Here is a 144,179-nt window from a genome sequence, read left to right on the forward strand (position 1 = left end):
CTGCTTGTTAGATGACCCCCCTGCAGGTGGGAAGCTGGGTACTTGAACTGGGATCCATAAGCTGGTCCTTGTACTTTGCGTGTGCTTAAACCACAGCGCTACCACCCACTTTATAGCATCTTGAGGCATTAGAGCAAGAACGAGAAACAAGAGCCTTTGTGGGGATGGGTGGTGGTGTATCTGGTAGAGTACATGCATTAACATGTGCAAGGACTTGGGCTCAAGTCCCTGGTCCACATCTGCAAGGAGGCGAGAGAGCTTCGTGAATAGTGGAGCAGTGCTGAAAATGTTGTTAAACTAGCAAAAACCACTACATCACATTGGTACTATACTTGATTTAGTTCTTCTAATTTAGCTTCAAAAGCTCAAGCCTAACAAATATCATTTTATATAGTACACCAGGTGAAGTCAGAATATTGAAGGAAAAAAAAAAAGAAGCTTGGCAAGGTATTAATGGAGAGAAGAATGAAGAGACTAGTAATTATGTAAATGCCTTTATTTAAACTAATACATCGCTACCAGATTACATCACTTTTCAGAGTTAAGAATAACAATTATGATCTTGAAAACTATAGCAAACAGCTTAATAAAAGCAAGAGTATATTAAGTCTAACATGTATGTTTTTATATCTGAGTGACCATATCTCCTTGTCTTAGGTGTAATTCTAGAAAAAAATCTCTGGTATATTTAGCATCCTGGTCCTACTGTATCCTAAGTTCTGAACAGGTTCTCTCCTCAAAGTGTCATGCACAACAGTGTTTTAAATCTAAAGAGAGAGTTTAATGATATAGGTCTTTAAAACAAATAAGCATATATTGAACCAAGCATTTGAAGACAAAATATATCAGCTACTTATAGCTAGGGTGTGAGAGGGAAGATGCAGGTTGAAAGTAAAATTTCCCCCTTACCTATAGTGTTTTTTTTTCCTTTAACCTACTTGAAGACCTTTTAAAAAAAAGTAGCAAAATCAGCAGTCTTATTTACTGTAATCAAAATACTCTTAAATGTACAAAAAAGGATCATGTAGAAAGAATACTGTAAAAGATAGTGATTTTTTTAAAGAATAAAACAATATGAAAGCTTCTATTACATTCTGCACAGCCAGTTACTTCTGCAAATTTTCAGTACTTTAAAGATAAACAAAAGATACTCACATCCAGCTACCTTCTGATAATCATTATCAAATAGGAACTAGCCTACTGGATGGAAAGCAAAATTATTGTCTAATTATGTTCATATCCAATCATCTAAGCAAGTCCCTACAGGTGGACATTCTAAGAGGGAAAAAGATACACAGAAAAAAAATAATAAAATACAGCTATGGAAATGTCAAGGGCAGTAATCTAGGAGAGTAAATGATTTGGCTATAAGCACATTCGGCTGTGCCTGACAAATCCAACTGTGACTACGGGAAGAGGAGATCTCTTTATAAAGTCTCTTTCCCCTAAGGTCTCTCACAATGAGCTAGTCTTGTTAATCAAAAATCTACAAGTCCCTTAAATGACCAACAGTTCCTTAAGCCATAAGCACTTCACTTGGAAATAGCTGACCTGCTAATCATGCACTTGGGAACAAGGTTGTTTTTTATTCAAATTGGTTATGTTACACTCTCTTCATTCCTCTGCCCATCAAGCATGCAAACACGGTCATGACCATCTTGGGTTTTACTTCCACAAGGTCTTCAGGAAGAGCATACACCCTTGCTCCGATTCTTCTAGCCATTGACACCGCATACCTATTTTGTGAGAAATCAAAAATTAAGATCAAGATGTTGGCAGTTAAAGACAAAATATGAGGCACAGCTAGTTCTTTTTTATATAGTCACTTGGCTGGATGCAAAACTTCCATTTCAAAAGCTCAAATCAGAATCATTTTCCTTTCTGAGTCTTGTTTCATGTTTTATTTTAGTTTTGATGTTATTCATAAGTCAATAAGATTTTGGATTGGTTAATATGTAGTCATTCCAGGTCCTGGAACAAGATGGCAGAGGTTCTAGTGGGGGTTGTTTTGTTATGTGGAAAACTGGGAAATGTTATGCATGTGAAAAGTACTGTATTTACGGCTGACTGTAGAACATTAATCCCCCAACAAAGAAATAAAAAAAAATACTGAGTCATACCTTTTCTGCACTATGAAATGAGAATCTTGGTGTGCTTACTGGATATAAAAAATAAGTATATCAAGAGACCAGATGGTGGCACACTCAGATGAGCACACACATTACCTACTATATGCGTGGACCTTGGTTCAAGCCTTTAGTCCCCTCCTGCAGGGGGGGAAGCTTCACAAGTTGTGAAGCAGGTCTTCAGGTGTCTTTCTATTTCCTCCACTCCTCAATTTCCCTCTGTCCTTTCAAATAAGAAAAGAAAAAAAAAAGGAAAAGATGGCCACCATGAGTGGTGGATTATGCTCTAGTTATAACTCTGGTGGCAATACAAAAGTTAAACAGGGAAGATAAATCAGTAGCCCAGAGTAGCTGGGTAATCAATGTTGATATTTTCATTGAGTATGCGATAGCAGACATCTTCATGTGATTTTGAGAGATATGAGGTAGAAAATTAAACCAAATGCAAAATCCAAGTTGTATAGGCAGACTGTAGACCCTTCCAAGTGTTCAAAGGAGTGGGAAAGAGCAGGCATGGGGTGGGGGCGGGTGGTGGCGCACCTGGTTGAATGCACATGTTACAATGCACAAGGACCCAGGTTCAAGCCCCTGGTTCCTATCTGTAGGGGGAAAGTTTTGTGAATGGTGAAACAGTGTTGCAGGGGTCTCTCTGTCTTTCTCCTTTTCTATCGTTCCCCCCTCCCTCTTGATTTTTGGCTCTGTCTATCCAATAAAGAAATAAAGATAAGAGAGTGGACATAGCATAAAAACAAGGTCGTTGACTCCATCAATTGAAAGTGTCCATGAAATCAGTAAAGAAAGAACTGACATAGTCAGCTATTCTTTAAAGATGATTTGGTTTTAGCATACATTTTTTTTAAATTTGATAGGACAGAGAGAAATTGAGAAGGAAGCGGAGGTAGAGAGAGACACCTGTAGCATTGCTTCATCGCTTGTGAAGCTTCCTCCCATGTGGGGACTGGGGGCTTGAACCTGGGTTCTTGTGCATGGTGACATGTGTGCTCAAGCTGGTGTGCCACCACCCAGCCCTGCAATGACATGTTTTAAGAACTGTTTATATATTATGGCTATTAACTCTTTGTTCATGCTAAAAAAAAAAAAATCAAGTCAGGAAGACATGATTTGCCTAACAGCAAAATTCTACATTTGAAATACTTCTTAGCTATCCTGTGAAGTATCGCTGTAGGCTAATTTTCAATGTATACTATTAATACATTTACTGGTTATCCATGAAACTAGGTTACAGTCTAGGTATTCAGAAAAGGGAGGAAATGGGTGAGAAAGACCATGAAGTTAAAATGCAGTATAAACATTCCCTGGGGTTAAACACTCTACTTGTTTAGGGACCAAGAGAGATAAGCCCAACATACAGTATAAGGGTCATCTATGCATAGAGGGAGACATCATCTAATAATGTGTTTTTGAAAGATTGGGCTGGATAGAGGACTACTCTAACTCCTGACTACAGTCAACTCACTTTCCCCATGTTAAAATTTGTAGCTGTGTTAGTATTAAATCAGACTACATTATTTAATATACTCAAAGAATAACTACAGGAATGAATGCCTACCAAGTACCAAGTCAGGCACAAAGTCAGGTGCTTGTTTTAATCTGATCTTTGTAATATTTCGGCAGTACCACTGGCCCCACCTGACTGATGATGAGGAACTGGAGGCTCAAAAGTTTCCTCCAGGTAACACAATTCTGAAACGGTAGAACCCAAATGAAAATGTGTGTCTAAAGTGTAAATGAGAAGGCCCATACTGAATGATCTCACTTCTTCTTCTTCTAGCATTTGCGCTTCTTCCGTAGCCAGTCAACAGCGTCAGGTTGAGCTCATAAGTGCAACTTAAAAATAAAGGGCAGTGGGAGTTGGGCAGTAGCTCAGCGGGTTAAGCGCACGTGGCGCAAAGTGCAAGGACCAGTGTAAAGATTCTGGTTCGAGCCCCCGGGCTCCCCACCTGCAGGGGGATCACTTCACAGGCGGTGAAGCAGGTCTGCAGATGTCTATCTTTCTCTTCCCCATTTCTCTCTGTCCTATCTAACAACGATGACATCAGTAACAACAATAACTACAAGAACAATTAAAAAACAAGGACAACAAAAGGGGAAAAAATAAATATAAAAAAATAAAAAAAATAAAGGGCAGCAAGAGAAAATGCAAGGTGATACTTGGGTGTGGTATATCACACCAAAGCAAAGGACTTTGGAGAGCGAGGGGAGGAGAGAATTTCTTGCAGACACCTATCACTGGCAGATGTGAAGTTGGACCTGTGTGTCAATAACTGTACTGTAAACTACTAACCACCCCCTCATAAAGCAGGGTGGGAGACAGAATGCATATCTACTTGGCTGCAAAGACTATGCTTTCCCCCAAATACTATGCAGTATCACTTACTTGGCATTATTGTGTTTGTCATCTTCTGTAAGATTACCACTCTTAACAAGGTCATAGTTTATGCAACCTGGTTGAATGGCATCAATTAAATCCACAACTGCCAAGCTGGAGCTGATTGTCTTATCCTAGTAGAGAAAGAAAATAAAGCTGATAATTTTAGCTGAACTACCAGAAGTATATGTCAAAAGCATATTAAACATTGAAACCAAATTCCAGTGAATTAAACATCTACTAGTACCGTTAGCCCAGGAGGAATTCTTACTCAGAAAGAAACCAAAGATTGTTCTTCCCAATTACATACTTTCTAGCAGACAGTGTTGAATATCAAACACTTTGACATTTCTTACCTTAAAACTCTGAATGGAAGTTGACTTTCCAGCCTCACTCAGTGTTCTATTCACCCAACTTACGATGATGTCATCATTAGCTTTCTGCCCATCTCCAAGATCTTCCAGGACATTGAGGGTGTATCTGTAAAAGCAGCAGCAGAAAAGGTCACATGCTATTTTGTGAGAAAAAATAAAACCCATAACATTAGAAGATCAAACTTTTATCTTCCATGTCTTTTATTCTTCTTTTTTTTTTTTTTTTTTTTTTTGCCTCCAGGGTTATTGTTGTGGCTCAGTACCTGTAACATGAATCCACTGCTCCCGGAGGCCGTTTTTTCCATTTTGTTGCCTTTGTTATAACCCTTGTTGTTGTTGTTGTTATTATTATTGTTGCCATTGCTGTTGTTATTGCAGAAAGAAATTGAGAGAGGAGAGGAGACAGAGAGAGGAGAGAAAGACAGACACCTGCAGATCTGCTTCACCGCCTGTGAAGGCATCTCTCTGCAGGTGGGGAGCCGGACTTACGCCAGTCCTTGCATTTTGCACCACATGCGCTTATCCCACTGCGCTACCACCTAACCCCTATTCTTTTTTTTTTCTAAGTAGGAAATAGTCATATATTTTTTTCATTTTTATTGTATTTTGCCTTCAGGAATACTGCTGGAGCTAGGTGCCCACACTACGAATCTACTGCTCCTGGAGGCCATTTTTTCCCATTTTGTTCTTGTTGTCGTTGTTATTATTGTTGTCACTGCAATTGTTGTTGTTGGATGGGACAGAGAGAAATGGAGAAAGGAGGGGAGACAGGTGGAGAGAAAGACAGACACCTCTTTACCGCCTGTGAAGCGACCCTCTTGCAGGTGGGGAGCTGGGGACTCGAACCGGGATCCTTATGCTGATCCTTGCGCCTCACATTATGTGAGTTTAACCCACTGCGCTACCTGCCGGCCTCCATGTCTTTTATTCTTTAGGGTTGACAGATTGAAGATTTTATGGAAAGAGATTTGCATTATGTATGTATCACATCGTGCTTCATCAGACTTGGTTGTAAACAACGGTGTCCGTAGCCTCAAGTATCTGCAATTACACTCACTTTTATGCAGGCCTTTTGATTCTTTTTAAAATTTCAGATGGAGAGAGGGAGAGCACAGCCTGGAGAGTTGTCACGTGGTGTTAGAGTTCCAACCCCAGGCCTCACACATGGTAAGATGTACCTCCTACCCAGTAAACTATTTCCTGACTTATAAATGACACTTACCTGTTTTTTTTCCATTTTGTTGCCCTTGTTTTAAAAATTTTTTAAATTTATTTATTCCCTTTTGTTGTCCTTGTTGTTTTATTGTTGTAGTTATTACTGATGTCATCATTGTTGGATAGAACAGAGAGAAATGGAGAGAGGAGGGGAAGACAGAGAGGGGGAGAGAAAGATAGACATCTGCAGACCTGCTTCACCACTTGTGAAGTGACTCCCCTGCAGGTGGGGAGCCGGAGGCTCTAACCGGGATCCTTAACGCCTGTCCTTGTGCTTTGTGCCACGTGTGCTTAATTCGCTGTTCTACCACCCGACTCCCAATTTTTCTTTACTTTTATGTCTATCTTTCTTTCTTTTTTTTTTTTTTATTTCAGCAAAAGAACTGGGATATATTATGGAGGACTGCGAGACAGCTCACCTAATGGGACATATATCTTAACAGGCATGAATGAATCTAGGCCTGGGCAGTGGTATACTGGGTTGAGTGCACACATTACCACGCACAAGCAACTGGGTCCAAGCCACTGGTCATCTTCACCTGCAGTGGGGGAAAGCTTCACTAGTGGTGAAGTAGTGCTGTAGGCTTTCCTTGCCCTCTCAGTTTCAGTCTCTATATTGTAAGCAGTGGGTGCCTGCTGACCTACCCTTTTACAGTGGTGGTGGTGGTGAAGGAGAGGAATCGCCAAAGTGCTTCTTCATGAGCAAGACCGACAGTCTCTCATAGACATACCTGATATTAGTCCAACAATGAGAATGGCTTAAAATAAGTTGTGCTTTGGCTGCTACCCAGTCATAATGAATGGTATTCAACAACATAGTTTTGAGGACTTCTTTTCCGTGGGAGGTTTGTAGTCCCTGCTCACAGATTTTTTTTTTTTTAATAGTAAAAAAAAAAAAACAAAACTATTTCTTTTTATTCATTACAGCCATGGTTGGTTAGTGCTAGGGGTTGGTGCCTGCATGATGAATCTACCATCCCAGGAAGGCTTGTTTTCCCCCTCTTCCTTTTGAAAAATAGAGACAGAGGGGCTGGTGCAGTGGTGTGCCTGGCTGAATGTACATGTTCCAGTGTGCACGGACCCAGGTTTGAGACCTCAGTCCCCACCTGCAAGGGTAAAGCTTTACAAGTGGTGAAGCAGTGTTGCAGGCATCTCTCTGTCTCTCTCCCTCTCTATCTCCCCTACCCTCTCAATTTATGACTGTCTCTAGCCAATAAATAAAGGCAAAGAAAGAGAGAGAGAAATTGAGATTGAGAAAAAGAGATACCCGCAGCACTGCTTTACTACTTGAGATGCTCCTTCCATGCAGGTGGAGAGTGGGGGCTTGAATTTGGGTCCTTGTGCATGGTAGTACGTACATTCTACCGTGCATACCGCCACTTGGTCCCCACTCACAGATTTTCAAAGATTTATTTATTTACTGGGGGTGGGGTGGGGAGGGAGGAATGGAGAGATATTATACCAGAGCATCAATCTGGTATATACAGCAGTGGTTATGTAATTCCAGACCCCATGCTTGAGAGTCCAACATATTATCCACTGTGCCATCACCTCCTGGGCTCCTGCTCACAGATTATTAGTGGACAGAAAGTGAGGCATGTTTATCTGTCTGGCTTCCTGTGAAAAGATGGAAAATATTCCGTTGCACGGCTTAATTTCCCAGAAGGCAACCAGCCACTAAGCATCAATGTATATTCATTTCTTCAGCTCATCTCAGAGTCTAAAAAAAAAAAAAAAACCTCAAAGGTGTAGTCATTGACATGTTTGTGTTAAAATGATTAAGTGAAGGAGTCGAGCGATAGCACAGTAGGTTAAGTGCAGGTGGTGCAAAGTGCAAGGACCAGTGTAAGGATCCTGGTTCAAGGCCCCGGCTCCCCACCTGCAGGGGAGTCGCTTCACAAGCGGTGAAGCAGGTCTGCAGGTGTCTGTCTTTCTCTCCTGCTCTCTGTCTTCCCCATCTCTCTCCATTTCTCTCTGTCCTATCTAACAATGACAACATCAATAACAACATCAATAATAATAACAACAACAATAAAACAAGGGCAATAAAAGGGAATAAATAAATAAAATGATTACATGAAAGACTTGTATTACAACAAAGCTGGAACAGTTAAAATTGTGTACCATACCTTCTCATCAGCTGCCAGACTAAAGCTAAAGTCAGAGTTTGATTCCCATCATTCAGATCTTGCCCTCCAATGCCAACCAGGGAAAATTTGGCAGGATGTTTCCCTAATTCAACAGCATAGTTGCAATTTTCCAGCTGCAAACGTACAAAAGCAAATGAACAAAGAGTTGTCATTTGTGTGTATGTGTGTGTCTAGATGTACAACTCTCACAAATGAGTAAGACACAAGTCCTGTCCTAAGGAAAACTCAAAGGGTTTTCTAAACAAACAAAATGAAGTGAGAATAAAAATAGTGTGTGGGGAGTTGGGCAGTAGCACATCGGATTAAGCGCACGTTGCCCAAAGCACAAGGACCAGCATTAAGGATCCCCGTTCGAGCCCCTGGCTCCCCACCTGCAGGGGAGTCACTTCACAGGCGGTGAAGCAGGTCTGCAGGTGTCTATCTTTCTCTTCCCCTCTCTGTCTTCCCCTCCTCCCTCCATTTCTCTCTGTCCTATCCAACAACGACAACATCAATAACAACAACAATACTAACTACAACAATAAAACCACAAGGGCAACAAAAGGGACTAAATATTAAAAATAATAGTGTGTGACAAAGTAATGTGCCAAGTTAATTACCTACCTTTTTCATGTTGGCGCCAAGTTTTGGGTATGGAGGCTTATTAACCTTACTCCAGTCAACAGGAACTTTAATTCGTTCATACAGCTGTAAGATCACTAGGGCATCTTGCAGATCACTAGTGACAGAGACAAAATTGAGTCAGTATTTTCAGCAGCTGGGTCTTTGATTTCTTAAGACTGATCACACTGTCAAACAAGGTATAAAATTCCAGGCAGGGAGTTGGGCAGTAGCACATCGGATTAAGCACATGCCCCGGTGCAAAGTACAATGACTGGCGATAAGGATCCGGGATCGAGCATGTGTGTGTGTGTGTGTGTGTGTGTGTGTGTGTGTGTGTGTGTGTGTGTGTGTGTGTGTGTGTGTGTGTGTGTGTGTGTGTGTGTGACCTCACAAGCGGTGAAGCAGATCTGTAGGTGTCTTTCTTTCCCCCTCTGTTTTCCCCTCCTCTCTCCATTTCTCTCTGTCCTAACAACGACGACATCAATAACTGCAATAATAAAACAAGGGCAACAAAAGGGGATAAATAAATATATAAAAAAAGAAAGCAAGAGCATGCATAATGTGTTTTGGGAGCATATACATAAGTGTTAAGGGTAGATTCAGTGGTTTGACTGACTATATATTAAGGACATAAGATAATAGATGTAGAAAAGAACATTCCAGGTGGAGAAAACGGAGTACAAAAGCCCTGAGGCATCATGGGTATCTATTCAGAATAATCCCGTTTTCTATCAAAATATGAAACATCTTCTCCTTACATGTTAGAAAGACATTATATATTCTTTCAAAAAACATTTATTTATTAATTAATGGGAGGGGAGGGGGAGAGGGAGATGGAAGAAGAGGGGGAGAGGGAGAGAGAAAGAACTAGATATCGCTCTGGTACTTGCGCTGCCAGGGATGGGGATTGAACTCAGGACCTCATGCTTTCTCATGTAGTTCACTTCCCAGACTACAGCTGTGCTTTTCTTTATTTAGAAAATGATAACAGAGATCACTGTTCAACACTTTCCAGAACTAATTAACTAATCAGAACAAATTAACATTTGGAAAATCTTTAGAGTTATAATTCTTTCTTTCTTTTTTTTTTAGTATTTTATTTATTTATTCCCTTTTTGTTGCCCTTGTTGTTTTATTGTTGTAGTTATTATTGATGTTGTTGTTGTTGATGTCATCGTTGTTGGATAGGACAGAGAGAAATGGAGAGAGGAGGGGAAGACAGAGAGAGGGAGAGAAAGACAAGACACCTGCAGACCTGCTTCACCGCCTGTGAAACGACGCCCCTGCAGGTGGGGAGCCAGGGGCTTGAACTGGGATCCTTACTCCGGTCCTTGTGCTTTGCGCCATGTACACTTAACCCTCTGCATTACCACCTGACACCCAAGTTATAATTCTTTATGTAGTATCCATTTATGGTATTCAAATCTGTTTTAAAAAGTAGTAGGACGTCTTACGCATAGAGATGGTTTACATGGGGATTAACACCAAGAGAATTCATCCAGTTTCGGAAAGTCCTTTCTTCACGAGTTTCTCCTATTAAGAATATTCAAAAAATGTATTTATTCACCAAACTCCTTGTGTATATGCATGTAATGTCAACCCATAAGAGCATTTTTATTTCCTCTGTATGGATCTAGAATTTATCTCCAATATGACTAAGAGATACACTTGTTTTTAATGTGTTAAAACTTATTTTAAAGTAAAATAATTTAACATTATTATTGTTATAGCTAGCTAAGCAACTTAGAAATTTCTAAATGTTCTAGTTTCTTTCACTCTCCAATTCTCTAATACCTCCCCCAACTGATATTATCAGTTACATTTTCAAAATTTGCTCTCATATGAACTTAAATTCATATTAATGTTCATTTTTCTCTACCCACTTTAAAACATGGAACTTAACATGATCACACCTTTGCATATCTATGTTACAGGCACAAATTACTTGCATCATAAAAAGCATAACACATTTTCTAGTAAGAATGCCAGTGACTAGTGAATGACCTTTGCATTTGTTTATTTTAAAACTATACATTCCTGCATAGATAACCTAAAACTAGATTTTGCTATTCCCAAATTTAAAGCGATAACCACCACATATCATTCTTAAATGTAGACTCTTATTAAAGTAACTGGAGCTAGTCAAGTTAGTCTAACTGTGTAAGAATGAAACATGTACTGCCAATTGATAAGTACATTTTAGGGAGATGTGAAGTTTTTCTGTGAAAGGTTTAAAAAGTGATCTAAAGGGGGTCAGGCAGTAGTGCAGTGGGTTAAGCACACATGGCACGAAGTACAAGGACCGGCATAAGGATCCTGGTTCCCCACCTGCAGGGGGGTCACTTCATGAGTGGTAATGCAGGTCTGCAAGTCTTTCTTTCTCTCCTCCTCTCTATCTTCCCCTCCTCTCTCGATTTCTCTCTGTCCTATCCAAGGACAGCAATAACAACAACAACCACAATAACGATAAAACAACAAGGGTAACAAAAGGGAAAAAAATAGCCTCTAGGAGCAGTGGGTTCGTGGTGCAGGCACTGAGCCCCAGCAATAACTCTGGAGGTAATTAATAAACAAATAAAATAAAATAACAATAAAAAATGATCTAATTCTGAAAATTTAAAATAAAACACTGGTTTACTAGGCGGCCTTAACTAAATGACCCTAGGCTAGTTTACTTTACAAGATTATTTTTATATGATTCCTTTCTTCACTTATGTCACCTCTTTCTACCAGCTTCCACTGTTTACTCAACAATTGGCTTTACTCTCCATGGATATTTGCTAAAGGAAAGTGGAGAAAAAAACCTTATAAAACCATTGCAGTTCATACATTTTGATTATGTAGTTTCATGTGTTAGTATGTAAGAAAATGTTATACCTTCTAAGAGAGTCCAGTCAATATCTTGGTTCTCTGGCTTAGTTAGTGCTGGGTATTTATTAAACAGGTTAGCCACAAAGGCTAAATTCAGTTTGGGGTTTCCACTGACAACATCAGCAGGAGTAACGAACTGTCTGCAGCCTAGTTTGTCTGCTTGTTGAAGCATACTCTCAGCTCTTTTCAAATCATCTGTTTCCTGTTGGGGTAAAAGAAGACATTTTAAAAAGGCCATGCTAAGAATATAGATATTCTTCTCTACAATGATAGTTGGATATACAAGGCTACCTTCTCTTAGCCAACATATGGTAGTTGTTATAAAACTTTTGCAGGGAAAAAAAAAAAAGTTGGCTATGTTCAATATGCAATATCTTGAAAATACACTAGATGGCGCCAATCATACACCAATAGCTAAGGACAATATACTGAACTCAATTGGCAGTCCATCTCATGACAAAACTGATGAAGAAAAAAAGGTAAATCTGTTCAGAGTTTGAAATTACTAGGTACTAAAGAAGGTATACGTCTTAAAACACTGAAGACACTGAATAACAGGAAGGGCTGAGAGATAAAATAAGTGTTTATGATGTACAGACTACTAGGAATAACAATGGTTAAGGAAAAGATAGGAGCACCAAGCAGAACATTTCAGAGAGAGGGGGAGGGGGAGAGGGAGAGAGGGAGAGAAAGAGGAGAGAGAGAGAGGAAAGAGAGAGAGAGATAGGAGAGAGGAGAGAGAGAGAGAGAGAGAGAGAGAGAGGAGAGAGAGAGAGGGAGAAAGCCCTGGGGTTCAAGTGTCTAGTCTGCACCTCAGAAAGGAAGTTTCACGAGTGGTAAAACTGGTCTACAGGTGTCTCTCTCTACTTCTCTATTACAGCCCCCCCCCCAATTTCTCTCTGTTTTATTGAGTAAGTAAAGAAAAGAAAAAGAAAATGGCCACCAGGAGTGGTGGATTCACTGTGCAAGTACTAAGCAATAACTATTGCCTAAGCAATAACACTGGTGGCAATAAACAAAAGAGTTCAGACTGAACTCTAGAGTTACTAGAAAATTGTTGAATTTGGGGACCAGGCAGTGGTGCACCTGGTTGAGCACACATGTCACAGTGCACAAAAACCCAGGTTTAAGCCCCCGATCCCTACCTGCAGAGGGAAAACTTCAGGAGTGCTGAATCAGGGCTGCAGGTGTCTCACTGTCTCTTCCTCTCTATCTTTCCTTCTCTGTCAATTTCTCTTTCTCTATCCAATATTAAATAAAGGTAGTATAAAAAGAAAAGGCTTTGAATTTTCCTGAGGAGTGAAGAGGCACAGGAAGGAATGTTTTCTTTTTTCTTTCTGAAGGAGTGTTTTAAGATGATCAATCAGTTAGGATCGACTTGAGAAGATTCAGTGAGTCTACTGGTATCATATGATTAGGCAAAAGGTAATCCGGCTTGCCAGCCCTTCGTGCCAGCCTGTCATCCACATTCAGTGAACTGAGCCTAAGAGTTTCACATTTATCCTAACATCCAGAAATACAAGTTACATGCATGAGTTAAAACTTCTAGTTCTGGCAAGAACAGGACAAATGGTTTCGCAAGTGACATACACTCAATCTGGTTACATAATAGGATGGAAATGTGACTATTTTTACATTAGTAGAATATATTCCACTTCTAATGAGTAAAAGGAGTCACAGGATCCTAGATACTGGAAGTATTTTAGTCCAGTTCCTAATTTTATAATCAAAGTGAGAGCCCGTTTGCAGAGGGATCCTGTCCAAGGTCTCTGAAGAACTCAGTGATGGAAGTAGGAAACATGTTTCATGACAGTGATTCCCCAAACTGAATTTCATGGATGAGGAGCTTGTAAACATATTCATATTATCCTCAACACAGGGATGTTACAGATGCAGATATGAATGTGTAGCCAATCAAACTACCTCCCCCGGGGGGGGGGGGAGGCTGGCCAGATAACTCTTCTAGTAGGGTGCCTGCCCTACAATGCTTGTGATCCAGGCTGCCCCTGGAATACCATGGCTCTAGGGGAAGCTTGGGTGCTATGGTGTCTGTACCTCTTGGTCTGTCTGTCTGTCTCTCTCTCCCTGTTTGAAAAAGTAGCCCCAGCGACTAGGTGTTGGTACACCTGGTTGAGCGCACGTATTACAATGCTCAAGGACACAGGTTCAAGCCCCCTAGTTCCCACCTGAAGGGGGAAAGCATCACAAGTGGTGAAGCAGATATGCAGGTGTCTTTCTGTTCCTCTCCCTGTCTATCTCTCCCTTCCTCTCAATTTTTGGCTATCTCTATCCAATAAATAAATAAAAAAATAATAACTTTTTTATTTAAATAAAGAGCCCCAGAGCAGTGAAAATGTATACACAAGGCCCAGGAATATCAACAACAAACACCTGCGACTGTGGTTGTAATCTAAATACTTCAAAAAGGTCAGGCTCTAGTGTTTATTTTTCCCCCACACATATTTGCTTGCTTGCTTGATTTTTCCAGTAATATTTATTTATGTGGAGGCCAAATGTTCAGCAATGGACCAGGTAACTGAACAGATTTTACATTTAATGAAAAAGAAAAAAGATTCATTTATTCATTCAATGATTGTCTGAGGCAGTTACCTGGATTGAGGCTGCATTCTACCTGGCACTGACTGTAGGAGGAATAACTATCAGGGCAGAATAGTTTCTACTTTTGTCACTCTCTAGGATTTTAACAAAGACTGGACAAGTGAGAAACTCCCCCCCCACACACACACGATTCAAGGCAGTGTGTGGTTAAGTTGTGCCAAGGGCAATATAGTAGGATTAAAAGAAGGGGGGACATTATGATCCTGAGCACCTGACAGATGCGGGGGTGGGGTGGGATGGAGTGGAGATGTAAATGAGTAGGGATGGAGCGAGTTAAGACTTTTGCTCCAGATCAGGTAGTAAGACTTTTTGCCTTAGATCATACAAAGTGAATAAGCCAGATATTACTAGACTCATATGGCTCCTATGTGGAGTATGAAGAAACAAAGCAAGAGAACATACAAAGTCAAATGCAAACAAACCCTTAAGACTCTGAAGAGTTAGGGCTGATGGCTGTGGGGGCTTGGGAAGGGGGTGTTCAAGACAGAGAGGGCCCAGTAGACTCTAATAACACACATCATGAAAAGTGTGAAACTACACCCCAAAGACATACAGCTCTGCAAACCAATACTACCCTAAAAAAAAAAAAGAACAAAACAAAAATAACCAACCAACTAACCAACCAACTGGGACCATGTGGTGATGTACTTGTACTTGGTTGAATGCACACGTCACCATGTCCAAGGACATGGGCTCAAGCACCACCATCTTGCCCCTACTGTAGGAGGGAAGGTTCAATGATGGTAAAGCAGGACTGCAGCTATCTTTTTTCCCCCTCTTTTTCCACCTCTATCTCCCCTCCTTTTCCAACTTCTATTAAGAAAAAAATAAAATAAAAAACCCAAAAACCACAATATTTGCCTCAACTAATTTTTTTTCTATTAGTTTAGTTAATCTAGGAATGTTCCCAGGACAGGAAGATTAATCAGCAACTCTGAACCCCCCAACTGGAGATTTAGTCATGCCACAAGACAGAAAACCATTTTTAAGTGTGACATTTGGTGCTGTATATACCAATAATGACACACTTGTTTTAAGTACTTTGTGCTAGACATCTAATAAATAAATACAACCACGAAAACCCATTTCTAATTAGTAACTGTGAGCTCACTGATAAAATACTATCAACATAGGTCAAAGTTAGTCTTTCTGACTCTGAGTTATAATCACAGTAACACATTTTCAAGTAATGCTTAAAATTTTTCAACACTACATGCTACTGTAAAAAGTCTTTATGGAGAATCAACAATTGTATACAGCTGCAGAACTGAAAAGAACACCTTTACTTACATTGAAACCTGACATGTTAATATCTATCCGTGTTTCACCTTCTTTTTGTCCTTTTGGTGCGATTTGATTAAGCAGATGGAAATAGGCCTTGGAATCCTGCAAATGAATTGAAAATGTCAGTGAGATCACATTTACACAGCATGAATGCATCCCATTGTTCCATGTTTGGAAGGATATTTGCAAAAATATATGGCAAAATCTCTGTTCTAACTTAGCAGTCCCCCCCCCCAAAAAAAATCCATCCATCTGGTCTTATATTTGCCTTGAATATGGATGAACTGGATTTTATCATGACTTTGTAACTGACCGAAGGTATTAATAAAAGAACACATGTGAAAACACAACTAGTTCTGTACCTTAACTGAATTACTGAAGTCAAAAAGCTTGGTAGGTATAACAAGTCAGAGAAAACAAGTAGTAGGGCAGAAATCCAGGAAGCATAGGGAAAGAGAAAAGAAACAGATTATACCATGACAAAAAAAAAATACAATATATATAACCTAATCCATGAAGAAAAGATTGTGTTCAAGCATTTAATTTATCCCTATGCCTATACCCTCTGTCTTACTCCCTTCCTTCTCTTCCCCACCTTAGTTTTCAGAATCACTTTGAGGTTTTTTTTTGGCAAGTTTGTGACCAAAAAAAAAAATTTTTATTTTTGGTGACAAAATTTTTAAATCTTTTTTTCTTTTAAATATTGATTTATTTATTCCCTGTTGTTGCCCTTGTTGTTTTATTCTTGTAGTTACTTATGTTGTTGCTGGATAGAACAGAGAGAACTGGAAAGAGGAGGGGAAGACAGAGAGGGGGAGAGAAAGATAGACACCTGTAGACCTGCTTCACTGCTTGTGAAGCGACTCCCTTGAAGGCGAGGAGCCGGGGACTCGAACCAGGATCCTTACACTGGTCCTTAAGGACAAAATTTTTTAAAATGAAAAACATTAAAGAATGTTTGTATAGATAACATGTGACCCTTTAATCAAACCATCTGAACATGCGTATGCACAGGAGGAGTGACTTTTTGGTTTTAGCCCTGAACTTTCATCATTTGAACATTTTACTTGGAACCCTAACCCCCTCTCTCCCCTCAGTTATAAAACAAGCCAGCACGGTCCATACTAAAGCTGAGCTGGATGAGTTCAGGATGCGTAAATATGCCATATACTACAACTTGAAATCCCACCAATACCACTAAAAACACTTCCATAAAGCCCGCTAACATGTGTCAAGGAAAATTCTGTTTCGCTGGAATACTAGAGGATAGGAACTGGAGTGAAATGTCCTTAATCCTGCTATATCTGAAGATAACTTTCCCAGCTATGACCATTTTGCCAGAAAGTCCTGATAAACTATAAAGGAGTATTTCTCAGAGTAAGTTCTATAGATCATGTGCAAATTACTAAGTCCAACCCCAGACCTCAGAGTAAGTTCTATAGATCATGTGCAAATTACTAAGTCCAACCCCAGACCTACCAAATAGAAATTTCTGACAGGCTGGGGGTATGGATTGACCTGCCAATGTCCATGTTCAGTGGAGAAGCAATTACAGAAGCCAGAACTTCTACCTTTTGTACCCCCAAAACAACCTTAATCCATACTTCCAGCAGGGGAGAAGTGATAGGATGAAGGTAAGAGGACTCTGAACTCCAGCTCCATCAGCACCCAGAGAGAGAGAAGGAAAAGGAGAGGGACATATGGAGGTAGTAATGTTGTCATGAGTAGCCTGGAGGGAACAGAGGATTGGATCAGGGAAAAAAGGGGCCAATTATGTATAAATGTGGACAGATAGTTGTAAAGATGATGGTTGGCCCATGTCTACAACCTTAGGGGAATCCTTAGTGGATTTAAACTCCTGTTGACATCCAATTTTGTAAAATTAAAAAATAAATAAATAAAAAAATTTCTGCTTGCTTCATCTAAGTTAACCAAGAAAGCTTTGTTAAAAAATGATTATTTTAAAATGTAATTTAAATAATGTTTTTATTTTAATGAAATAAATACAGACAGCAAGAAAAGAGAACAGAGCTCTGCTCAGCTCTGGCTTACGGTGGTGCTAGAGATTGAATCTAGAATCAGAGCACCAGGCATGGAAGCGTTTTGCAAAACCATTATGGTACTTCCACAGCCCAGATGTATTTAGTTATACATTCATTTATTGGACAGAGAAAAACCGAGAGGCAAGGAGGAGACAGAGACTGAGAGAAAGAGAGACATTTGTAGCATTGTTTCACTGTTTGCATAGCTTCCTCCCTGCAGGTATGGACTGGGGGGCTTGAAACCAGGTCCCCGAGCATTGTAACTTGTGTACCCTATCCAGTTTGCCACTGCCTGGCCCTTTTAAAGTGAGTTTTATATGTGGTGCCTTAACCTAGTCTAAGAGGGAAAGCAGATGAATAAAAACCATTTCAGGGAGGAGAGCAGATAGCATAATGGTTATGCAAAACAGACTCTTAGGCCCGAGGCTCCAGCGTCCCAGGTTCAAACCCCCCCCCCCCCCCCCCCCCGCACCACAAGCCAGAGCTGAATAGTGCTGAAGTCATGGGCTCTTTGAATATAACTAAAATAGGACCCCCCAACTCTTCATATGAACTTTTCCAGCCTTTAGGTTCATGATTGGTCAACAATTTGTTTGGCTCTATATGTTAACTCTTTTTTCAGCCACCGGGTTCCAGATGATACCATGATGCCAACCGGACTTCCCTGGGCAGACGACCCCACCAATGTGTCCTGGAGCCCCACTTCCCCAGAACCCTGCCCCACTAGGGAATGAGAGAGACAGGCTGGGAGTATGGACCTGCCAACACCCATGTTCAGCGGGGAAGCAATTACAGAAGCCAGACCTTCCACCTTCTGTACCCCATAATGACCCTGGGTCCATATTCCCAGAGGGATAAAGAATAGGAAAGCTATCGGGAGGGGATGGGATACGGAGTTCTGGTGGTGGGAATTGTGTGCAGTTGTACCCCTGTGTATTTTTTAATCAGTGTTTTGTTTTTATAAATAAAAATTAAAAAATAAGTAAATAAAATAAAAAATACTAAAAAAACCAAAAACCTCTTGAGACCAGGAGATGAAATGCAAATTGAGATTCAACCCTGAGTGCTCATAGGACCTACCTCCTAACAAGTATGGCATTACTGTTGTAAAAGTGCATTTACTTATAGATATCTACTGAAGACATAGTTAATTCATAACTTAATGATACATATCTGAGAATAGGTAAAGAGCAGTCTAGTTTGAGTCTATATTTACCACCCTGGAAAGGGCTTTATATGTGAAAATTTGAACTTGGCTATAGGCAATGCTCATATTAGTGAAAACTCCCTGCTTTTGAACAAATTCAAAGCCAAGCGTCATTACAGAAATGCCATTTTTGCACATTTAAAAATGTATTTCTCCACAAGCAGAACTTGAACTGGAGTTGGTGTATTGCACCAAAGTAAATGACTCTGGGATGTGTGTGTGTAGGGGGAGAGTATAGGTCCAAAAAGGATGACAGGGGACCTAGTGGGGGTTGTATTGTTATGTGGAAAACTCAGAAATGTTATGCATGTACAAACTACTGTATTTACTGTTGAATGTAAAACATTAATCTCCCAATAAAGAAATAAAAAATGTGTTACTCATGGCAAAACGGTGATGTACCTGCTTGAATGCATACATTATCATGTACAAGGACCCAAGTTTAAGTCCCAGATCCGTTACTTACAGGGACGAAGTTTCACTAGTGATGAAGCAACACTGCAGGTCTCGGTCTCTCTCTCTCTGTTTTTCTCTCCTTCCCCTTCCCTCCCTCAATTTCTCTATCTAATAAATAAATATTAAAAATTTCATTCCTACAATGGGTACTCCATTTACAAGTGATTTTTGAGAACATATCTAGCATATGAAGTCAAATATACTTGTCTAAACATGTTGCGTAATTATACTCTGGGAGGCTAGTCTGGTCACTGGTGAAAGTAGTGCAAACATCCCGTTTTCTCTCCCAAATGAACAAATCAATACGATTACAGAACATCATTTCCATAGCCCTATTGACCAATGACCTCAGGTGAGATACCCAAGTTCATCCCCTGGGTCCCAGCATCTAGATTATGGAGTCAAGTCAATGAGACCTTCATGCTATTTGCTGTAGTCATTCTGACCCTCTTTCCCTGAAAAGCCAGAGGCAACACACATGTGGCAAGTGAATGCTATCAATGGCTCCCTCCCTCGCTATTTTGCCACTACTATTCATGGTGAGCAGTGCGTGCCAAAATTTAACCCAACACAAGGAAACAACTACACATTTTTTTTTATTTCTCAGGTATTGTGTGTTAGAGGTGTGCTTTTGCAGGAAGACGCTGGCACTGGGGATATAAGAAGTCCTCTACATCCACAAATGGGAATATATAAAAGGAGAGCAGGGGGAAGAAGGAGTGAGGGGATCTTTCTTCTCTAGGTATTTAACTTACAGGTAGACTAAGGCCTGAGAAAGGCAGTGAGGGGTAGTACAGTTACAACCCATCCTTTTATACTACTATGTTCAACAGTAGGAAAATACAGAATGTTAGGTAGGACTAGAACACTTCGTACCTTCTCCCATGGAATGAAAGCCAGACTTGATGGTAGTGCTTCTTAACTAGATCTATTTCTATTTCTTTTTAAATTTTTTTTAAATCTTTATTTATTGGATAGAGACAGCCAGATAAGAGAGGGATAGCGAGGGAGAGAGACAGAGAGACACCTGCAGCACCACTTCACCACTCACAAAGCTTTTCTCCTGCAGGTGGGGACAGGGGGCTTGAACTTGGGTCCTTGTGCATTGTAATACATGTGCTCAACCAGGTGCGCCACCACCTAGCCCCAACTAGATCTATTTCTTTATTAAAATCTGTCTTCAGGGTCAAGAGCAACAAGGCTTAGTGATGTGCTGAGAGCACTGTCTTTCTGGGATGAAATCTCCCCGTTATTATATCCCCTAGCAGTCTGAATAGTTACCTTGATATCAGCACTAAAGTTATTGATCTTTTGCCAGCCTGAATTTTCCAAATGAAAGTTTGCCCATCTAAGCAGAAGCTCTTCTGGAGACAATTTCATAAGCTCCTCCAAAGTCTCACCATCTCGGAGTAAAGCAGCCAAGGCTACATGAAAATAAAATCAGAACCAATATACTGTAAGAAACTGGCCATTACAAGTTCATTTGGTCTTCTGACACCTTATGAAATAATAGAAATGTCAGGATTATTGATAGTACAACTTAGTAACTGGTTATTAAGTACTCATTATAATTCAAATAAAAGATAAATGTGTCGGGTAGGTAATTCTAAGATGTTATAGGTATACTGTATGAGAATATATAGCAAATATATATAATCTATTCTCTAAAATATTCTTATATTATTTTATTTTATTTAAATTTATTATTGGATAGGGACAGTGAGAAATTGAGAAAGGAGATAGATAGAGAGAGATAAAGAGACACCTGCAGCCTGGCTTTACCACTTGTGAAAATTTCCCCCTGCAGGTGGAGACCAGGGGCTTGAACCTGGGTCCTTGCACACTATAATGTGAGTGCTTAACCGAGTGTGCCACTGCCTGACCCAATATATTTTAATGAGAGAGAGGTAGAGAGGAGAGAGATAGAGAGGGGGAAAGGGAGAGGGAGAGAGAGGGAGAGAGGGAGGGAGGAAGGGGAGAAAGGGAGAAGGAGAGGGAGAGAGGGAGAGAGGGAGGTAGGGAGGGAGGGAGGGAGAGAGAGAGAGGGAGAGAGGGAGGTAGGGAGGGAGAGAGAGAGAGGGAGAGAGGGAGGTAGGGAGGGGGAGAGAGGGAGGGAGGGAGAGGGAGAGAGAGAGGGAGAGAGAGAGGGAGGGAGAGAGAGAGAGAGGAGAGGGGCTGAGACCAGAGCACTGCTCAGCTCTGGCTTATGGTGGTACAGGTGACTGAACCTGGGACCTCTGAGCTTCAGGCATGAAAGTCTTTTGCATACCATTATGCTGTCTCCCCAGGCCATCTAATCTTCATTTCCAAATACCAAGTACATTATAACTTTCAAAGTTATCATTTTCACATTTTGTCATATATTTATATATGCTTTTCTTGTTTGATAATATTAAAACCAGAGACTGGGTGGGGGAAGTTAAAGATTTTGAGCTTTTGGGAGGGGGTAGTTATGCAAAAAGACTGGCATGCCTAAGGCTCCAAGGTCCCAGGTTCAATTCCCCACACCACCATAAATAAACCAGAGCTGATCAGTGCTCTGGTTAAAAAGAAAAACAGAAAGTCCAAAGATTTTAGAGCTTTTTATTTTTTAATATTTATTTATTTATTTATTTTCCCTTTTGTTGCCCTTGTTTTTCCATTGTTGTTATAGTTATTGTTATTGATGTTGTTGTTAGGACAGAGAGAAATGGAGAGAGGAAGGGAAGACAGAGAGGGGGAGAGAAAGACAGACACCTGCAGACCTGCTTCACCACCTGTGAAGCGACTCCCCTGCAGGTGAGGAGCCGGGGCCTCGAACCGGGATCCTTACATCGGTCCTTGTGCTTTGTGCGACATGCACTTAACCTGCTGCGCTACCGCCCGACTCCTGATTTTGGAGCTTTTAAGTTAACCTATAAGGGAATACAGAACGACTATGGTATTTGTATTTAATAATTAATTCTTGAAAGGATAAACCTATTTCTAAAGGAATATAATTCAACTGCATGTTTTCTATGTAATTTAACTTGTAAATACTGCCAAGTATCTCTTACTGTTGAATTGAATGGTTGAAGTCAATGATCTATTACTTAGTAAGTTATCTATTTTAATGGATAAATAAGGAGGGTATTGAACCTGGGCTCTCATACATGTGAAGGTGTAACTTATCACTGAGGTATATCCTTGGCCCCCACCAAGAATTTATATATATGAAGTTGTGTAGTCTCTATATAATAATCGCCTCCCACAAAATAAAAGGCTTGTATTTCACAAGAGGACTAAAACTGCTTGATTATCAATGGATTTTAAGTATTACCCATAGCAGACAAATTCCACCTTTCACAAATTCAGCTTCACATACTGTCATTTTTGACATTTCATTTCATTTTCACATACTGTCATCCCTCAGAGAGGGATGCAAAGGCAGAGGCATCATAGTCCTTTGTATAGAACCCTCCGCCTCCCCATCTCCATCAAGGAAAAGACTAGAAAGGATTAAATAGCTGGAAATCTATGCACCTCAAACCTTGTCACACATAAATGATTTGATTTGCTACATAAGCCAATATAAATTTTCTTTGCTGTCTCTTTCTCTTGTTTTAATTAACATAAGGGTTTTTTTTTAAATAACACAAGCACTGTTCTGAGGAAGGCTAGCAATAAGAATATTATGATTTGTACAGGTACCTTTGAATAGATTGAAAATATAAGTGTAACAAAGTCTGGAATGCAAAAAAAAGTTTTGTTATGAGTAAATGTGCAGTGAAAAATGATAGACCACTATGAACCTTAGATAGGCTGATATATGTTCTTGTTCCCAAATATATGTTCTTGTTCCCAAGTAATGGATGATAGAGATGGTGATTTTTGGAATAAAATATAAATATTCGGAGTTATGCTTAGTATTTAAAATTTCCATAGTTAGTATTTCTTAGGATTACAGGACAGTTCTATTGCATTTGCTTACACATTCTATAAAGCCATGATGTGACCAAAAAGATTTCTAAGTTGTTAGCAGGATGATGCCTTTGCTGGACAAGAAAAAAATGTGATCACCAAGGGCAGGTCAGAATATGTCTGAAGCATCTAACTCTACAATAGGATATGAAAAGCCATAAAAAAAATTGGGGCTAAGCGGTGGTGCAGCCTCATTGAGCCTAAGTGTTACAAGTGTACCCAGGTTCAAGGCTCTGATACCCACTGCAGGGGGCAAGCTTCACCAGTACTGAAGCAGTGCTGCAGGGATCTCTTTTACTTTTTCCCTTCTGTCTCTATCCAGATAAATAAAATAAAAAAAAAAATCAAGGTAGTAAAAACCAGCTATGGTACCCAGCGTAGAGTTGAGTGTGGTGATGGGATAAAGGTTATGTGGGAAAAGCAGAAAAAAATATAATAAATGTCAAATTTGGGGACCTTGGCAAAAGTTCCTTAAACTCTCTGTGCTTTTAGGCCTTTATTGTTAAACGAATTCTAAAGTGTCAGACACACATGTTAATTACTACCAAGACGAAAGTTATAATTAGGTTGTTTTCCTGAATAACACCATAGCATTACCTTATGTTAATTCCAGTTATTATCTAATCACTGCAATTAAGCAAAAACATGACAGTCTGCATGACTAGGAAAAGAAAAAAACAAAAAACAAAACAATAAACTACTTTCAGAATAAAGATTTCCCTATTACCTTCATTCCGGCTCAATTCAATGTCAGCGAACAAACCAATCTTAATGATCTGCCAAAGCAGTCCCAAAACCAGATGAGGTTTCCCAGCCCGCAAATCTTCTGCACCAATGTTCACAACGTGACACCCAATGGCAGAAGCAGAGTTCAGTGCCAAGTTCAAGTTTTCCTGTAAGACAGCCAATTTATACATGTGTTTCTTGACCTTTCCATTTTTTAAAGGTTTTCTTCTTTCTTCACTTAAAACATATCCTTACTTCAGTCAGAGCAAACAATTTCCAGACTTTGGGGGGTTAAAAACATAGTTAAAACATAGTCTTAAAAAAAAAACACAAAAACTTCAGTCTTACTGCTTTTCTAAAATTCTATAAGAAGCTAACTCACTATACAATAAGGGAAATGAAATGGCTCAGTGACTCTGGCAAGTATACTCATGTGGGTTAAGTGTTGAATTTCTAAAAATACCCAAATGAGAGTTCTGTTGTACATAGTTCAAAGAGTTCTGGAAGGTAACAATTTCTACATCCAGAGAGGTGTTACCCTTGCCTGAGAAAACTGCTCTCTATTGCATTGTAGGAAAAGTCATAACATATTTTTTCTATGTTTTTATTTTTTTGTGCAAAAATGTGTCATGGCTTTTCCGACAGCCCAATAATAACCACTAGTGAGATGAGAATTGCTCCATTTTTAAACTCGCTAAGTAAGATTTTAACGGTTTGCTTATTTCTACATATCTGAACAGAGTATATAATACAAAGAACTTAGGTTTACAGATAGGGCTTTAACTTCAGTTTCAACACTGACCTTGGTCAAGCTGGAAAACTGTCAACTCTAAAATCTGATTAATAATCTTAAATCAGAGCTGTTAAAGAATTAAACGAGAAGCTACAAAGCTCAGATCCCATAGTCTTTAGAATGGGCCCTGACAACCATGCATACCTGAATGATGAAGGGTGTAAGTTTCTTCTTGTTTATTGCTCTTTCATCAATTGTATCAGGAACTGAAAGGTTGATCATTTTACTGAAACAAACATTTAATAATGAAGTGGATTATTTGTAGACTTTATAAATAATCATAAATACTTTAGGGCTTAAATATTTTAGATCTTATATACTCAGACAAAAATAAATGTTATATATTACATTAATATTTATTTAGATATTATTTTATTTATTATCCATTATTATGTTATATATTGTGCAATTATATATATTTATAATATCATATTGATCATCAAGAAACTGTACATATGAAAAAGACCAAATGTTTATAGTAATTGGATATCTCTAAGGAATTAAGGTATATTTTCTCATTTTTAAGACATTACCTTACAATGGATAACTCTGCTACTGAAAAAAATTTTTTTTTGGCTAAAACTAGATAATATCACATACTGAAACTGTCTTCTCTAAATTATATAATTCACAATTAAGACTTAGAGGTTTGGCAAAATAGCTCACATGGATAGTGGGCTTGCTTTGCCATTATACATGATCCCGGTTCAAGCCTTGTGACTACTGCACTATGGCAGTTCTGGTGCTATGGTGTCTTTCTCTCTCTTTCCCCGTCTGTCTCTCTATCTCTGTGAAAAAGTCAGCCTGGACTGAAGGCCTGGTGACACAAAAACAGAAATTAGGAGAGCAGCCCGGGAGGTAGCACAGTGAGTAGTGTTGAACTCATGTGCATAAGGTCCCAAGTTTGAGCTCCAGCATCACACATGTTAGTATGATGCTCTGGTGTTCTCTCTCTCTTTTCTCTCTCTCTCTCTTTCTCTCTCATGAATGAATATAATATAATATAACTTAAACAAGAATTAATTATAAATGTAAAGTTACTTACTCTGATCATTCCCCAGATATTTAATGACCACTTAAATGACAAACTAAGCATTATATATTTGGTGCTGGTAACATATTGGTGAGCAAAACAAAGGTCAAAGTAGTAAAAATTAGAATTTGTGACACTGTATATCTTTTCGTGCAAAATTTAAATATTGAATAAATAAACAGTATCATGGATATCTCTCACTATTAAATCACAGAGGGAACTCTATTGGTGATGTGATGAGTTATAGACACACATGCATAAGTGTGAAACCGTATCTTTGAAATCTTAAGAGTTTTGTAAGCCAAAGTTAAATAACTAGTAAGAAGGAAAAAAAAAAAAAAGAAGAAGGGCCAGTGAGATAGCTAAACATTAGGGTACAGGACTTGGATACCTGAGGTTTCAGAACCCCATCCTTGACACTACCATATTTCAGAGCTGGGTAGTGCTCTAGTTTTTCTCTTGCCCATTTATATATATGTGTGTGTGCGCGTACACACACACACACTTTTTTGAAAAAAGGAGATGACACACAATGTTTAAATCAGTTTTTCAAACAACCTAAACAGTGTTATTAAAAAGCAAAATGATTTTATGTATTGAGCATTGTCACCTGAGGATTATAATAGATGGAAACAGATATAAGAGGGTTGAGTATCATTACAGTTACAAAGTTACTGAGTGGCAGAGCAGATTACTAGTCAGGCAGATTACTGGTTATGAAGTCTTCACTTAGACAGTATTGTACTGTCTTTTCTATACAGCAACATCAATTGGCAGCGTAAAGATAATCTATCTTTTCTGCCAAGATATTGTTGGCTGCGTGACATTTTTTTTTTCCTTTGAGAAAGAATAGTGAGAATGAAAGTGGGGCCTCAAAAAGACAATTTTGAACCCTAAGACAGCAGGAACCTCACATCTTCACTATAGAGCCCCTACTTCCCCCAGTCCTGGAACCCTTGGGTAGGGCCCACTTTCCCGTATACATCTCCCAATCCAAACCAAATAATATTGCATCCGCCGATCACAACCTAACCAAAGCAATGATTGCCATTTCAACATGCTTCACCTCAGACTGTATCCAGAGACTTCACGTGTGGAATGACAACCCTTCAGCTTCATTACTCGGGTGAGACCTTTCCTTTAATAGTACACTCTAATTTCATCTCAGGTAGTTCACTTTCTAACAAAGTCCCATAACCTAGATATACACCAGTTTCTGTGAGAGAGAGCTTATGTGCACACGTATCCATAAACTACTGCAAAATATATACCTGAAAGCAGGATTACACTAGAGTTTGCAGTGAGTACCTCCCTAACACTTCCTCTCCACTATTCCAAGCTTGGGATCCATGATTGCTCAACAAATTGTTTGGCTTCATATGTTAACTCTCTTTTCAATCACCAGGTTCCAGATGCCACCAGGATGCTGGCTAGGCTTCCCTGGATTGAAGACCCCACCAATGTGTCCTGGAGCTCAGCTTCCCCAGAGACACACCCTACTAGGGAAAGAGAGAGGCAGACTGGGGGTATGGACCGACCAGTCAACGCCCATGTTCAGCAGGGAAGCAACTACAGAAGCCAGACCTTCTACCTTCTGCAACCCTCAACGACCCTGGGTCCATGCTCCCAGAGGGATAGAGAATGGGAAAACTACCATGGGAGGGAGTAGGTTATGGGGATTGGGTGGTGGGAATTGTGTGGAGTTGTACCCCTCCTACCTTATGCTTTTGTTCACTAATCCTTTCTTAAATAAAAAATTTAAAAAAAAAATTAAAAAAAATAAAAGTTTTCCATTAAAAAAAAAAAAAGTGGGGCCTCTTAATTTTGGAAATGACTGCTACTTTACTTTCTAAATTTACTTAAATAATTTTTTAGTCTTTATTTATTTATTGGATTGAGACATACAGAAACTGATTGAGAGGGAAGGGGGTAATAGAGAGGAAGAGAGACAGAGAGAGACCTGTAACACTCCTTCACCACTTGCAAAGCTTTTCCTCCTGCAGGCAGAGACCAGAGGCTCAAACTCAGGTCCTTGCACATTGTAACAAGTGCACTCAATCAGGTATACCTCCCCTACCCTGTCCCTAATGACTGCTACTTTAGAACTAAGAATACTGGCATAAAGTTCATCAAAGTTATAATGCTCTGCTTACTCAGTGAAGAAAAGCAACTGGAAACTGAGAGCTCCCTTATCCTGTCTAAAATTGTGAGTTTTATTTTTTTAAAGACGTACGTGTGTGTGTGTGTGTGTGTGTGTGTGTGTGTGTGTGTGTGTGAGAGAGAGAGAGAAAGAGAGAGAGAGAGAGAGAGAGAAAGCAGGAGAAGAACTAGAACCTTATTCTGTCACATGCAATACCAAGGACTGAACTTGGGACACTTCGGGATCTAATGCTTATTTCACTGAGCCACCTCCCAGGTCGCTAAAATGTCGAGTTTTAGATTCATATTCCAGAGGTACTTTTGAAGACAAGCCTTTAGAGAATAAATGAAGTAGAAAGACCATAGGTAACTTCTAATTCTAGTTATTTACTAAGGTGAAATAGTCAACCATCCAGAAACATTGATAACAACTATATAAAATAATTCATTTTTGAAAATACAGATATAAAATAAGTAACCATCTTACCAAAGCACAATTCCATCACCGACAGCTTTGAATAGGTCATCAGTATTTGGGTTCATTGGTATAACGTGTCGGCAATCAGGATCATTTTCCAAAGCTTTGTTTATCCAGTTAACAAAAGCATATTTTTCTTCCTCTAAAATTACATTAAATAACTAGACATTAGCTTATACCCTAAGTTAGATATTTGACTTAAAAGCCTAAAATAGTTGTACAGTAGCTTGGAATGTTACTGTGTGGCAAAACTGGTTATCTACTCTGTAAACCCAGGTAAACATGCAACACAGCAGTTATCAGAATGCCAAAATTAATAAAAATAATAGAAACAACAGGGTAAATGAGAATTAGGGATGTTATGGAATTATAAAATTGTTCTACAGAATATCTCTGTAAAAATATGTTTATATTTACATATATTGTCTCATGTGTTTTAAGAGCTAACAAAACCATACAAAAATACTTATACGGGCTGGGCAGTGGTGCACTGGGTACAGTACACACATTACCATGAAATTCAAGCTCTAGACCCTACCTGCAGGGGAAAAGTTTTAGGATCAGAAGAGCTGCACGTCTCTCTCACCCCTGCACTGAGCTTCATCAATAACCATGTAGCAAAAAAAAAAAAAAAAAAACATTTATGGCAACTATCAGTTCCAAGTCTAACAGATGTACCTGTATTCTTTTTTTTTTTTAATTTTTTTTTAATATTTATTTTATTTATTCCCTTTGTTGCCCTTGTTGTTTTTATTGTTGTAGTTATTATTGTTGTTGTCATTGTTGGACAGGACAGAGAGAAATGGAGAGAGGAGGGGAAGACAGAGAGGAGGAGAGAAAGATAGACACCTGCAGACCTGCTTCACCGCCTGTGAAGCGACTCCCCTGCAGGTGGGGAGCTGGGGCTCGAACCGGGATCCTTATGCCGGTCCTTGTGCTTTGCGCCACCTGCGCTTAACCCGCTGCGCTACAGCCCGACTCCCGTACCTGTATTCTTAATTTAGAGATTATATATATAATCTACCTATCTATCTATATATTTTTTTTACCAGAGCACTGCTCAGTTCTGGCTAATGGTGGTCCCAGTGGATTGAACCTGGGACTTTGGAGCCTTAGGCATGAGAGTCTGAGGTTTCTTCTAGAATCCCTCATTGACATTATAGCAGGCACCCAGCTTATTGTACAAAAATTTTGCACATGAAACTATTACCTGAGTAAGAATGCTGTGTTCCTTCACTAGACAATTCAGATGTTCCTCCCAGGGCGCAAATCCCTTCTTTTCTGTTGATTGCCTTGCGGAAGGTTTTGGCAATATCGCTGCTTTTCACTTCTTGGAAAATCTATTAATTAAAACAGGCTGCTGATTCACAATTAATTTCAAATGAAGCCAACAGCGAAGCATGTTTGTCTTTTATATTCCAATTACCTATATATCCACCACCCTCCCAAAGGTGATGAGTGCTAAAAGACATAGAAAACCAGACTTGAGCATTTAAAACAAATGCCAGAACACCGCTACTGCAAACGAAGCGCTAGAAAGTCAATTGCACACATGGGTCAAGAACATTAAGTGCCACACGCACTGAATCTGCTTTAAGTCAAAACTAGTAGGGTTCAAATACATAGGTGAATCTGTTAATTTTTTCTCTTTCTTTTGTATAAAGTATTCTTTTTTTGTTATCTTTATTGGACAGAGAGAGCCAGAAATTCAGAGGGAAGGGGGTGATAGAGAGGGAGAGAGACAGAGAGACACCTGCAGCCCTGTTTGACCACTCGTGAAGCTTCCCCCCTGCAGATGGAGACTGGGGAATCAAACCCAAGTCCTTGCGCACTGTAACATGTGCACTCGACCAGGTGCATTCCCACCCGGGCCCTGAATCTGTTAAATTTCTATGAAGATGGAAGGCTTTGTTCTTTTCCTGAGGCAAGAGAGTTGAAGGCTCTCCTTTCTTGAAAATATATAACTCAACCAAAAAATAAAATCCTACTATTTTTTTTTTACTTTTTTGTAAATGCAGTAATTCAGTAAGAGTTTGTCCAATCAAAATTTGCAGAGTAAGGTAAAAATATGTTAAATTGGCAACAACAGATCATTCTTGAGAACACAGAGGTTTTACATAATTGTCTTATATGAACATATGAAATCCTGCTTCTCTTCCCAATAAAGAGCATGTCCCATGAAATTATGAATTCTACTGTGATAGAGGAGCAGGTTGTAACAAAGCAAATTTCATGTCCTATTGTAACCACTTGTATGAATAAATGAACATTATCTTTTAAAATTTTGTTTCCAGGGTTATCACTAGGGCTTGGTGCCTGCACTATGAACACACTGCTCCTGGAAGCCATTTCCCCCATTTTGTTGCCCTTGCTGTTGTTGTTGGATAGGACAGAGAGAAATGGAGAGAGGAGGGGAAGACAGAGAGGGGTAGAGAAAGACACTTGCAGACCTGCTTCAACACTTGTGAAGCACCCCCCTGCAGGAGGTGTGGCAGGGGCTCGAACCGTGATCCTTGTGCTGGTACTTGCACTTTGCATGCACCAAGTGCGCTTAACCCGCTGCACTACTGCCCAGCCCCCTCTATATATTTCTTAAATACTGAAAATCACCGAATCCTAAATTTGCCACTAATATACCAATGTGCATAGTTAATTTAACCAATGCCAGTAAAACAGGAGCATAGGGCACATGAGTCTACTGTTTTCTATTGAAAGAAACATATAATAGAAAAAGGTGCACAAACTACTTTGGATGAAAAAAGTATTGACTTCCCTGGGCAGCGGACCTCATCAATGTGTCCTAGAGCCCCACCTTCCCAGAGCCCTGCCCCACTAGGGAAAGGGAGAGACAAGCTGGGAGTATGGATCCATCTACCAATGCCCATGTTCAGTGGAGAAGCAGTTACAGAAGCCAGACCTTCCACCTTCTGCACCCCATAATGACCCTGGTTCATAATCCCAGAGGGATAAAGAATAGTAAAGCTTTCAAGGGAGGGGATGGGATACGGAGCTCTGGAGGTGGGAATTTTGTGGAACTGTACCCCTCTTATCCTATGGTCTTGTCAATATTTCCATTTTATAAATAGATTAAAAATATGTATCTATTCCTTCCAGGAGGGTATTTCTTAGTAACTAATCCACTTTCAGTGGTACTTTATAAGCAGCAGATAAAGTTGTTTTATGTGTTTTTGTCAGTGGCCTTATTACAAAGCCATCTTTTCCTAGTACCTTTCTTAAATCCTGATTGTTCATAGCTCTAGACCCAATCTGGAGAAATATTAAGAAGTCATTTTACAAACTTACTCAATTCTCCTAGCTGTGATATTGTGCTATATCTGTAATTTATGAGGAAAAATTGTAGAATACATAACAACTACTTGAAATGTTGAACATAATTAATAAAATCACTTTCACATCAAAATTTGGACACATAAGTATCAATAATGTGGCACTAACACATGCATTCTGGATAATTTTCAAATTGTTAGAACTATTTTACTTAACACCATTAATTTTAGTCCAGCTTTAATTTCATTTAATTTGCCTTAACTGGCAAGCCAAGTCAAATAATCACGTGTTACTTAGAATTTGACTTTAGTCAACATCGGACTGCATGTAAGAACAGTACTTGTAAAAGGTGATACTATATGCCTCAGCTGTGTAGGTTTGTGCACTTACACTCTAAAATGTTTTTACAATGATGGATTTCTGAAAATATATCCCAGTCACTAAGTGACACATGACTTTACAATAAAAAGATTACCTGAGAAGAGAGCAGTAAAAAAAAAAAAAAATCATCAATTTTGTTCCCAGAACCCTTTTTGAAAACTATTTACCTATTTAATGAAAAACCAATATTCACTATTCTTCCTCCACCTGAACCTTGCCCTTATTTAGCAAAATACTGCCTAGTTAATTAAAACCTGAAATGCATGTATATCTTCACTGACATACCATATATCACTAGGACAACAAACTGTCCAAAATGCTACCAATTCAGAGAGGTGTATGAGATGTTTTATTTTTATTATTATTATAGCTCATTTGCACCAAGGATCATTTGCTAGGAAGTTAGGTTGCTTTCATGTCACAATTTCAGCTGAAAAATAAATTCATTGAAAAAAAAAAAAAAGACTGTAAGGGAGTCGGGCAGTAGCGCAGTGGGTTAAGCGCAGGTGGCGCAAAGCGCAAGGACTGGCATAAGGATTCCGGTTTAAACCCTGGCTCCCCACCTGCAGGGGAGTCGCTTCACAGGCAGTGAAGCAGGTCTGCAGGTGTCTGTCTTTCTCTCCCCCTCTCTGTCTTCCCCTTCCTCTCTCCATTTCTCTCTGTCCTTTCCAACAACAACAACAACAATAATAACTACAACAATAAAACAAGGGCAACAAAAGGGAATTAAAAAAAGTCTGTAAAAAATAAAAAAGAATCCTAACTATATTATATCCTAATGTAAGTGCTCACATAGTTGTAGTTAAGCTTGGGAATGGCATGTAAAACTGCAAATGAATAAGCCAACTTTCCAATGTCTTGTAAAAGTTATGTGACCTTTATTTTCTTTCTTTTCAAAAAATATTTTATTTGTTAATTAATGAAAGGGACAGAAGGAGGAGAGAGAGAGAGTGAGAGAGAGAGAGAGAACCAGCCATCACTCTGGTACATGTGCTCCTCGGGATAGAATTCAGGACCTCATGCTTGAGAGTCCAATGTTTTATCCAATGTTATCTCCTGGACCACTGCCCTTTATCTTCTACATATTTTATATTTGATTCAAGTCACACTCAAAAGTCAACTTACATATAATTTTCCTTCCTTAAATTTACCAAGATTAAAAACATAGGAGATGACTAGGGATTTATGAAATAGACTCACTACAAGACATCCTCCATTTTGTTTTCTACTTTAGTTAAGAAACAGCTGGGATGGATGATAAAGCTATGTGAACAGGAGTGTCTGAAATCAAAGACAACACAAGGCCATCTACTGTTATTTCGCTGGAGTCTTCTCAATGAGGCTTTTCAAAGCTGCTCATTGTGACACTGGTGAGCTCACTGTTTCGTACTGCTTTTCCTCTAATAGGATGGAATGACTTGATTTTATTTTACTTATTTTTTTTACCATTATTATTTTTACTTGATTTAATTTTTTATTACTTTATTTATTTTTACTTATTAATTTATTTTGATTTTTTCTTTCTTTAAAATTTTTTAAAATATTTATTTATTTTCCCTTTTGTTGCCCTTGTTTAACACTGTTGTGTTTATTGATGTCATTGTTGCTGGATAGGACAGAGAAATGGAGAGAGGAGGGGAAGACACAGAGGGGGAGAGAAAGATAGACAACTGCAGACCTGCTTCACCACCTGTGAGGTGACCCCCTTGCAGGTGGGGAGCCGGGGGCTCGAACTGGGATCTTTATGCTGGTCCTTGCAGTTTTCCTTTGGACTTAACCCGCTGTGCCACCGCCTGACACCCCACCCCCATTTTTTTATTTTTTTACTGCTCAGCTCTAGCTAACTGTGGTGTGGGGGATTGAACCTGGGACCTTGGAGCCTCAGATATTAGAGTTTGCTTACATAGCCATTATGACTTACTTTATCATGAGTGAACCAACCCCTGGTTATACTATTCACCCAGGTCTATACATATCTTTCCCAACCTCCTTCTTTTAAAAATAAATATATCTTTATATTGATCTTTATATCTTGATATCTTTATAATGATCCTGGCTCCATGCTCCCAGAGGGATAAAGAATAGGAGAGTTTCCAATGGAGGGGGTAGGATACAGACTTTTGGTGGTGGGAGTTGTGTGGAGTTGTACCCCTCTTATCCTATGGTTTTTGTCAGTATTTCCTTTTTATAAATAAAAAATTTAAAAGAAGTTCCAGGTTCAATCCCCCGCACTACTATATGGCAAAGCTGAGCAGTGCTCTGGTGTTAAAAAATAATAAAATAAAAAAGAGGGAAAGGAGTGATAACAACACCTGCAGCACTATTTTTTATAATAAAAAATAGAGAAGCTTTCAATAGAGAAGATGGGACATGGAACTCTGGTGGTAGGAACTGTTGGAATTTTACCCCTGTTATGTTATAATTTTGTTAATCATTATTAAATCACTATTAAAAACTTAAAAATCATTTTATTTATCTATCACCAGAGCACTACTCAGCTCTGGCTTATGATAACTATTTAAAATTAATGTTCTTTTTTTTACGCAGACTTAAAGTGAAAGGATGGAAAACTATCATACAAGCCAATGGCCCACAAAAAAAGGCAGGAACAGCTATCCTCATATCTGACATGATAGACTTTAAAATAGATAAGATTAAAAAAGATAGGAATGGACACTACTTAATGCTCAGAGGATCAGTCAATCAAGAGGACTTAACAATTATTAATATCTATGCACCCAATGAGAAGCCATCTAAATACATCAAACTTCTACTGAAAGAGCTACAGCAATATAATAACAGTAACACAATCATAGTAGGGGACTTCAACACCCCACTATCTCAACTTGACAGATCATCCAGGCATAAAATCAGTAAAGAAATAAGGGAGCTAAATGAAGAGATAGATAAACTAGAACTATTGGACATTTTCAGAGTCATTCATCCCAAGAAACTGGAATACACATTTTACTCAAATCCACATGGGTCATTCTCAAGGATAGACCATATGTTAGGCCACAAAGATAGCATGAGCCAATTCAAGAGCACTAAAATCATCCCAAGCATCTTCTCAGACCACAGTGGAATTAAACTAACACTTAACAATCAACAAAAGATTAGTAACAGTCCCAAAATGTGGAAGCTCAGCAGTACACTTCTTAACAACTTCTGGGTCAAAGAGGAAATCAAGGAAGAAATAAAAATGTTTCGAGAGTTCAATGAAAATGAAGACACAAGCTATCAAAATATTTGGGACACAGCTAAAGCAGTCCTAAGAGGGAAGTTCATAGCTATACAAGCACACATTAGGAAACAAGAAAAGGCACAAATAAACAGCCTGATTGCACATCTTAAAGACCTAGAAGAAGAACAAAAAAGGAATCCTAAAGCAACCAGAAGGACAGAAATCACTAAAGTTAGGGCAGAAATAAATAACATTGAGAATAGGAAAACCATACAAAAGATCAATGAAAGTAAATGTTGGTTCTTCGAAAGAGTAAACAAAATCGACAAACCTTTAGCCAGACTCACAAAACAAAAAAGGGAGAAGACCCAAATAAATCGGATAGTAAATGAAAGAGGAGATATCACAACAGACACTGCAGAAATTCAACATATCATGCGAGGCTTCTATGAACAACTATATGCCACAAAGCTAGAGAACCTGGAAGAAATTAATGATTTCCTAGATACCTACCAACTTCCAAAACTAAGTAAAGAGGAAGTGAATAACATGAACAGGCCCATCACAGCTAATGAAATTGAAACAGTTATCAAAAATCTCCCCAAAAATAAAAGTCCTGGACCAGATGGTTTTACAAATGAATTCTACAAAACTTTCAAAGAAGAACTAATACCTCTACTTTTAAAAGTCTTCCAGAAGATTGAAGACACTGGAATACTCCCTGCCAGCTTCTATGAAGCCAACATCACCCTGATACCAAAAGCAGACAGGGACACAACCAAAAAAGAAAACTACAGACCAATATCTCTGATGAACATAGATGCCAAAATATTGAACAAAATTCTAGCCAACCGGATACAGCAGTATATCAAAAAGATTGTTCATCATGACCAAGTGGGGTTTATCCCAGGCAGGCAAGGTTGGTTTAATATACATAAATCAATCAATGTGATCCACCACATCAACAAAAGCAAGACCAAAAACCACATGGTCATATCAATAGATGCAGAGACAGCCTTTGACAAAATACAACATCCCTTTATGATCAAAACACTACAAAAAATGGGAATAGATGGAAAATTCCTGAAGATAGTGGGGTCTATATATAGCAAACCTACAGCCAACATCATACTCAATGGTGAAAAACTGGAAGCATTTCCCCTCAGATCAGGTACTAGACAGGGCTGCCCACTATCACCATTACTATTCAACATAGTGTTGGAAGTTCTTGCCATAGCAGTCAGGCAGGAGCAAGGAATTAAAGGCATACAGATTGGAAGAGAAGAAGTCAAACTCTCCTTATTTGCAGATGACATGATAGTATACATGGAAAAACCTAAGGAATCCAGCAAGAAGCTTTTGGAAATCATCAGGCAATACAGTAAGGTGTCAGGCTACAAAATTAACATTCAAAAGTCAGTGGAATTCCTCTATGCAAACACTAAGTTAGAAGAAATTGAAATCCAGAAATCAGTTCCTTTTTCTATAGCAACAAAAACAATAAAATATCTAGGAGTAGACCTAACCAAAGAAGTGAAAGACTTGTATACTGAAAATTATGAATCACTACTCAAAGAAATTGAAAAAGACACAAAGAAGTGGAAAGATATTCCATATTGATGGGTTGGAAGAATTAACATCATCAAAATGAATATATTACCCAGAGCCATCTACAAATTTAATGCTATCCCCATCAAGATCCCAAGCACATTTTTTAAGAGAATAGAAAAAATGGTACAAATGTTTATCTGGAACCAGAAAAGACCTAGAATTGCCAAAACAATCCTGAGAAAAAAGAACCGAACCGGAGGCATCAAACTCCCAGATCTCAAACTGTATTATAGGGCCATTGTCATCAAAACTGCTTGGTACTGGAACATGAACAGATACACTGACCAGTGGAATAGAATTCAGAGCCCGGAAATGAGGCCCCACACGTATGGACATCTAATCTTTGACAAAGGGGCCCAGACTATTACATGGGGAAAGCAGAGTCTCTTCAACAAATGGTGTTGGAAACAATGGGTTGAAACATGCAGAAGAATGAAACTGAATCACTGTATTTCACCAAATACAAAAGTAAATTCCAAGTGGATCAAGGACTTGGATGTTAGACCAGAAACTATCAGATACTTAGAGGAAAATATTGGCAGAACTTTTTTCCGCATAAATTTTAAAGACATTTTCAATGAAATGAATCCAATTACAAGGAAGACTAAGGCAAGTATAAACCTATGGGACTACATCAAATTAAAAAGCTTAAAATTAAAATTAAATTAAATTAAATTAAAATTAAAATTAAATTAAAATTAAAATAGCAACAAGAATAATAATTAAAAAAATTAACTGGCTTTCAGTGTTTGAGGCTTGTTTTCAAATTATCAGGTTTGAGTCTGAAACTGCGATAATAATAAAAGAACACTATTAAGAAAAAACTATTACAACTAATAACAATATAACATTTGCTATATGCCTCACATTTTTCTATGCATTTTATTTATTTAAAGCCATATATGGGGTAATATTAGTGCAAGTCCTAAAATAGGCCAAACAACTTATTACCATCGTGAAAGTGGAAGTTTTCTTATTGTGAAAACAAGCTTAATGCAGGCACCTTTGGTAAAAGAAGTTTTATTAGGAGTCTTTTTACAGCTGTGGAAAAAAAACACCACACTACTGTAAGTTTAAAAACCTAGTAATTTAGCTTTGAAATACTTATAAGAGTGGTCTGGGATGGCACAGTGGATAAAGCATTGGACTCTCAAGCATGAGGTCAAGTTCAATACCCAGCAGCACATATACCAGAGTGATGTCTCGTTCTTTCTCTATCTTTCTCATAAATAAATCAAATATTTTTTTTTAAAAAGAAAATGCTCACATATACTAAATTATTAAATTAACTGTAATGTTTGAAATTTACATTCTTTTTAAAATGCACAGAAACTGATTTCATTTGTAACTTGTTTTACAGTTAATACCTCTTAAATAGTAATTTATGTAAAAAATAAAAATTTAACTTTGGAGATCATGTCTATTTCTATTCCCTGATGTTAATTTCTAACAGGAATGATGTACTTCCTCATTCTCTAGTCATATTTTCTTTGACACTACGGTATGACATAGATAACAAATCAGGTGGGATCTTTTTTTCAACACAGTCATGGTTGTGTCACTCTGAGATTTTAAGCAGGTTATTTTACTGTCCTCCATAGTTCACATTTCTTGAATAGCAAAGAGAAAAAGCAACTAGTCCTCTGTAATGCTGTATAAATTACTTCCTTCTTCAGGAATTCAGGCTTCCAAAGTTTTAAATGACGCGTACCTGAAACTTATATGTTATAATGCAGTGTTAACCAAAAATTGTAAAAATAAAAGAAAAGGACTATAACCATATTTATTCCTTCCAAATTAAACACAATTTAATAAAAAAGCTATCATTAATAGTGTCTTTAAAAAATCCCAGGCATTTGCCAACATCCATGTCCAGCGGAGAAACAATTACAGAAGCTGTATCTCCTGCCTTCTGTACCCCATAAAGAATTTTGGTCCATACTCCCAGAGGGGTAAATGTTAGGGGAAGATAATCAGAGGGCTCTGAACCTCATATTCCATCAGTACCTACCGAGAGAAGACAGAGAGAGAGAGAGAAGGGAGGAAAGGAAGGAAGGAAAGAAGGGAGGGAGGGAGGGAGGAAGGAAGGAAAGAAGGGAGGGAGGGAGGGAGGAAGGAAGGAAAGAAGGGAGGGAGGGAGGGAGGAAGGAAGGGTGGGTGGATGGAAGGACACTCAATAATAGTAGGTATGACTTAGGATGAAAAGGCAGGATTATAAAAAATTGGATAAATATATATAAATATAAATAGTTATAAAAATAATAGTCAACCCATATCTGTGATCTTGGGAAAACTAATAGTTTACAACAAAGGGAATGGGGACACAGACTCTGGTGGTGGGAAAGTTGTGGAATCATACTGTTGTTATCTTATAATTTTGTAAATCAATATATCACTCATGATAAATGAAAAAAAAAATCTCAGGCATTGACAAAATTATTAAAACCACATCTATACTCTTGAAGAATATAGCCACATCTCCTGAGTTAAAAGTCACAAAGTCTGTGCAGACACCACAATGTTTCAAAATACAACATTTAAATATTCCTCTAAGAAGATTTTTCTCAGGTCAGAGAGACAGTGATAGTTAAGAGTGCAGGACTTGTATTTCTGCAGTCCCAGGTCAATCTTTGCACTCTAATTTTCAGAGCTAAGCATTACTCTGGTCTCTTTTTCTCCCCCCCATAAAATTTTTTTTGTATTCACTCCCCAGCACCACCAAAAACCAGAACTAAGCAGTGTTCTGAGTTTCTTTCTTTCTTCTTCTTTTTAAAAAAATATTTATTTATTTATTTATTCCCTTTAGTTGCCCTTGTTGTTTTATTGTTGTAGTTATTATTGATGTCGTTGTTGTTGGGTAGGACAGAGAGAAATGGAGAGAGGAGGGGAAGACAGAGAGGGGGAGAGAAAGAGAGACACCTGCAGACCTGCTTCAACACTTGTGAAACAACTCCCCTGCAGGTGGAGAGCCGGGGCTCGAACCGGGATCCTTAGGCCAGTCCTTGTGCTTTGCGCCAAGTGCGCTTAAACCGCTGCGCTACTGCCCAGCTCTCTCTGGGTTTATTTCTGTCTCTCATAAAATAAAATAAAATAAAATAAAATAAAACAATACAAAATGATAAATTTTAATAAAATTGAAAACCATTAAAATACCATCTTCTTCAGAGATTTTCTAATTTTGTCCTTAAAAATTCTGGTACACTGCAATTCCTGATGATTTAGATCTATCCTTTCTAGCAGATTAAAAAACACTTCTGAGCAGAGAATTATATCAAAAGCAACCAAACGTAGTTAAGTACTCATTGCTCTAAGCTGCTTTAAATTCACAACTGAACATGCAGTTATAAGGGGAACAAGTTATAGGTCAGAGAACATGCAAGTGCTCAAATTGCAAGTCAATTACAACTTACTATTGAACATAGAATTCAAGACAAAGGCTTTGGCAATAACTGGAGATAAAAAAGGGGGGTGGGGAGGAAATCAGTATTTCAAAAGAAAATGGCAAGAGCTATATAATTATTATACAAGTCTGCATTTTAAAACCCATAATAGCCCCACAAAATGCTATCAGCTGTACAAGCATCATTATTTAGTCATTTTTGCTTCTTGTGCTCTTTTAGTGCTGTAATGGAGTTCTTGCTAATTGGAGAAGTTATCTGAATTTCACTTGCTATAGTTAGCCAGGATTACTGATGACAGAGTATAAGCTACCATGGAATATAGAATAGTAGGAAGTTTGTGAAAATTACAGGGCATTAGTTACCTGTTTGCAATATATAGGAAGGAGTGATTAATTAGATCTAGACAAGCTTCATTAAAAAATTATCTTTATTTATTGGCTAGAGACAGCCAGAAATCTAGAGGGAAGAGGGAGAAAGACACCTGCAACACTGCTTCAACACTTGTGAAGCTTTCCCCCTGCAGGTGGAGACCAGAGACTTGAACCTGGGTCCTTGCGCGTTGTAATGCCTACGCTCAACTGAGTGCGCCACCACTCAGCCCCCAAGCTTCAGTTTTAATAACAAAAATAATATAATAATAATAATAATAGTGAGCAGTCATAATGTATGAAATATATCTCCAACATTTTGGCAATAATACAGACTGATAGTGGCATACATCTATAGAACCTTGACCTTCCTAGCTTGCAGCTGAAAGCATTAGGCTTCAATAACAAAAGTTAACATTACACTCTCCAAACCCTAAGTACCTAACACAAAACTAGGTACATAACACTAAACTAGGCACATAAAACTAAATAAACTGGGTTTGGGGGAGCAGTGGGGTTGAAGAATCAGGCAACGAGACGCTAACTTTGAAGAATATTAGATGATACTAGAGAAGTAAACAAAAAGTTTAAATGCCTCTTCCAATGAACAGAAAAGCTATACTTCCAACTTTTAATTAGCAAAATTATCATTCTGGAGAAAATGGTACATTTAGCTACTACCACAAGGGTAGCAAACATCTTTTTAACTAGAAAGTTCAACTCAGGAAGAGTCCAAGACTGTGATTCAGGGTGTATCATTAAAAGTTGAGAGCATACTCTACTGAAGGAGATAAGAGACAGCACTTTAAGGATGCCACTTAGCACCTGGAAATATGTGCTTTAGTGATGCCTCAAAAGGATTGCTTCTTACATACAGTGAGCAGTGTATTCTATCTTTTCACCATAATCTTTTATTCTGCCAGTGTTCTTTCTCTCACTTTTTTCGTTAAGCTATTCTAATGGCTAAAAGTGGGCAGAGTGAGAGTAACTTTATTATTTATAACGGTACTAATATTTTATATTCAGGAATGTAATAAGAACACTTAGTAACATTAGATCTCACTAGTCAAAGAAACAACCATTACTTCTAACAATGGTAGATTTTCACATACTTACATAAACAAATTCATCAAAACTTATCTTCCCATCTTTATTCCTATCACCATCCAGCATGAGTTTCTGAATAATTTCTCTCACTTTGTATCCTGGTAATGGCATATTAGCTTCCTTGAAAAGCTCATGAAGTTCATAGTCACAAATGAATCCATTGCTGTTGAGATCTTTACAAAAAGGGAGATCAAGCAGGAAAAAAGGGGGGGGAGAGAAAAAAGCAGGGAAAATTAATTTATTACAATATTTTTTAAATTTGATTTTCAGTTCATAAGTTTAAATATAATCTTTTCTTACTGTATGATACTCAAAGTAGTTTGAAAGGAAATGCAAATTTTAATGAAAAGAACAAGGGTTTGTTATGTACCTTGCATTCTAAATAGAATGTAATCAACTTTAAAGATATAATCTCTGTTATTAAGAAAGATTAGCTGTTTAATAAAAAAACAGACATAGTATGAAATAATTTCTACTAACATGATCTGAAAGTTCTATTTCTTATTCATCCACTATGTCTAATAAGATAGTTTTATTAATGCTGACTACATTACAAAGCACATTTAAGATTACGTTACCATCTTTAGTGTAAATTTAAAGTTAACAGAATACAACATTAATACAAGACAAATACAGAGTTCATAGTAATATGCAGTGTTAAGGATAACTCTATGATCTTTTTATTTTTATGATATGGTAACTTCAGCGGTATCTAAATAAATACTGAAAAGCTGACCAATCACCAAAAATTAGTTTACGGGGAAAGAGAGCTAATGGACTGAGGGTTGCAATCATTTGATTTTTTTTAAGAATGAAAATAAAACTGGATTTTCATCTGCAATTTCAAATACTTATTATTTAGCAACATTTTATTCCTAGAATCCCTCTCATTATTCATGGAAAATTTAATTACCATAATACTAAATGTCAGTGATCTGAATCGAAAAAAAAAATACTGTTCAAGAGAATATATCTGAAAAGTTCATCTATGTGACACAGTACTTAAAAACGGTATCAGGGGAGTCGGGCTGTAGCACAGCGGGTTAAGCGCAGGTGGCGCAAAGCACAAGGACCGGCATAAGGATCCCGGTTCGAACCCCGGCTCCCCACCTGCAGGGGAGTCGCTTCACAGGTGGTGAAGCAGGTCTGCAGGTGTCTATCTTTCTCTCCTCCTCTCTGTCTTCCCCTCCTCTCCCCATTTCTCTCTGTCCTATCCAACAATGACAACAACAATAATAACTACAACAATAAAACAACAAGGGCAACAAAAGGGAATAAATAAATAAAATAAATATTAAAAAAAACAGTATCAGAAGCTGGGGTTATGGATCGACCTGTCAACACCCATGTCCAACTCAGATCAGAAGCAATTACAGAGGCCAGACCTCCACCTCATGCTCCTCAGAGACCTTTGGTCCATTCCTCCCAGAGGGATAATGAATAGGGAGGGGATGGGATATGGCATGCTGGTTGGTGGTGGGAGTTGTGTGAATTGTGCCCCTTTTATCCCATGATCTTGTCTATCGGTATCAAATCACTAATAATACAAAAAAGAGAAGCTGAAAAATAAGAAAACACAAAGCAGAACTAGGACTAGGTTTGGTATACTGCACCAAAGTAAAAGATATGGGGTGCAGAGGAGGGTTCAAGTCCTGGAACATGATGGCAGAGGGGGTTCAACCGTTATGTGGAAAACTGAGAAATGGTATACATGTACAAACTACTATATTTTCCTGTTGACTATAAATTGTGAGGATGTGGTTGAGCTTGGCAGGGCTTGACCTGAGGAGTGCGTCTATCCTGTCAGTCTCTCTCTCTACCTAGAGGTTGAGAAAGGAGGGACTGGAGTAACCCCAAAGGTTTGTTCCGTCTTATCAGATGCTCTGCCTCACAAAGTACACTGCATTCCTGATACTATGACCATTAGATAGAAAGGGGGAGATATTGGGAAATTGTGAGGATGTGGTTGAGCTCTGCAGGGCTCACAAAGCACCCTGCATTCCTGATACTATGGCCTATCTGCATAATTATTGTTTTGCCTGAAAGATCCCCACCCATTCCATTCCTATGATCTATTTTCTTTCTACCCTCAAGATCCTCCCTGACTGCAGGGTAGTATTAATCCTACCAGTTAAAACCCTCACAACAGTTGCTAAGGAAGTGTCTACCTTCCCAGCCCCTTTTGCCTTTCTCTGCCCCTTTCCTAGCCATTTCCATTTCCAACTTGCCACTTCCGGGTCTGCCCTTTAAAAGCCTTGGCTCTCTGATCAATAAAGATTTGCATTGCCTCAACGTGTTTGGTTCCTGAGTCATCTCTTTCACGTCGCTGAGTGAGTAGTAGCCCAGGCTGGCTCTGGTCGAGTTCTCTCCAAACCAGAGAGTATGCGCCCAGGAAGAGGCACCCCCATGCTCGCCCAGCACCCAATAAAGAAAAAAAAGTGTTAGATATGGTTCTTGGAATCAAAGATACTGGAAGCAATGAAAACAGTCTTACTGTCAAAGAACCCTTTATTCTAATAATAAGCAATGTATAAAGACTATAATAACATAGGTGCAATGAAGAAAAAAACACAGTAAGGGGTTAGAATGGAGGCTATTTTGACCCCCAGAATATATTCAGAAGCATTTAGAAACACTTTTGATGATCAAAATGTGAGGGAAGGGGAGAGCATGCTCCTATCATCTAGTGTGTACTGCCCAGAGATGACGCTAAATATCCTACAAGACTTTTTTTTGTCCCCACACCCCTAACTAGTCCAACCCTGCAGCAAAAAAAAATGTCAACAGGGCTTAAATTGAGCAACCCTGTTAATTATAGTGACAGGCAAGGGAGGATGGAGACGGAATTTACATTTTTAGGTAACATGCCCAAGTATGACCACTCTGATGAGATTAATATTTGAATGAAGACTTGCATGAGGTAAGGAAGCAAATTCTACAGCTAGATAGTAGGGAAAGGAATTTAGGTATAGGAAACTTTCTGTGATGGTGAAGAGTGGTACATTTAGAAATAGCCAAGATCCATTTTTGGCAAGCAGAATGAGTAAAGGAGAAAAGTGAAAGATGAGGGTGTGGAACATATCATAAAAGCTCTTACTGGCAATGGAACACACTTGGGATTTTATTCTAAGTGTGAGTGAAGTGCAATTCATACTAGCCAATTTTTGCTAATTATTAAACCATTCCTCCATACTTCGATGGCTGATGAAATTTTTTTGTTGAGTGTAAATGAAGTATACTTCCAGAGCCAAACAAGTTATCTTAAATATCATTTAGTGCATTTAAAAATCTACCCTCAACCAAATTGATGTAGTCAGTGTTATCATACCATGTTTCACTTCGGACTGTATCCAGTGACGTCAAGCCTGAGAGGTCAATCCTTCAGCTTCTGGTGAAACCTTTACTAACACATGGGACTCCCTAGTTCCATTTCAAATGGCCCATTCTTTAACAAAGTTGCAGACCCTAGATATAGACCAGGGCTCAAGGACAGGGTACACGTGCAACATGTATCTATAAACTATTGGAAAACATATACCTCAAAGTGGAAGTGCTCAATGGTCTGTAGTGAATAGACTTAGACTCAGTAAATGCAGTAAGCAAGTAGAAAGACCTTTAAAAAGATACCATAAAGTACCTAATCAAATATTTACTACTTAGGCCTGGACACCCTCCACTCCTACCCCATACTTGACTTTCCTCAATCACTTTAAATCTAACCTCAACAGATAAAGTAAGGGCTACAAAAGCTTGTTAAGGGCAAGAGAGAGGCACACTTTAATGATGGCCTTTTTGGTCAATATCAGTCCATCTCATCATCTGGGACTCAAGTCAGGGAACCCTTAGATTCCCACATGGATATGATGAGCCTAGACCTCTAGTGGATCCCTCTCTCCACCATTGCTGGTCCTCTCCATCAGAAACATAGTCATAAGCCCTCTTGTGGGCGTCTACAGGAACTTGCCCTCAATGGACAGCAGCGATGGTAGGGATTGCCCCACTATCTGAAGGGAGGTTGGGTCAACCTACTCTGCCAATCAAGGAAGAACTGATTCTGAAATGAGTGCAGCCTAAAATGATCCTAGCTGTGACCATGGACTGTGAGCTCAGACTAACGGACTCAGAGGTTACACAGGCTACTGTACTAAATGTGAATAGACATGGGCCCTAGGTCAGATCCAGGGGGTTAACAGCTAATGGTATTTACTTATTTTCCTCATATTTGGGAGCTACTCTCTGCCTGAATCCAGCTTTCTAGGCCTAGTCTCAACTCTGACACTATCATCCCAGACAATACTTTTAGTCTAACTGCATGTTAGCTATCAGGCTCAAACAAAATTTACCAAAATCATACACCCCTCTGAACATACTTGAAATAGACTTCCTTCTCACATGAAGAGCCCTAGTTTCATCAGCTCTGGTCTCACCTTTGAGTTCCTGTTTATTAAGCATTTGTCCTGCTTTATATCTTACCACCTTTTAGCCACCAAGCTACAGACACTATCATGATGCCATCCTGACTTCCCTGGGCAGAAAAATCTCAGCAATGTGTCCCAGAACCTCACCTTTCTAGAACCCCACCTCAGTAGTGAAAGATAGAAAAAGGCTGGGGTAAACATGCCTATATCCACGTCCAGCAGAGAAGCAATTACAGAAATCAGACCTTCCACCTTTTGCATCTCATGAAGAATTTTGGTCCATACTCCCAGAGGGCAAAAAACAGGGAAATTTCCAATGGAAGAGATGGGACATGGAACTCTGATGTTGGGAACTGTATGGTATTGTACCCCTGTTATCTTATAATCTTGTTAATCATTATTAAATCACTGATAAAAATTTTAAACCTACCACAATATTATTTTTAAATATTTAAAAAACTTTAACCCCAAATTATTCAATACCTTTGAAAATCACTAATATTTCATTCCAAATATTCTCCTGGGGCATATATTTACTTTCTTTGAATTTTTAAAAAAGTCACTCAGCAAGCACTTTATTACCAAATGTTTTACATATATAAATCAGTTCAGCTACAACATCTGTAGTCAGTTAAAAAAAAAAAAACATTAAGTAACCCAAATAGCATTATGGTAGTATTTTGGCAACTTCTAATGAATGAAATTCTTAGGTTTAAACACACCTTCCCCCATGGAAACACCAATTTGTTTCTTCTATTTTCTTTTTAAAAAAAGTAAAAAATAGAGCTCAGTATTTGGCAGTACATGTGATATATGGGTTATGTGGACAACTGGGAAATATTATGCATATACAAGCTATTGTATTTTACTGTCACCTGAAAACCATTAATCCAAATAAAGAAATAAAAAAATGTGATACATGGACTAAATTCAACTCAACTATTAATTATGTACTAGTTACCTTCCAGGCTTTAGTTTTTCCTCTATAAAAGAAATACACTGGGAGTTGGGCGGTAGCGCAGTGGGTTAAGCGCATGTGGCACCAAGTGCAAGTACTGGAGTAATGATCCCGGTTGGAGCCCCAGCTCCCCACCTGCAGGGGAGTCGCTTCACAGGCGGTGAAGCAGATCTACAGGTGTCTATCTTTCTCTACCCTCTCTGTCTTCCCCTCCTCTCTCCATTTCTCTCTGTCCTATCTAACAATGATGACATCAATAACAACAATAATAACTACAACAATGAAAAACAACAAGGGCAAAAAAAGGGGAAAATGCACTGAAGCAATGGGTAGTGGCACACCTGGTTGAGCACAGGTTACAATGTGCAAGGACTCAAACCCAGGTTTGAGCTCCCTGCCCCCACATGCAGGAGGAAAGCTTTGCAAATGGTGAAGCAGTGCTGCAGGTTTTTCTCTGTCTCCCTCTCTATTTCCCCCTTCCCTCTTGGTTTCTGGCTGTCTCTACCCAACAAATAAATAAATATAAAAAATTTAAAAGTTCACTTATATGCATATATACATATACATATATATGGGAGAGAGAGAGATAGATACATTGGACTCAATGATTCCTAAGTCTGCTTTTGGTCTCTAATACACTGATTCTCTGTTTATCCACAAACCATGAATACACACACTTAAGGGAGATATAGCTCAATAGTAGAGAACATGCCTTAACACATGTGTTAAGCCCCTGGACTGGATCTCTGGTACTATACTATGGGAGCACCATGGACAGTGGGAAAGGAACCCTATGGAGGATAGAGTGGTGTGCTTCTCTCTCTTTCTTTCTCTCCCTCCCTTTCCCCCTCTCACTCTCCTTCCTAACTTATCTCCACTCCCAAGATAATCACACAAAAATTGGGTCAGGCTAACAGCTCAATGGTACAATATATTAACAAGGCCCTGTCCTCATTCCCTGTATCGCACAACTGGAGACAATATCATAATACATACTACAAACAAATATGTAGCAATAACATTCTAGTCATTGCTCCATTTCATTAATTAAATATAATAGTCTTTGCTTCATGTATGTTAGGAGAGACAATTACTCCTTGCCCACTATCAAAACTTTGTATAATTTATTATTTTATTTTGATAGAGGCATATGGTCAAATGTATTATATTTCCCCTAATTTCTGAAATAGTAACATATCTTAGCACAATTTAATCTCATTATGATTCCTGCTTAATATAGCAGGTACTTAAATGTTCTCTTTTTTCTATTCACATAATAGGATGTGGAAGGTAGAGATATTCTAAAGTTAGAGCTGGAGCATGATAATAAATTGAAGGCCACCTGAAAATGGTAAATGTTCTGAGAGTTTAGTCTGCCGGGCAATTCGTAGGCATTGTGTAGAACACAAATGTAGGTAATAGGAAGGACTCTCACTTGCATCAGACCTCTATTCAGACAACCTATTCCCAACTCGTGACACCACCTTCCCAGACAATACTTTCAGACCTGCATGTTAACTATCAGGCTCAGGCAAAAATTAGTAGTGATAGGCTGGGGGTATAGCATAATGGTTATGCAAAGAGACTTTCATGCCTGAGGCTCTCAAGTCCCAGGTTCAACCCCCCACACCGCCCTAAGCCAGAGCTGAGCAGTGCTCTGGTAAAAAAAAAAAAAAAAAAAGTAGTCATGGACCCCTTGGAATATACCTAAAATAGAACTACTAGCTTCTTCCAAATCTCATCTGCTATATTCTGACCTTTAGGTTCCTGATTATCAAGCAATTGTTCTGCTTTATATCTTAATGCTTTCCAGCCACCAAGTTGCAGATGCTACCATGACGCCATCCTGACTTCCCTGGGCAGACAACCTTAACAATGTGTCCTGGAACCCTACCTCTCCAGAGTCCTGCCCAACTAGGGAAAGACATAAACAGGCTGGGGGTATGGATTGACCTATCAATGACCATGTCCAGTAGAGAAACAGTTACAGAAGCCAGACCTCCTACCTTCTGCACCCCATAAAGATTTTTGGTCCATACTCCTAGAGGGATAAAGAACAGGGAACCTTCCAGTGGAATGGATGAGCTATAGAACTCTGGTGGTGGGCATTGTATCCCTCTTATCCCACAGTTTTGTCAATCACTATTAAATCACTAATAATAATAATAAAAGGACAGATGACTCTTGTGATTACAAGATGTTAGGAAGAAACCACCCTCACATATAACTATGTGACAACTTGTGGCACCTCCATTCTGAAGTAAGTAATAATCAGATATACTTGAAAAGAACATTTTAAAGAACTTGGAAAAATCAGAATTTACCATCGCATGGCAATATCCCTTATTAGATAGCAAGCTTCTTGATAAAGATTTTCCTAAATCTTTTCAGCTCCAGTACCATCTTGGGACACAGCATCTTATATACAGTAAATAATGGGATTTATTTTTTAACTACTAACTCAAGTGTAAATCAGAGAAAGAATGCTCTAATCTAATGAGCATTAAAAAAAAAAAAACTACAGAAACAATGGCCAAAACATACAGAAATAGCACTAAAAGACTGAATGGCAATTCATCAGGAAACCATAATGACAGAAATATCCCCTAAACAACGTTCAATCTCATTCCCTTTGTTCTAATCCTGTCTCCACCCAGAAGCCTTTAGATCTATAATTTGGTTTTCTAAGTGAACACACCCACCAAGGAGTACCCAAGGAGACAACCAGTGATGGTTGTCAGTTCAGGATCTCTCTCTCTCTCTCATTCTAAATATGGAACCTTGCTTTTGAGGTTCAATAAGAAATACCATGTGCTTAGCAGCTACCAAGCAAACTGAGTGCTTACTCTGTGGCGCGCAATGTGCTAAACACAAAAGACCTAGAAATTAACCAAACATAACTCCTGGCTCTTACTTCAATGTCCTTGTAAGAAACTTAAATTTCAGAAATCTGCTGGTTGTTAAGACAGCCAGAAGATTCCTCCTCCCCAAGCCCCGATTTTTTCAACCTTAGCATTGCACAGCGCTGGTTTATGGTGATGCAGGTGATTTGAATCTGGGACTTCAGAGCCTCAGGCATGAAAGTCTTTTGCAAAATCACTATGCTACCTCCTCTGCTCAGAAATGTGGTCACTTGGAATAGCTATTTTTAATCTTTTCTGAGGTGAGAAAAGCATCAGTGAGCACATGTCATTTAGTTTTACACATTTAAAAAAAAGTTTTACCTACTCTTATTTCTCCAAACTTTATCAGTAGATCTAGTTTGTACTACCTCTGAAGATCACTTTAGTCTTAGTACTAGTAAATTGGGTGGTGCCTTTCTTAAGAGTTCCTAAACCATATCTTTGGAAGAAAACAATTTCATATTCAATATGATGGGAACAGGAGCTTTAGAAATTAATCTCTAAATTAATTAATTAATTTCTAAATTAATTAATTAATTAATTTTTTTCAATTAATTTTTACAAAATCTCCCAGCTGGTAAATTACTCAAAAGACAAAATAGTGTGCAATTATTTTTACAAAAATTTATTTCTAATTTCCAGTACATAAGTACACACACACACACACACCCTGAAACAACACCAGGGATTTAATGTGCTGTTCTTTGGAAGGCCAGAAAATCAGGTAGCAAAATGTTTTGTCTGTGTGTTTTGTAGACATAGACAAGGGAGGGGGGGAGAGAGAGAGAGACAGACAGTCCACAAGCACCAAAGCTTCCTTTAATGTGGTGGGGGCTGGGTTCAAACTTGCATGGCAAATAAGAGCACTATCCAAGTGAGGTATTTCACCAGACTGCAGTGGCATTTTTAGAAGCTTCTATTTTAACAATAACAATAAAAAACTCCAGGCTGTGTGGTGTTTTCCTATCCTGATTTTGACACAGACATGATAATGTAGCAATAAGCTGACGTAACAAACACAACCTACATTAAAAAGCTTCCCCAGCCCATCTCCCAGAGCTACATGGTGAGGCAGAGGGAAGGGGAGGGAGAGACCACAGCACCAAAGCTTCCTCCAATGTGGTAGATGCCAGATTTGAATCTTAGTCACACACATGGCTAAGCAGTACACACTATTCATATAAGCTGTTCAGCTGGTCTTGAAAAGTCTTAAGTGCAAACTTAAAACCACAACCTCCTAGCAAGATGGCAGTCTTTTATTTTTACATTAAAGGTCCCAATATTCTTTCTGGCCTCTTTGCCACTTCTTCATTAACTATACACTGGCATGGGATGGAACAGGTTTTATACTTTGAATACTCTTGCTACAGCAACATGCTTTCAACCATATTTTCAACTGATGTTATCAGTCAACGTATGAGCAGTCTGTATTATTCAGAGCATTCTCAATGTCTCTGCAAGAATATGACTCAGTTATTTTGGTAGAGAAAATACAATCACTTGATCTGGGAGGTGGCAATGAACTCTCAAGCATGAGGTCCTGAGTTAAAATCCCCAGCAGCACATGTACCAACCAGTGTGATGTCTGGTTCTTTCTCTCCTATCATTCTCATTAATAAATAAATATTTTTTTTAAAAAAGAGAGAAAGTACAATCAGTTACAGTCAACATTAACAGGTCTCAAGAAAAAAAATAAAATAACTTATACTTAGCCATGTAACAAACTTCCCCACAGAAAAAGCAGAGCCAAATTTTAAGAAATTGACCAAGTGCTCTTATTTTTCAAGAAAAACAATTAAACTTTCAAAATGATTAAAAGGCTCCTAATGCTGCACCAGAGAGGCCTCAGAAAGGAACAAGCTATCACAAATTCCCTCTCTGATGACACATTAAAAGAAATAGCTTTATTCTCTTCTACCAAGTATGATTTCAAATGCCAGTTAACTCTCCCAACACCCTCCCTCAAGTAACCTTGAAGTAAATAAACTTATTATATGACCATGCTCCTGCAGAAGTTTGAATCACACCAAGAATGCATATCCTTAAAAGGAAATATTTTCCTTCCCCTTGCATCCTGTTATTTTAGCTATTTTAAGTACTTGTCTGGAGAAAGCTGAACCAGAATTCAAGTGGTTTTGATTTTAGCTGCTGTTGTACAATGCCCATGCCCAGGTGGTATGTGGTATGAACTAGCACTTCAAGTCCATCTTTGGAGGGCGCTGCTTTGTCTTATAAATCTGACAGTAAGAAAGGCTGGGTTTCCTTTGACACCTAGGTTGTGAAAGTCCATGTGTTGCTTTGACCATTGTTGAATCTGTGTAAATCTAGTTTTTCTTTGTAAAAGAAATCTGTGTAAATCTAGTTTTTCTTTGTATGTGTGTTCTCATCTGTAAGACATATGCGACCTCTTTTCTAACCCACTAAGGACAGTGTTCACTAGGACTTAAAGAAGAAAACCAAGTGCAGATGCACATCTTTTAAAAAAAAGGGGGAGGGTTTAAAAGCTCCATTCAGTTTAACCAATATATTCCACACTTTTTTTTTGCACTAACATAAATGGCAAAAGGAATCTGTGCTTTAATAATAATGGATTTACACACTTAAACGCACACAACCATGAATGCCCATGAAAGCACATGAAGCCTTGATTTAAAAGATTTGTGCAGAAGAATTTATACTATATTTTACCCTAAGATCTAAGTAGTAAAGCCAACCTTTCATTAGACATTAAAACTTTAGAAAAAGCAGCTGCTAAATATCTCCAGATGCTCAGCTAAATATGGGTTTTGCCTTTCACAGCTTATACCTTTTGAGGTAGTTCATTCTAGGAAATCTAACAGGCAGTTTAATGAATCCCAGCTATGGGGAGAACAGTGTTCATGGCCTAAGAGTTCATCCTTACTGTGGGTTCACAGTGATGGATGATAAGGATAGCTACAAGTTGAAAAAGGTTAGAGGGATGAGGGAGGGCAATAAAAAATGTCTACCCTTATCCAATTCAAAATTTCACGCAGTTGGGCCATCATTTTCTACCTGCTGCCATTCTTCTACTTAAAAAAAAAATACCTGCAAGCATGTCCACAAGAATGTACTCTCACATGTGTGAACTCATTCTTGTACTAGAATTCTATACATCTGTACTCATATTTCACACTATCAAAAGATAGTTTTGAGACTATCCTGAAGTTATCATTTCTATTATTTTACTGATCATTGACCAAATGATCCAGTGAAGAGCACTAGCTATTATGACTACCTTTTTGTTGGGCAAGCTTTTTATTTTTAAGGCATAATTAAATAAATATGTGCTGGTGTAATTTTATTGAATACCAACAGTAAATTAAACTAAGCCACCACAATTTTTGAAATATCATCTTGATGTAGTTTTTATAGACTAGAGAATATCAAGTAATTTGAAACAACTCAACTTCCTGAAATGAAGAAAAAAATTTGGTAGAACTTCAATCACTATAACCAAAAATATTTTGGCTTAGGTTAGTGGGATGCCTCAGAGGAATATTATATCCCCCAGCATTTGAGAAAATCCATTATTCTTTTATTGTAAAAGTGTTGAAATCATGTTAAAAGAAAAAACCTGGGAGTCGGGCTGTAGCACAGCGGGTTAAGTGCAGGTGGCGCAAAGCACAAGGACCGGCATAAGGATCCCGGTTCGAACCCCGGCTCCCCACCTGCAGGGGAGTTGCTTCACAGGCGGTGAAGCAGATCTGCAGGTGTCTATCTTTCTCTCCCCCTCTCTGTCTTCCCCTCCTCTCTCCGTTTCTCTCTGTCCTATCCAACAACGACGACAACAACAATAACTACAACAATAAAACAACAAGGGCAACAAAAGGGAATAAATAAATAAAATAAAAATAAAATATTAAAAAAAACCCTCTAGTCATAGCTCAAAAGAAAAAAATGAAATCTAAATGTTTGTAGGACTACAATCAATGTGAAAAGATGTACACTACATCAATGAGTCTTCATTGCCAGTAATCATCTAAATAACCTTTAGCTTCCATTATGGGAGATGACCTTCTTTGAATGAACAAGATTTTTATTTTTTAGGTTGAAAAAAAATTACTTCTTAAATTTTTTGAAAAGTTTTGTTTATTCTTCTTTAGAAAGCAGTTATGTAGCACAGAAGCACTGAAATTAAAACAGAAAGATCATGAAGTAGCAAAAATTTGTGAGCCATGACTTCTGCTATCCCAGTGGAAAGTACTGGAAACAAATGTTGAGAAAATTGAGGTAATTAAATGAAAATGCACAGCTTGGAGCTTAATACTTAGCAGGTGCAGAAAGTGAGTGAAAGGAGAACTTTAAATGCTAATACTAGATTTATCGCTAGTAAAGAGAGTTTCAAAGCACAATTAATTAACTGAACAAAACCTATGATTAGAGCTAATTACAGAGATTTCCCCCACATGCTATGATTTTGCTGAATTTCTAAAGCAAAAATCAAGACTATTATTGTTAATAGTTGGGGGAAAATCATATAATGATTTCCATATTTTGTCACAACAAAACTGAGACAGAATAATTCTCTTCCCCATAGCACTACACAGAAAATAGTTGTCCTTGACAGGAAAATAAGTTATAGAGCTTTTTTTTTTGCTCCCCCTCCTTTTGTTGCCATTGTAGTTATTATTGTTGTTCTTATCTATGTCATTGTTGTTAGATAGGACAGAGAGAAATGGAGAGAGGAGGGGAAGACAAGAGAGGGTGAGAGATAGACACCTGCAGACCTGCTTCACTGCTTGTGAAGCAACTCCACTGCAGGTGGGGAGCCGGGGGCTTGAGAGCTTGTTTTTAAAATCAAGTTTCTTTGAATGAAAAAAAATTTTTTTTTCATTACACCTTTCACAGATGCCTGAGGGCTCTGTAATTAGCACCAATGAAAAACTACAAAGGTATTGAAAAAGATTCAGCTGGACATTTATATGCTTTTTGAAAGTATGGACTACACTCGAACCTTTATTATGCTAGAAAAAAATATACAAATTTTATGTTACAACGTAATGGCCCAAATCGTTAGTAATAAATTCCACAATGATTAAAGAATTTAAAACAAAGGCCCTGTGAATTTACAACAAAGTAACAAAGCCCCAGCACATGAAAAAGCTGAGTAAATAGTTCAGATTCAATCAATTAATACTTGAGAACCAAATGTATACATCACAGTGCTAGATACTGGGGTAATGGGTGGGGGTACAAGAAAATAATGTGCAGATCAGGCAGAATGCTGGTCTCCAGAACTGTACTTACAGCAGTTAAGGCAATAAGAATATGCATTTCTTAGGAATATATATGTCTGATAAGGACTTAAACAAGACATATGGTCCAATCTACTGTAGGGAATATGTTCACCTACACTAAACCTTCTTAAGATATATAACTTAAAATAAGATAACAATTCCACAATAGCCCTTCCTTGCAGTCCACTTTGAAATCTAAGCTCCTTTCCTCCATAGAGATAATTGGTCAGATCTCTATCATTAAGTTTCCAAGGATCAATTAAGCTCTTTTACTAATAAAGAAGCATTACAGTTCCATCAGGTAGACAGTATATCAATAGTTTTAATTTTAAAGTAAAGCTACAAACAAATATTTCTAAGATACTGCACATAAGAACAAGTTCTGTACTCAACAATAAACGTTTACTTGAGGTGGTGAAACCTTGGCAGATTAAGCAGCAACAAGGGTAAATAAATCAAGGTCCCTATATCCAAATGCTTTCCATAAACAAGTTAAGTTATCCTGAACAATGAATGATAAATATATTAAAAAAGTAGATTCAAAGGAAATTTAGTCCTAAAACAACTGGTAAACTATTCAGAACTATGAGATTTCTAAAATATCTTGTAGCCAAGAACTGACTTTTTCCCATAATATTGATAGCAACAGACTGTGTAGTACTCTTCTTTTAGTAACTGCTGCCGATGTCAAGGAAACTGACTATGTCTTTTTCCTACACATAAAATAATGTTATGTTCATGACTACTTGGTCTTTGTCTTGTTTGAATTGATAGGATTCTTTTTTTAAATTTTTATTTATTTATTTACTCCCTTTTGTTGCCCTTGTTGTTTTATTGTTGTAGTTATTATTATTGTTGCCATCCCTGTTGGATAGGTCAGAGAGATGGGGGAAGACAGAGGGAGAGGAAGATAGACACCTGCAGACCTGTTTCACCACTTGTGAAGCGACTCCCCTGCAGGTGGGGAGTCAGGGCTCGAACCGGGATCCTTACGCCCGTCCTTGTGCTTTGCACCACCTGTGCTTAACCCGCTGCGCTATAGCCTGACTCTCTCTGATAGGATTCTAACAGAACTCGTAGGAAAGTTGAGGTCATTATTCTTCCCAAGTCAAGCTGCCACTACTAAACGTGTATCACAAATGTATGGTAATAGTGACGTTTGTGTCCTCACTTCACTAGTGGAATTTTCAACACAGGTCAAAGAGTGAGAGAACACAGGGTCTGGGGGTCAGGCAGTAGCCCAATGGGTTAAGTGCACATGGCGCAAAGCGCAAGGACTGGTGTAAGGATCCCAGTTCAAGGTGTCTATCTTTCTCTCCATTTCTCTGTCCTATCTAACAACAACGACATCAATAACAACAATAATAATAACCACAACAACGCAGTTAGTCAATAAATGAAGCAAGCAAGTAGAAAGACCTAAAAAGACACCTTAAAGTACCTAATGAAATAGTGTCTACTTAGACTTAGATATCCTCCTCACCTACTTTCTATTACACTTTCCTCACTCCAAAGCTAACCTTATCAAAGTAAGGACTGCAAAAGCTGAATAAGGGCAAAAGACTCACATACTTTAATGATGACTCTTTAGTCACTATCAGGTCACCTCATCAGCTGGGGCCCTAGCCTGAGACTCCTGAGATTTCCAAACAGGCATGATGGGCCTAGACCTCAAATAGATCCCTCTCTACATTGTTACCGGTCATCTTTATCAGGAAGAACAAAATAGACCCCTCTGTGGGCCCTGCATAGGACCTTGCCCTCAACATGGATCAACAATGGTAGAGGAGGCTGGACAACATACTCTATGCTACATCTGAGGAATATGAGTCCGAAAATTGGGGCAGCTTGGAACCCTCCTACTAATGACAGAATGTGAGCTCAGGTCTACAGAGATGCAGAGGTCACACAGGCTCCTAAGCTGAATATGGGCCCCAGATCAGATCAAATTGATGGGGTTTACAGTCAACAATATTTATACACCTTTCCCATATTTGGGAGCTATGTCTTCCCTGATCCAGCTTTATGGTCCTTTTCCCAGCCATGACATCATCTCCCCAGACAATAACTTGGATCTACCTGCATATCAGATGTTGGGCTCAGAAAACAAAAAACAAAACAAACAAACAAACAAAAAACACAACTAGTATAGTCATGGTCCCTTTGGAATATAACTAAAATAGACCAACTAGCTATCTACAAAATTGAGACTCCCAAATTTCATCTGTACTATTCCAGCCTTTAGGTTCATGATTAGTCAACAATTTGTTCTGCTTTATATGTTAACTCTTCTTTCAGCCACTAGGTTCCAGATGCTACCATGATACCAACTGGACTTCCCTGGGCAGAGGAGCCCCACTTCCCCAGACCCCTGCCCTACTAGGGAAAGAGAGAGACAGGCTGGGAGTATAGATAGACTTGTCAACGCCTATGTTCAGTGGGGAAACAATTACAGAAGCCAGATCTTCCACTTTCTGCATCCCACAATGACCTTGGGTCCATACTCCCAGAGGGATAAAGAATAGTAAAGCTATCAGGGGAGGGGATGGGATACAGAGTTCTGGTGGTGGGAATTGTGTGGAGCTGCACCCCTCTTATCCTATGTTTTTTTGTCAGTGTTTCCTTTTTCAAAAAATAATTTTTTAAATTTATTTATTTTCCTTTTTGTTGCCCTTGCTGTTTTTATTGTTGTTGTAGTAGTTATTATTACTGTTGTTGATGTCGTCATTGTTGTATAGTACAGAGAGAAATGGAGAGAGGATGGGAAGACAGAGAGGGGGAGAGAAAGACACCTGCAGACCTGCCTCACCACCTGTGAAGCGACTCCCCTGCAGGTGGGGAGCTGGGGACTCCAACGGGGATCCTTGCGCTGGTCCTTGCACTTTGCGCCACGTGCACTTAACCCGCCGTGCTACCGCAGGACTCCTGCTTAAAAATAATTTTATTTATTTATTTATTTATTTATTTATTTATTTATTTTTCCTTTTGTTGCCCTTGTTTTTCACTGTTGTTGTAGTTATTATTGTTGTAGTTGTTAGATAGGACAGAGAGAAATGGAGAGAGGAGGGTAATACAGAGAGGGGGAGAGAAAGACACCTGCAGACCTGCTTCACCACCTGTGAAGCAACTCCCCTGCAGGTGGGGAGCTGGGGGCTCGAACCGGGATCCTTACACCGGTCCTTGTGCTTTGCACCACCTGCACTTAACCCGCTGCACTACCACCCGACTACCCACTGTTTCCCTTTTTTAAATAAAGATTAAGAAAAAAAACGGGGCGACAAAAGGGGGGTAAATAGCCTCTAGGAGTAGTGGTTTCATGGTGCTGAGCCCTAGCAATAAACCTGGAGGCAAAAAAAAAAAAAAGACAAAAACAAAAACAAAACAACAATAAAAAGAAACAGGACATATATGCAGGAGGGTCCCAGGTTTTCCATGCCCAGTACAACCCATAGCTAGAGATGAATAGTGTTCTGGTAAAAAAAAAAAAAGTAATAAAGTAACAAGTCATTCTTTATGCCCTTTATCTAAGGACATATCATAAGAGTAGTAGTGTATCTCTCTAAGAGGATGCTTGCTTTTACAAGTATTTTTTTTTATCAATAGTCCCCCCCCCCCCATAGCCAGTTCTTACACTGTTTACTCATTATCTTCTATTGGCTTGACCTGAGCACTAAAATTTGGAATTTAAATGTTATATACTGTTTCCAAAGGTACTCCATTTAAGCCATGTTATAAGATATTAAAGGAGAAACCAAATGCCATGCCTCCTGTGTTGGTGTTATAATTTACTTTGGAAAGGTAAAACAGTCTGCATTAACCAAAGGCATAAATGGTTCATGAAATAGGTAATATAAAACTAGGCCAATTAAGCAAAGGTAAAACATCATTTAGTGGTTTGCAATACTTATAGGAACTACATATCCCATTGAAAATATGGTGGAAGATATAAACCCTTTCAGCAAAATATGATAACATCAAATGCAATAATACAGAATTTCAACAGTCACAGCAGTCCCCAAACATAAGGACTGGAAGCCTGGACTAAAAACCTTCATAACATACATTAGGTATAATCAGAAATAATACAGTTTAATGTATGACTTCTAAAACATTATTTTATATAAGTTTTAGGTATCTTGTCCAAAGGATGATCATTAACTATTTATAGAATTTTAAAAAACATTTTATTTATTATTTATGATAAGGATAGGAGGAGAGAGAAAGAACCAGATATCACTCTGGTACATGTGCTGCCAGGGACTGAACTCAGGACCTCACACTTGAGAGTCCAAAGCTTTACCCACTGCACCACATCCTGGACCACTATTTATAGAATTTAAATTCTGAGAATGGTAATTTTGCATAGAGTCAAAAATTGCTTTTTCACCCTTCCCCATCACTGGAGCCTCACTGGTCTTGGGTTGACTTCTTTTTAGCTAGGAAGACTAAGACAGAGAGAGACACCACAGCATGGCCTACAGTGTGGTAGGGGCAGGGTTTGAATGTGGGACATGTGCATGACAAAGCAGAATGCTCTATCTAGTTGAGCTATTTTTTTGGTTCACAAATTGTGTCACTGCACTATAGAAAATAACTCACCAACTTTTGCAAAGGCTTCCTTAAGCTCATCAAGCTCATCTTTGGAAATCTGAGTGGTAGCCATCTCATCCATTTATAGGAGATCTAAAAAGAAATGAAAAGATGTCAGTCATTATGTTCTGTGATGCATATTTTATAAGCATTCTAGCAGTTCTCCTCTTAAGAGATTAAGTAGAATTGAAAACTACTAAAGCAGTCTGAACAGGTCTCTCCACATTTGTAGCTAGTCACAATTAAATAAATGAGAAGCCATTATTCACCAAGTATTATTAAGGTACAAATATTTCTAGGTCAGGGAAATATGTTTGTCTGACAAATTGCATGCTTAGAACTCTTAGTTCAAATTTCAGTATTGCATCTGCACTCCTTTTCTTTTTTTTAAATTTTTTAAAATATTTATTTTATTTATTTATTCCCTTTTGTTGCCCTTGTTATTTTATTGTTGTAGTTATTATTGTTGTTGTCGTCATTGTTGGATAGGACAGAGAGAAATGGAGAGAGGAGGGGAAGACAGAGAGGAGGAGAGAAAGATAGACACCTGCAGACCTGCTTCACAGCCTGTGAAGCGACTCCCCTGCAGGTGGGGATCCGGGGATCCAACAAGGATCCTTATGCAGGTCCTTGTGCTTTGTGCCACCTGCGCTTAACCCGCTGCGCTACAGCCCAACTCCCCTGCACTCCTTTTCATATGAAATTCTTTCTGATATGATTTAAATAATAAAGTAATATTTAAAAAATGTCTAAATCTTTCCTTCAAGGAATATATATATGATTATTGCTGGGGCTTGGTGTCTGCATTATGAATCCACTGCTCCTGGAGGCCATATTTCCCATTTACTGTTGTTGTCGTCGCCATTATTGTATTGTTGTTGTATAGGACAGAAATCGAGAGAGGAGGGGAAGACAGAGAAAGGGAGAGAAAGACAAGACACCCACAGACATGGCTATATCCCCCAAACAATATTTCCAGGCAGTTTTTTCCTGGGATAACAAAATAGTGTGAGTCTTAGCTAAGGAATCTCAATTTCATTTATTAATTATTCATAAGTAAGTGTTATCTTGTACATATACACACAAAACTAAGATATACAAAATCAAATTTATTAATGACAATCAAGAGAGGCAACACAAGGCACAAGTTCTAGTAAGAACCCATAATGGAGAAGTATTTGTCACCATATAACAGGTCTTTTAGTTATAGGATTACTTTTGACTGTTTATTTTGGGAAACAGCAAGCTTGGGAAAGCTGGGTGGAGGCTAGTATTTTGTAAGCGTTATTTACATGTGTATGGGAAAATCTCCATTGTAAGAGTGTCCCACATAGCTCTTATCAGCTAAGAAGGCAGTAACTTAAATCTACATAACAACCAAACTGTTTCAAAAGCCTTTCCTGGTAACCTGCTGAAAAGGGTCTTCCCCTTCTCCACAAATAACTTTATATTCTGGCTGCAGATGGCATTTAAGAAGATGAGTTTAACCATTTGGAGAGTTATTCCCACATTTTCTGGTTATTGTCTTTCTGTCTAGAGGCATGTCACAGCCAAGAACCCAGCTGCATAAAGGGAAACCCATTTTATTTCCTTACAAACCTTTTAAATAGGATATGAGAAAAAGTTGTCTCATTTGACCTGTAATTATCGACCACAGAGTATAATAGGGCCCTCTCATTTGTAAAGATTATAAGCCTGTAGTCAAGATAATTTAAGAAGGACACACCTAAAGAAAACCTGTCAATTTTTACCCATGACTCAATTTTCCTCCTCTATTTGATGAGTTTCTAGACAGTACTTGAGAGCTGACAGAAACTATTTTAAAAATGCAAGTTTTACTTTAAATGTTTCAGGATCAACTAAAAAATAACAAACAGCATGTCAATGTGACATTCCTCCTAATTTGCACATTTTTCCCATGAGCAATGAAAAATTAAAGGTGAAGAGGTAAAAAGCAAATATTACTGGCTGAATTAAATTTTAACCCCAATTTCACAATATGCAATTGATCTAAAATAGAGCCTGACTTTTGAAATAACTTTTTCTCCCCTAGTTCATCTTTCCACAAAAGTGAACTTTATTTGCAAGAGGAGAAAAAGAGAGAGAGAATCTGAAACTGATAGCCAACAAATAGATTTTTCTCCTTCATTTAAATGTGACAAATAAAATAAATCTGAAGACAGAACCTTGCAGGATCTGTGTTTTTCTGACTTCTCTCATCTGCAAAATAGCACTTTGATCTGTCTTAAATTTCTTGTCCCTCACCTCTTCCCCAGCTTCTGGGCCTGCTTCTTTTATAAAGGGAAAGCACCAAGGAAAAAAGCAAACCCAGTCTCTAAACGTCTAAGACACAGGAAGGCAAGTTTTCAAATAAAGGAATAAAGCAAAAGCCAACAAAACATTGTGTGTTTGTTTGTTTTTCATAAAAGGATATGGTGTACAACTTAGTATGAATTCAGGGCGTCACCCATAGAGGAGAATCTTATGCCTATGAAGTCATCCCTAATTACAGAGTTTGACTAACAATACAGTAATTATGAAACCATTCCACTGCCTCATTTAACTATCCTTAAACTCTCATAGAAAATCTTTGCTGAGAAAGGTGTACCTATAACTACCAGAAAACTCTTACTCAAATTCTGAAAGCTATTTAATGAAGAAGAGGGGTGGTGCCTGTTTTTACCCCCTAAGATGTTAGATGATTCACCTTGGAAATGCAGCTGACTGTATAATCTTATTTACTGATCTATGTCATTCAGTATCACTTGGGTCAAGAGGCAGAGCGCGCGTGCGCGCACACACACACACACACACACACACACACACACATCATTCCTTGATAACCAAGAGTTGACTGTGAACTTTATATCATTTTCTTGAAAATGAAAGAACCGAATAATCGAATCAAAACCTATACACCACTCCTATATTTCTAGCCAGTAGTCTGCTAGGCAAACAGAGTAGGAAAAGCCAAGTTGATTACTCAAATCAGAAATCTGGCAACACATACTTTTCATTCTTTTCATGAAAGAACAGCAAAAGGGTAGACAAAGCACTCAGGAGCAAATGATTTCACTATAAGTGAAAAAAAATCAAACACAGTCACTGCTGTATGCGAACAATTCAACAATGAGCAATAAAAAGGGGGAGGGGCGCTAGTATTTATCACCTTCCTGCATTTGAAACAGGTAGTACTTTGGAACACCTACACTTTTCCTATCTACCTACCTACCTGTACCAACAGAAACTGCCACTCTGCCTCCTCCCTCATTGGGAAAGTCAACAGTAGTCTCCAGGTCAAATGGGCAAGCAACACTCTGTGAGCTAATGCTCTCTCACTCTGGATTACTCAAACACCAGTGTTGCATTTCCAAATAACTTAAGAAGCTGATTTCAGCTTAAGTTGTCTACCACATTTACCCACTTACTTTAAATTCATCAAACCTTAATTGAAGGCACTGGCTTGCATGCTGCAGATCTAGAGAATTAGGGCTTGGAGTCCCCTTCTCACAAAGTTTACTGCCTAATGGAAGAAAGAGATGGTAAAACAAAGACAACAATACTTTCATCGTGTCATGTGACACACTAAACAGTCAGGTGACTGTGATGGGCATCAGAAAGGATTTCCAGAGCAGATTAAACTTCATCTTAGAACATAAGTAGGAATTTCTCAGATAGCTATCGGTGGCAAAAAGACAATGAGAGAAAGTGATACTCTGAAGGAGGACAGTATGCTTGGAACATTATGCCTTGTGTTTGTGACAGATACCACTGAAGTCAAAGGTCAGGGTAAAATTTACAAGGGCTACACTCAAGATCTGGATTTAACCCACTGGCTCAGAGAAAAAAAAAATCAGTGAATCAGAATTTGAGCCCTGACACCACCTGGGAGCATCCATGTGTACTGGGCAAAGCTCCACAAATTGGTAGAACGATGCTGTGGTGTCTCTCCCTCTAGCTATCTGCAATTAAAAATAAAAATGGGGTGGCGGCGGGTGTTAGTGCAGCAGGTCAAGCACATACGGCGCCAAGTGCAAGGACCAGTGTAAGGATCTCGGCTCAAGCCCCGGGCTCGCCACCTGCAGGGGGGTCGCTTCACAAGCAGTGAAGCAGGTGTCTTTATCTCCCCATCTCTGTCTTCCCCATTTCTCTTGATTTTTCTGTCCTATCCAGCAACAAAAGCAATGGCAACAACAACAACAAGGGCAACAAAATGGGGAAAATGGTCTCCAGGAGCAGTGGATTCGTAGTGTAGGCACCAAGCCCCAGCAATAACCCTGGAGGCAAAAAAAAAAAAAATGTCCGCATAACAGCCTCCTTTGCTATGTTAGACCCAGCCCCCACCACACTGGGGGGAAAATTTGGTGGTATGGTCTCAGTCTCTTCCCCCACTTTTTATCTGAAAAGTTGGCCAGGAGCAATGAAGTCCTGCAGCAAGAAAAACAAACAAACGTACAAGTCAGTCTGAAAGCAGTGAAACTGTGCACAACCCAGGACCTGGCTCCATACACAAAAAAATATTAGAGACTGCCATGTTTGACCACAGAAAAGAAACAAAGACAAAATATTATATGAGCATCAGCAAGCAATCTTAATTTTTCCATCATACCTCTAAATTACTTCTTGTCTCCCTCCACTGTAATCTTTACATTACTGACTTCCTCAAGAGCAGCTGCATGGCATATTCCACATACAGGAAAGATCTAATTTTTAAGTATAACATTCAAGGCCCTACACTTTTCTGTGCTTGGCTATTTCCCAGTGCTACTTGCATTTTATGCACTGCAACCTTCATAGTCTATAAAGAAGTCTCATTTCCCCAACAGACCATGTATTTTTCCCATACCCCCCGCCTGTTCTGTCTCCTCTGTGGTTTTCTCCAGTGAAATTCTCTTCACCCATCTCCTATTTTCAATAGAGGAAGTCTCATCAGGTTGACCCTAGCTGTGATAAAATCTCTATGAACTAGGTAAAATATTCAGAGTTTGCAGAAGAGCAATCAGGCTTGTTGGAAAATAATGTGCCCAAAGGCATACAGCTAGAGAGAATTAGAGCCCTGTCTCAACTTAGGCCTGCTTCACATTAACGTCAGTATTCTCAACCATTATGGTGTAGTCGCCTCAAAAATATCTTACAATAGAAATTTATTTCCCCATCTAGACTACAAAGCTGTTAAAATAGAACTTATTCATCTCTGCCTCCACCATCTTCTCTTAGTAGAATTTATGGCACTGTGCATTCTCAGTAAATATCTTTTGAATCAAAAATGGCCTTCAACTAGTGCCCACAACTCCTCTGTGTAGTCCCTTCTTAGGAAACCATAATTGTTAATGCCTACACAGATTGTCTAGTCTCTGCCTGATAATGCAGATTCTCTAGAGTGCTTCTACTGGTCACATCTAAACAAATTTAACTTGTTAGAAAAACCTTTATTTTGGGAGCCGGGCAGTAGCACAGTGGGCTTAAGGATCCCAGTTGGAACCCCCGGCTCCCCACCCGCGGGAGGGGGGGTCAATTCACAAGCGGTGAAGCAGGTCTGCAGGTGTCTATCTTTCTTTCTCTCCTCTCCTCTCTCAACTTCTCTCTGTCCTATCCAACAACAACAATAACAACAAGCGCAACAAAAATGGGGAAAAAAACATGGTGTCCAGGAACAGTGGATTCATAATACTGGCACCAAGCCCCAGCAATAACCCTGGAGACAAAAAAAAAAAACCCACAAAAACCTTTATTTTATTTATTTCATGAGCTACAGAGAGACCGAGGTAGACAGAGGAGAGAAAGTGTTCAAAGCAACCATTTAGTGTTCTCAAGCTTGCAAGCCCAAAGCTCTATGGTTACCCTACCACCCAAACTGCTAACCCATTTTCAAGTTAAAGGACACCCAGAATTCGATTTTTTCCCCCCAAGAACCCACTTGACTCTTGATATTGGTGCCCAGGATCAGGACTGAACCTAGGACTTCTTGTAAGCAACTTGTGTGCAAATTGCTAAGCCAGTTCCCCAGTCCTCTGGAATTATCTTGTTTTAATCACAATCATCTTCCTGAACATGTCTTGTTAACTCCTACATCAGTACTTTAGTACTTTTCTGCCTTTTTCTCTTTCCCTCACACCTGCTACGGATGCCCTCCTCTTTATTTCTCTTCTCTTGCTACCCAAATTCTACTCACTCTTCAAGGTTCTGTAAATGCTTCAACCTCTCTTAAACCATGTTTTCCAATGACCCCAACCCTTCACTGATTTTTCACTTCAACACCCACAGAATTTAGAAGGTTGCCACAAAATTCAGCAAGTTAATTATAGGCTTCTCCCTGTAGTTATATAAATGGATATGAGAGGACAGTCTGGCTGGGATATTCATCATCCTACTCAATTCAGTTCATCTGCCTCCTGTACATAGCTTCTAAAACTTGTCAAAGAGAATAATCTGGGAGTTGGGTGGTAGCATGGCGGGTTAAATGCACGGGGTGTGAAGCACAAGAACCAGCGTTAAGGGTCCCGTTTCAAGCCCCTGGCTCCCCAGCTGCAGGGGAGTCACAGGCACTGAAGCCGGTCTGCAGGTATCTATCTCTACCCCTGTCTTCCCCTCCTCTCTCCATTTCTCTCTATCCTATCTAACAACAGCAACACCAATAACAAACAACAATAATAACTATAACAAGGGCAACAAAAGGGAAAATAAATAAAATTAAAAAAAGAATAATCTTTACCAAGAGAACCATTCTTTCATTAGCTTGAACATATCTGTCTAGTTACTTGCTCTGTGAGTCTTATTTCACAAGTGTCAATCTATACCTTCTGTGTGTATTGGGCTGTGGGAAAAGTCATGGCATATTTTTCTGGTTTTCTATGCAAAGATGTGTCATGACTTTTCCATCAATCCAGTATATTCCCACAATAACTTGTTTGATGCTGGGTACAGAGGCATGGCTCAAAAACGTGATTATCTACATTGTGAGATTGTGATAAACCCCACAATAACCAATGACTACTCCAACTGTTTTAGAGAATTAACAAGTGACTTTTGACTTTGTCCAAGTCACAGAATTGTACAAAAAGTACAAAATCAATAGTATATGAGATATGATGATTCTTTTTTCTTTTTTTTTATATTTGGTAAAACAATAACCAAGAGGCCACAACATCTACGTTGTAGAAAGAAGGTCCAGGATTACTACAGCCTGTGGAATATATTTTGAAAGATTTGACAAATGTGATCATCATATTGAGAAACATGAATGGTTGCCAGAAAATATAGACAGTGATGCTGCTTATACTGACAAATTACTTAAAGGGCAAAGGATTCATGTAAACTGTGAATGGAAATAAAAAAAATGTAGTTGTGTAAAACATATAAGATAGGGCTAACAGTTTCAGTAAGGACTATGTATTCTAGAGATCTAGGGCAGGGGAGACAGCATAATGGTTATGACATAAGACTTTTCATGCCTGTGGCACCAGAGATCCCAGGTACTACCATGGGTGAAAGCTAAGCAGTGCTCTGGTTAAGAAGAAAAACTTGAAAGTTCCTTCTTCACAGCATTATTGTTAAATGGGGACCGAGAATAAAACAGGCCATACTAAAACAAAAAGAACAGACATGCTTACCTTCTCTTGTGACAGACACATTCATTTCTATACATGATATACTTATGCTTCACTGTATTTATTAAGATTGCCTAATTCCAGTCTCTTAAAACACTGAATACAGAAAGCCATTCTATGTCAACAATAACTCAGTCTTAATAAAAACACTGAAGAATCCATGTGGTTCACTTTCAGTTTAAGAATTTTTTAATACTTAAGTCATGATTATGGTGTGTGTGTGTGTGTGTGTGTGTGTGTGTGTGTGTGTGTGTGTGTGTGAAAGATGGGGAAGAGGAGGGCAGGGGAGGAGGGAGAGAGAGGACGCTTAGTTTTTAACTCTGGGTTCTTTTTACTTCTTTTTAGAAAGATGTAATGGAATTTTGGTTAAAGAATAATTTGATTGCTTAAGAGGTTATATACATCTCTCTTAACCTGGGGGGGGGCAGGTGGTGGCACACTTGGTTAAGTGCACATATTACTATCTTTCTCAACTTAATAACTTGTTACTCTGAAAGACAAAACAAGTTGATCATACTCTAAAATATCTACATAAGTGTCACAGGTGCCTAGTCCTGAAAGCTTAGGAAAGGTTGAAGTGGAAGGAAAAAATAATGAAGGACATTTCTGTTCATTATTCTCACATCATGGCACTAACAAAAACTGTTTTTCATAGTCAATATGGAGGTAAACTTTGGTAAAAGTAATGTTCAACATGAGTGTGTTTTACTTAGCGAGGCTGTTTTCGAGGCTGAATTTTTCTGGATAACTTTACCTGACATTCAGCAGCAAAATGGCAAGACTATACAAAGAACATCACTAGATAACCTCAAATGAAACTGACAATATTTTCACATAAGGCATCATTTTAGATGCTATTAGATTATACAATATTCAAGATCCAAGACTAAAGTAACTGGCTTATGGAACATAAATCTGAGAATTTTAGCAACTATTCTTCTAAAAGCCATTCCAATTAAAATATAGGGGCCAACAAAACAGCTTGCACCTGGTAGAGCACTTACCCCACTATAAACAAGGTCAAAGTCAAGACTCACCTCCCCGCCCAACCCATGCCACATGGACATACGACAGCACTTAGAGGAAATTGGTGCTGTGGTATCTTTCTCTGACTCTCTCTCTCTCCATATATATATAAAAATTTGGCCTGGAACAATGGAATTATGCATACACAAGTCCCAGTTGCTAAAATATATAAAATGTGACATTTCAGATAGCACAGCATGCCATTTCAGGGACATCTGTAAAGTGATCTGAGTAACCTCACCTATTAGTTCTATGACAAAATATGCTAAATCAGTTGAGAAAGGAACTCTGAAAGGTACTATCAGTGACATATAGCTAATTCTATCCTTTATCTAACTCAAAGTAGCAGCCTATTTTGTCTGGCAATTTTTGCAATTTTGCCTGGGATAGACCAAAAGCTTAAAGGAGATTTAAAACATTAATTGACTGTTTCTTTATTTTATCTAATGCAATACAAGGAAGGGCTCGAACCCAGGACCTCACATGTGATTAATGCATGTGTCATGTTGCTGAAACACAGAATATCAGCTTATTATTTCATGTGAATATTTTGCTCTTTTCTGCTCATATACTATTCTGACACCTGCATAGGCACTGGAGAAGTTGACAGGTTTATAACAGCAAGAGGCATCTTTTCTTCTACAGAATCATCTACAGGCCATATAAGAGTTATCAACTTAAAAAATTAGCACTTAATGCTGTGTGAAGAAAGCTTCTAGATGTGTTGAACTGTGAGCCCACCTGCAGTTGACTTGGCAGGCCCAGACCATATGATTTTATGGACCATATGCGTACTGGATATTTCCCACACCTGGTGTATAAGAAGGGAGGAGAAATAGAGAAGACTACTGTTTGCAAAGTCATGCATGGGGGGACTTCATAAAGTTAAACTAATACCAACAACTACTTATACTGTCTCAATTTTTTTTTTGTTTATATTGTTTTCAAGGAGGTACACCATAAGGTCATCTTTCCCCAACTCCTATAGCCCTTTCAGTATGTTATGACCACCTATGACTCTGCCTGATCCAAAGTCTGCGAACTCCTTGAAAGAAGGACTGGCATTCCATGTGACTTTTTATCTTTACTTACAATAAGCAATCTACTAATGTTTGGTGAATAAACAAACTCTGATAGAGGCAAGTAGAGTGAAAGTGAACAGACTTAAATATCACACAGGCTAAATAGTGATTTTAAAATGCATATCCTTGAATATGGGATGATCTTACTCACAGGCAGAAGTTGAAAAACAAGATCAGAAGAGAAAACACTAAGCAGAACTTGGGATGGAGTTGGTGTATTGCACTAAAGTAAAAGACTCCTAGAACATGATGGCAGAGGACCTATTGGGGGTTTTACCGTTATGTGGAAAACTGAGAAATGTTATGCATGTACTATTGTATTTACTGTTGACTATAAAACATTAATCCCCCAATAAAAATAAATTAAGAAAATAAAATAAAATGCATATCCTTGGTGGGTGCAGTGAGGTAGGTAGGGTGTATGTGTATGTGTACTCCTATAATCTTTTTTTTTTATATTAGCTTTATTTACTTATTGGATAGAGACAGCCAGAAATCAAGAGAGAAGGGAGGGACAGAGACAGACACCTGCAATGCTGCTTCACCACTCACAAAACTTCCCCCCTCCAGGTGGGGGACTGGGGGTTCCACTGAGGGTCCTTGAGCACAGTAGTGTGTTTGCTTAACACGTTGTGTCACCGCCTGGCCCTGGAAAGATCAATAATTAAAAATGATAAATTCTGCATCCCACAATGACCTTGGGCCCATACTCCCAGAGGGTTAAAGAATAGAAAGCTGTCAGGGGAAGAAATGGGACACAGAGTTCTGGTGGTGGGAATTGTGTGGAGTTGTATGCCTCTTATCCTATGGTTTCGTCAGTGTTTCCTTTTTATAAATAAAAAATTTAAAAAAATGATACTCAGAATATAATAATGTTCCCACCTGTCACAGATGAATGCTTTAGCTACTCTTGTTTAAAATCTCAAGATAGTATTAAATTCTCCCCCCCATTTTTTATTTGTGATTAGTAGTGGATCACAAGATTATAAGATTATAGGATATGGTTCCAGATTCTATGAAATTCTTAAAACATGTGATAACCTGTCCTTTGAATTTATCTGAAAGGCAAACAGCAAGATATTTTGTTAATCGAGAAATTGTGCCTACTTACAACAACTTCAGCAATCATACACTGAATTCCACTTTTATAATAATGTGTACCGTATGTCAGGCAAACCTGCAAATTTTAGAAATAAATGCAAACTTTCCAAATTAAAGCTGTAATTGTTATTTTTTTTTACAACTTTAAAACATGATCAAAAGACAAAACAGAACAACAAACACCCATAAAACCATCCCCGTCGAGATCCTGATAAATATCTATATTTATCAGTATTTATCAAGATTTCATCACAACTGCTTCATCTATTAGCTCTCTCTGTCATCTCTAATTTTTACCCCCTCTTCTTCGCTCCTTTTCTATCTTTTGGTTTCCTAAATTATTTTAAAGGAATCTCCAGACAGTTTGTGATAGCACCATATCTAGTTTTTTAAGATGTAAGTTTATTTTCTGGAAATACCTCTATTGTATTCTATGTTACATTTTACCTGATCTTGTTTTTTCAAGTACCAATATCTACGAATCACTTAAAGCCCAAAGGGTAGCCAATTCTGTGTCATTTCCTGGAGGAGTATTAAAGACCTCCATATTAAGTAGAAGTTTCCCTTTCTCTCTCGTTACTATTTTAAAATAAGGTAATGGCTTTTCCTATAATAGAATCATTCTATTCAATTTAGTCAGATTGAAGACATTCTTAAAATTCCTGTCTGTACATATATAATATTTGTGTTATTCTTATTCTAAAGCCTCTGTTCCTGTGATGAACATTAGTGTATGAAATCGCAAAACACACTCTCCTTTCCCCATCTTTGATAATTCCTTGGATTACAACAGTACTCATCCCTACAAAAATGTCTAGTCAAAGACATATAACTTCATAAATCTCCTATTTCCCAAATAAAGTTCTATACAATTTCCAGAAATATCAAAATACATTTGCTGTTAATAAAATTAATTAACCTTCACACTTGAGGGCTATTTCCATTTACCTTTACTATGAAAATTAACACTGAAGTCAAGAACAACCTTACTAAAAGGCAAGATCAAGCTAGCCAACATGCTTCAACTGAAAATGTAATATTGTGCTGTACAACTCAGAAATCACTAGGGAAAAAAAATTCAGCTCACTCTACTATAAACCATTAGCCTCCCCATAAAAAGAAATTCAGCACAGATTGGAACCTGAAAACTTATCTATTAGTCACTGAAAGTATCTCCTTCTGAGTTACATATTCTATTTCTAAGTACCCAAACACAGTATTTGTTAAATGAAAACACTAGATTCTTGTTTTATACTTGCTACTTTGTATATGTATATGAATTTGTAAGTAAACCTATTTGAGAGTTTATCTATAATTCAAAGCACTTGGATTTATGTTACTGACTATACAGAAATAAGGAAAAGTAAAATTTCTAAGATCACCATGTAATGGTAAATCCTGGTGAATTTGTATTACTACCACTAAGTTACAACACCGCTACCAAGCTTAACCATCTATTATTTTCATGTACTTTGTAAAGCACAAACAAACACCGGACGACTGTCCTTTTGGAAGAGTAGAATACCATTCTCTAGTCATGGCATGTTCTCTCAGGATCGCTACTTCAATTCCTATTTCAGACTTTAGAGAATAAACATTTAACAGAGATCAAAAAGCATTTCAAATCCCACCCCTCCTATAAAGTTTCTGTGATTCAAACTTTTGGGCACCTAATTTAATATATACAACTATATATAGCCATACAATTAAGAATTCAAAATCAAATAAAAAAGCATTCCCCAAATAAATGAAAGACAGAATATATGAATTGCAGTTTAGATTCTAAGCTTCAAACACTCATCTTAAAACCAATTTAAACTAGAGAAAAAAGATTTAGAAAGTACCTTTCAATTTTTAATTAGTCAACCAGATAGTAAAAAATTCAAGCTTTTATAGTAAATTTTTACTTAGATATTCAATAATCTCAAAGTTTGAACCTAACAAAATAATATCAAAATAGTTACCCTTCTGCGAGGAGAGCCAACCTGTTTCTTTGCTGCAGATCTAATAGAAGGAACCTCCCACGCCCAGAACGCCAATCTGGAAACCCAACATTCTTCTTACAATTGCAACTTTAGAGAGCAAGTCATAACACTTCCTACTAGAAAAAGAGAACACCCTGACAAAAGAATGATACAATACTTAAGAATCCCCTTCCTGTCAGCCTCACAGTAGATTATCAAGTATTAATACATTCTGATAAACCATAATAGTTGGATAAAAGTTTTTTTTTTCCACTTCAACTTCAATCAAATAATGCCAAGAACACAATGGAATTTAACATTGGTTCAGGTTAAATAGCTACAACCCACATACCTATTTAGAGTTTGAACATTAGCCAAGTAACCTGCTTATTTTAGAACACATAGAACTAGCTTCTCCCCAGTGCCCAAATCACTTGTCCCTAGTACATTACTTTGAAAGGCAAGTTAACAACTGTCTCAGACTATCTGCTTTGTTATTACACATTTCAGTCCATATTTCTTCATGCTTTCATACGTTTACATTCAATTTGCTAGGTGCTGTAACTTTTATTACAAGCATCAACGTCTTGCTTCCCATAGAAAATATGTTACTAAACACAAATCTTATTTTTAAAAGAGATTATTTATTGAGAATAAGAGAGGGGCCAAAGTACTGTTAAATTCTGCCATAACTGAGTCTGGGGGATTGAGCCTGTAGCCTCTGGGGTCTCAGACATACAAGTTCTCCTAAAAAAATATTGCTACTAGCTATTTAACAATGGTTTACAAAATTTTTAAGATTTCAGTGGTAGGAGTCAGGTGGTGGCACACCCAGTAAAACACATTATTACCATGAATAAGGACATGGGTTAAGTCCCTGGTCCCCATCTGCAGGAGAGAAGCTTCACAAGCAGTGAAGCAGTACTTTTCTCTCTCAATTTCTTCCCGTCTCTTCAACAAAAACAAAGTAAAGGGGGGGAAATGGCTGCCAGGAGTAGTAGATTTGTAGTGTAGGCACTGAGTGCCAGCCACTAACCCTGGTGGAAATAATTAAATGTTTTCAGTGGTATAGTTTCAAAGTCATATATGGTATCCATACACCAAAGTTCTGAGACATACAAGTTCTATGTGGTAATTGGCTGAGCTGACTCCCCAGTCCTAAAAACTTAATACTGGTCCCCCCATCACTTTATTGCTTTTCAGTTGGTTGAGCACATCTAAGCAGTTAACTGCTAAATTAAGCACATGTCTAGTTGTGATTGCCCACTGTGAGAGAGGCCAGACTGTCTATAGTACTGTTGTAGGCTTATTAGTTCATTTCTCACAGGACAAGCCAATCATCTGAAAATAATGGGAGCACAATGGGAACACCAAGGTCTTAGGAGTCAGACAGACTTGAAGTCTCATCTGAGTGATTTTAAACAAACTGTTTAGCTTTCCTGAGTCTGAAGTTCCTTATCTATAAAATGGAGTTTATTTCATATGCAATGAATCCTCACTTAACACGGTTGATAGGTTCTTGGAAACTGGGATTTTTAAGTGAAATGAAGTATAAGAAAACCAATTTTCCCTTGGGCCAACTGATATGTTACAATCTTATGGCTTCTTTCAGGTTAGGGGAAAAAACAATCTCCAACATCTCATTAAAAACCTTAAACATTTTTAGCATTATATAATCATTTGCATTCATTAATTCATTTTCCAATCTTCTTATTCCAGTGATGGCTCATAGATGACTGGAGCCTATCCTGGTAGTTCAGAGTAAAAGGCAAAAATCTACCCTGGGCAGGTGATTCCCACATTGAGCTTCATGAATGAACTTAAACCCACATTTTTGGGATGTAGGAGGGAAACCTGAACACGCAGAAAAAATACACACCAGACATGGGGGGGTGCAAACTACATAGATGATGGCCCTTGCTGGGATGCATTTTTCATAATCAATATTATACTGAAATATTATTCAAGGACCTGTTATACTTCAAGGGTTGCTGTGACGATTAAATGAGACAAGTGCATAAGCGTGTCTAATTCCAATAAGGTGCACAGCTAGTGGTGGACATTATCACATCATTCTATTATTAGAATCTGTCTGGGCTGTAATATACAACATACTATATGCTCCATCTACCTAATCAGAATCAAAGCAAGAGAAGAGATTCCCCATTCCTTTATAAACAAATCAAACAATTTTAGGATAGCATGATGAATTCTTGGATAAAAAGGCAGCTCACAATGCACTGATTTGTGTTAAAAAAAGAAAAGAAGGGAGTCGGGCGGTGGCGCAGTGGGTTAAGCGCACGTGGTGCAAAGCGCAAAGACCAGCATAAGGATCCCGGTTCGAGCCCCCGGCTCCCCACCTGCAGGGGAGTCACTTCACAAGCGGTGAAGCAGGTCTGCAGGTGTCTGTCTTTCTCTCCCCCTCTCTGTCTTCCCCTCCTCTCTCCCTTTCTGTCCTATCCAACAACAATGACATCAATAACCACAACGTTAAACAACAAGGACAACAAAAGGGAAAATAAATAAATATTAAAAATTTAAAAAAAAAAAAAGGAAAAGAAAAGAAAAACGTTGGGAGAGTATGCATTATGCGACAGCATTTGCCTGCTTTCATCACTAATCACCATTAGCAGACACTGGATCACATTCTGTCTTCTGTAATGGGAACACTTTATTTCACCAATCACAAAACTGCATGAATTATCAAAAGGCACCACAACTGAAAACAGAAAAAATATAGTGGCAGAAGCCAGACAAAATGTTTTTCCAACTGTCTCTCTTGCTGACTCATTCACTATTCGAAACCTCTTCAACTTTCCAGTCTCAATTTCTCCATTTATAAAGCAGCATTGAATTTGCTTTCTGTCTGTGACCTGTCAGGGAATATATGGCATTGTAAGTAACTCAAGCTCTTTGAGTTAACTGGTAGGATGGATATATGTCAATATATGTGTTAGCAAGCTAATGATAGGCAGAGAAAATCAGAGCACAGATACTTGCCTCAGCTTGGAAGGCAGAATCAGTATTCAACCAGAAATGTAGGGTTTTAGTAGTCTTACCTTTCTTTCAGCTACACTGATGTTTCAAATCACTTGTGTCTGTTCAACAAAAAGTTCTATTAATTTAATTAATGATAATGCTACCATATCTTTCATAGTTACTTGTAATCTATCTATCTATCTATCTATCTATCTATCTATCTATCTATCTATATCTGCACTTCAGGATAATCTCTGATAAGAGTAAAGTTTGTCAGTGCCAAGACACTGATTTGAAAATCGATTCCCCCATAACATAAAACAGTTCATTTAAACTGTGAAACACTCTAGTCAAAGTTCTAGGAATGGTAGTCTCCTCAAAAACATCCATCTTCTAATCAATAAATAGTAGGACACTCCCCAAAAGACTGTTCTATCAGTAGCTCGACCAGTTTTATTCAGGCTCTGGCCCATTTTGTAGCCTTCTAAAATGTCTCACTCATCATCTGAGGTATGTGTGGGTGTAGAGGCCAGTGAGGGTGAGGGAGAGTGGCAAGAGAAGTATGTTTGAGTGCTTGTGCATGTGTGTGACTGTGTGAAATGAAAACTGTTCTGCAAACAGATTTTTGCAAACAGAAAATGGTAGCAAGGACTGTCTAATATTTGCATCTTTATAAGCAAGCCAAAGGATGAAAACAACTTTTATACTGCATTCCAAATTTATCACAGAACGCCAATGAAACAAACCTATGTTTTCTTTGTATATATAAAGTCCTCAAGCATGTTCTCTTTCTCCTTCTCTCCAAGTAAATCCATAAAGTTAAAAAGTCCTCTCTCTCCCTCCTGCCCCCCTCCCCACGGGGGCACTGGCAAATGTACACACCCGTCACAGTAGAAAGGAAGGAAAGAAACACACCCTAATTTGCATGGGAGTTGCATGGGAGTATTAGTGCAATACACAGAACACAAGATCTAGACATAGTAACTTAAAAGTCTCTTCCAACTTTCATTCACACGTCATGGTCTCCACCACACCCAGTACCAGGTATATTTTTTTCCATGTGTGACATATACAATAGAGGTCTCTCCCACTGTGCTTAATGACACACCTCAATAACACTAATCTATTGTCCTTTAATGAAACATGATTTTACACACCTTCATGACTTACAAAATAAATCAATGGCTCCCATAGTAAGTGAAGCATCAAAACAAAGGGATTTAACATAAAACAGATGCCAAACTAACATGAAATTGAGACTTGACAGAAAGTTTAGGAAGCTGGGTCCTTGCACATGATGTCTGCTCTATTGTATGTGCTACCACCTGCTCCCTGGAATTTTTAATCTATTTATTTAAAGACAACAATAAATCCATTGCATGTTTATTGATTTTAATGTCACTTTTTTCTTTCTCTTTTAATTATTTTATTTAGTATTGGATAGATAAAGAAATTGAGAGGGGATGAGAGGGTAGAGACGGAGAGAGACAGTAGTCTGGGAGGTGGCGCAGTAGATAAAGCACTGTACTCTCAAGCATGAGGTCCTGAGTTCAATCCCACATGTACCAGAGTGATTTCTGGTTCCTTCTCTCTCCTCCTATCTTTCCCATTAATAAATGACTGTCTTAAAAGCTTAGACCAGGGAGAACAGAAGCAACCGGTGGCACAGCTATATACAAATAATGTCAAAGGACATAAATTATGGTGACATTGTGTATGGTACAGCAAATCCTAACAAAGGGATATTTCAAAGTTAACCCAATAACCAAATAATTTAATTACAGAAATATCTATCTATTGTCTTCTTAAACCCTAAAACAGCAGGAACCTCCCGCTTCCTCTATAGAGCCTATATTTCCCCCAGTCCTGGAACCTCTAGGGTGGGGCTCACTTTCCTGCATGCTTCTCTCAATTCATACCAAATGATATCGCATCTGCCAATCCCAAACTAATCTACGCAACTATTACCTCAGCATGCTTCACTTCAGACTATGTTCAGAAACTTCAGGCATGGAATGTCAACCCTTCACCCTCATTACTCGGGTGAGACTTTTCCTTTCATAGTATTCTCTAATTCTATTCCAGGAGGTTCACTTCCTAACAAAGTCCCAAAACCTAGATATAGACCAGGTCCCATAAGATAAAGCATATGTTCAAATGTATCCATAAATTAGGGCAAAATAAATACCTGACAGCAAAAATATACAATAGTCTATAGTGAGTCAGTATAAAGTTCCTAATGAAATAGTGTCTACTTAGACTTAGATACCCTCCTCACCTATTTTCTATTATACTTCCCTGATTCACCCCAAAGCTAACCTCATCAAAGCAAGGACTGTAAAAGCTGAATAAGGGCAAGAGACATACTTTAACGCATACTTTAACAATGACTCTTTATTCACTATTATGCCACTCCATCAGCTGGGGCCCTAACTGAGGAGTCCTGAGATTCACAAACAGACATGATGGGCCTAGACCTCAAATAAATCCCTTTCCATTGTTACTGGTCATCTCTATCAGGAACAACACAACAGACCCCTTTGTGGGCCCCCATAGAACCTTGCGCTCAACTTGGATCAACAATGGTAGAGAATGTTCCATCCTCTGGAGGGAAACTGGACAACATACTCTATGCTACACCTGAGGAAGATGGTTCTTGATACTGGGGCATCTTGGAACGTTCCTACTTATGACCAAAGAATGTGAGCTCAGATCTATAGGGATGCAGAGGTCACATAGGCTCCTAAGCCAATTATGGGCCCCAGATCACATCAAATCGATGAGGTTTACAATCAACAATATTTATACCACTTTTCCATATTAGGGAGCTACTCTCTTCCCTTTCAGCTTTCTGGTCCTTCTGCTAGCCATGACATCATCTACCCAGACAATAATTAGGATTCACCTGCATATCAGACTTCAGTCTCAGGCAAAAAACAAAAAACAAACAAAAACAACCCACAAACAAACAAAACGCTATTATAGCCACAGGCCCTTTGGAATATAACTAGAATATGCCTACTAGCTATCTGCAAAACAGAGACGATCCACTCCCCCCCATCCAACTCTTCACCTGCACTATTCCAGCCTTTAGGTCCATGACTGGTCAACAGTTTGTTTGGCTTTGTATGTCAACTCTCTTTTCAGCCAACAGGTTCCAGATGCTAGTAGGATGCCAACCAGACTTCCCTGGACAGACACCACCACCAATGTGTCCTGGAGCTCTTCTTCCCCAGAGCCCTACCCCACTAGGGAAAGAGAAAGACAGGCTGGGAGTATGGATCGACCTGCCAACACCCATGTTTAGCGGGGAAGCAATTACAGAAGCCAGACCTTCCACCTTCGCACCCCATAATGACCCTGGGTCCATACTCCCAGAGGGATAAAGAATAGTAAAACTATCAGGGGAGGGGATGGGATACAGCGTTCTGATGGTGGGAATTGTGTGGAGCTGTACCCCTCTTATCCTATGGTTTAATCAATATTTCCTTTTTATAAATAAAAAATAAGAGAGAGACAGACAGACACCTACAGCTCTACTTCACCACTCATGAAGCTTTCTCCGTTGCATGTAGGAACCAAGGGCTTGAATCCAGATCCTTGTGCACTGTAGTGTGTATGCTTTACCAGATGTGCTGCCACCTGGCCCCCTACATTTTTATATAAATGACATTTTTTGTTGCTATAGTTGTTGTTGTTATTGCTGCCATCATTGTCGGATAGGACAGAGAGAAATGGAGAGCGGAGGGGACACAAAGAGGGGGAAGAAAGACACCTGCAGATCTGCTTCACCATCTGTGAAGCAACTCCCCTGCAGGTGGGGAGTCGGGGGCTCCAACTGGGATCCTTATGCTTCTCGCCGTGTGCTTAACCTGTGCTTAACCCATTGTGCAACTGACCGACTCCCATAAATGACATTTTAAATGATAACTGACCACTTAAAAAAGATTATTGAGTAGTATATATTGTTTACAGTGACAGTTTTTTATTATTCAAGTTATTACAAAAGAATTTCCTATCTGCATTTGCATTCAAAGTGTTACAATATTTACTTTAAGCATGAAAAAGTTCAGGTCTGCTGGGTTCAAGCCCCCAGTCCCCACCTGCAGGGGAGAAGCTCTGCGAGTGGAGTAGCAGTGCTGTAGGTGTCTCTCTGTCTCCCTCCCTCTGTATATTTCCCCTTCCCTCTCAATTTCTGGCTGTCTCTTATCAAATAAATAGATAATTTTATTTATTTATTCCCTTTTGTTGCCCTTCTTTTATTGTTGTAGTTATTATTGTTGTTGTTGATGTTGCTGGATAGGACAGAGAGAAATGGAGAGAGGAGGGGAAGACAGAGAGGAGAGAGAGACAGACACCTGCAGCCCTCCTTTACCGCCTGTGAAGCGACTCCCCTGCAGGTGGGGAGCCGGGGGCTCGAACCGGGATCCTTCTCCCGGTCCTTGCACTTTGTGCCACCTGCACTTGACCCGCTGTGCTAACGCCCGACTCCCCAAATAGATAATTTAAAAAAAAAATTCAGGTCTGAATAATCAGTAAGTATGTCATATGTTCTTTCCTATGACATCCCACAGATTTATTACGAAAAATATACTTTAAGCAGGAGTCGGGCGGTGGCGCAGTGGGTTACGCGTAAGTGGCGCGAAGCGGAAGGACCAGTGTAAGGACCCGGTTCAAGCCCCTGGCTCCCCACCTACAGGGGAGTTGCTTCACAAGCGGTGAAGCAGGTCTGCAGGTGTCTTTCTCTCCTCGCTCTGTCTTCCCCATCTTTCTCTATTTCTCCATTTCTCTCTGTCCTATCCAATAACGATGACATCAATAACAACAAAGAACAACAATGACTACAACAATAAAAAGAGCAATAAAAGGGAATAAATATTAAAAAATACTTTAACCATCTTTGAGACAATTATGAATATGCTTTACACTATGCTAACAGTGAATGATTTGAAAAGTGATGGTTTCTTAAATGTTTTACTGTGGAACTTCATCAATTAAGTTTTATTATACTTGTTACATTGAAGTCCACTGGGTTATCTTACACGTTATATGAGCCTTTTGGTTATGCTTGGATTTGGTATAGATTGCCCTGGGCATTTGGAACATGCTTGTTCAGTTATTATAGTTCTTCAGATTTCACATTTCATTTTATAACAAATCACTGCCATCAAAAACAGTCCCCGCCCCCCGCATGGAGATGACTTAGCAAGTAGAGTACAGCACTTGCATGAGTAACCCTGTGGATTGTTTCCCACCATCACGTTTCAGAGAAGCAGTGCTTTTATCTTTCTCTTTAAGTAAATCTTAAGGCTGAGTGGTGGTACACCTGGTAGTGTATACACATTACCAAACACAAGGGGACCAGAATTCAAGCCCGTGGTGGTCTCAACCTAGGAGGGCAGCTTCATGAGCAGTGGAGTAGTGCTGCAGGCATCACTCTTTTCCCTCTCAATTTCTCTGACTATATTAAAAAAAAAACTCACTGGGAGCAGTGAAGACACTGAGCCCCAGTGGCAATTAAAAATGGAGGCGGTGGGGAGGAGGATGATGATGAGGACAGGGAGGGCTGGGAGGAAGGGAACTAGGAGAAGCAGCAGCAGCCAATCCTTATTAAGTGTTCAAAATTTGAATTTTTGCTTGCGAGTTTTACTGTCATTTCCAATAAATATTCTCAGTTGTCTTCCTTGCAGTAAGAGACATGCTTTGCTAATTTTTGACTAAACAAAACAAAACAAAAACCTATCTGCCAAAAATTCAGGTCTGAATAATCAGTGCTTCATTTGAACTTTCATATTTAAATATTCTTTCTATTCCAAGTATGGCTAGTACAGCTTGCAACACAAATGGCACAAGAGTGTTTCCTCAAGACAACCACTTTCTACTCATATACAGCAGAAGTACACTTTACACATTAAATATCTTATGGACTATGAAAATGTTCACTCAAAGTTATGGTCATGACACATCAATTCTTACTGCTGCAAAGACATTCATTCATAAATGAAATAACTTTTTTTGTTAACAGAGAGGTTATGGTTTTGAATATGACTAATGTTAAGGCATCAGAACTTTACCCATTAGTGCAAATAGTAGCATAGCAAAAAACCAAATAGATCTCTGTGTTATTGTGCAAGTAATTTTGACCACCAAAGACTTATGTGGCAAATTTTTTGAACTTGTGTTTCATTTGGTAATGTTGATGATGCAGTCATCCAATCTTAAAGTTAAAAAAAAATAGAGTCCTTGGGTTTAAAATGATTCATAATTAATGACCAGATCTGTTTAAATTTTAATGTGAGTTTTGTGCTGTTGAGTTGTGAAAAAAAAATTCATCTGAAGCAATTATCCTATAGATAATTCAATCCAAAGTATGTTTGGCAGAATCAGGTTTTTATCTGCAAAATGTGACTTGGTCACACTTAATGTAGTTTAGTAAGAATCAATAATGTTTTTAAACATAAAGAATGACAATATAGGGCAGATGGTAAATAGCATAATAGGTATGCAAACAGACACTCATGCCCAAGGCTCCAAAGTCCCAGGTTGAAGCCCCCATACCACCATAAACCAGAGCTGAACAGTAGTCTGGTTTAAATAAATAAATAAATAAATAATTTGAAAGAATTACAGTGTATTTGTTAGAAAGCTACTTATGTACCAAATATTTTTCTTCTGCCAAACCATTTCTTTCTCCAACATAAACTAAAATGGAAATGGCTTGGAAAATGGAATAAATGACATGCAGAAACTATTGCTATTTCAAACTGTTAAAAAATGAAGTTCACTATAGTAATTATTGGTGAAGTAATATGGGAAATATTTTAAAAGTTGAGTTTAAACAATAAATAGCAAAGGAAAAAATAAAATTAGAACATCAAATATTAATCGTTGTTAAAGCTGGATAGTTCATTCTGTTCTTTCCTTTCAGACTCTTACCACAGAAAATAAATTTTAACTTTCATGTATGTATTAATAAATTATTAAGGAGTTGATAAAACAAAAATAAAATTCCTTGCTTGTATTAATTTAACGGATAAATGCTGAGTATGCATTCACTATATAAAAGACACTGCAGTAGATATCAAAAACTCCTAAGATTTAGGAAATTTGCCTTTTGGAGTATCTGAAAATGGCATAAAAAGAAAATACTAAAGGAAACTTTTAAAAAAGGCTCTCTTTGGTTTTCCTCTATAAAAGGAAATGAATAAGAGATGTGAACAAATATGGGCATGACCACATCATTTTTCCACCACAGCCCATCGTCTTATTTCACTTTAGGACAGGAACCATCATGTCATGTCCTTTGAGTCAGCTCTTGTACTACTCACATAGGCAAAAATAACTTTTAGCAACGCTACATTCGTTTTCCATGGCAAGCACTTAAGATACTTACCATTCTATAAAGAACACAACATTTACAAATGTTTTATATATATAATATTTATTCCCTTTTGTTGCCCTTGTTGTTTTATTGTTGTATTTATTATTGTTGTTGTTATGATGTCGTTGTTGTTGGATAGGACAGAGAGAAATGGAGAGAAGAGAGGAAGACAGAGAGGGAAAGAAAGATAGACACCTGCAGATCTGCTTCACCGCTTGTGAAGTGACTCCCCTGCAAGTGGGGAGCCGGGGGCTCGAATCAGGATCCTTACACTGGTACTTGTGCTTTGCGCCACCTGCGCTTAACCTGCTGTGCTACTGCCTGACTCCCAACAAATGTCATATTTTAACATTAATTCCACAGTTGCTACATCCTTTCACTTCTCCTCCATACAAATCAAGTCCATCATTAAGAATAAACCCCCAATTTAAACTAGTGTCATTCTTCAGTTATTCAGCTGATCCAATCATACTACTGATAAGTGAAAAATGAAATGAAGGACTAGCAAAATAGCTCACTTGGATATTGTGCTGGTTTTGCCAGGTTAGAGCCTGGTCTCACTGCTCATTGAAGGTACTTTCAGTGCTGTGATTTCTCTTTCTCTTTCTCTCTCTCTCAAATAAAAAAAATAAATAAAAATATTAAGATGTCTTTTTGTCTGCCTTGTTCAACCTATCTCAAGTATCTGAAACAGTGTCTGGCACACAGGAAGCAACCAATAACTATCAGCTAAATGAATATATGACAATGACAAAGCATCTTAAACAACTGATCTCACTGTCATATTCTATAGTTGTCTGTTACATAAGTAAGAGCTAACTTTCAGCACTTTCAGTGCAAATCCAATTAATAAGCAGAGAATGCGTCTTGCCTCACTGTACAGCAGTATAAAACAGAATGACTAATAAGAGCTACTATGCAGTCCAGACAAATGGTAGGTAGTTTACAATCTTTCCAGTAGCACCAACATCATGATCAGTATTTAGCATTTAAATATTATTTTTAGTCCCCCACTTTTAGAAAATAAGTACGTTACAAAGGAAAGAAATATGGTGAAAAGTATAAACTTGGAGTTTTATTGAATTTGTGTTTACACCTGCCACCTATAACAAGAAAAAATCTTGTAATAGTTGTCAAGATACCTCTACTTTAGCTATCTTAATTTTTAAAATGATTACTTTTTGACCTCACAAAGAAAGAGCCCTTTAGCGTTTCCTGCCTGTAGGCCCTAGAACCAAGATTAACCTTGTCAGTACTTAGGAAGACACATAAACACCTTCCAAATGACTAATTTCTATGAAGTGGTAACATGAAGCCATAGTTTAGAAGATGCTGGTTTCTACTTGTTACCAGATGTTGCCATCACTTCAAAGTGTTAAGTGCACCCATGAAGAGGTTCAGATAAGTCTATGTGAAATATTTTTTACTTCTAATGTTATTGTGAAACCCTGCTCCCAGAGGAAAACTTTATTTAATTGCTCAATGAGAGATCCCCAAGATTGCTAATATTTACTTCAAGAATTACCAAGTATTCTGTCAGTCTAATTCTTCCAAGCAAAAAAAAAATATTTCAAAACACATGATTTATTATTATTATTATTCCTACTACTACTGCTACTACTTGCTTCTTCATGTTAACACTACTACTACAATAACCCTGGAAGAAATAGTAGTACTAGTAGTAGTAAACAATCTCCTAGCCTTACAAAACTTACAGTTCCTATACCAGGTATATTTCTACAACCACACTGACTTCAGCTTTCTTCTTTTCTGATTATGTTCATTTCTTTGGTTATATTGCCATTAAAGTTTTATTAGCTTAATTAAAAACTGTTTGATCTCCAGAGAATTTCAATCCACAACAATGGGTACTATTTTCTACACATAATGGTCATTGTTAAATTTGGCCCAGCACAGAATCCTGAACACAATGTAGATTTATTCTTAAGATCTGTTGCAAAAATAGCATGGTCTCTAAGTTTTATACGCCCTTACTATTCAAATATATGAAAGATGCCTCATAAATTTTGTGTCATTTTTGATGCAGTGCCCCAATTGGATTTCCTTGACAGTGGCACTGAATCCTTAAACATAACACTGTGCTAAGTCAGATTTATAGAGACTAGACTGTAACTGATCAGTGTTAGCTGCTTAGTATTTTATTTAGCAGTTTAATACCTGGTATAGCTATAAGGTTTCATTACAGTCAATCTTTCCCTAATCAAACAGTATCTTTAGTCTTCACTTGCTAAGAGTCATATTGTTAGCAAATGTCATTCAGGCAACAGTCACTTTTTCCATCTCCCAGTTTGTAATTCTCTATAAACTGTTACCTCAAAATTTTAGTCATTAGTAGAGATGTTTTTAGTAAGTAAACTGAAAGGCTCACTGGCTCTCAACTTACAGCTTTAAAGATTGGGCACTTAAGTCTAACTGGACTAGCTGCCAGAAGTTCAGAGAACATATGAAGAAAATTGAATATATGTTTATGATAAACAGGATTATATTGCATACTTACTTAAATTATATTTTTTTCATGATTGGGAAGTAATTCTTATATTTATGGTAGTATAATTAGACTGTGATTTCCAAGTTTTTGCTTTCTAAATCTAACCATTTAATGTCATATTCATATTATATACTACCATGAAGAAAATTTATTAAAGTACTGAAAAGCATCTAGAATAAACACAGGATAGGAAAGAAGAGCCCAAAGTTTTGGGGGTGCCTCCCACCTTGAATTATCAAGCAGAAAGACAAGTAGGAAAGCTTTATGTTGAAAACACATTATGAAAATGGAAATATGATCCCATTCACTTTTTGCTCACCCCAAATCAACAAGATGACTTTTTTCTTCAGTTTGTCAGTTCTAATTAGTTTAATAGTCTCCTTCTCTTAGTTTTATACCAAATGCTATAGTAAGTTTCTGAATGTCTTTTTTAGATAAAGAGGTTTACCTGATTGTTTTGTTATTTATTTATTTTTTTTTGCCTCTAAGGTTATTGCTAGGGTTCTGTAAGCCACTGCTACTGGAGGCTATTTTTTTCCATTTTGTCACCCTTGTTGTTCTTGTTACTGTTATTGTTGGATAAGACAGGGAGAAATTGAGAGGATGGGGAAGACAGAGAGGAGGAGAGAAAAATGGATGCTTGAGATTCATGCACCATGTGCGCTTAACCCGATACACTACTGCCCCGACTCCCGACCCCCAGTAATTTTTAAGGTTTTATCTTGTGCAATCAGGGAAGTAGCTCAGTGGGTAGAACATAGAACCTTCATGCATGAGACCCAGGTTTTGATCTCCAGCTCTGGTCTACCTCTCTCATTTATCCATCTCTCAAATATACAAATAAATCTTTAAAGAATTATTCATGAAGAGGCTGAGAAGGTGGCACAGTAGATAGAGTTAGACTCTCCCAGGGGTAGATAGCATAGTGGTTATGTAAAGAGACTCTCCTGCCTAAAGCTCCGAAGTCCCAGGTTCAATCCCCCACATCAACATAAGCCAGAGGTGAGCAGTGCTCTGGTAAACAAAAATAAATAATAACAATTTAAAAATCATAAAGTGTTGGACTTTCAAACATGAGATGCTGAGTTTGATCCCTGATGTCACATGTGTCAGAGTGCTGCTCTGATTCTCTCTCTCATTAATGAATAAATCTTTAGAAAATAAAGTAAAACTCTTTATGAGTAAAAAATATATCCCAGGGAGTCGGGCCATAGTGCAGCGGGTTAAGCGCACGTGGCTGCACATGCTGCAAAGCGCAAGAACAGGCACAAGAATTGCGGTTCTATCCCCTGGCTCCCCACCTGCAGGGGAGTCGCTTCACAGGCAGTAAAGCAGGTCTGCAGGTGTCTATCTTTCTCTGTCCTATCTAACAACGATGGCATCAATAACAACAATTATAATTACAACAACAATAAAAAAACACAAGGGCAACAAAAGGGAAAATAAGTATAAAAAATGCATACCAAATACCAGTAAATCTCCAAAATGAAGTCCCAATGCTTCCATGGCATATTCTATTTTACTCTTCTGTGAAGCCCATTTGAGACAACGTAAGACGAAACTGTACTTTGCAGAAGGCAGAACAAATGGGTTTAAAAGTCTTATAAAGTAAAAATCTAGGGGACAGGCGGTGGCCACATCTGGTTAAGTACAGTGCACAAGGACCTGTGTTCAAGCCCCTGGTCCCATTCTGCAGGGGGAAACTTCATGAGTGGTGAAGCAAGGCTGCAGGTGTTTCTCTATCTCTCGTTTTCTTTTTCTTTCTTCCTTTCCCTTCCTCCCTTCCTCCCTTCCTCCCTTCCTTCTTTCTTTCGCTTCCAGGGTTATTGCCGGGGCTCGGTGCCTGCACCACGAATCCACTGCTCCTTGAGACCATTTTTTTCCCTTTTGTTGCCCTTTTTTTTTTTTTATCATCGTTATTATGATTGTTGTTGTTGTCGTTGGATAGGACAGAGAGAAATGGAGGAGGGGAAGACAGAGAGGGGGAGAGAAAGACAGACACTTGCAGACCTGCTTCACCGCCTGTGAAGCGACTCCCTTGCAGGTGGGGAGCCGGGGGCTCGAACTGGGATTCCTACGCTGGTTCTTGGGCTCTCTCTCGTTTTCTATCTCCCCTCCATCTCAATATCTGTTATATAAAATAAAGTTTAAATTAAAAAATAACGAAAAAATATATAACAAGTAGCTTGAAAAAATTCTAGAAAAAAAAAACTCTTTAGAAAAGTTTAAGTAATAAACATACCATTAACTGTAAAATTATATATATATATATATATATATATATACATATACATATATATAAATCGAGACTGTGTCATTCCTTTGGAGAAGGGGTGACTTTATAGAGTCTACTATGAACAATTATATGTTAATAAGTCTGACAACCCAGAATAAATGAATTAAATTCCTAGAAAGTTATCACATACCAAGACCCACTCACAAAGAAATAGAAATCTGGAGATTTGTTATCAGAAACCACCCAATGAAAGTCTAATACCTTCATTTATAAATTCTACCATTCAAAGAAGAATTAATACCAATCTCCAAATTCTTCAAAAGAACAGAAGACAGGATGTTTCCCAATCCATTTTCCAGGCCAGTATTACCCTGTTACCTACAACTAGACAGTAATGCCAAAAGAAAGTTCCAATTATAGGCTAGCATCCCTGATAAACAGATACAAAGCACTTCAGCAAAATGGTGGCAAAATGAACTCAGCAACAAATTGAAAGGATTATGTGCCATGATATGATCGGATTTATTATGGGGTACACCAAGGCCTCTGTTCAACATCTGTGAATCAATCAACATTAACAAAGTAAAGAATAAAGTAATATAATTATCTCAGCAGATACACAAAAAATATCTGACAATATTCAATACTCAAATATCACAAAAACTGTTAACAACGTAACAACGTAGGTTTAGAGGGAATACATTTCAACATAATAAAGGCCTAGGTGACAAGACCACAGCTAACATCATACTCGATAAAAAGCTAAAAGCTTTTCCTCTACTGATATCACATAGATGTCAACTCTCACTACTTTCATTTCACATAGTATTGAAAGTTCTAGGCAAACAGTCTGATGAGCAAAAAGAAAAATAAAAAGAAACTATTCTGAAAAGTATAAAACTATCACTATGTGCTGGTGACATTGTATTACACAGAAGTCCCTAAGGACTCCACTCCCCCCTATAAAAAACCCTGTTAGAATAAAGGTATTCAGAAAAGTTACAGGTAAAAAAAAAATCCATATACTGTACAAATAATTAGTTTGGCATCTATACACTAATAACATCATTAAAAATTAGATTAATAAAATAATCTCAGGGCTGGCAGTGATATACAGTTGAGTGCATATGTTACCACGCACAAGGATCCAGGCTCAAGCTCCCAGTCTCCACTTGCAGGGGGTAAACTTTACAGAGGTGAATCAGTGTTGTAGATGTCTCTCTTTCCTCTCCCTCTATACCGCCCTGTCCCCTTTCAATTTCTCTCTGCCCTATCAAATAACAGGAAAAAAAAAAAGGTCATCAGGAGCACTAGAATAATTGTGCAGGTGCTGAACCTCAGCAATAGCCCTAGTGGAAATTTAAAAAACAACAGTAAAGAAAAAAAATCTAATTTTTAGTGCCCCCTCCAAAATAGTGAAATGCCTAGAAATAAATCACACCAAGGAAGCATAAGACCTGCACACTGAAATTGACATTAAGAAAAGGAATTGAAATACAAATAAATGAAAAACTATTGCAAGCTCACAGGTGGGAGCTTTAATATTGTTAAAATGTGCAAACTACTGCAAACAAATCTACATATACAATGCAACACTTACCAAAACAGCCCCAGTGAAAAATTTCAGAGAACTAGGCGATACTACCCTAAAATGTGTGTGGGGCTCACAAGAACCTACAATTGTTAAAGCAAGTTTGAGAAAGAAGAACAAAGTTGGAGGCGCTACCTTACTTGGTTTCAAACCATGTTATGAAGTTGTAGAAATAAAACCTACATGGCAATAAACTAGACACAGATCAGTGGAACAGAACAGAGTACCTAGAATTAAACCCAAGCATATATGATCGATTAATTTACAGCAAAGAATTCAGGAACATGAAACAAAGAAAGGACAGTCTTCTCAATAAATGATATTGGAAATACTGGATGACCACATTAAATAATTTCCCGTATGCATCTCCCAATCCAAACCAAATAACATTGCATCTGCCGATTACAACCTAACCAAAGCAACGATTGCTACAACATGCTTTACCTCAGAATGTATCCAGAGACTTCACGTGTGGAATGACAACCCTTCAGCTTCATTACTCGGGTGAGACCTTTCCTTTAATAGTACACTCTAATTTCATCTCAGGTAGTTCACTTTCTAACAAAGTCCCATAACCTAGATATACACCAGTTTCTGTGAGAGAGAGCTTATGTGCACACGTATCCATAAACTATAAAATATATACCTGAAAGCAGGACTACACTAGAGTTTGCAGTGAGTACCTCCCTAACACTTCCTCTCCACTATTCCAAGCTTGGGATCCATGATTGCTCAACAAATTGTTTGGCTTCATATGTTAACTCTCTTTTCAATCACCAGGTTCCAGATGCCACCAGGATGCTGGCTAGGCTTCCCTGGATTGAAGACCCCACCAATGTGTCCTGGAGCTCAGCTTCCCCAGAGTCACACCCTACTAGGGAAAGAGAGAGGCAGACTGGGGGTATGGACCGAACAGTCAACGCCCATGTTCAGCGGGGAAGCAATTACAGAAGCCAGACCTTCTACCTTCTGCAACCCTCAATGACCCTGGGTCCATGCTCCCAGAGGGATAGAGAATGGGAAAGCTACCATGGGAGGGGGTAGGTTATGGGGATTGGGTGTTGGGAATTGTGTGGAGTTGTACCCCTCCTACCTTATGCTTTTGTTCACTAATCCTTTCTTAAATAAAAAACTAAAAAAAAAAATACTGGATGACCACATTAAATACCGTGAACCTGGGCCACTATTTTACAGCATACACAAAAATTTATTTATTTACTTATTTTTCCACAAAAATTAAGTTAAAATGCAGTAATGACTTGAACATGAGATCTAAAAACATAACATTTGTAGAAGAAAATTGAGACTATGAACTACATGGCATGGGTCTTTTTGATGTCTATATGAAGCTGACACTAAAGGTAAAACAAATAAAAGCAAAAGTCAACAATTGAAACTTTTATGAGTTTCAAAAGCTGAGCATCCATTACCAAAGTGAAAAGGTAACCTACTGAATGAGAGAAAGTAGTTGCAAATTAACTATCTGATAAGGAGTTAACATTCAATGCATAAAAAGAAATATAATTCAAGAAAAAGATTATTAAAAACATAGAAAAAACACATCTGCGTTCTTCTGAAGCAGATTTAGTAAAGCAGTACTGAACATGATTCAAAAAGGAAAAAAGATAACCTGTAAACAAAAATATTGATACATCTGGCCTCATTTCAATAAGCACTTTTGTTCTATGAAAGACTTTCAAAAATATTAATGGTTAGAGACAGAAATTGAGAGGGAAGGGAGAAATAGAGAGATCACAGACACCTGCAGTACTGCTTTATCACTTGTGAAGCTTCCCCCTGCAGGTGTGGGGGAGGAGCAGGGTCTTGAACCTGGGTCCTTGTGCATTGTAATATGTTCACACAACCAGGTGCACCACTGCGCGGACCCATCTTTGAAAGTCTTTGTAAATAGGATAGAAAAACATGCTACAAAGTAGGAGAAATAGCTGAATACCACGTATCTGAAAAGGGGTTATTATATAGAATATATCATGGTCTGGAAGGTAGCACAGTGGATAAAGCATTAGCCTCTCAAACATGAGAGGTATTTTTCTACCACTTTATGCTCCTACTGGCAATGTACACTTTTTCCTTATCTTTGCAGAATTAAGTGTTGTCACTTTCTTAATTTAGTCATTCTGCTGATGGATATATAGCATAATCTTGGTTTCATTTTTTAATTTCCCAATGATTAATGTTGGTGAACATCTTACTTTTACCTATTTTGCTGAAATAGATGTTCATGACTTTTGTCTGTTTTATAATTGTTATTTTAATGTTGAATTTTGAAACATCATTATATGTTCTATTTTTTTTTAAATATATCTATTTACTAATGAGAGAGAGAGATAGAGAGATAGAGAAAGAGAAATAACCAGACATCACTCTGGTACATGTGTTAAAGTATCTTTATTTGTAACAGACAAAGCTGGTAATGTCCCAAATGTCCCTCAATAGGTGAATGGCTAAATAAACTAGTATTACTAGTGATATAAGGAAGGCATGAAAATTAGAAAATTATACTGAATGAAAAAGTCAACCGCCAAATACTACATACTTTTATTATTTCAATGTATGTAACATTTGAAAAGTCTAAATTATAGAAATGAAGAAGAAATAGTGGCTTCAAGGGTAGAGGTAGGAGATGCATGTTGCTAATAAAAGTAATTCATAGTGACGAACTGTTCTATGCCATAACTGCACCAATATCAATAGCACTGTGATTTTGATAATGTTCTATTCCACTGTACTAGAATTTTGTGAAGTCTTACAGGAAGTTACCACTGGGGGGGGAAGTGGGTAAAGGGTACACAGAGTCCCTGTGTCACCTCTTACAAGTATATATCTATTAAAACTAAGTAAAAAGTTCAATTAAAATTTTTGTTCCGAGTTAAATACACAGTGTAGTATGTTAATAGATTAAAAAAATAAGGGTGTCGGGCAGTAGCGCAGTGGGTTAAGTGCATGTGGCACGAAGCACAAGGACTGGCGTAAGGATCCCGGTTTGAGCCCCCAGTACCCCACCTGCAGGGGAGTCGTTTCACAGGCGGTGGAGCAGGTCTGCAGGTGTCTGTCTTTCTCTCCTCTCTCGATTTCTCTCTGTCCTATCCAACAACAGCAACAAGAACTACAATAATAATAACCACAAATATGATAACAAGGGCAACAAAAGGGGAAAAAATGGTCTCTAGGAGCAGTGGATTCATGGTGCAGGCACTGAGCCCCAGCAATAACCCCAGAGGCAAAAAAAGAAAGAAAGAAAGAAAGAAAGAAAGAAAGAAAGAAAGAAAGAAAGAAAGAAAGAAAGGAAGGAAGGAAGAGAGAGAAAAGATGAACCAAATCAAAAGACTCTCAGGAGGGAGTAGAGAGGCTACTGGGTGCATCATGGTAGAAAAGGACCTAAATTGGGGGTAAGAGTATTATACAGACATCTTGAGGGGGGATAAGAGATTATACCTACATATCAACAGCTGCACTATAAACCATTAACCCCACGCCAATAAAATGATTAAAAAATTAAAAATATATTCAGAAAAAAGATGAGAAAAAAATCAACTTGCAAGCATTCCATTTCCTATTTGAAACATTATTCCTACTGGTATTGCCAAAATAGTATTGGCATAACTTACTATTGACACAGAGGGTCTATTCATATGATCAGTTTTGACTTGATGCCATGCAGATGGGTATTAAAATCTGATCTAGAAACTGAAGGTGAGTTTTTTTTTTAAGATTCCTCATTATTATATTAACCACCAAATAGTCAAAAAGAGACCCTCAAATTTAACACATTTCCTAAATGTAAGATATTAAACTCTTCTTCAACTATCAAGTGCTAATATTATTTAGAGTGGAAACAGACATGAATATTGTTCTGTGACTATATTTTATACTTGAAAAGCATATCTGAAAATATCTAAGTATAGTAAGCCTCAAGACACAAAAAGTTGTCTTTATTTTGCTGTCAAAATCAGTACTGGTCAGAGTTAAACTAAGCAAGGATTTACATGAACAGCTAATCGATGATGAATTTGTCTTGTCAGCAGCAACTCTAACTCATTAGCAGGCTCATGAGAAGACATTCAATATTAACATATCCCATTTTGCTTAGCAGCACCAAAACTAAAATTTAAATGCAGATGAACAACAGATGAATGGGTAAGTAAAATGTGGTAGATCCATACAACAGGTTGTTCAGTCATAAAAAGAAACCAAGGAGATAACATAATGGTTATGCAACACAGCTTTCATGACTGAGGTTCCTGAGTTTCCAGGTTCAATCCTGGGAACCGTTCACTAATCAAAATAGACAAATATATAAACAACCTAAAAGCCTGTCAACTGATGACTGGATAAAGAAAGTATGGGACGTATACTCAGTGGAGTACTACTCAGCAATTTAAAAAGATGATACTGCATCCTTTGTGACAAGATGGATGGAACTGGAGGTGATTTTGTTTAGTGAAGTGAGTTTATCAGTGAAAGCTAACTACTGCACGAAACATATGAACTTGAAAAAAAAATTAGTCAACTCATATCTAAAACCTTGGGCAAGCTATGGTGGTTATTGCTGGGGGTGAGAGGTAGCAGCCCAGAACTTTGGAGATGCAGAATTACACCCTTATTATCTTATAATCTTGTAAATTATATATATATATATATTTTCCAGAAGTCATGACTCATTTTTGCATAGAAAAACAGGAAATATATCATGAAAAGTTTCATTTTTCTTTTTCACCAGAAGTAGCTTTCCCATGGGACAAGGAAGGAATTTAGGGCTGTCTTTGAAGAAAACCATATACAGTAGACAGTATATCCAGACATAGTACATGCATCTGACCTTCTCACACCAAAATGAAACAAAGATCAGATTTGGGATCCAGAGGATTTTTTTTTTTCCTCTTTCAAAAAGTTGTAATCATTTCATTGAGGGCTTAATATTTTACATTACAATTGTTGACACATGGGTACAATCCCTCATCTCCCTATGATAGGTGTCGACAATAACACTTTTACCTCAACGTAGGTCTTTTCCCACAATCATGCACCAGGACCTCAAAGCTTTCTCCACCCTTCCCTTACCCCTTGCTCTTTTTAAAGTCTGTGGCAATCAAAAACTTCAAGGCAAGAAATCAAAGCTACTGTACCTGTATAGCTACTTCTGGTTATTCTTAAGTCAGATAAAATTTAGTATACAGAAAATATGAGGGCCACATGTGCAAGTAATAGTAAGTGTTTTTTAGGACGTCTGCATACAAGTATACTGTCACAGCTTTATTGCAGAAGGACATGCTATGCATACCATCTACAATTTAGTAAAGCTGGAAAGAATTTTATTTTTGTAAAAACTAAATGAGGTATGGCTCATTTTCTTGCCAAAGGGCTATTTTATTTCAAGACATTGGTGTCTACTGACCTTCATTTATAGGCTGAGTAATGTTCTATTTATGTAAAACAGTGGGCACTTTTTTTAAGGATGCAATAATTATTGCAAAGAAATAACAATGTTTACATTTGTTTTGTACTTAAGTTTCAGTTTGGTTATATTGGGTTAAAAATGAATGTCTTTTTTCACACAGATTTAAATTTAGAAATCATTTTATGTTGAGAAAAGGCCTTATTTAAGTACATTAACTACATGTCAGATTATTTTTAGATTTTTATGAAATACAGTATTGTATTACTTTTTGTTTTCCTCTTTCAGTAGACTGAGTTTCTTATCCACATTTTTTTCTTTCTTTTCTTTTCTCTTTCATTAACACTCAACAGTCTTTATTTAACTTTTTTTTTTCAGTTGAAAGTTGAAACAACAAAGGCATTGTCCATGTTATCATCCTTGGCAAGCTATCAATATTATTCCATCTATAGTTTGTACTGTCTCAACATATATTTGAGAACTTTGTGTACAATTCAAAGTTTTCCTCAGTTACATTTATTCATAAATGGCCTATAGACTTTAAAAAAATATTCTTATTTTATTTTATTTTTGAGAGAGATGCAGAGAGAGAGACAGGAACACCAGAGCACTGCTCAGCTCTTGCTTATGGTGGTGCGGGGGACTGAACCTGGAACTTCGGAGCCTCAGGCATGACAGACCTTTTTTTTTTTTTTCTACAATACTCACATTTAACAAGTTATTTAATTTGAATATGTCAACCATATCTTCATCTTCACACAAATATTCTGTAGTGGGAGTCGGGCTGTAGCGCAGCGGGTTAAGCGCAGGTGGCGCAAAGCACAAGGACCAGCATAAGGATCCCGGTTCGAACCCCGGCTCCCCACCTGCAGGGGAGTCGCTTCACAGGCGGTGAAGCAGGTCTGCAGGTGTCTATCTTTCTCTCCCCCTCTCTATCTTCCCCTCCTCTCTCCGTTTCTCTCTGTGCTATCCAACAACGATGACAACAACAATAATAACTACAACAATAAAACAACAAGGGCAACAAAAGGGAATAAATAAATAAAATAAAAATATTAAAAAAAAAATATTCTGTAGTTAGGTACATTTTCCCTCTACTGCTAGTATATAAAATATATTCTAGTTTGCTTTTTTTTTTTCAGAAGACCAACAGATGCTAGAACGGTCTAATTTAGGATAAGGCACAATATATAGGTGAACTTACAATTTTATTATTTTAAAAAATGTGTTTGCTTTTTTCTTGAGAGAGAGAACAAATGAGAGATTAGAGGATCACTCAGGTCTAGCCTATGGCAGTGCCAAAGATTAAACCTGAGGCCTCGGGTAAAACCTCAAGGTATGTGCTTTAAGGCTGAGCTATCTACCCAGTCCCAGTGGGTTGGCTTATAATTTTCAACTTGTAGATGTATAAACATTTTTTGTTGTCTCTAATCAGTGACAAATTTGTCTGTCTTTGCATTTTGATCATCATAATACAAAATATAAAATTTCAATTATTGATAGCCACTTGCAGAAATGATGCAACTGTAGCTTTAAACTAGACTCACACACAGCTCAAAATATTTGTTGAATATGTCAATGTTCCTCTTCATTTCCTGGGCTTTGCTCTTGAAAATTTCCACTAGAAGAAATAATGGCCTTCATGAATTCAATAACATTATGTTTTGAATTCTCACATTTCTAAAGGCTACATATCATCTTGGAAACTTACTGGTCTAGTATCTCTTTGCTTTTCCTTGCATATTAAGCTATTTCTATACTTTCTGCTATTATAGAAAAGAAAAGAAATTGAAAAAAGAAATTGAAATCTCCCTCCCAAATCAACATTATCTATTAGTATTCACCTTGATCTAACGTTATTTGTAATGTGAGCACTTAACCAGGTGTGCTTAACCCCCTGGCCCTGAATCTAACCTATATTTGTTTATAGCAATGAGTTTATAATGGTGTCTGTAATCTACTAAAAGTCATCCTTACAATTTTCCTTTGAAAGCAAGCTCATTATACAGTGTTGTATCCTCATAAAAATGACAAGTTAAATGGCAGACATGATTCTTTTCTAAGCAAACCAAAAAGCTTCTTCAAACTGGAATGCTGATAAATTAAATTCTCCACTTTCACAATACAGAATATTTCCAGAGTGTCATTAAATAAAGCCAAAAAAATGATCTCATTTACTAAAAGGTAATGATAATTGATGAAGTTTTCAACTAGGCTTGAAAATTGGTTAATATAAATATATGGCAAAAATCGTTTAAAGCATTATTAACTGACCTGTAAGTAAAACATTTATTGAGCAACTACTATAGCTAGTGTGTAAAATTTGTTGTATCTATTTTTGCCATTGCCAGAGTTTCAAACCTCCAGGTTGATTTATTCAGACAGAAAGAAACAGAGACAGAGCAGAGGGAGAGGGGGAAAACAACAAAACATCAAAAACTACCCCCAGGCTCCAATCTGGGTGGAATAGGAGCCTTCCTAGTTGAAGTATCTTTCTGGTCTGCCAGAAAAGGAACTGTTAATGGGGGTGGGGCAGGGAGACAGGTTTGGTTCTTAAGGGGTCTCAAATTCAAATTCTGCATGGCATATGCCAGAGAAATGTTCCAGTTTTTCCTTCTTTACTCCTCTTCTCTCTACCTCACTGTCAAAATATATAGATCGACAGATAAAAATATAGCCAGGCACAAAGTTAGATGCTATCAAAGTTTTACCACTACTGAATCTCTAGTTGTTATATTCTTTAAACAACTTGGATGAAATATAGAACTTTGGGTTTCTTAAGTGATGTGAAAGGGATTTAAAAGATCAAAACCTAAGGTTAAAAAGCCTGCCAGCAAACATTGTCATTATCTGACTTTGAGATTAAGAGGTTTTTTTTTTTTTAACTACTAAAGGTTTATGGTTACAAATAAAGGCTGAACACATGAGTTTTACAGCATCCACAATCTGAAATCTAAACATTACTTAAAAAACAAATTTGTGGGGGTCAGGTGGTAGCACAGAGGGTTAAGCGCACATGGCACTAAGAACAAGGACCAACATAAGGATCCTGGTTTGAGCCCCTGGCTTCCCACCTGCAGGGGTTCACTTCACAAGCAGTGAAGCAGGTCTGCAGATGTCTATCTTTCTCCCTCTCTGTCTTCTCTAGATTTCTCTCTGTCCTATCCAACAATAATGACACCATAACAACAATAATAATAACCACAACAATGATTTAAAAAAAAAACAAGGGCAACAAATGGGAAAAAATAGCCTCTAAGAGCAGTGGACTCGTAGTGCAGGCACTGAGCCCCAACAATAACCCTGGAGGCAAAAAAAAAAAACACCAAACTTGTCTCCCCTGCCCCCCCCAACAGTTCCGTTTCAAAAATAGAACTTCCTATGATTGTATATCCCCACAGGATTCTACTTTATCCTGCTTTGCACCTGCTAACTAGATCAGAGGAAACCAAAAATATTTCCAGGACATATACTTTACCTAAACTAACTCCAGTTTAGAGTCACATCACATATGCTATATAAAGAATAGCTTCCTTTTTTGTTGAGTCAATGTCTAAAATCAAGGCTCTATTTTTTTTCCTTAAGTGAATGTTTCAATTTCAGGGATTGCCAAAGCAACTCACTTAAAAAAAATTGTTGCAATTTCACATTTCGCTTCTGATTATTTTCTCAAAGATATAACCCGTGTCTCAAAATGGCTTTTACTCATGAATATTTATGATGTATAAGATGGAAACAAAATAAGCATCCCACAATATGGAATCAGTGAAAGAGATTATGAGATATCTATTCTACAGGATATAATAATGCAGTTTTAAAATTTTTTCTCCAAAAAATATCTGATTATGAAAACACGGTGAAGGGGGCTAGCTGGTCGCACACCTAGTTCATGTTACAAGGACCTGGATTCAAACCCCTGACTCCCACCTGCAGAGGGGAAGCTTCACAATGGGTGAAGCAATGCTGCAGATATCTCTCTCTCAAGATTTTATTTATTTATTTATTTATTTATTTATTTATTTATTTATTTATTTATTTATGAGAAAGGCGAGAGAAAGAACCAGACATCACTGTGGTTCATGTGCTGCCAGACACTGAACTCAGGATGTCATGCTTTGAGAGTCTAATTCTTTATCCACTGTGCCACCTCCCAGACCATTAAATATCTTTTTTTTCTTTAAACCAGGGCACTGCTCAACTCTGGTTTATGGTGGTGCAGGGGACTGAACCTGGGACTTTGGAGCTTTAGGCGTGAGTTTCTTTGCATAACCATTATACAATCTGTCCTCCCCTCTCCTTCTGTATCTCTCCCTCCCCTCTCAGTTATTTGTCTCTATGCAATAAATCAATAAAAACAGTATACACATACACACATGCACAGGATGCGCGCGCACACACACACACACACAGGATGGAGAGAAAGTAGAGAGAATGGGGTACTGATATAGTAGTTCCTCACTTAAGGGCATCCATAGGTTCTTGGAAATTGTGGTCTAAGCAAAGCTGTATCAATGTGACTATAGGCAAATTGATACAAAGGTAGTTTCTATGATATACTTTTGGTCACAAAGGTACCATTAAACTTCTAAATAAAGATCCCAACATATCCAGTACTAAGCAATAATTCATATGCATTTATTCATATCACAAGTCACATAATTCAATTTAATGTTTCTGGATGTGGGAAGAAACCATATGTCATAAAGAAAACCCAAGCTGACAGGAAAATATGCAAAATCAATTTTTCCCTCATCAATGTTATGACAAAATGGCATCTAACAAATCAACATCATTTGAGTCTGTACAATGCAGTATGATCTCAATTTAAAAATATCTTTCTGCATATGAGATAGATAAAACAGTGAACAGTTAGTACATATTGAGTCATTTTTATTTTCTTCTTTATAAACCATCTTATGTTTTTCTCTTAAAATATTTAAAATAACTTTGTAGTTTTTAATTTAAAGTGATTAAAACATATTGTACGTGTGTATCCTATCAAGACCTTTTTCTTGGCTAACTAAATAATGTACTTTTGACTTTTATAGGAATAGTATATGTCCAACAGACTCTTTTCTATCATTCTTACTGCTGGAAAAAAAAAGAATCTGTAATGGTAACTGTCATTGAGCTAAAGTACAAATCACAGAATAAAAGAACAATGATATGGCAAAAATGGGGGACACTAGCAACTTTAAAGCAAAAATTATAAAACTTACTACTAAATAACAATTACTTTAAAATGTCTATGAAAATCAAAAAGAATAAAAAAAAATAGCCAGCAGGAATGGTAGAGTTCTTCAGGCACCAAGCCCCAGCAATAACTCTGTGGGAAGAAAGAAAAAAGAAGGCTACAAAAGCCAGATTATCCACTATTACTATTAACAACAGAACATCAACCTTAAGAGTGATGCTATGTAATTAAAGCATATAATGTAGACTGCAGTAAGCTGAATATTCCATTCCATGCTGTTATATTACATTAAACTATCACCACAGATTTTATTTCATTGTAAAATCTTTATATTTATCGTGTGTGTGTGTGTGTGTGTGTGTGTGTGTGTGTGTGTGTGTGTATGGAATCAAAGCTGACTTTTCAATGAATGAATGAGTCATAAAATTTCAAAAAATGGCACCCAAGGAAATAGCTCTACAGGTGGAGCACAGGGCCTGAAGCTCCCCTCCGCTCTACATGTACTTAAAATGGTACTCTGACCTCTCATCTCTGCTCACGTGAAACTCACCCTCTCATATGATTTAAATAATAACAATCAATCTTTGGGAAAAAAAAAGATTACCAAAAATGCTTTGTTACTGAATTTTATAATACCCAATGGTAAAAAGGAAACAACAACAACAACAACAAAAAACACACCATAGTCTTTAGCACTAGTCCTATGAGACCAGATCATTTCAAAAGGCCTGCAACACACAGCTTCCAACTTGTTTAAGTACTTTTGACTTTACAAAGGATATGGTAAAAATCATTCTAAAATATAGTCTGAACAACACAATGAAAGTACGTAAGTCAAAGTATGACAGGTTAAGAACCATCATATAATTGGAAAGATTATAATGAAAATTAAAGTTGATTTTATAGTTTTGAGGGGGGGAGGATGAAACTGACCCACAATACATCTATCTTCCAGTTCAACCTGCTTTTAAAATAAATAAGTAAATAAATAAATAAATAAAAACCAACATTAACTTTGCACCTTTTCTGTTCATAGGGACATACCATTTAAATGCACAACTTACCTCTGTCATGACCTTATCTAAGGTTGTCCTCCCTTAGTAACTTTCTTCTTAAGTTTGCCGTTACAATATATCTGGCTTTATTTCTACGTCGCTCTTGAAATTGGATGGCTAGAGTACATTTATAGAGTTAAAAAAAGTGGCAAAACTTAAAATATGAGACTATTCCAATTTTTGTAAACTCTTCTTAAAGCCCGAGTGGCTTCTGTGATTTACTACTACAGTACTTTGCATTTACATGGCACCTGTCTGCCTAAGAAGCACGGCTTGCATAGCTCAATTATCCTTTCAGCATGCCTGTGAAATACAGAGTGGAAACAGATGACCTCCAAATAAAGTAAAATCCAAATATGAACACAGAGAATTTCCAGGGTTTATTTAAGATGGCTTATCTATCCAAACGGTAGAGAACTTAAAAGACTCGGGAATCCATCTCACCGCCTTTCTCAAGAATCATTACCTCTTTCCATCAAACATACTTCTAAATTGTTAAACTTTCTCACAATATAAAACTGGTAGTTTGATTGTGGCAAGCACAATGCTTCTTATCCCCAAATGGTTTACACTCACTAACATTTATCATTTATGTGTTTAGTTTAAAGCTAATTTGTTAGTTGCATTTATTTCTTCTTTTTTTATTTTTTTTAATTTTTATTTATACCCTTTTGTTGCCCTTGTTGTTTTTTATTGTTGTAGTTATTATTATTGTTGTTGTCATCGTTGTTGGATAGAACAGAGAGAAATGGAGAGAGGAGGAGAAGCCAGAGAGGGGAAGAGAAAGACACCTGCAGACCTGCTTCACCGCTTGTGAAGACAGTCCCCTGCAGATGGGGAGCCAGGGCTCGAACCCGGATTCTTACTCTGGTCCTTGTGCTTTGAGCCACCTGAGCTTGACCCGCTGTGTTACAGAGCACTGTGAAGCTCTGACTTATGGTGGTGTTGGGATTGAACTTGGGGCCTTGGATTCGCAGATATGAAAGACTTTTTCAACCATTATGCTATCTCCTGGCCCCCAAATTTGGTATTGTTAAACTTGATTCTTTTTTAGTGATTTAATATAGGGTACATACAGTTTCATATCATAGTCATCATCAAGTTAAACTTCATTTTTTCAAACTACCTCATTTCCACAACCTGAGTATGTCAGAACCTCTGCTCAGACTGACATTTCAGAGTTACACAGCTTTGCATATTTTTAAGCTATTTTAATCAAAGCTCCATTATAGCTAAGAACTAGTTAGTCATGACCAATGGTACCTGAAAAGGCTTCCAAGGATATAATGTATCCAAAAAGCTTCTGAAACTGCCAACACATTGAATATGCATGGTAAATGACTGTTGAATAACTTTACAGACTCAAAAGATGATTGGATTGAGCTGTTGTCTTCTAAATAGAATTTTATTATTTTCACAGATCAAGCTTTCTGTCTTCTGGATTACTTTTTACCAAATGTAAAACTGTCATATGAGCAAGCAAGAGATGATTCTAAAAACATACCCAAGGTTTCATGTACTGATATATCTTCACTATCAATTTTATACTAGTTACTTTTGGAGTCTGTACTAAAAAGCAAAAATGAATGTATATATACATATGATACTGTATAGATTATCCTACATCGAACACAAAAGCAATTCCATGAATTTATATTTGCTAAGAATACTATCGGTAATTTTCTTGGAGAAGCAATAGAAACATTGCCTAAAACATAATATAGAATGGTGAGTGGAATTTATTCCTTTTCTCTATAAATTTCGCTAAAAAAAAAAAAGTCACTCCAGTGCTCAAGCACCATGGCCAAAGCCAACCTTTCTATTCAGTAACATTGTTAGCCTTGGATCAAGATTTCATTTAGTTTCCTATATGCCCTGGATACTGACACTCTGCCAATATAAATAGTCTTGGTCAAGTCTAATGTGCATGTTAGCATTTCTAGAAAAGATTTAATCTCAATGAAAACATCATTCACTAGTTATAACTAAGCATTCTACCTCAAAAACCATAAGCCTAGACACATTTTGCATGGAACCCTAAATAATGACATCAGACTACACTGCTTAACCACTGGTGAAGAAAGTTTGTTAAGCACTGGACTCCTAACTTCTTAATTATAATAAAAAATAAGGGTTTTCTACACCATTCCAGTAAAAGCTGAAGTTAGTGGTTTTAAATGAGTGTGCATTCCAAAGAAATGTGGGCTGTGAGCCTGTTTTGACATAAATAACATTTCAAAAAGAGTTTGTCTCCCTACCACTTTAGCCCAGTTGGATTACTATATGTACTCTTTCTTTTCTTCTTCTTCTTCTTTTTTAAATTGAATATTAGGCATTCAATCACTTCCCTTGGTGGGGTGTCTATCTACAAATGTAACTAAGTCAAATAACACAGGTGCAGCTTAAATTCACTTGCAGCTAATCCATGCCATAAAGGTAGCCTTGAGTTGTAGTTTTAAAGCTCAGAATCTCATGCATAGCATGAAAATGGAGGACTCAAGTCATTTAGAGTTTGCTGTAGGAGACAAAGATTTTTTTTCTTTTTTTGGCTAGAGCCTACAAAGCCTTGATCTCTTAAATACCCAGTTTCATTTTTAGATGGCTGCCCTAGTTGTTTTCAAGGATGAATATGTATGACAGAATTCATTTTTGTAAATATGTAAAAGCTTTTACACTCCTGACCTCCGCTAGTCATGAGCTATCTTTATACTTTGTAACATATAATCTGAATTAACAAAAGTGTCAGGGCTTGCCAATAACACCCTTCACTTGGACCACATGAACTTATATTGGTCAATGGGGGAGTCATTTCAGTGTCCTCTCAGTGTTCTATCAAAGTAGAGAAAGACAAAATTCAAGTCACTTCCCTTTTGTCACTGTCTTGTCCCAAATTTATGATCCAATGAATTCCAGACCACAGATAACTGATTGTTAATTTTAGTCGAGATGATCCACCTCCTTCAAGAAGATGCTTAATATAGAGGACAGTTTAAGTAGAATTTAGGCCACATACAAGAATATGAGAAGTCTTTCTTTCTTTCTTTCTTTTTTTTTTTTTTTTTCCAAATACTATCTTATGGAAGATAGCTTCAGAGGTATTCTTTCTCTAGAAAATAATCAGTAAGCTAGAGAAGCCAAAATCACATGGAAGATGTTTGTCTCAGCACAAATATTGCATGCCCTTATTTTAAAAACAACTTCAGTTTTTAATTCAGATAAAATCGGAGCACCAAATTCCCTTTCTGATTCTCCCCCCATCCAAATCTGAATACCTTTGAGTATAAACTAGCTCACACAAAACCCCTCTTTTTCTCGCGTTTTTGGAATATGGGTTCCAGTCATTCTATTTCAATTTTAAAGTCAAAAGGAATCATGTGACCATTAACCCCAAGCAGAGACTGCGGGGGGGGGGGGGGCACGTGATGCCAATTGGCTTGTGAGGGACTTAATTGGAATTCCGAGTAAACTGCATCTCAAGGATCAAGTTTATTCTCCCAAATACAGGATCACATCTTTTAACAAAGTGGAGTTAAGCGCTTTTCTCTTCGTTTTTAGGTTCACCTTTTAGTTTTCTACCTACTGGTGAGGCAAACCCCCCCCCAAAAAAAAACCCTTTTCCCCCACCCAACCCCCACCGGTTGTAACAATGGACCAGGCACCCCCCAGCACCCCAAGTGATCTTAAATGGTGAGTTTAGTCCGACTAATGAGCTTTGCAGAAGACCTCCCGCACCAGGTGGAATGTTGTGCGGATCAGGTGAAGGGCTAGGGGCACAGTGTAGGGGAAGAAATCAGACAGCTCCCACCCCAGCCCACTTTCCAGGAGGGGAACATCTCTTGCCCTAGAAACTGGCTGTGTGAGCCGCCTGCATACCCGAGTAGCAGCAAAAGAAGTAGCAGCACCAGTGGCGGCAACTTTGGGACTGGCGAGGAGCCACGTTGGGGGTGGTCAGAGCCCCCCCCCCCCCCGCCTCATTAGAGCACTTAAGTACCATGGGGAGAGAAAAGTAAACTCCTAGCAAGTGCAGCTGCGGTGGGGACGAGGATATAACCATATCCCCCACTCAGCCCCACCCACAACCCCCTAGTCCCTCAAGTCCACCAAAACACACACACACTCACCCTCCCAGCAGCTCAGTCTCCCAGGGAGCCTGGAGAGGTCCGGGCTGCGGGTTAGGAGCAGCTGAGCCAGGAGAGTCAAGAAGAGAGCAGTCAGGCAGCGTGGAGGTGAGGTGGGGGGGGGGGGGGTGAAGAGAAGGGGAGGAAGACCCAGGGACTGGAGAGACCGCAAAGGTGCTATATCCTGAGGGTGCAGAGATACTGGCAAAAAAGTGCTTACTCATAGGAAGACACGGTGTGGTCCGCGCTCGGGCTCAGGGCAAGGAAAGTAGGCAGAAGGCAGGCAGCTGGAGCCTAGTTTCTTCCCTGGGCCAAAGCACCTCCCCAGAGTCCGGGAGCCCGCTGAACCCGCGAGGTCAACCAGGGCGGGACAGCGGGGGCTGGAGGCGTCGCTGGCTGCCGGCTCCGGGATTTCCTGCGCCCATAGCGGGGGGGGGGGGGGGAGGGTGTTTGGGGGTGGCAGTAGCTGGAGGAAGACTACACAGAGAAGTTGGGCGCTTAGGGTCCTCGCTTGGGGCCGCCGCCACGAAAGGGGGACAAGGGCAAAAGCTGCCGGTAAGTTCTCCAACCCAACGCTGGCAACAAGTTAGCAGCAACTGGCGAGAAAACACTACCTCGATACTTAAAAATAAATAAGTGTTTGCGGCCCGGTGCAGATTGCTGAGGGGTGGTAACACTGCCATTCCCACTCACCCTAGAAGTGAATAACCATCTAGATGCGTGAAAACTGCGACTGAAATTTCTCCAGCTTTCTTCTGTGAAATGTTCTCCTCTCAGCCCCAGACTCTCACGCCCTGGTGGCTAAGACCCGGGAGATGCGCTCCCCTGGACCCACTTGTGCCCACGCCTAGGGAGCCCGCTTCCCCTTCGTGCTGGCCAACACCAACAAAAAGCACTTACGTAAAGTCGCAGAGTACCCGATCTGCCCCGACAGTCTCCAGCTGACGCACTCAGACAACTTCTGCCTCTGAATCTTTGCGGCTGTGGTTCTAAAGCCAGCGCTCCCTCCCCTCCAGCCCGTCCCCTCCGCCCCCCCCCCCCCCCCGGCCGCCGCCATTGGCTCCAGTGGTGCAGACAGTCGGCCTGGGAACCTAGAAGGGGATTGGGCCATGAGCCTGTCACATCAAATGGATCAACTGGGTGGGGAGCTGGGAGGTTAGGCACTGGGATGGGCGCCTTAGAGAGATGGGGACTTTGCAGCAAGATTTGGAGATCCCCGCGCTTGCCTCCGTCTGCCTGCCTGCCTGCCTGCCTGCCTGCTAGTCTGTCTGTCTGTCTGCCTGTGTCGGTCTGTCTTGGAAAATAATGGAAATCTATAGTGCCTGACCGGGACTAGATGATAACATTTTGTGGAATATACGAAAATGTCGGGAATGAGAGTTTGAACGTCACCAAGTCCCGGTTTAAGTCTTTCAAGAGTACTGTCACTCCCCTAGAAGAATCTTGGCACAGGAAGGGACATAACTAATAGTAAAAATAGTAAAGCTCCCGACAGCCCAGATTCTGCACAAAGACGAAGGGAAACCGCAGAAGCAGAATATGCAGAGAAAGGGGAGCCCCTGTTTTGGGCTCATTGTCAACTTAATTGTTGACCAAAATCACTTGTTTGATGTTTATTCATGGGGGGGGGAAAGGGTGAAAGGTGGAGGTGGGAAGGGATTATGGAAGTAATGTGGTTCTATTCAGTGGCTGAACAGGGATGATAATTCTCATTAGTCTCTTTTCGCCAGAGGAAACTTGAAAGTGTGTTCCCGCTTCCCAGAGTACCTTTTTATTGATTGCCCACCACATTACCTCCCTGCGATAGCTGACCTTTTCCATTAATACATGCAGAAGTTTCCCCCTCCTTATCAGGGCCCAAAACTGCTCATTATCAGTGAGGAATTCTCCAAAATCAGGGCAAGAGATTGGCTTCTGCAACAGCCTTAGAAGAAAAAAAAAATCTAAATCTATTCCTGTTCCAGTCATAACCATTTTATTCTGTTAATGTGTGTTTGGAAACGTTTTAAGAACCAAAAATTGCTTCAATTGTACCCCTTTTTCTGTGTGTACACTAGGGGAAAAATGCTAAGAGCGATCTAAGAAGTTGAATAGTTTGTATAGGAACCTTCACTTCATCAACTACTGTGAACTTCTTTAGAGAAAGTTATCTATAGTAAGTGCCAGAGTTTCTTAAATGGAGAGGAGTTCTTGTACTGCCTGAAGGCTAGAGTAGCAGAAGGGTTATAGCACTGGGGAAAAGCCTCGTTAAATATTAATTAATGATTAACCTACTGGAAGAACTTATGAAAGGCATGGGAAGGTGAAAAAAGAAATGAGAACGCATTCATGCTTTCAGAAACATGAAATTTCTCTTATGAGAGATTTTGTATTAGGTCTGCTTTGGGTGTGCACAGAAAGACTGGTTTAAACACGTTGATGTGGGGTTGACCAGTCATTGTGTTGCCACAAACATTTAGTCTCCCAAAGGAGTTTTCTTTTTAGCTTTCAATAATTGACCCAATATTTGGTATCCTTTTGTGAAAAAGTGATAAACAGGTATCCTATTTTTAAATAAATTTATTTTAAACAAAGACAGAAATTGAAAGGGAAGGGGTGATAAAGACGGAGAGAGACACCTGCAGCACTGACTCATAGCTCATGAAGCTTCCCCTACTGCAGGTGGGTACTGGGGGCTTGAACCCTGGTCCTTGAACACTGTAATAGTCATGCTTTACTGGGTATGCTATCTCCTGGATCCTGGAAATCCTATTTAAAGGAGGCGAGTAAATCCTATTTATTCAGAGGTTAGAGGCGAGTTCTCATGAAGATGCAGTTAGCAATGAAGTCTCAACTTGCCTTGCATTTCCAATGGGAAGTGATATTGCTTCCCCACCCCCACAGGAAGGAGGACTTACCTCATTTGCCAGAGAAAAAGCTATATGAGAGGCTTCTGATTTTTGCTCTAGGGAATCACAGTGTGTCTGGTCCTAAGACTGATTGCATTTCCCCAATTGCCTTTTTGTTGGTGGTTCCAAATAAACCCATTTTGTTGGTGAAATGACTACTTTATATTTGAGGTCAGAAATTTTTGACTTTTTTTTTTAGCACAAAGCTTCACGTTGTACTAGATATGGTGCTTATGTCTTACATTGTTTACATTTAACAGATTATTTATTTGCATGGATTACTGTACCTTGTGTGGTGTCTGTAAACCATCATTCAAAAGCATTTGACTGCTAATAAAGAAATTCAACTACAGGCTTTTCAATAGCACAAAGGAACTAGCTAAATATTCATGTGTTGATATCTTTGTATCAATTACTGAGTATGTTATTATTAGTTTTTCAAGTTTTAGAAGAAAGCAAAATATTAAGAACCTTATACATATTCAGCTTAAGTGTTGCTGTTTCTTCAATCAAAGATCTTACTTTAATAAAAAGTCTTTGCTTGTCACTAGCACAGAGGACTCCAGAATTCTGCAAGAGATCCTGTCAGGATATGTCACTTTAATGGAAGTGCAGTGGTGTATATTTTTAAAATTGCAGAGGTGTTTGATGGTGACACTACCTCTTATTGCTTAAGTATTTTCCAACAGCTAAAGCAAAATGTGGTCTCAACATAATCTGAGCACTTGGATTCTAGTTGGGAGTCATGTTTAACAATCAAATCTAGATAGAATTACATTTTAATGACTACTACCAAGATGTGTATGTTAGTGTAACTAAACATCTTATCAAGAAGGTGGTTTGTGTTTGTTTTGCTTTGTTTTATTTTATCCTCCCCCCCACCCCCGGCACAGCTCAGCTTTGGCTTATGGTGGTGCCTATGGTTCAACCTAGGCCCTTTGAGTCTCAAGCCTGAAAATCTGTAGTGTAAATTCTGTGCCATCTCCCAGACTATTGGAAGCTTTTTTTTTTTTTGTTAGAATTTTTCTCTAAAAATGTTGCTGAGTACCCTCTGTTCAAACTAAATTTCATTCTAGTCTTTCACACTATCTATTTAGTCTGATAGGATTACTCACAGAAGACTCCACTGTCAATGAATACTTTCCTTCATCTATGTAAGAACTGAAGGGAATCTTGTTGAATGAAATAAGCCAGAAATAAGATGAGTACCACATGATTTCATTCACAGTTGGAATCTAAGAAAGAAAGCAAATGACAATATAGGATGAATCCTTAATGAACTGTGGTCTATTGCAGAAGAGTTTGGGGACTCAGAAGGGGGAAGGCAGTAGCACTAAGGGAAGCTTGGGAAAGCTAAGTCCCTAGGGTGGAATGGGATGGTGGTTTGGTGGAAGGTGACTAGCCCTGACACTGGACTTGGGGAAATGTGGAACTGCCTCCTCATGGCAACAGAAATCCTGCAAATCAACATCTTCTCAATAACGTGATATTGAAGTCAAAAGAAGAAGAAGAAGAAAAAAAAGACTTGTACAGATTATGTGCAGGTTCACTTACAGCTACGTATAGGAAGATTATAGGAACTAACTATATAGAATTTTGCCATTGTAGGGGCTTTTTCATATATATATATATATATGGAGAGAGAGAGAGAGAGAGAGAGAGAGGGAGGGAGGGGAAGGAGGAAGAGAAAGGGGTGTGGGGTGGGGTGGTAAGTAACACTGAAGCTTCCTTCATTTAGTGTAGTAGTATTCTGTGTTGTATACCTGGAGCTTGAGTCTGGGTATTAGACATGGCAAAGCAGGCACCTTCCCAGTTTCTCAGTTCTAATTAATATTAATAGCACCTTGCATAGGATCTGGCACATAGAAAAGAATTCAGGAAATGTTAGTTGAAGTAATTACTATTTTATAAAAATTTTATTTATAGATATAGTAACAAATCACATGTATATATATTATAAACTGTATGTGGATACAAAATATTCATGCTGATTATAGACACACACACACACACACACACACACACACACACACACACACACACAACTCAAGGCTGACATTTTCCTTAGATTGAGGGGGATGAGGTGCCACAGATAGAACTAGGTGGGTATAGGTGGGTCTCTAAATTCTTGTACCTATAGAACATAAGTCGGAACGGACCAAGATTAAGAACCCTATCAATCTAAATGTTTGTAAAATCCATGATTTTTTTTTTTTTTACATAGCCCAAGTTGAAATCTTGTGTAAGGTAAATCAGGGAAATCAAAATTTTTCCATGGAAAAATGACTGGCTCCCCACCTGCAGGGGAAAAGTTTCACAAATGGTGAAATAGGGCTGCAGGTATCTCTCTCTCTCTCTCTCTCCCCTATCCCCTCTCAACTTCTCTGTCTCTATCCAATAATAAATAATTTTTTAAAAAAGAAAGATTAAAAAAAAAGAAAAGGAAAATGACTTGCTAGTTTGGAAATAGTACTCCTGAAATCATTTCTTATTAGTACTACTTTTTGAGTCTGTTCTCTGTTCTCTTTAATAGACACAGAAGCCACTATATTTTTCTATTTTATGTATTTTTCCTTGAGAATCTAGTTTAGAACAATTCAGTGTATGTAAAGATGTTACTTATTTGACCATTCTGTCACAGGGAAGACCTCATCTACTTTGCTTCCTTTTTTTCCCCTTTAGGTTATTTTAAATATATATATATGTATATGTTATGTCAAAGGAAAAATATCTTTTCTTTTCATCAGATGTAATCAAGGAATTTTGGTCTTATTTATCCATTTCCATTTCTTCTTTCACCTTGTCTGAAGCAGGTGCTGCTCATTAAAGTGGCATAACCTTTCTGGATCAGTTTAAATTACAACTTGAAGATATTAGAAAGCCCATCCAAGTTGGGGTTGGATGGTGGTGCACCTAGTAGAGCACACAAATTACAGTGTCCGAGGACCTGGATTCAAGCCTCTGGTCCTCATCTGTAGAGGAAGAAGTGGTGGAGCCGTGCTACAGGTGTCTCTGTCTTCCTCTCTATATCCTCCTTCCCTCTTGATTTTTTGTCTCTATCCAAAATAAATAAAAACATTTTTTTAATAAAGAAAGAAGAAAACCTGTCCAACAGAGAAGTATAGGTAACACATAGCAAAGGGTTGGTGGCACATTTTTTAAACCTAAATATCAATACCAGTCTCTTCCAACTCCCAATAACACATGATTATGTGCTGGAGCTTCCCAGATGCATAGAATGTATGTGTAAAATTAGAACCTATTGCCTAAGACGATTTCTTCTTTAACAATTATCTTGAAATATTTAAAATAACACTTTACATCATTCTGTTTGCTATAAATGATTCAGCACATTTAAGTCTTTGTGCTTTATTTTTCTATTTTGCTTTAAATATAAAATTTTTTAGAGTGTATCAAACCAGGAGAGAGAGAGAGATGGAGAGAGATATATGGAGAGAGAGATATGGAGAGAGAGATTCCTCTGAAAGTTTGGAACAGCTCAACCTCTGAAGTTCCAAAGTATAGGTCATAAAATTGGGTTAATTGAATGTTTATCAGCAGAACTACATTTTTCCAAATGTCTCATAGCATCTTATAAATAATTAGAAGTACAGATTCTGTTTCTAAAATAGAAATTGACTCATAATGAGTAACCACATATATATATGACGTATAGGAAAATGTAAAATGTTAAATTTAAGAAATGCCTAACCAATACTAGGTTTTCTTGGTTGTTTATAATTTTATTAAATGAAAATGTCATGCTTAGAGTTAATTTCTATCCTTTTATTTATTCCTACTAAAACCATTAACTTAATTAGAATGCTTTGACTCTCCATGGAAACTAAGTATTTGCTTAAATATTAACATCTACAAACTTAAAACCAACCAACATCTTGAATCTCTATGGAGGGTACAATTTCTTTTCATGATCATTAAGATAAGTCATTCCAATTATTGCCCTCAAAGATTAATAGAAATGCCACAAAATTACTGTGAATTTCTACTACTCAACAACTCAGTCTTTATTGCAAAACACTTTATAACACTACTTATATTTAAGTCATTTAATTCCAAAATCGTGTTTTCATATGCAGATTTCGGCATATGTTTTTAAATATGAAAACAGAACCTTCATAAACATAAGTATAATTATGATACTAGGTAAATGTTGTTTGGTTGATTTTTGTTGTTTATTTGTGGCTGGGATCTCATGCATGCATGATAACATAGTTCCCAAGCCAACTTTTTTTTTCCATTTTTATTTCAGATAGAGGGAGGTGTAAGAGAGAGATAGAGAAGAGAGACAGGGGGAAAAAGCTACAGCACTGATCCACCATGCACGGAGCCCTCATTGGTGCCCTCCATATTGCTGTCTTATGGTGTCAGAGCTCAAAACCAGGCACTCACTTTTTATTTCACTAGGAAAAAAAAAAAAAGAAAGAAAAACAAACTCTGGTGCCTGCACAGCTCCACTACTCCCAGAGGTCATTTTATTTTTTAATTTTTATTAAAAATTTTTTTTATTTTCCCTTTTGTTGCCCTTGTTTTTTATTGTTGTTGTAGTTATTATTGTTGTCATTTTTTAATTTATTTTTTATTTAAGAAAGGATAAATTAACAAAACCATAGGGTAGGAGGGGTACAATTCCACACAATTCCTACCACCCAATCTCCATATCCCATCCCCTCCCCTGATAGCTTTCCCATTCTCTATCCTTCTGGGAGCATGGACCCAGGGTCTTGTGGTTGCAGAAGGTAGAAGGTCTGGCTTCTGTAATTGCTTCCCCGCTGAACATGGGCGTTGACTGGTCGGTCCATACTCCCAGTCTGCCTCTCTCTTTCCCTAGTAGGGTGTGTCTCTGGGGAAGCTGAGCTCCAGGACACATTGGTGGGGTCTTCAGTTCAGGGAAGCCTGGCTGGCATCCTGATGGCATCTGGAACCTGGTGGCTGGAAAGAGAGTTAACATACGAAGCCAAACAAATTGTTGAGCAATCATGGACCCAAAGCTTGGAATAATGGAGAGGAAGTGTTGGGGTGGTACTCACTGCAAACTCTAGTGTACTTCTGCTTTTAGGTATATATTTTGCACTAGTTTATGGATACGTGTGAACATATGCTCTCTCTCACAGAAACTGGTGTATATCTAGGTTTTGGGACTTTGTTAGAAAGTGATCCACCTGGGATGGAATTAGAGAATACTATGAAAGGAAAGGTCTCACCCAAGTAATGAAGCTGAAGGGTTGTCATTCCACACGTGAAGTCTCTGGACACAGTCTGAGCTGAAGCATGTTGAGGTGGTAATCGTTGCGCTGATTAGGTTGTGATCGGCGGATGCAATATTATTTGATATGGATTTGGAGAGGCATTCAGGAAAGTGGGCCCTACCCTAAAGTTCCAGGACTGGGGGAAATATAGGCTCTATAGTGGATATGTGAGGTTCCTGCTGTCTTAGGGCTCAAAAAGACAATCGATAGTTAATGTTATCATCACATTATTTGGTAATTGGGTTAACTTTGAAAATTCCTTTTGTTATGGTTTGCTGTACAGTACCCAGTATCTTGTAAATAGCTGTGCCACTGGTTGTTTTTGATCTACTTTGTCTAGGCTTTTGAGAGAGTCCGCATATCAAACACACAGCCTATATATTAAAAAGACTCAGTCTGTGTTTTAAAAACTTAAAGACATACAATTTTCCCCCTCATATTAATTAACTAGTGATTTATATGACTACACTTTATTAGGAGTGTACATATACAGCATTCCCACCACCAAAAGACTATGTTGTTGTTATTGATGTTATCATGCTTAGATAGGACAGAGAGAAATAGAGAGAGGAGGGGAAGACAGAGAGGTGGAGAGAAAGATAGACACCTGCAGACCTGCTTCAGTGCCTGTGAAGTAACTCCTCTGTGGGTGGGGGCTATTTTATTTTTATAGAGGAGGAGAGACAGAGGGGCTAGAGAGCTAAAGACAGAGAAGTAGAGATGTTTGCAGCATTGTTACAGCACATATGAAGCTTTCCCCCTTGTAGGGTGTGGACCTGGAACTTGAACCCAGATTTTTTTTTTTTTTTTTTTGATAAACCTGGGACATTATTTTTATTTTTTTTTATTTAAGAAAGGATTAATTAACAAAACCATAGTGTAGGAGGGGTACAACTCCACACAATTCCCACCGCCCAATCTCCATATCCCACCCCCTCCCCCAATAGCTTTCCCATTCTCTAGCCCTCTGGGAGCATGGACCCAGGGTCATTGAGGGTTGCAGAAGGTAGAAGGTCTGGCTTCTGTAATTGCTTCCTCGCTGAACATGGGCGTTGACTGGTCGGTCCATACTCCCAGTCTGCCTCTCTCTTTCCCTAGTAGGATGTGTCTCTGGGGAAGCTGAGCTCCAGGACACATTGGTGGTGTCTTCAATCCAGGGAAGTCTGGCCGGCATCCTGATGACACCTGGAACCTGGTGACTGAAAAGAGAGTTAACATACAAAGCCAAACAAATTGTTGAGCAATCATGGACCCAAAGCTTGGAATAGTGGAGAGGAAGTATTAGGGAGGTACTCACTGCAAACTCTAGTATACTTCTGCTTTCTTACTTTGGTGCCATACTCCAAACTCAGTCATTTTCTGCTTTGCGTTTCTACTTCTGTTTTTTTTTTTACATGCATAACGTTCCCCAGATTCCCATTTAGCAATACAACCCCCACTATTTCATTCATCATTTTTCATGGACCTGTATTCTTCCCACCCACCCACCCACCCCAGAGTCTTTTACTTTGGTGTAATACTCCAATTCCATTTCAGGTTCGACTTGTGTTTTCTTTTCTAATCTTGTTTTTCAACTTCTGCCTGAGAGTGAGATCATCCCATATTCATCCTTCTGTTTCTGACTTATTTCACTCAACATGATTTTTTCAAGGTCCATCCAAGATCGGCTGAAAACGGTGAAGTCACCATTTTTTACAGCTGAGTAGTATTCCATTGTGTATATATACCACAACTTGCTCTGAATGACTCTGAAAATGTCCAATAGTTCTAGGTTATCTATCTCTTCATTTAGCTCCCTTGTGTCTTTACTGATTTTCTTCCTGGATGATCTGTCAAGTTGAGATAGTGGGGTGTTGAAGTCCCCTACTATGATTGTGTTACTGTTAATATATTGCTGTAGCTCTTTCAGTAGAAGTTTGATGTATTTAGATGGCTTCTCATTGGGTGCATAGATATTAATAATTGTTAAGTCCTCTTGATTGACTGATCCTCTGAGCATTAAGTAGTGTCCATTCCTATCTTTTTTAATCTTATCTATTTTAAAGTCTATCATGTCAGATATGAGAATAGCTGTTCCTGCCCTTTTTTGTGGGCCATTGGCTTGAATGATAGTTTTCCATCCTTTCACTTTAAGTCTGTGTTTGTCTTGTTGCGTTAGGTGAGTTTCCTGTAGACAACATATTGTTGGGTTGTGTTTTCTGATCCATCTTCCTACTCTGTGTCTTTTAATAGGTGAATTCAGGCCATTCACATTTATTGATATCAAAGATTGAAGATATTTTAACGCCATTCTTGTAGAGTTTTAGAGTGTTTTGATATATGTTCTATTTGTGGTGGTCTGGTTGTTTATAGGAAACCTTTCAGAACTTCTTTCAAGGCAGGCTTGGTGATGGTTGCTTCCTTCAACTGTTGCTTGTCTGAGAAGGTTTTGATGCTTCCATCTAGTCTGAATGACAGTCTAGCAGGATATAGTATTCTTGGCTGAAAGCCTTTCTCATTGAGCACTCGATAGATATCTTGCCATTCTCTTCTGGCCTGTAGTGTTTGTATGGAGAAGTCTGCTGCTAATCTTATGGGTTTTCCTTTGTAGGTGACTCTTTGTTTTTCTCTTGCAGCCTTGAGGATCCTTTCTTTATCCTTATTCCTTTCCAATCTAAGTATGACATGTCTTGGTGTCTTTAGGTCTGGGTTAATTCTGTTTGGGACCCTCTGGGCTTCTTGAATCTTTATGTCTTTGGTGTTGTCTAGACTAGAGAAATTTTCAGCTATTATGGCCTGGAGAACGCTTTCTTCCTCCCCTTCTCTTTCTTCCTCTGGTAAGCCAATAATGCGTATATTGTTTCTTTTGAAGTCATCCCATAGGACTCTGTTGTTGTTTTCAGCATCTCTTAATCTCTTTTTGAGATCTCTTACTTCTTCTTTAGTTGTCTCTAATTCATCCTCAATCTTGCTAATTCTGTCTTCAGCCTCATTGATTCTATTCTCTCTGCCCTCTACTGCTTTCTGGAGTTCATCTATTTTGTTGCCCTGCTCTGATACTGTTTTAGCTTGTTCAGCTAGTTGCCTTCTTAGCTCAGCAATTTCAGCTTTCAGTTCTCTAATAACCATGAGATTATTAGAATTTTCTTCCATATTCTCATTTGTTGTTCCTGCAGTTCTGATTACAATTTTTTCAAATTCTTTACTCACTCCTGTTATTATTTCCTTAGCTAATGTTTGGATGTTGAACTCGTTGTTTTGTGCTTTGCCCTCTGGAGGACTTTTAGCTGGACTCTTGTCCTGGTTCGAGTCTCCATTATTTTTTCTTGTTGTTTTAACCATTTTATATAAGTTAAGAGGTTTTTCAATCCCTGAGTTGGAGTTCAGTGGTGTAAAAGCCTTTTTTTTTTTTCCCCTGTAGGCTATGGTAGCCTGAGGGCTTTTAAACTATCAATAGGCTTCTTGGCTTAATCAATGACTCCTGACCAAGAGATAAAGCAGGGTGTGGCAGAGATAATCCAGTGGTTATGCAAAGAGACTTTCACAGCCCTTCAGCTATGCCACCGAAGTATAGGTCTTCTCCTGAGTTTCCCGGTTAGATCTCTGTGCCCTGGTGTCCCTCCCTGTTGCTGCTCCAGATTCTGAGGGTAGTAGCAATGGAGACTCAGAGTTGTACTTGGTGAGTCTCTGGGGAGTCCTTTCCTCCCTTCAGCTGTCCCCTTGTTGGTGGAGCAGACTGGAGGTGGTGTCTCCACTGACAAACTGTCGAACTGTTAGCAGTCACTTAATCTCTCCTTAGGCCCCTCTCTCCTCTCTGTCACCAGCCACGCGTGTTTGTACTCACGGGTGATTTACTGGGTTTCTGTGGTCATTCTAATCCTGTCTTGTTTCGGTCCGGGTGGTCTCCTTTGGTATTCCTAGTTGATCCGGGAGAGGTTGAACCCAGATTTTGTGCATGGTAACATATGTACTCTTTGCAGTGACCCACCACTAGGCCTCCAGGCCCTCACGGTTTGTAAGGTGAGAAATCTAATGTTTGAACTGTCCCCTGGCCCTGAAGTTTGCTTTTAAAAAGATCTTTTCATTGTTTTATGAGAGAGAGAGAGAGAGAGAGAAAGGCAGAAAGAGAGAGAGACTCCAGAGCATTGCTCAGCTCTGGTTTATGGTGACGTTGTCAGGGATTGAACTTGATACCTTGGAGCCTCAGGAATGAAAGTCTTTTTTCATAACCATTATGCTATCTCCCCCACGCTGAAGGTTGCTTTTTAATTGGCGCTCTTCTCCATATAAATAACTGTTCCCTTATCATTGGTTAGGCTCTGGCATATTTTCTGGGAAATTAAGTGGTAAATATTCATGATGTTTTAAAGTAATTTCAAGTAAAAAAAAGTGACTGCATTGAGAATAATTTTTAATTCTTTTCTTGTTTTGTAAAAAAACTTCCCCTCAGTGTTGTGGAGGTCATAAGTTTCTATAAACTTTCAAAAGTTATTATTGTACCTATTCCAGAGTATGCTTGGAAAGGCACAAAAATGTATTATTTCTCCTTTTCTAAAATTAAATACAAGTGACCAGATATGTAAACCTTAAAAATGCAAACTAGTGAAACATTCCACAGATTTTCTGCTGCCACTTTTCACTCCCACCCTTCTAGCCCAACCAGATATTTCATCATTTCTTAAATATGCCTGTATATCTATGTAATCCAGTTCAAGGGAGTGGAATGGAAACCATGTGTGTTTAGGAGAGTGTCAACTTGGTCTGAATTGTCCATGTCTGTTACTATTCTGTGTGACTTGAGAAAGTCACTCAGTCGCTATATATCTTCATGCCCTTATATGAAAATTCAGAGAATTAGCATTCAGTATAGTGTGAGGGATGTAATATTTATCTAATTAATTGTTGTGAGTTAAGAATCAAATATGACATGTAGTAAATAATATCAGTGAACATTATTTGCTATCTGTCCTCTGAGGTCTTCTTTCAAACCACCCCCCACCCCATCCCACAGTTCTTGACCAGAGCACCACTCAACTCTGACCACTGGAAGTGTTGGGGATTGAACCTGGGATCTCTCTCTTTCCCTAGTAGGGCAGGGTTCTGGGGAAGCAGGGCTCCAGGACACATTGGTGGGATTGTCTGTCCAGGGAAGTCTGGTTGGCATCATGGTAGCATCTGGAACCTGGTGGCTGAAAAGAGATATAAACATATAAAGCCAGACAAATTGTTGACTAATCATGAACCTAAAGGCTGGAATAATGCAGATGAAGAGTTGGAGGGTCTCCGTTTTGTAGATAGCTAGTAGGCATATTTTGGTTCTATTTCAAAGGGCCTGTGACTATACTAGTTTTGTTTGTTTGTTTTCCCCATGAGCCTGACATCTGATATGCAGGTGGATCCAAGTTATTGCCTGGGGAGATGATGTCATGGCTGGAAAAGGGACCAGAAAGCTGGATCAGGGAAGAGAGTAGCTCCAAAATGTGGGAAAGGTGTATAAATATTGTTGACTGTAGACCCCATTGACTTGATCTGATTTGGGGCCCATATTCAGCTTGTTCCCCACCTTCCCAAGGAGAACCACCGAAATCCCTCAGTTTTGAACCTGTGCCTTTAAAAATGGAGATTTCAGCTCACTATGTCTAATTCCCTAGTTTGGAGCCTGGGTGGGAATGCATAAGTAATGACTTCCTTTTTAAAAATTTATTATTATTATTATTATTATTATTATTATTTTATTTTTGAGAGAGATGCAGAGAGAGAGACACACATAGAAACACCAGAGCACTGCTCAGCTCTGGCTTATGGTGGTGTGGAGGATTGAACCTGGGACTTAGGAGCCTCAGGTATGAGAGTCTGTTTGCATAACCATTATGCTGTCACCCCCACCCACTATGACTTCCTTTTTTTAATGTTCTATTTATCATCTTTATTTATTTGATAGAGACAGCCAGAAATCCAAAGAGAAAGGGGAGGTAGAGAGGTAAGAGACAGAGAGACAGCTGCAGCTCTATTTTACCACTCGTGAAGCTTTCCCTCTGCAGGTGGGGACCAGGGGCTTGAACCTGGGTCCTTACACATTGTAATGTGTGTGCTTAACCAGCTGCGCCACCACCTGGCCCCCAAGAAATGACTTCCTATGGGCAGGGAATAGTTTTGGCATTCTGAAATGATCCTCATTTTATTTGTGTTGGCCTCACAACCAAGAAGATAACCATTTTCTAAGCTTATTATAATAGGAATGAATGTGTGTTCTATGTGAGCATTAAGCTATTTGTAAATAGTGTACCCCTGTCTCCCGCTATTACAAGTTATCAGTATACAATATGGATGTTTCAGTAAGATTCTTTGGTATTCTCTCATGCAAAGTTGGTCTTAGGTGGGCTGGGTCAAGCAGCCTAGTGCATGTCATCTTCCTTTTTAGTCTTCTAATTCTAGAGTTGACTCTTTTATTTTATTTACTTTTTAATGAGAGAGATATACAGAGAGAAAGACCAGAGCTCTGCTCAACTCTAGCTTCTGTTGGAGCTAGGTATTGAACCTGGGACCTCAGAGACTCAGGCATGCATGAAAGTCTTTTGCATAATGTTATGCTGCTTTCCTAGCCACTAAAATTAACTCTTATCCACCCATTCAAACATTAAAGAATGAATAAGACATTTCTCTTATGACTACTATTTAAAATTCTTGGTGTATTGCACCAAAGTAAAAACTCTGGTGTGTGTGTGTTGGGAGGGGAAGTACAGGTCCTGAAAAAGGTTGACAGAACCTAGTGGGGGTTGTACTGTTAATGTGGAAAACTGAGAAATGTTATGCATGTACAAACTATTGTATTTACTGTTGATCGTAAAACATTAATCCTCCAATAAAGAAATTAAAAAATAAAATAAAACAAAATTCTTGAGGTAAAACTTTTTTAGGAACCCCACTCATGAATATTAACAGTATTATGCTGATCAGTTAGTGTACCAGATTGTACAAGGAGAAACATTGGTGTTGAAGAGTCTTAAATTAGACTATAGCTAGACAGAAGATTGTAAGATTTTTTTCCTTTTGCTTTCTCCTGATACTTATTTTTTTCTCCTTTCAGACATCTGTTCCCAGAGACTCTTGTCTTCACTTTATACCCCCCCCTCTTTCAGTTATGAAGACAGATAAGCAGTTGTCTTGAGAATATAAGGTCAGTGGCATTCCATAAATGGATTCCAGTACATACTTCAGAAACAAGTGGTGAGTGTTCTTTGTCACTTGCAAACTATAAATTAATTAATTTGACAACTTAACCTTCTTTATGCTTTCTGAGAGACTTTTGAAATATCATTGGCATTTTCTGATTTAAAAAATAACATGATTATTATAGAGACTTGATGGTACAAAAAATACTAACAGGAGAATAAATATCTCAGCACCTTGAGATAACAGCTATCATTTTGATTTATTAGCAACTTTTTATGCATATAAAGCATTTTGGAGGAAATTGGAATCGTGTAAGTTATGGTTTCTTTACTTTTCAAGATATCTATACATCTGAAACATTTTCAAATAAGTATTTGAAAACACCATTTTGAATTGCTATGTAACAATTTCTCATATGAACATACCATGGACTATTTAAAATAGCATTCTTTTATTGCTGAATATTTTACTTATTTCAATTTTCCATCTAAAAATTACTTCATATTTTCTCTGAATCTTGGAAATAATTATTTTTTCCTGAGGTAATTTTGGTTCACAAACTATAAATATTTTAGAAGTACTATTTCACACCTCTTGAAAATGTTACCACACTGTATCCACTACTGAATTATGAAAATCTGTTGGCTTCCCTCTACTCTTTTTTTAAAATTTTATTTATAAAAAGGAAATACTGACAAAAACCATAGGATAAGAGGGGTAGAACTCCACACAATTCCCACCACCAGAACTCCTAATCCCATTCCCTTCCCCTGTTAGAGTTCCTATTCTTTATCCCTCTGGGAGTATGGACCCAGGGTCATTGTGGGATGCAGAAGGTGGAAGGTCTGGCTTCTGTAATTGTTTCCTTGCTCAACCTAGTTTCAGATGCTAACATGATGCCAACTGGACTTCCCCTGGGCAGACGACCCCACCAATGTGCCCTGGAGCTCTGCTTCCCCAAAGCCTCTACTCTTGTAACCTAGTCTTCCCCCAACTCCCTTTGGAGACCTCAGTTGTATTGTTTTTTTTTTTTTTTTCTTCCCTCCAGGGTTATCGCTGGGACTTGGTACTTGCACTAGGAATCCACTGCCCTTGGTGGTCATTTTCTCCATTTTGTATTATATAGGACAGAGAGAAATTGAGAGGGGAAGGGAGATAAAGAGGGAGAGAGAAAGACACCTGCAGACCTGCTTCACCACTTGTGAAGTGAGACCCCTGCAGGTGGAGAGCAAGCCAGGAGCTTGAACTGGCATCATTGCACAGGTTCTTGTGTTTAGTATGTTGTGTTCTTAACCCAGTGCACCACCGCCCTGCACACTCAGTTCTATAGTCTGAGTCCAAAGTCTTGTCTTCATTTGACTTTGTTTATTCCCTTGCTTTGTTTATTTGTCCCATATGTGTGGGGTCATGCAGTATTTTCATTTTAGATATATCTCTTTAGTATTTCTTTTTTATTTTTTTATTTAAGAAAGGATTAATTAACAAAACCATAGGGTAGAAGGGGTACAACTCCACACAGTTCCCACCACCAAATCTCCATATCCCACCCCCTCCCCTGATAGCTTTCCCATTCTCTATCCCTCTGGGAGCATGGACCCAGGGTCATTGTGGGTTGCAGAAGATAGAAGGTCTGGCTTCTGTAATTGCTTCCCCGTTGAACATGGGCGTTGACTGGTCGGTCCATACTCCCAGTCTGCCTCTCTCTTTCCCTAGTAGGGTGGGTCTCTGGGGAAGCAGAGCTCCAGGACACATTGGTGGGGTCTTCAGTCCAGGGAAGCCTGGCCGGCATCCTGATGACATCTGGAACCTGGTGGCTGGAAAGAGAGTTAACATACGAAGCCAAACAAATTGTTGAACAATCATGGACCCAAAGCTTGGAACAGTGGAGAGGAAGTGTTACGGGGGTACTCACTGCAAGCTCTAGTGTACTTCTGCTTTCAGGTATATATTTTGCAGTAGTTTATGGATATGTGTGAACATATGCTCTCTCTCACAGAAACTGGTGTATATCTAGGTTTTGGGACTTTGTTAGAAAGTGAACCACCTAAGATGGAATTAGAGTATACTATGAAAGGAAAGGTCTCACCCGAGTAATGAAGCTGAAGGGTTGTCATTCTACACGTGAAGTCTCTGAACACAGTCTGAAGTGAAGCGTGTTGAGGTGGCAATCGTTGCGTTGGTTAGGTTGTGATCGGCGGATGCAATATTATTTGATATGGATTGGGAGAGGTATACGGGAAAGTGGGCCCTATCCAAGGGTTCCGGGACTGGGGGAAGTAGAGGCTCTATAGTGGAGATGTGAGGTTCCTGCTGTCTTAGGGTTCAAAAAGACAATCGATAGTTAATGTTAGTTTCCCTTTCAGATCTTATTTCTCAACTTCTGTTGATGAGTGGGATCATCCCATACTCATCTTTATCTTTCTGACTTATCTCACTTAACATAATTCTTTCTAGCTCTGTCCAAGATGGGTCAGAGAAGGTGGGTTCATTGTTCTTGATAGCTGCACAGTATTCCATTGTGTATATATACCACAGCTTTCTCAGCCACTCATCTGTTGTTGGGCACCTGGGTTGCTTCCAGGTTTTAGCTATTATGAATTGTGCTGCTATCAACAAAGGAGTACACACCTCTTTTTGGTTGGGTGTTATGGAGTCCTTGGGGGTATAACCCCAGGAGAGGAATTACTGGATCATATGGAAGGTCCATGTCTAGCCTTCTGAGAGTTTTCCAGACTGCTCTCCACAAAGGCTGGACCAATTACATTCCCACCAGCAATGCAAAAGGGTTCTTCTGTCCCCACAGCCTCTCCAGCATTTGTTGCTGCTTCTTTTTTTAGGACTGGTTTAGTGGTAATGAATTCCTTTAGTTGATCTCTGAAAAGTTCTTCCTCACTCCTTCGAACCTGAGTGATTACCTAGAAGAACAGTGTATTCTAAGGTTTCAGTCATTTTCCCATTCAAAACATTGACTTTATCTTTCCAGTCCTTTCTGACTTCTAACATTTCTTTTGAGGGTTTTTAAAAATTTATTTATAAAAAGGAAACACTGACAATAAACCACAGGATAAGAGGTGTAGAACTCCACACTATTCCCACCACCAGAACTCCATATCCCCTCCCCTCCCCAGATAGCTTTCCTATTCTTTATCCCTTTGGGAGTATGAACCCAGGGTCATTATGGGGTGCAGAAGGTGGAAACCAAACAAACTGTTGACTAATCATGAACCTAAAGGCTGCAATAGTGCAGATGAAGAGTTGGGGAGTCTCCGTTTTGTAGATAGCTAGTAGGCCTATTTTAGTTATATTCCAAAGTGCCCATGACTTTACTAGTTTTTGTCTGAGCCTGACATCTGCTATGCAGGTGTATCCAAATTATTGGCTGGGGAAATGATGTCATGGCTGGAAAAAGGGCTAGAAAGTTGTATCAGGGAAGGGAGTATAACTGTTGCTGAGTGTAAACCCCATCTATTTGATCTGGGGCCCCACATTCAGCATACAAGCTTCTGCAGTTGCTTCCCCACTGAACATGGGCATTGACAGGTTGATTCATACTCCCAGCCTGTCTCTCTCTTTCCCTAGTGGGGCAGGGCTCTGAGGAAGCAGAGCTCCAGTACACATTGGTGGGGGAAGTCTGATTGGCATCGTGTTAGCATCTGGAACCTGGTGGCTGAAAAAAGAGTTAACTTATAGAGCCAAACAAATTGTTGATTAATCATGAACCTAATGGCTGGAATATTGCAGATGAATTTTTGGGTCTCAGTTTTGGAAATAGCTAGTAGATCTATTTTAGGTATATTCCAAAGAGCCCATGACTTTATTAGTTTTTGCCTGAGCCTGACATCTGATATGCAGGTGGACTCAGGTTATTGTCTGGGGAGATGATGTGATGGCTGGAAAAAGGGCTGGAAAGCTGGATCAGGGAAGAGAGTAGCTCCAATTATGGGAAAAATATATAAATATTGTTGACTGTAAACCCCATCGATTTGATCAGGGGCCCATATTCAGCATAGGAGCCTATGTAACCTCAGCATCCCTGTAGGTCTGAACTTGCCTTTTGTGGTCATCAGTAAGAACATTCCGAGTTGCACCAATTTCAGGACCCATCTTCTTCAGGTGGTAGATAGAGTATGTTGTATCCAACCCCTGTTTGGAGGATGGAAGATTCTTTACCATTGTTGATGCACATTGAGGGCAGGGTCCTATGGGGCCCCCCCAAAGGGTCCACTATGGTGTTCCTGATGGAGATGACCAGTGATAATGGAGAGAGGGATCTATTTGAGGTCTAGGCTCATCCTGTTTATGTGAGAATCCCAGGACTCCCCGACTAGGGTCCCTGCTTATGGGGTGGCCTGATAGTGAGTAAAGAGTCTTCATTAAAGTATGCCAGTCTCTTGCCCTTATTCAGCTTTTGTAGTCCTTGGTTTGATATGGTTAGCTTTGGAGTGACTGTGGGAAGTGTAATAGGAACAGATGAGGAGGAACAGATATATTTCTGCACTGTTCCCACCATCAGGAGTTCTGTGACACTATTTCCTCCATTGGAAACTTCAGTAGTTCTCCGAAGGTCACAGATATGGGTTGACTATTATTTCTATAATTATCTATATTTTTATATATTTGTCAGGATCTTTGTAGCAGACGAGAAATAGTGCCATCTGGAATCTACTCCCAGGGCTTCCCCCCCCCCCTGTAGAAATTGAATTCCAGTATGAGTGTGTTAACAAGGTTGTATAGTGAAAGCTGTAGCTATTGTGGTCACTAGTAAGGCTAGTTTATGATTCCCACAACTTTTATAGCTTTTTGTTGCTGTAAAATTTCACCAGAAATGATTTTACTACTCTGTGCTGGCTTTTTCAGAAAGTACGGGAAATAAACCAAAGCACCAAAGCTTTCTCCAATGTGATTGAGTCTGGATTTGAACCTGGGTTTTATGCATGGCAAAGCAGTGCTATTTTTCTGGCTTATCAGCTCTGGTTTATGGTGGTGCAGGGATTGAACATGGGACTCCAGAGGCTCTGGCATGAGTCTCTTTGCATAACCATTATGTTATCTACCCGCCCCAGCTTTTATTTTTCTCAATGTTTTATTGTCATAGGGACAACATGCAATTAAGACTGGGCTGGTAGGATTTTGGTTCAGTTTACCTCTTGCTTGTCAGATTTAAGTGCTATACCTTAATAATCTCTTCTTGGTGTTGGTTCATTGTGATGTGAAGGGGCTTTCTTTATTATTTTTTTAAGTATTTTTTTATTTATTTATAAAAAGGAAACATTGACAAAACCATAGGATAAAAGGGGTACAACTCCACACAATTCCCATCAGAAGGGGCTTTATTTATTAGAGGAAGGCTTCTATTTATGTCTTTGCTATATGAATCTACCCCTTTCCCCTTTCTGTGACTTACCCTTTCTTTCCTTTTCCTCCCTTCCTTCCTTCCTTCCTTCCTTCCTTCCTTCCTTCCTTCCTCCCTCCCTCCCTCCCTCCCTCCCTCTCTCCCTCTCCCCCCCCTCTTCCTCTCTCCCTCCCTCCCTTTCTTTCTTCCTTCCTTTCCCACAGCTTCATACCTGCACAATTCCACCACTCCTGGTGGACTCTTGTTGTTTTTCTACCAGATAGATGTAGAGTTAAAGAGAGAAGGAGTAACACATAGGGAGAAAGAGAGTTACCACAATACCACTCTACTGCTTGTGAGGTTTCATCTTTGCACCGGGGTCCATGTAGTGGCCAGCGACTCAAATCTGAGTTCTTTATGCATTGTAAAATGTGTGCTCTACCTATCTCCTGGCTCCCAGGTCTATTTCTATGCATTTGTGGCATGGATGGATGTTATTTATCTCTCTGAAAACAGTACTGATAAAAATATCAAAATTGTTTTATAAGAAATTTGTAACACATTTGTTCACCCACCAGCAGTATTTGAGTGTGTCTTTCCATTTCACTGAACTCTTCCCCAAATATTTTTTTAATTTTTAAAAAATGTAATTAACAAAAATGATATATATGTAGATATGTATATATGCATACATATATCATGGGTGCTTCAAAATATTCTTATGTCCTGTGTATTTATTTCTGTTCTTGTTCTTTCCCACATTTTCCTTTTTAGTTTTTGTGGCCTTTTAAATATTTTATTTTATTTTTATTTATTTATGCCTCCAGGGTTATCTGCCTGCACTTATGAATCCTTTGCTCCTGGTGGCCATTTTTTCATTTTTATTGGATAGGACAGAGAGAAATTGAGGAGAGGGAAGATAGAGAGAGGAAGAGTAAGATAGACACCTGCAGACATACTTCACTGCTTGTGAAGCAACCCTCTACAGTTGGAGTGCTGGGGCCTTGAGCCGGGATTTGCGCGGGTCCTTGCACTTTGTACTATGTGTGCTTAACCTGGTGCACCACCTTTTAAATATTTTATATCTGTCATTCCCTTTTGATATTTGTGGTAGAGGTTGGGTGGTAGTCCACTTGGTTGAGTGTACAGGTTACCATGGCAAGTATCCAAGTTCCAGCTCTCAGACCCCACCTGGGGGGGGCAGATTTGGTAAGTGGAAAAGCAGTGCTGCAACAACTCTTTCTCTCTCCTTCTCCCTCTCCACCCATTTTCTCTCTCCCTCTTTCCTTCTTCCCTCCATCCCTTCCTCTCCCTCTCTCTCAATTTCTCTCTATCCTATCAAATATAAGAAAAAAAATAAATAACTAAAATATTTGTTGTAAATATTTTCCCCAGTTTGTGGCTAGTGTTTTAGATTTTCCTGTGTAGTGGTGACTTTGAGCTTCAGTATTTGCAATTTTTCTATTATCCATATGTATTAACTTTTCCATTGGTGGTTTCTTCCACTGCATTTGCTTAAAAATCCCATTCTTCTTTAGTGGAGTGTTTTGACTAGTTTTAATTAGTTCTCTTTGTAATTTTGAAGGCAGTGGATTTGTTCTACACAACTGCAAGTTTAGCTATAGCTCCATTTTGTTCATTTGAAATATTTTATAGACAGATTTGGAAGTGTTAGTTACAAAAGTAGGAACAGCTGTAATTTCTTTTAAACAGGATTGTGTGTGTGTGTGTGTGTGTGTGTGTGTGGTGATCCTTAAAATGTCTTTTGAAAAAAAAAGTCTTGAAATGTTGACAATTTATTACAGTTAACAACTGTGTTGACTGAATGTTCCACTTTATTCATTTCACATTGTGTAAGAGCTCTGTAACTCAAGGCAACACACCACTCAAACTGAAGAAACCCAAGCAATTTTCACTTTGAGGATTATCTGATAGTAGCCTTATTTCAAAATAACTAAAGCAAAGGGTGGAATTTGGACAGTCTGAAATATAATCCCTTAGATTACTTGTTAAAGTGGAGATTCCTATGCCCTTCCTCCAGACCGACTAAATGAGATCCCTTAGGGGAGAGATCTCAGAACTCAACACTTTAACAAGTTTCCCAGGTGATTCTGGTGCACTCTAAAGTCTCAAAGTCTGTGGGCTATGTAGGAATAAGTCAGTAAACAAAAGGGAACAGTAGGTTGAAATAGAGGCATAGGTGAAAGAGCTTTGTTCTATGAACCCGAAAAAGGAGCTCTGCTACTTGATGTCCTTGTGTGCTAGGACAAATCCTCTGACTTTTTATCCTTAAAATGAGGATAAGAAATAGAACTGCTCAGGCCAGGCAGTGGCGTACCCATTGAGCTCACATGGTACAAGGTGTAAGACCCAGGTTCAAGCCCCCCAGTCCCCATCTGCTAGGGGAAAGTTCACAAGCCTCGAAGCTGTACTGCAGGTCTCTCTCTCTCTGTTTATCTATTTCCCTTTCAATTTCTCTCTATCTCTATTAAAAGAAATAAGTAATATTTTAAAAATATATTAGAAAAAAAGAAATAGATGGACCCAAGTATGGAGGATTGTAGGCATGTCAATTGTAGGATTGTAGGCATGGAGGATTGTAGGATTGTAGGCAATATAATAAGCCAATAGTACTTTATAAATTCCCTATGTTTTGTTATTCATAATAGAATCAAAGGAAGTACCGTTGATGGTCAACATGTGGAAGATGTGACACCAAGTACTAATGCAAATGATGAGCTCAGGATTGGAGTCATCCAGTCCCTGAAAGGACTAGAAGTGGGGAGGACTTGGGGAGGGAAAGGAGAATTCAGGAAATCATTTGAAGGAGCACTCTCTTTCCAAAGTTAAAGGAGTACACGCTATTGACAGGCCTACATCAGAGAAGAAACAGAGTTATACTGCTCTTTCAGGGGTTTCAGTATTATTGAGTGATGAGAATAATTGTCACCAAGTTCCCTTTTTTTGCAGTTTCATATCCTGCCCCTCTACTGTAGTCAGGATTGGGCGAGGGTTTGATTGAGTGCATACCTATAAGAGATAACTCAGTGGTTTTAGAATTAAAGGATGAAAGTTATGCCAGTGGGAAGGAGGTGGAAGATGTCTATGTATATATCCCTTTTCTGTTATCACAACTTCAAGGAAAGGAAAGAAGACTTTATGGATACCAGACTGAAATAGTGGGGTCTTTGAGAGTGCACAGGCTGTCCTCATTCAATGACACTATGAATATTGTTGGGGCAACAGAATTTGATTTTATACTTTGTCTTGAGTTGAACTGTTTTCATGTCTCATTGCTGAAGCTGACTTTCTGAGACTGGCATATCATTTGGGTAGTCATCAAGGGGAACTAACCAAGTGTGAGTCAGCCTAGAGGAATCTCTTCTTACTCTGAATTTATATCACATTTCATTTGTACTATTTGCATGACATTTATTAAGGTGAAGCATATTGTGATTTTTTGGTAACTTGTCATTTCTTTTTAAATATTTTTTTTATTTAAGAAAGTATTAATTAACAAAACCATAGGGTAGGAGGGGTACAACTCCACACAATTCCCACCACCCAATCTCCATTTCCCACCCCCTCCCCTGATAGCTTTCCCATTCTCCATCCCTCTGGGAGCATGGACCCAGGGTCATTGTGGGTTGCAGAAGGTAGAAGGTCTGGCTTCTGTAATTGCTTCCCCACTGAACATGGGCGTTGACTGGTCGGTCCATACTCCCAGTCTGCTTCTCTCTTTCCCTAGTAGGGTGGGTCTCTGGGGAAGCTGAGCTCCAGGACACATTGGTGGGGTCTTCAATCCAGGGAAGCCTGGCCAGCATCCTGATGGCATCTGGAACCTGGTGACTGAAAAGAGAGTTAACATACAAAGCCAAACAAATTGCTGAGCAATCATGGACCCAAATAAAATAAGTCATGGACCCAAATAAAATAAATCATGGACCCAAATAAAATAAATATTTTTTAAAAAGTTTTAAAAAAAAAGAGGTAATAGGACCCTGATTGAGAAGGCTTAGAATCCATGGACATCTAAAAAACTTATAAACCTAGACCTTTTTTAAAAAATTTATTTTATTTATTTATTCCCTTTTGTTGCCCTTGTTGTTTTATTGTTGTAGTTATTATTGTTGTTGTCGTTGTTGGATAGGACAGAGAGAAATGGAGAGAGGAGGGGAAGACAGAGAGAAAGATAGACACCTGCAGACCTGCTTCACCGCCTATGAAGTGACTCCCCTGCAGGTGGGGAGCCGGGGTTCGAACCGGGATCCTTATGCCGGTCCTTGTGCTTTGTGCCACCTGCGCTTAACCCGCTGGGCTACAGCCCAACTCCCAAACCTAGACCTTTTACTAGAATATTGGCAACCGGGATTTAGAACCTAAAATCTGTAGCTAAAATTATTAACACCCTAAATCTTCAAAAAAAAAAAAAAAAGAAAGAAAGAAAGAAACATTTAGATTTTAATGTTTTCTTACGGTCAAAAAAAGTTATATTTTCTCTACACACCAGCATAACAACTTTTTTTTTTAAAGATTTAATTTATTTATCAATGAGAAACATAGGAGGAGAGAGAAAGAACCAGGCATCACCCTGGTACATGTGCTGCCGGGGATTAAACTTAGGACCTCATGCTTGAGAGTCTGATGCTTTATCCACTGTGCCCTCCCGGACCACAGCATAACAACTTTTTAACTGTTCTTTATATAATGTTAAATTAGGAAACCTGACTGTGAATGTCAAATGTCACAGATGTGCTGAAGGAACAGCTTAATTTATTGCCTGATTTAGCAAATAAAACTAGAGCTTTCCCCGTTATATATATTTTTCATTTTTTATTTATGATTAATAGTGGATTAAAAGATTGTAAGATTACACCACTCCCACCACCATAAAGTTCTGTGTCCCCACCTTTCCGCCTCCCAATGATAACCAACATAGTTCTCACAAGTCTTAAAAAAAGTTTGCTTACTTCTGTTTTTTTTTAAATATTTATTTTCCTTTTTGTTCCCCTTGTTTTTTTATTGTTGTTGTAGTTATTATTATTGTTGATGTCGTCATTGTTGTATAGGACTGAGAGAAATGGTGAGAGGAAGGGAAGTCAGAGAAAGAGAAAGAAAGACACCTGCAGACCTGCTTCACTGCCTGTGAAGCAACTCCCCTGCAGGTGGGGAGCTGGGGGCTCGAACCCGGATCCTCACGCTGGTCCTTGTGCTTTGTGCCACATGCACTTAACCCGCTGCACTACCGCCTGACTCCCTGCTTACTTCTGTTTTTATTTATTTTTGCAAGTTCATGTGTATCAGTTCTCTAGATTCCACATATGAGTGAAACCACCCATTAGTTGTCTTTCATCTCATTACTTATTTCACTAAGCATAATCACATCCAGATCCATCCATTTTGTCCTAAAGGACACAATATCTTCTTTTAAAAAATTCGGTTTTTTAAAAACTTTATATATTTTATTTGATAGAGCAAAGAGAAAATGGGAGGGAGGGGGAGACAGAGAGAGAAACAGAGAGACACCTGCAGTACTACTTCACCACTCCTGACACTTTCACTCTGCAGGTGGGGACTGGGGGCTTGAACATTGGTCCTTGTGGATGGTAATACGTGCACTTAACCAAGTATGCCATCACCTTGTCCCAATATTATCTTTTCTGAGAGCTTATTTGGAGGTTCTAGCAGGGGAGCGCAGCTACTCTTATACCCTGGACCGAAGAGCGGTCCAGTACGTCTCTATTTGGGGAAGGCCGAGCGCACAGCTTCTGGAGGGAGGCACATGTAGTGGTGAGGGAGAAAGGGGACACCTGCCTAGCCAGCCAGATCAGCCAAATCAACCCTGGCGATCAATGGGGTGACAGATGTCGCAACCAGATCGCCCTCACATCCAATATTATCTTTTTTGATTACAGGATAGTATTCCATGAAATTTACATCCTGTAACTTCTTAAGCCAGTCATCTGTTGAACCCAGTTATATTTTAAAGTTGAGATAAGCAACAAGTGATTATGTAGTATGGTTATGACCCATTCTATGTCTAGAAAGTCTAATCTTATAGTGCATTATTTGATTTATTTTATTTTATTTATTTATTCCCTTTTGTTGCTTTTGTTGTTTTATTGTTGTAGTTATTATTGTTGTTGTCGTTGTTGGATAGGACAGAGAGAAGTGGAGAGAGGAGGGGAAGGCAGAGAGGAGGAGAGAAAGATAGACACCTGCAGACCTGCTTCACTGCCTGTGAAGCGACCCCCTGCGGGTGGGAGCCAGGGTTCGAACGGGGATCCTTATGACGGTCCTTGTGCTTTGCACCACCTGCGCTTAACCCGCTGCGCTACAGCCCGACTCCCACATTATTTGATTTTATAATAGGTTAGTAGGCAGATGAAGTTTGATGTGGCAGGTTTGTTTTTTTATTCCCTCGGTTTTCATTCCTGCATGTCTCCTCATTATATAAGATACCTCTGAAGGAATGGAAAGAGCTCTGTGAAGACTACTCATTTCATAAATGAATTACTTTAAAAACCTTTCACTGCTCTGCACACACAAATGTGAACAAAAAAATCTTTCTGATTCCTTCTTTGTGCCTTCCCAATTGCTCTTCCCTTGTTCCGTGCTGAATCACTCAGATAAATACCTCAAATATAAATGCCTCAACTCCACTGTACATATTATAAAGTGTTAGCCACAATGAGTTAGGGCTGGGGTGGGAAGAAAAGAACAGAAACTGAGTTGCAAATATTGATATGTTGTAGCCTTGGAAGTTACACAGTGGATAAAGTGCTAAATTCTCAAGAATGAGGGCATGATGTTAAATCCTTAATATTTCATGTACTAGAGTAATATTTTGATTCTGTCTTTCTCTCCTCTCTCATTAATGACTAAATCCTAAAAAAAACAAAGAAAAGTTTGAGGAGAAAATGGGACATTGTTACTCTGTTGGTGGGAACACAAACTGGAAGACTGCAGAGTCCTTAAACAAATTAAAATAGAATTACCTTATGATTTAGCTATACTCATCTTGGGCATTTATCCAAAGGACATAAACCACTAATTAAAAGAGACATCTGTATTCTTATATCCATAGTTGCATTATCCACAAAAGCCAAACAGTGGAAGCAGCCTAAATGCATATCCATAGATGACTGCATAAAGAAGTTATGGGTTATATATTCCATGGAATATCAAAAAGATGATATTGTGTCCTTTGGGACAAAATAAATAAGGAGATGAAAGACAACTACTGAATTGTTTCACTCATATGTGGAATTTTGAGAACTGAAGCACATGAACTTGAGGCACACACATACACACCACCACCACCACCACCACCACCACCACCACCACCACCACCACCACCAACTACCACCACCACCAACAACAACAACAATAAAACAAACAAAACAGGAGTAAACTAATTGTCTCTAAGACTTTGCGAAAACTAGAGGTTATCTAGGGGAGGGAGGAAGAAGAAAGAGAACTTTGGTGATGAATACTATATGGAAATATACCCCTGTAATCTTATCTTATAAACCATTATTAATCATAAATATATAAATAAATGAAAATGTAGATCTATCTTAAATGAGAATTTGAAGAGCAACCAAATGCATATATAGTGAGCTTAAATATATACTTCACACGCAGTTTTCCATAACTCAGATACTTTATTTGTTCTAATAATTTGTTCCATAATTTCAATAAGTATTTGATTCACACTTATATGAGAGGTAAAAAAAAAAAGTGAAAAGCTGATGATTCTGTTAGCGCTCATCAATTTTGAATACCTATTTGCAATTTGCAGTACTAATTACTGCTTACCTCGAAAGGGCATATTCCAAATATGGCAAATAGTTTATATGAATAGGAGTAGAATTCCTACTATTTTGGTAGAGAGATCAAAGTGTGCAAACTAAAACTTGTAAGAAATAATAAAAGTAAAGCTTGTAATCAGTAAGTAGCTACTTTATTGTATCACAGAAAAACTTTTTTTATGAAACCCTGAGATAGTTTATCAAGATTTTAACTTTATGTTTTCACATTTCTAATTATTTTTATTTTCTTTCTCTAACTTTTTGCATTTATTTAAATTAGTGGTTTAATAGTATTTGACAAGATTAAAAAATATTTTATTTATTTATGAGAAAGATAGGAGGAGAGAGAAAGAACCAGACATCACTCTGGCACATGTGCTGCTGGGGATTGAACTCGGGATCTCATGCTTCAAAGTCTGAAGCTTTATCACTGCTCCACCTCCCGGACCACGACATGATTTTTTTTTAATTTGCATTTATAAAAAGGAAACACTGGGGAGTCATGCAGTAGCGCAGCGGGTTAAGTGCAAGGACCTGTGTAAAGATCCTGGTTGTAGCCCTCGGCTCCCCATCTGCAGGGGAGTCGCTTCACAGGAGGTGAAGCAGGTCTGCAGGTGTCTTTCTCTCCCCCTCTCTGTCTTCCTCTCCTCTTTCCATTTCTCTCTGTCCTATCCAACAATGACAACAACAATAATAACTACAACAATAAAACAACAAGGGAACCAAAAGGGAATAAGTAAATAAATAAATATTTTTTTTTAAAAAAGGAAACACTGACAAAAACCACAGGATAAGAGGGGTACAACTCCACACAATTCCCACCACCAGAACACCATATCCCATCCCATGCCCTGATAGCTTCCCTATTCTTTATCACTCTGGCAGAAGGAACAAGGGTCATTATGGGGTACAGAAGGTGGAAGGTCTGGCTTCTGTAACTGCTTCCCTGCTGAACGTGGGCATTGACAGGTTGATCCATACTCTCAGCCTGATTTGACAAGATTTTAAGGTAATAGAGTTATAGCTTCACACCACTCCCACAATCAGAATTTTGTGCTCCCATAGCCCCCCCCCCCCCAAGGATAATCACTATAGTTTTCTCAAGATCTTAGAGACAGGTTGACTTTTATTTAGTCCCAATTTCATGTGCTTCAATTCTGTATATTCTATATTCAAATGAAACTATCTGGTACAGTTGGCCTTCACTACCTTGATTTCTTCACTAAGTATAATCACCTCTAGTTCCATCTATTTTGCCCTGAAGGACATAGAATTATCTTTTTTATTGTTTCTTTTAATAACGGAGCACTCCTCCATTTATTATATGTGCCATAACTTCTTCATTCAGTCATCTGTCAATGGACATTTAGGTTGCCTCCTTATTTTGGCTATTGTGAATAACATAGCTATGAAAGGTCTAACTTTATTATGACAGATAGATATCCCTAGTGATGATATAAGTCCTAGCATCATGTTTAACTCCTTGTAATCACTGCTTTTGGTCAAAGAGATTGCATGATGGGTAGTGCAATAGGCTTTCAAGTCTGAGGCTTGGAGTTCCCAGGTTCCGTCCTTGGCACCACCATAAGCCAGAGCTGAGCAGTGCTCTGGTAAAAAAAAAAAAACCTTTCAAATATTTATTTTTAATTATTGTTAATTATTGAATGTTTTCATTTTCGCCCTGGCACTATCTCACCAGGTAGAATATGTGTCCTATCATATGAGAAGCCCAGAGTTCAAACTGTGGCACCACATGGGTAAATCTTAGATGGTACCTAGGGAGCTTTGTGCGTGGTGGAACAGTGTTGAAAATTTCTCCCCTCTGTTGGTCTCCCTTCCTCCTCACTCTCTAAATTAAAAAAAAAAAAGAAAAAAATTGGACCCACGGGGGCCATTTAACGGTATTGAGTTCGAGACCCTGAGTTCATTCCCTGCCACTGCATAAAGAAGTAAGCTTTTGACTTAAAAATGTGCTTTACACAACCTATATTTCGCTTGTATGGTTTGTTCAAACAAATAATACTTTTGCACAAGTTACTTATTTGAAATCCCATGAGTTACTGAGCTACATAGGTAATATTATCTTACTCATAAAAATTAGAAGATATTTATACATTTTACATATATTTTTAAAAATATTTATTTATTCCCCTTTATTGCCCTTGTTGTTTTATTGTTGTGGTTATTACTGTTGTTGTTGTTATTGATGTCGTTTTTGTTGGATAGGTCAGAGAGAAATGGAGAGAGGAAGGGAAGACAGAGATGGGGAGAGAAATACACCTGCAGACCTGCTTCACTGCTTGTGAATCGACTCCTCTGCAGGTAGGGAGCTGGGGGCTTGAACCGGGATCCTTACGCCAGTCCTTGCACTTTGCACCACCTGTGCTTAACCTGCTGCACTACTGCCCAACTCCCACATTTTGCATATTGTAAGGGGTTGCTATCCAACTATACTGTGAAAAAAATATGAAAGTGTGCCTACACTTCATATCATATATGAAAATTCACTAAAAATGGGTCACTGACTTAAATTTAAACATAACAGAATAAACCTAGAATAAGTATAAGGGAAAATGTTTGCATCTGTGAATTAGGCAAAGATTTCTTAGGTATGACACCACAGGTACAACATATAATCTATAAAAGAAAAAAAATGACAAAAGGAACTTCATCAGAACTTTAAATTAGTGGTGGCTGGGGAGTTGACTCAGTGGATGCATGCATGAGGTCCTGGACATTATATAGGTATGAGCTTTGTTCTAGCCTTTATATTTTTTCTTCCTGTTATACAATAAATTTAATAAAATAACTGCCTTCTTTGAAAGACACCACTAAGTAAAGGGGAAGCAGCATAATGGTTATGGAAAAGAATCTCAGGCCTGAGGCTCTGAGGTCCCAGGTTCAGTCCTCAGCACTACAATAAGCCAGAGCTTATCCATGCTCTGGACTCTCTCTTTCATTAAAAATAAATAAATAATATATATATATATATTAAAGATTTTTAAAATATTTATTTCCTTCTTGTTGCCCTTGTTGCTTTTATTGTTGTTGTAGTTATTATTGCTGTTGATGTCATCGTTGTTGGATAGGACAGAGAGAAATGTATACAGGAGGGGAAGACAGAGAAGAGGAGAGAAAGAGAGATACCTGCAGACCTGCTTCACAGCCTGTGAAAGGACTCCCCTGCAGGTGGGGGGGGCTCGAACCGGGATCCTCACGCTGGTCCTTGTGCTTTGTGCCAAGAGCACTTAACCCACTGCGCTACCGCCCGACTCCCAAATAAAATATTTAGAAGCTTTATTTAAAAAGATACCATTGAACAACAAAAAAGATAAGGAGCTGCAAAAATATTTCCATATATATGATAAAGTCTTTTGTTACATGGTTCCAGGGATCTAATTCAGAGTTTCATACTTACACTCAAACACTGAGATATCCCCTTGCCCAATTATAAAAATTATTAGAAAGACACACACTTCTTCTAGCGTTTGTCCTTCTTCCGTAGCCAGTCAACAGCGTCAGGTTGAAAAGCTTGAAAGCTGTCCTGCTTGTTGCTGGCTTTGAAAGTGACTGGGATCCATGTGTATTCAGTCGGCTAGGAAGGATCGTCAGTTTCCCCAATGAATGGGTACTCACGGGCTGCACCACGGGAAGGTCGATCCAAGACACACACTGAAGCCCCTTTGTACCATCCATGGAGTTCAACCCATTTTTGAATTTGGTGTTTTATCCACCAAGTCATTTCCCGGGCCCTCAGATTTGTAAAAAACAAAACAAACAAACAAAAAAACCAATAAAACACTTTTCTGAAAAGATCTAAGTACACCTGATTTTTTATATCAGCATTATATATAACAGCCTAAATTTGGGAACAGTTCAAATGTCCAATGGCAGATAAGTGGTTAATAAAGTTGTGACATATATACAACTGGTATAATACTTAGATATAAACAATGATTAAATCTTTCCATTTGCTATATCCAAGACAAATCATGAAGGAATAATTTTAAGTGAGATAAGCCAGAAGGAAAAGAAAGAATACTGAGTAAACTCACTAATAGCTGGAACTGAAGAATCAAATGAAGAAGAATTTTAGGGTAAAACTTAGACTAGGTTTGGCCTATTGCAGCAGAGCATGGACTCTGAAGTGACCTGGGAGAGAACTGGGAGGCCATGGGGGTCCCAGTGCAGGATGATGGCGGAAGAATTATGTCGGTGGCAGTGGTGGTGTACTGACACTTATGAAGGAGAGATATGAAATTGCATTCTTACAGGATGGCGGTATGGATACACCTGCCAATGTCCATTCTAGTGAAGAAGCAATTACCGAAGCCAGAATTCCTTTACCTTTAGCACACCAGAAAGGAATTTGGTCTATATTCCCTGAGGGGTAAGTGATAGGGGTAGGTAACCAGAGGGTTTTGTACATCCATTTCACCAGAACCCAAAGAGTTTGTCACCAGGAACCTTTTTTTTTTTTTTTTCCCTGCCTTTAGGGTTATTGCTGGGGCTGGGTGCCTGCACTACGAATCCACTGCTCCTGGAGGCCATTTTTTCTCCATTTTGTTGCCCTTGTTGTTACTGTTATTATTGCCTTTGCTTTTGTTGTTGTTGTTGAATAGGACATACAGAAATGGAGAGAGGAGGGGAAGACAGAGAGGGGGGCGAGAAAGACACCTGAAGTCCTGTTTCACTGCTTGTGAAGCGACGCCCCCCGCAGGTGGGGAGCTGGGGGCTCAAAACTCCAGTCCTCGTGCCATATGTGCTTAACCCACTGTGCTACTGCTTGACCCCCAGGTACCTTTTTTTATACAACATCAATGAAGGGGAAGCAAATCTGGAAAACACCAGAGGAAGCCAGCACTGTTTCTCTTATCTGAAAGAGAAGAGGAAAAAAGCAAGGACACTCAGAAATAGTAATTGGTGTAGGTGTGACTTAGAAAGGAATTGAAAGCAGGCCTGTAGAAAAAAATATGGGCAAATAAATATGTAGAGAGAATCAACCCGTATCTGTGACCTTGGGAGAATAACTACAGTTTCCACTGGAGGGGGGTGGTGATACAGAACTCTGGTTGTTAGAACGGTAGAATAATACCTCTATTATCTTATATTTTTGTCAATCAACGTTAAATCACTAATAAAAATGTAAAAAAGGAAATTGCATTCTTGTGACAAAAACTGTCTTGTAAATCATTATTTCACCTAATAAAGTGATCTGAAAAAAACTTTCATGCAGGTACATGAAAAACTGAGTAAGAAAACAAGCAATGCAATTTAATTATGGGTAGGTTTTGAATAGAAAGCTCAATGAAAATATTTGACTGGCAAATATATTTAAGAAAAGATAGTCCTCAGTAGTTACTGAATAGATTAAAATTAAAACCACAAGAAGATATGACTACACATCTACTAGAATGACTAAAGTGGAAATGACTGATCATACTCATACCAAGTGCTGGCAAGAATATAGAGGGGCTGGAATGTTCATGCACTGCTTATGGGAATGTAAAATGTTACAAACATATTGGGAACAGGTGTGACAGCTTCCTAGAATATTAGACATAGGCACACCATGTAATGCAACCATTCAACTCTGTAGTGAGTAGTCAAGATAAATTAAAGCATATATGTCCATTCATGGATATGTACACAAATGTTTATATAATCTTTACTTGGAAAATATTTCTCAGAAGGAAACATCTCAAATTATCTATCAAGAGATAAATATGTAAGCAAGTTATGATATAGTAAAAAAAAAGAAATGAACTTTAGATAGATATAAAATACTTGGATTAATATAAAATGAATATTTGGATTAATATTAAATTCACAATCGAAATGATTATGCTGGATGAAACGAACTAGCCAAAATAGAACTCAGAGTTTTATGTATATACAAAATGGTAGAGCCTGCAAACAGAAAGCATACAAGTACAACTTGTTTGGCTTCGTATGTTAACTCTCTTTTCAGTCACCAGGTTCCAGATGTCATCAGGATGCCGGCCTGGCTTCCCTGGACTCAAGACCCCACCAATATGTCCTGGAGCTCCGCTTCCACAGAGACCCACCCTACTATGGAAAGAGAGAGGCAGACTGGGAGTCTGGACCGACCAGTCAACGCCCATGTTCAGCGGGGAAGCAATTACAGAAGCCAGACCTTCTACCTTCTGCAACCCACAATGACCCTGGGTCCATGCTCCCAGAGGGATAGAGAATGGGAAAGCTATCAGGGGAGGGGGTGGGATATGGAGATTGGGTGGTGGGAATTGTGTGGAATTGTCCCCTCCTACCCTATGGTTTTGTTAATTAATACTTTCTTAAATAAAAAAAAAGAAAGCATACAAGTGTCTGTCTAGGAATACAGAAGGCAGTGACTGAGTCAAAGTAAAGGCTCACAAAAATGCACTAGGAAAAATTTTGGATTGTTTAGATTGCTTTACTGTAGTGTGGTGACTATTTGATGTGCGTATGTGAATGTCAAAACTTATCAAATTGTACAATTTAGAGGTATTCAGTTTATTGAATGCTGTATTATGTTGCTATTAAAATTTTCAGCTTACAATATTTCTCTCTGGCAAACATTTATAGTAACTGTCATATAACCATCTAAGTAGCATTAAAAATGTTTTTAATTAATTTATTTATTTAAGAAGCAAAACCATAGGATTGGAGGGGTACAACCACACAGTTCCCACCACCAGATCTCTATATCCCATCCCCTCCCTATTCTATATCCCTCTGGGAGTATGGACCCAAGGTCATTGTGGGTTGCAGAAGGTAAAAGTTCTGGCTTCTGTAATTGCTTCCCTGCTGAATATGGGCATTGACTGGTGGATCCATACTCCTAGACTGCCTCTCTCTTTCCCTAGTAGGGTGGGTCTCTGGGGAAGCAGAGCTCCAGGTGGGGTCGTCTGTCCAGGGAAGTCTGGTTGGCATCCTGCTGGCATCTGGAACTTGGTGGCTAAAAAGAGAGTTAACATACAAAGCCAAACAAATTGATGAACAATTATGGACCTAAAGGCTGGAATAGTGCAGATGAAGTGTTGGGGGGTACTCACTGCAGACTATTGTGTACTTCTGCTTTCAGGTATATATTTTGCCCTAGTTTATGGATACCTGTGAACATATGCTCTGTCTCAGGGTACTGGTCTATATCTAGGTTTTGGGACTTTGTTAGGAATTGAACTACCTGGAATGGAATTAGAGAATACTATGAAAGGAGAGGTCTCATCCAAGTAATGAAGCTGAAGGGTTGTCATTCCACACCTGAAGTCTCTGGACACAGTCTAAAGTGAAGAATGCTGAGGTGGCACTCAGTAGCATTTATATCTTAATTTGGAGTCAAATGACAGATCTCCACAAATGAACATATTGTACTTTCCCTGCAAATTACTGATTATCATTTAATCTGAGAAAGAGAGAGAGAGGGAAGGAGAGAGAGTAAGAGAAACAGAACCAGAAACAGAGAGCAGAATAGTCTAGCAATTGTTACAAAAAACTGAAGTACTTTGATGCCCAGTGAGGTAATCAAATATTGTCTAAAACAATAAATGAAGAACTATGCTATGTTCATTTGTTGAAAGATCAAATATTGTCATGATATAAATTCTCCCAAATAATGTAAGTTAACTGGCACAGAGACGCCGACCATGCACTCAATAAGTCATTACTCCTGACAACATTTTAAAATCAGAAAAATAGGGCTGAGGAGACAGCATAACGATTATGCAAAATAGTTTTCATGCCTGAGGTTCCACAGTTCCAGGTTTAATCTCCAACACCACCATAAGTAAGAGCTAAGCAGTACTCTGGTCTTTCTCTGTCTTTCTTGCTGTATCTCTTTCATTAAAAATAAACTTAAAAATTAGAAAAATTAAAAAAACTTTAAAAATTAAATTAAATAAACTTAAAAGTTAAAAAATTAGTAAAAAAAGATGTTGTTAAATACTTTGGACAGTGATGAAATAAAACGTGAGTCTTTTGAAGTCAGAAGTACGTAATACCTGGTTCAAGCCTCCAGCTCCTCACCTACAGTGGGTTGCTTCACGGGCGGTGAAACAGGTCTTCAGGTGTCTATCTTTCTCTCCCCCTCTGTCTTCCCCTCCTTGCTTGATTTCTCTCTGTCCTATTGACAGCAATAGTAACCACAACAATAAACAACAAGGGCAACAAAAGGGAAAAAAATAGCCTCCAGGAGCAGTGGATTCATAGTGCAGGCACCGAGTCCCAGCAATAACACTGGAAAAAAAAAAGGTCTACTCAGTTATTTTGCTGGTCCTAAGGTCCATCACTAGGCTCCAGCTCTTACTCTGACATTTAAAAAACTGACAATGTGCCTTTTGAGACAAAATGGATGGAACATTGTGTAATAAAAAAAATCGGTATTATAGCTCAAAATTAACTAAAGAACGAGATCTGAGCCTGCATGGAGGGTAAGGAGTTAGGTTTATTTTACATTAAGTGGTTACAAGCGGATTCCTACCAGACCTGCATAAGCTTGTCCCACAAGCTTTTGAAATATTTTTTCCAAATCTTTTTTCTTTTTTCTTTTATTTATACAAAGGAAACACGGATAAAACTGTAGGATAAGAGGGGTACAACTCCACATAATTCCCACCACCAGACCTCCATATCCCATCCCCTCCCTTGATAGCTTTCCTATTCTTTGACCTTCTGGGAGTATGGACCCAAGGTCATTGTGGGATGCAGAAGGTGAAAGGTCTGGCTTCTGTAATTGCTTCCCTGATGAACATGGATGTTGATAGGTCGATCCATACTCCCAGCCTGCCTCTCTCTTTCCTAGTGGGATTATGGGGAATAGAGCTCCAGGACACATTGGTGGTGGTATCTGTCCAGGGAAATCTGGTTGACATCATGGTAGCATCTGAAACCAGACGGCTGAAAAGAGAGTGAACATACAACGCCAAACAAATTGTTGACTAATCATGAACATAAAGGTTGGAATAATGCAGATGAAGAGTTGGTTGGGGGGGTGTCTCCATTTTGTTGATAGCTAGTAGGTATATTTTAATAATATTCCAAAGGGCCTGTGGCTATACTAGTTTTTTTTTCTCCCTGAGCCTGACATCTGATATGCAGGTGAATCCTAATTATTGTCTGGGGAAATGATGTCATGGCTGCATAAAGGACCAAAAAGCTGGATCAGGAAAGAGAGTAGCTTCCAAATATGGGAAAGGTGTATAAATATTGTTGACTGTAAACCCCATCTATTTGATGTGATCTGGGGCCCATATTCAGCCTGGGAGCCTATGTGTCCTCTGCATCCCTATAGATCTGAGCTCACATTCTGTGGTCATCAGTAGGAACATTCCAAGATGCCCCATTATATGGACCCATCTTCCTCAGGTGGAACATAGAGTATGTTGTCCATCCTCCCTTTGGAGGATAGAACATTTTCTTTTCTTTTTTAAAATTTTTTATTTAAGAAAGGATTAATGAACAAAAACATAAGGTAGGAGGGGTACAACTCCACACAATTCCCACCACCCAATCTCCATAACCCACCCCCTCCCATGATAGCTTTCCCATTCTCTATCCCTCTGGGAGCATGGACCCAGGGTCGTTGAGGGTTGCAGAAGGTAGAAGGTCTGGCTTCTGTAATTGCTTCCCCGCTGAACATGCGCGTTGACTGGTCGGTCCATACTCCCAGTCTGCCTCTCTCTTTCCCTATTAAGGTGTGTCTCTGGGGAAGCTGAGCTCCAGGACACATTGGTGGGGTCTTCAATCCAGGGAAGCCTGGCCAGCATCCTGGTGGCATCTGGAACCTGGTGATTGAAAAGAGAGTTAACATACGAAGCCAAACAATTTTCTATCATTGTTTATCCAAGTTGAGGGCAAGGTCTTATGGGAACCCACAAAGGGATTTTTTGTGTTGTTCCTGATAGAGATGACCAATAACAATGGAGAGAGGCATTTATTTGAGGTCTAGGCCCATCATGTCTGTTTGGGAATGTCAGGACTCCCCAATTAGGGCCCCAGCTGATGGGGTGGCCTGATAGTGACTAAAGAGTTATTGCTAAAGTATGCCAGTCTCTTGCCCTTATTCAGCTTTTGCAGTCCTTGCTTTGATAAGGTTAGCTTTGGAGTCAGTCAGGGAAGTGTAATAGGAAGTAGGTGAGCAGTGTATCTACGTCTAAGTAGACACTATTTCATTAGGAACTTTATAATGACTCACTGCAAACTATTGTGTACTTTTGCTTTTAGGTATCTATTTTGCCCTAATTTATGGATACATGTGAACATATGCTCTATCTTACAGGACCTGCCCTATATCTAGGTTTTGGGACTTTGTTAGGAAGTGTCACTTGGTATGACTTGAGAGAAGCATGCAGGAAATTGAGCCCCACCCTAGAGGTTCCAGGACTGGGGGAAATATAGGCTCCATAGAGGAAGCAGGAGGTTCCTGCTGTCTTAGGGTTTAAGAAGGCAATAACTAGTTAATGCTATTATCACATTATTTGGCAATTGGGTTAACTTTGAAATATCCCTTTGATAGGATTTGCTGTATCATACACAACATTACCATAATTTATGTC

At 38.6% G+C, this 144,179-nt stretch overlaps 1 protein-coding gene across 6 annotated transcripts; it reads right to left on the reverse strand.

The window, feature by feature from the left end:
* Positions 1–481: 481 nt before the first annotated feature.
* Positions 482–106,209, reverse strand: PLS3 (plastin 3). Of its 6 annotated transcripts, none has more exons than XM_060182804.1 (16): positions 106,071–106,209; positions 59,921–60,004; positions 41,794–41,957; positions 29,655–29,784; positions 28,454–28,586; positions 24,939–25,020; positions 24,003–24,168; positions 20,618–20,760; positions 15,638–15,733; positions 11,735–11,930; positions 10,312–10,390; positions 8,858–8,972; positions 8,234–8,367; positions 4,872–4,995; positions 4,525–4,649; positions 482–1,736 (listed from the first exon to the last, which is right to left on the reverse strand). In XM_060182804.1, the coding sequence occupies exons 2-16, from the start codon at positions 59,991–59,993 to the stop codon at positions 1,604–1,606; spliced, it is 1,893 nt and encodes a 630-aa protein (XP_060038787.1). In that variant the 5' UTR covers positions 59,994–60,004; positions 106,071–106,209; the 3' UTR covers positions 482–1,603. The 6 variants fall into 6 exon arrangements, with proteins under 6 accessions (XP_060038787.1, XP_060038791.1, XP_060038789.1 ...); XM_060182808.1 differs by lacking the exon at positions 106,071–106,209 and adding an exon at positions 105,864–105,887; XM_060182806.1 differs by lacking the exon at positions 106,071–106,209 and adding an exon at positions 105,391–105,509.
* Positions 106,210–144,179: the final 37,970 nt, after the last annotated feature.

The sequence above is a fragment of the Erinaceus europaeus genome, chromosome X (genome assembly GCF_950295315.1).
Source record: "Erinaceus europaeus chromosome X, mEriEur2.1, whole genome shotgun sequence".
Lineage (NCBI taxonomy): Eukaryota > Metazoa > Chordata > Mammalia > Eulipotyphla > Erinaceidae > Erinaceus > Erinaceus europaeus.

What these genes read in the sequence shown, in the direction of transcription:
- PLS3 (XM_060182804.1), bottom strand. Translation starts at nt 59,993, where the DNA reads ATGGATGAGATGGCTACCACTCAGATTTCCAAAGATGAGCTTGATGAG. An exon ending in ACTTTAGTGCTGATATCAAG is followed by an intron (nt 15,734 to 20,617) that starts GTAACTATTCAG and finishes ATTCATTTGCAG; the next exon opens with GATTCCAAGGCCTATTTCCA. An exon ending in CTTCCATTCAGAGTTTTAAG is followed by an intron (nt 4,650 to 4,871) that starts GTAAGAAATGTC and finishes TTTCTCTACTAG; the next exon opens with GATAAGACAATCAGCTCCAG.